Source organism: Heptranchias perlo, chromosome 13 (genome assembly GCF_035084215.1).
Source record: "Heptranchias perlo isolate sHepPer1 chromosome 13, sHepPer1.hap1, whole genome shotgun sequence".
In the NCBI taxonomy this organism is placed as follows: Eukaryota; Metazoa; Chordata; class Chondrichthyes; order Hexanchiformes; family Hexanchidae; genus Heptranchias; species Heptranchias perlo.
This window is the reverse complement of record NC_090337.1, coordinates 4,540,974-4,685,152: the sequence shown is the minus strand read 5'-3', so window position 1 is coordinate 4,685,152 and position 144,179 is coordinate 4,540,974. Positions and strand designations below refer to the sequence as shown.

The 144,179-nt window shown below is 46.3% G+C and overlaps 2 protein-coding genes across 6 annotated transcripts in view; both read left to right on the top strand.

The window, feature by feature from the left end:
* LOC137331230 (traf2 and NCK-interacting protein kinase-like) overlaps positions 1-11,310 on the top strand; it is a 177,805-nt gene extending 166,495 nt beyond the window's left edge. For all 5 annotated transcript variants that reach the window (XM_067994871.1, XM_067994870.1, XM_067994867.1 and 2 more), the window contains 6 exons: positions 2,547-2,681; positions 5,915-6,015; positions 6,102-6,251; positions 8,642-8,801; positions 8,897-9,036; positions 10,877-11,310. In XM_067994871.1, the coding sequence (XP_067850972.1) occupies positions 2,547-2,681; positions 5,915-6,015; positions 6,102-6,251; positions 8,642-8,801; positions 8,897-9,036; positions 10,877-10,960 (770 nt within the window). In that variant the 3' untranslated portion in view covers positions 10,961-11,310. The remainder of the gene's footprint in view (positions 1-2,546; positions 2,682-5,914; positions 6,016-6,101; positions 6,252-8,641; positions 8,802-8,896; positions 9,037-10,876) is intronic.
* A 39,806-nt stretch (positions 11,311-51,116) lies between these two features.
* On the top strand, positions 51,117-109,512 carry slc2a2 (solute carrier family 2 member 2). Its single transcript, XM_067994866.1, has 11 exons — positions 51,117-51,256; positions 64,491-64,586; positions 76,690-76,880; positions 79,421-79,545; positions 80,727-80,842; positions 81,771-81,933; positions 90,482-90,669; positions 98,460-98,564; positions 100,304-100,405; positions 102,775-102,978; positions 106,313-109,512. The coding sequence occupies exons 1-11, from the start codon at positions 51,221-51,223 to the stop codon at positions 106,511-106,513; spliced, it is 1,527 nt and encodes a 508-aa protein (XP_067850967.1). The 5' UTR covers positions 51,117-51,220; the 3' UTR covers positions 106,514-109,512.
* The last annotated feature ends 34,667 nt before the right edge of the window (positions 109,513-144,179 follow it).

Here is a 144,179-nt window from a genome sequence, read left to right as displayed (position 1 = left end):
AAAGACATACTTGCTCTCGAGGCAGTACAAAGAAGGTTCACTCGGTTAATCCCGGGGATGAGGGGGCGGACATATGAGGAGAGGTTGAGTAGATTGGGACTCTACTCATTGGAGTTCAGAAGAATGAGAGGCGATCTTATTGAAACATATAAGATTGTGAAGGGTCTTGATCGGGTGGATGCAGTAAGGATGTTCCCAAAGATGGGTGAAACTAGAACTAGGGGGCATAATCTTAGAATAAGGGGCTGCTCTTTCAAAACTGAGATGAGGAGAAACTTCTTCACTCAGAGGGTGGTAGGTCTGTGGAATTTGCTGCCCCAGGAAGCTGTGGAAGCTACATCATTAGATAAATTTAAAACAGAAATAGACAGTTTCCTAGAAGTAAAGGGAATTAGGGGTTATGGGGAGCGGGCAGGAAATTGGACATGAAGCTGAGTTCGGATCGGTCAATGCCCTGTGGGTGGCGGAGAGGGCCCAGGGGCTATGTGGCCGGGTCCTGCTCCGACTTCTTGTGTTCTTTAGATTTGTGGTTGGGATCAGATCAGCCATGATCTTATTGAATGGCGGAGCAGGCTCGAGGGGCCGATTGGCCTACTCCTGCTCCAATTTCTTATGTTCTTATGTTCTTATGAAAGGTTAAGGTTCAACAGTTCGAGTTTAAACGTTGACGGTTTGAGTCTAATCCAACTTTCTGTTTCAGTGCCTTGTTTGACCTGTGTGCTATTCTTTTTATATTGTAAACACATTTGCCATATTTTTGGTATTCTTCACACAAGCTTAAAGCATAGAAGCATAGAACCTTACAGCACAGAAGGAGGCCATTCGGCCCATCGTGCCTGTACCGGCTCTTTGAAAGAGCTATCCAATTAGTCCCACTCCCCCTGCTCTTACCCCATAGCCCTGCAAATTTTTTCCTTTTCAAGTATTTATCCAATTCCCTTTTGAAAGTTACTATTGAATCTGCTTCCACCGCCCTTTCAGGCAGCGCATTCCAGATCACAACAACTCGCTGCGTAAAAAAAAAATAACCTCATCTCCCCCTAATCATTTTTGCAAATTCTTTGGTTACTGACCCACCTGCCAGTGGAAACAGTTTCTCCCTATTTACTGTATCAAAACTCCTCATGATTTTGAACCCCTCTATTAAATCTCTCTTTAACCTTCTCTGCTCCAAGGAGAACAATCCCAGCTTCTCCAATCTCTCTGCCCATGAGTTACAAACCAAAGCCAGGCAATGGGATGGGTCATGAAAACCATCCTTGCAAATACCCATTATGATTTTCGATCCCAGCTTCTCCAGTCTCTCCACATGACTGAAGTCCCTCATCCCTGGTACCATTTTAGTAAATCTCCTCTGCACCCTCTCCAAGGCCTTGACATCCTTCCTAAAGTGTGCTGCCCAGAATTGGACACAATACTCCAGTTGAGGCCTTACCAGTGATTTATAAAGGTTTAGCAATAACGTCCTTACACTTGTACTCTATGCCTCTATTTGTAAAGCCCAGGATCCCATATGCTTTTTAACAGCCTAAAAAAAAATCCAGCTTTTCTGGGTAGAAGGCACATGTTAGGAGAAAAATATGGGGTCCCCTTCCTGGACCATCATTGTCACTTTTGTTTTTAGATCTTGAAGGGTCGGAGTTACTCTGAGTCCTAATCCTACTCTTCCATTTTTGGACAATCGGCTGCAAATGGTTAAAAGGGCAATGGTGTACAATTTGCTCTTAAAAGGGGAACATAAGCCTGGACTGAGCAAAGGCCATTCGGCCCATCAAGCCCCTTTCTTCCATAGTCCATGCATGACAACCTCAACCTGGGGGGGGTACCCAAACCCCCCCAACAACAACAACTTGCATTTATATAGCACCGTTAACGTAGTAAAACGTCCCAAGGCACTTCACAGGAGCGATTATCAAACAAAATTTGACACCGAGCCACATGTAGAGATATTAGGACAGATGATCAAAAGCTTGGTCAAAGAGGTAGGTTTTAAGGAGCATCTTAAAGGAGGAGAGAGAGGTGGAGAGGCAGAGAGGTTTAAGGAGGGAATTCCAAAGCTCAGGGCCTAGGCAGCTGAAGGCACGGACGCCAATGGTTGAGCGATGAAAATCGGGGATGCGCAAGAGGCCAGAATCGGAGAAGCACAGAGATCTCGGAGGGTTGTAGGACTGGAGGAGGTTACAGAGATAGGCAGGGGTGAGGCCATGGAGGGATCTGAACACAAGGATGAAAATTTTACAATTGAGGCGTTGCCTGACCAGGAGCCAATGCAGGTCCAGCTCAAGGCTTGTGAATTTTGTAGTTGTGTTCATGAGATCTGTGCCCACCATCCGAGTTAAATAGCCCCCGTACTTTTTATTATTGTGAAGGCCGGCGTCAAGCCTCCGCTGTTGTCTTCTTCTGTCAGTTGGCTCTTCACGACTTTCAGTTACGAAGCAACCTTACTTTCTCTCATCTTTTCAAACCCTAGCAACCCGTTGAGATGGACAGTGATTGGGTGCTGTGGGAAGGTATATTAATTTTGATAAATTTACCCCACTGAACAGGTAAGAAGAATAAATTGCGCGTGTACTACCTCTCCTGGCTGAAGAATAGGATATTGCACAATGACCCTGAGGTGGAAAAGAAGCAGGGCTGGACCACAGTTGGGGACTTGGAGGGATGTGTACATTACAAAGTGGGTACGTAACATTGCAAAGTGGGTAAGATTTGAGTTGCGCTGCTTGCCATTGTGTTCCTTGATGGGATGTTAGTGAATCGCACTGTCCTTTACCTGTATCTGCACAGTACCAATAGACATGGAAAGGATCGATCACTGAATTATGGCCAAAAAAGGAGAAAGATTCTCGCCGCATATGGCGGTCAACCACCCACGACCCATCGTTGACCCGGGAACAAGTCCATCATGGATGGCCTTCGGGAGTGGGAACCCTGACTGATTTTCTTCATTTGCTAACCTGGGGCACTGAGTGTATTCCATCACTCCCACTGCTGCCCTGGCTGAGGTAATCTCGCTCAGCACAGACCATGGATCAAATCTGGGACCTCCCTGGCCTGTGAGCCACAGCTACTCCCTGGATGACCGCGTGGAGCCATCAAGGCACATGTTCTAATGACTGAGCGTTCACCTTTGCACCAGACCTAAGCTTATGTAGAGCAGTGTTGTCCAACAGAAATCACTGACCAGTTGCAGGTGAGGCTACAGCGACACTGATTTAGCCACAGGTACAATTTTAGTAGAAAACGCCTCACACACAATACAAGTAAATGTATTTCATATGTGGATATTTACTAAACGAACATTAGGGGACAACTAGCAGAATGGATAGCAAGCTGGCTACAAAATAGAAAACAGAGAGTAGGGGTTAAATGTAGTTACTCAGACTGGCAAAAGGTGGGAAGTGGTGTTCCACAGGGATCGGTGCTGGGACCACTGTTGTTCACAATTTGCATAAACGATTTGGACTCGGAAATCGGAAGTACAATTTCAAAATTTGCGGACAACACCAAATTGGGGGGTATAGTTAATACAGCGGAGGACTGCGACAAAATAAAGGAAGATATTAATAAACGTGCAGAATGGGCGTGTAAATGGCAAATGAATATCAATATAGATAAGTGTGAGGTGGTGCATTTTGGTAGGAAGAATAAGGAGGCCACATACTGCTTGGATAATAAGAGTCTAAATGGGGGAGAGGAGCAAAGGGATCTGGGGGTACGGATACACAAATCACTGAAAGAGGCGACACAGGTTAATAAGGCCGTAAAAAAGCAAACCAAGCACGAGTTAATTTCTAAAGGGATAGAATTGAAAAGCTGAAAAGTTATGTTAAACTTGTATAGGACCTTGGTTAGACCACACTTGGAGCACTGTGAACAGTTCTGGTCTCCATATTATCAAAAGGATATGGAGGCACTGGAGAAGGTGCAAAAAAGATCTACTGGGATTATACCAGAACTGAGAGGTTATAGCTATCAGGAAAGATTGAACAGGCTGGGGCTCTTTTCTCTAGAAAAGAGAAGACTGAGGGGTGACCTGATAGAGGTCTTTAAGATTATGAAAAGGTTTGATAGGGTAGACGTAGAGAAGATGTTTCCACTTGTGGGGGAGACCAGAACTAGAGGTCATCAATATAAGATAGTCAGTAATAAATCCAATAGGGAATTCAGGAGAAACTTCTTTACCCAGAGAGTGGTGAGAATGTGGAACTCGCTCCCACAAGGAGTAGTTGAGGCGAATATCATAGATACATTTAAGGGGAAGCTGGATAAACACATGAGGGAGAACGGAATAGAAGGAGATGCTGATAGGGTTGGATGAAGTAGGAGGGAGGAGTCTCGTGTGGAGCACAAACACCAGCATGGTCGTGGGCCGAATGACCTGTTTCTGTGCTGTACATTCTATGTAATCTCCCACCATTCAGTGACCAAGGCAGTAAAGCACTCACAATGATCAAAAAAACACTCTCTCACTCTGCCTTTCCTCTTACCATTTAACCAACAAACACACAAAAAGGTTAAAGTTCACATGTAAATACCGTGCGAATGAGTATTGAGATCACACGACCAACGACTGTATCTATTCCTCATTTTTTATTTACTGATGAGGAATGCAATTAGCCACATCTGGATTCCCAATTAGTCACATGTGGCTGGTGGATAACTTTTTGGACAACACTGTGTTGGATCGATGTGCGGGCTGGTGTGTAACACAATGGAGGGCTGTGTTTTGCACAGTGGGTGTTGCTGAGTTGGGACTGTGTGGTGTAGAATCGGGGCTGTTATATGGACTGTGACAGTGGGTGCTATAATGTAGGACTGGGCTGCGGGGGTGCAGCGCAGATTCACCAGAATGATACCGGGGATAAAAGGGTTAAATAATGAGGATGGGTTGCATAGACTCGGCTTGTATTCCCTCGAGTATAAGGGGTGATCTAATCGAGGTGTTTTAAGATGATTAAAGGATTTGATAGGGTAGATAGAGAGAGACTATTTCCTCTGGTGGGGGGAGTCCAGAACAAGGGGCATGACCTTAAAATTAGAGCCAGGCCGTTCAGGGGTGATGTCAGGAAGCATTTCTTCACACAAAGGGGAGTGGAAATCTGGAATCTCTCCCCCAAAAAGCTGTTGAGGCCGGGGGTCAATTGAAAATTTCAAAACTGAGATTGATCGATTTTTGTTGGGGAAGGGTATTAAGGCGGATCAGCCATGATCTAATTGAATGGTGGAACAGGCTCGAGGGGCTGAATGGCCTCCTCCTGTTCCTATGTTCCCATAGAGTGAATGCTGATTATATGAGACTGGGCATTATACAAATCTTGCCCAATGATATCATAGTGGCAATAACGCCTTTTTAATTGTTGTGGGCCCCACAGGAAACACCTTCTCACTTCTTTAACTGTTTCCAGTGGCGGGAGGGTCGGTAACCAGAGGTCACATGTTTAAGGTAATTGGCAAAATAACCAGAGGAGAGATGAGGAGAATATTTTTTACACAGCGAGTTGTTACGATCTGGAATGCGCTGCCTGAAAGGGCAGTGGAAGCAGATTCAATAATAACTTTCAAAAGGAACATAGGAACAGGAGTAGGCCATGTAGCTCCTTGAGCCTGTTCTACCATTCAATGAGCCCATGGCTGATCTGTGACCTAACTCCATATACCCGCCTTAGCCCCACATCCCTAATACAAAAATCTATCAATCTCAGATTTAAAGTTAACAATTGAGCAAGGGAATTGGATAAATACTTGAAGAGGAAAAATTTGCAGGGTTATGGGGAAAGAGCAGGGGAGTGGGACTAATTGGATAACTCTTTCAGAGAGCCGGCACAGACACGATGGGTCGAATGGCCTCCTGCTGTGCGGTATCATTCTATGATTCTATCATTCAACGCTACTGTTTCCTTCCTACTTACAGTTAAATACGAGAGGATTAAGTTTCTCGTGATTGCTTTGAAGAACGCGGTGGAGATTTATGCATGGGCTCCGAAACCTTATCACAAGTTCATGGCCTTCAAGGTACAAATGTGACAAACCAAGGTCTCTCTTGTTTTTTGGCAAAACTTTCATCGACCGTTTAAAATAACGAGGTTCTCTCACGACAGTCTTTTGCAGATCTGCAGCACAGGCCGTTATTGGTTGACCTGACGGTGGAGGAGGGGCAAAGGTTAAAGGTCATCTATGGATCTAACACTGGTTTCCACGTGATTGATGTCGATTCAGGAAATGTCTATGACATTTATATACCGTCACATGTAAGTGTAATTAATGTAAGCGGGATAGGCAAGTCTTCTGACCTATTCCTTGCATCAAGTGATGTGGAAACCTTCAATGTCAAGTACAAGTTTGTGTTGTAGTGGCTTAGAATCATGCAGCACAGAAAGAGGCCATTCGGCCCATCGTGCCTGTGCCAGCTCTGTGAAAGAGCTATTCAATTCCCCATAGCCCTGCCAATTTTTCCTTTTTAGGTATTTATCCAATTCCCTTTTGAAAGTTACAATTGAATCTGCTTCCACCGCCCTTTCAGGCAACGCATTCCAGATCATAACAACTCGCTGTGTAAAAAAACATTCTCCTCATCTCCCCTCTGCCAATTACCTTAAATCTGTGTCCTCTGGTTACCGACCCTCCACCAGTGGGAACAGTTTCTCCTTATTTACTCTATCAAAACCCTTCAAGATTTTGAACACCTCTATTAAATCTCCCCTTAACCTTCTCTGCTCTAAGGAGAACAGCCCCAGCTTCTCCAGTCTCTCCACCCATGAGTTACAAACCAAAACCAGGCAATGGGATGGGTCATAAAAACCATCCTTGCAAATACCCATCATGGTTTTGGATCTCAAATGAATGTCTCACCTCTCCCCCAGTATCAAAGCTCCTCCAACAAGCTTGTCATCTTCACTCATCCCCTCTTCATTTCTTCTCAGCGACTCTTAACTCTTTGGAGCTCAAATCTGTCAGTTCTGCCCCTATAGAGCATGGGTATGGTAGTGTAGTGATCATGTTACTCCCGAGGCCTGGACTAATCATCCAGACAACGTGATTTCAAATCCCACCATGGTAGTTTGAGAATTTGAACTCAGTTTTTAAAAAAATCTGGTATCAGTAAACGTCACCATGAAGCTGTCGGATTGTTGTAAAATCCAACTGGTTCCCTTTAGGGGAGGAAACCTGCCGTCCTTACCCGGTCTGGGCCTATATGTGACTCCAGTCCCACACTAATGTGGTTGACTCTCAATGCCGTCTGAATTGGCCCAGCAAACCACTCAGTTGCCGGGGCAACTAGGGATGGCCAATAAATGCTGCCTTGCCAACGATCGCCCACATCTTGAATACAGATTATAAAAAAGTATCAAGGCTTCTCTCACCATCTCTCATTTCATTCATTCTTCTCTCACAAGTGAGCAACACTGCTGAGCTACACCCTGAAAAAACGAAAAAATAAATTATTATTGTTGCTACAGCTGTATGAGCCATGGTTCAGTGAGTAGCACTCTCGCCTCCGAATTAGAAGGTCATGGGTTCAGGTCCCACTCCAGAGACTTGAGCCCCATAATCCAGGCTGACACTCCCAGTGCAGTACTGAGGGAGTGCTGCACTGTCGGAGGTGCCGTCTTTCGGATGCGACGTTAAACCGAGGACCCGTCTGCCCTTTCAGGTGGACAGAAAAGATCCCACGGTATCCTGGCCAATATTTATCCCTCAACCAGCATCACTAAAACAGATTATCTGGTCATTTTCTCATTGCTGTTTGCGGGAGCTTGCTGTGTTTCCCACATTACAAAATGCCGATGCCTTGACAGGGTAGATGCTGAGAAGCTGTTTCCCATGGCTGGAGAATCTAGAACTAGGGAGCATAGTCTCAAGGTAAGAGGTCGGCCATTTAGGACCGAGATGAGGAAAAATGTCTTCATTCAGAGGGTTGTGAATCTTTGGAATTCTCTACCCCAGAGGGCTGTGGATGCTCAGTCGTTGAGGGTGATCTTATAGAAGTCTATAAAATAATGAGGGGCATAGATAAGGTAGATAGTCAAAATCTTTTCCCAAAGGTAGGGGAGTCTATAACGAGGGGGCATAGATTTAAGGTGAGAGGGGAGAGATACAAAAGGGTCCAGAGGGGCAATTTTTTCACTCAAAGGGTGGTGAGTGTCTGGAACGAGCTGCCAGAGGCAGTAGTAGAGGCGGGTACAATTTTGTCTTTTAAAAAGCATTTGGACAGTTACATAGGTGAGATGGGTATAGAGGGATATGGGCCAAGTGCAGGCAATTGGGACTAGCTTAGTGGTATAAACTGGGCGACATGGACATGTTGGGCCGAAGGGCCTGTTTCTATGTTGTAAACTTCTATGATTCTATATTCAAGGCTGAGATTGATAGATTTTTGGACATCAAGGGATATGGGGAGAGGGCGGGAAAGTGGAGTTGAGGTCAAAGATCAGCCTTGATCTTATGCTCGAAGGGCTGTATGGCCTACTCCTGCTCCTATCTCTTATGTACTTCAAAAAGTACTTCATTGGCTGTAGAGCGCTTTGGGACGTTCTGAGGTCGTGACAGGTGCTATATGAATGCAAGTTCTTTCTTTCTCTCCAACTTTTTTTTCTTGTCGTTAATTATCTTTTTTTTTTGTTGAAACTTTTAAAACCAGATTCAGGGCAACATCACACCTCACGCTCTCATCATTCTCCCCAAAACGGACGGGATGGAAATGCTGCTCTGTTACGAGGATGAGGGGGTTTACGTCAATACTTACGGGCGAATCACCAAGGACATCGTACTGCAGTGGGGCGAGATGCCCACGTCTGTCGGTAAGGACGGAGAAAGCTCACTTCTTCTACCAATTATTTTCCCGTCCCTCGGTGAAAGTGAGCTGGGTAATGTAGCCTCTGGTTGATCCCCACAGCATACATCCATTCCAGTCAGATCATGGGCTGGGGAGAGAAGGCCATTGAGATTCGATCAGTGGAGACGGGGCATCTCGACGGTGTTTTCATGCACAAGAGAGCTCAACGCTTGAAATTTCTTTGCGAGCGGAACGACAAGGTAAGGAGCTTCTTTCCAAAATTAAACTTGGGGCTCATTGACCTTGGGGTAAAAGCGCAAGTGAATGAATCAGTTAAAACTCCAGGGTCCGATTCCCCTGATAACAGTGAGTTTATTCACCATTGGGTGTGGAGCTGAACAAGGGAAGTCCCGATTCCAGCCTGTAACTCACTCCTGGGTATCTGTTATTCTATATATAAACCCCCCCCCCGAACCCCTCGATTAGATTCCAGCCTGTAACTCACTCCCGGGTATCTGTTATTCTATATATAAACCCCCCCGAACCCCTCGATTAGATTCCAGTCTGTAACTCACTCCCCGGGTATCTGTTATTCTATATATGAACCCCCCTGAACCCCTCGATTAGATTCCAGCCTGTAACTCACTCCCGGGTATCTGTTATTCTATATATAAACCCCCCCGAACCCCTCGATTAGATTCCAGCCTGTAACTCACTCCTGGGTATCTGTTATTCCATATATAAACCCCCCCGAACCCCTCGATTAGATTCCAGCCTGTAACTCACTCCCCGGGTATCTGTTATTCTATATATAAACCCCCCCGAACCCCTCGATTAGATTCCAGCCTGTAACTCACTCCTGGGTATCTGTTATTCCATATATAAACCCCCCTGAACCCCTCGATTAGATTCCAGCCTGTAACTCACTCCCGGGTATCTGTTATTCTATATATAAACCCCCCTGAACCCCTCGATTAGATTCCAGCCTGTAACTCACTCCCGGGTATCTGTTATTCTATATATAAACCCCCCCGAACCCCTCGATTAGATTCCAGTCTGTAACTCACTCCTGGGTATCTGTTATTCTATATATAAACCCCCCCCGAACCCCTCGATTAGATTCCAGTCTGTAACTCACTCCTGGGTATCTGTTATTCTATATATAAACCCCTCGATTAGATTCCAGCCTGTAACTCACTCCTGGGTATCTGTTATTCTATATATAAACCCCCCCGAACCCCTCGATTAGATTCCAGTCTGTAACTCACTCCTGGGTATCTGTTATTCTATATATAAACCCCCCCGAACCCCTCGATTAGATTCCAGTCTGTAACTCACTCCTGGGTATCTGTTATTCTATATATAAACCCCTCGATTAGATTCCAGCCTGTAACTCACTCCTGGGTATCTGTTATTCTATATATAAACCCCCCCGAACCCCTCGATTAGATTCCAGCCTGTAACTCACTCCCGGGTATCTGTTATTCCATATATAAACCCCTCGATTAGATTCCAGTCTGTAACTCACTCCCGGGTATCTGTTATTCTATATATAAACCCCTCGATTAGATTCCAGTCTGTAACTCACTCCTGGGTATCTGTTATTCTATATATAAACCCCCTCGATTAGATTCCAGTCTGTAACTCACTCCTGGGTATCTGTTATTCTATATATAAACCCCCCCGAACCCCTCGATTAGATTCCAGTCTGTAACTCACTCCTGGGTATCTGTTATTCTATATATAAACCCCTCGATTAGATTCCAGTCTGTAACTCACTCCCGGGTATCTGTTACTCGAGATATAAACCCCTCGATTAGATTCCAGCCTGTAACTCACTCCTGGGTATCTGTTATTCTATATATAAACCCCTCGATTAGATTCCAGCCTGTAACTCACTCCCGGGTATCTGTTACTCGAGATATAAACCCCTCGATTAGATTCCAGCCTGTAACTCACTCCTGGGTATCTGTTATTCTATATATAAACCCCTCGATTAGATTCCAGCCTGTAACTCACTCCCATCACCCTCTCCCCTGGCACTTCTGCTGACACTGTATCTCGATTGCTCACCCTCCGTTGGCCCTTTTATTTTTCCAGGTCTTCTTTGCGTCCGTGCGTTCTGGGGGGAGCAGCCAAGTTTTCTTCATGACGCTGAACAGAAACTCGATGATGAACTGGTAACCGGTGTGCAGCAAGCAATTCCTCTTCAAACTCGCACTGGCACGAAGGGCGTCGACGACTGAGAGAGAATTCTAACCTTTATAAAGGAAAATGCCTGGGACGTTAGAGATTTAAAAGGACTAATGCAATATAACAAAGCCTGTGCCGCGTCTCTTGAGGTGGTGATTATTATTATTATTTTGTTTTCCCCCGGTAAACATTGTGGGTGTGGCTCTGTCTCCAAAGGGAAACGCTCGCCAACAGGAGCGGCTGTGAGGGTCGGGACCCGCCGAGGATTGTGTTGGTTCACAGCCGGACCAGGACTGAGTGGAGAGGGAGGGTGGCTGCTCCCGATCCGGGACCGATTCTGGTGGGAGGGGATGGGATGGGGATGGGGAGGAGGGGATGGGGATGGGGAGGAGGGCGTCTGCGGGCGAATTAATCCAAACGTGTTTTATTTTACTTTTCTCCGCGGGTTCCTTGTAAACATTGGGAGCGACGGGACATTGAGAATTCTGACACTGGACGAGAGGGTTTAGCCGTAAAAAGAGGGAGGGAGGGAGGGAGGGGGAGGGGGGGGGAAAGAAACCTTAAAGAGGTGAATTACTACTAATTCTGAAGTTGATAGAACTGTTGTGTCGTTAGTTTAGTCTAAAGGCTCCTCTTTTTTTTGTGCCTGGGCGGCTTAATTTGCAGGAGTGAATTCCCGGTTTGCCCACTGCCAGCAGCTCTCGGTCCGGTCAGGTTTTATTAATGATTTCCTTCTGATTTTAATGCGAGGATTCCCTCTCGGGACCTGATTCCCCGCCGGTCGCGAATGAATGAATGAAGAATGAATGCAGGAGATGTCACTTTATGTAGGAACGGTGGGAAACCGATGGGAGGGAGGGAGGGAGAGGTTCCAGTTTGTAAATAGAATTCCTGTGACCGAGGGGAAAGGGGGGGAAACGGTGCTGGAGTTACCACTTGGCTTTAAAATAAAACACCCCTCCCCGGGACTGCGCTTCATCCCGACACCATGAGACATCTCCTTCCATCGGCGCTGCCGAAAGCTTCTGCCCCGGCTTCGGAAGTCTGTGTGCGGCTGTTTTTATAGATGGGTTGCGGGGGGGGGTGGTCGCGGATCGGCAGGTTGGTTTGCTCTGTCTGACTTGAGGCCATTTTCGTTTTTTTTTTGTCGTGTGTTTTTTTTTAAAAATTGCAAATGCCAAAAAAAAAACCAACAGAGCAAGGAATTGCAGAGCTTTGCATGACCCAGTACAGAGTGCTCTCCACGGGGAGCTTATTCAGGAGTTTGACCAACTCCGCTCCTTATAGACTCCAGCTGTGCATCTGGACGGTTCTGGGATTGACCCGAGTGATGGGAAGAATATTGTCCCTTAAATAGCGGCAGGGCAGGGCTGATTATGGATTAGGGTTTCTTGTCATGGATGATCTATGTTACATTTTCTGTTTTTTAACCTACCTCGTTTTATCATTGTGTGTGTGTGTGTGTGTGTTTTAAGTGGAGCTGGAAGCTTTTTTTTTATAAATTAAATGTCATTTTATTACTAACTTTTTTTGGTAATTCTAATTTCAAAAGTCTTCCCACTGTTTTTGTTTCTAAACCCCTTCATTTTATTTCTCCCCCCCCCCCCCCCCCCCCCCCGGGTATCTCCAATGCTCTGGGTCAGTTAAGCTGGTGGGGTAAACATCACAATAAAAGCTCGTCCACTACCAGCTTTACTCACAGTGGACTGGCTGGCTCCAGGAGAGAGTGTGAGGCCGGGTATGTAGGGTACTCATGATCCTAGATTTTGAACTCCAATGTAGCTTAGAGATTGAGCCAATTTTACATTGAATTTACAGCACAGAAACAGGCCATTCGGCCCAACTGGTCCATGCCGGTGTTTATGCTCCACACGAACCTCCTCCCTCCCTACTTCATCTCACCCGATCAGCATATCCTTCTATTCCTTTCTCCCTCATGTGTTTCTCTAGCTTCCCCTTAAATGCATCTGTGCTATTCACCTTAACCACTCCTTGTGGGAGCGAGTTCCACATTCTCACCACTCTCTGGGTAAAGAAGTTTCTCCTAAATTCCCTATTGGATTTATTAGTGACTATTTTATATTTATGGCCCCTAGTTCTGGTCTCCCCCTCAAGTGGAAACATCTTCTCTACGTCTATCCTATCAAACCCTCTCATAACTTTAAAGACCTCCATCAGGTCACCCCTCAGTCTTCTCTTTTCTAGAGAGAAGAGTCCCAGCCTGTTCAGTTTGATTTGATCTCCTGGGTGATCACCTCACACTGTGTTTTGCGACTAGGGGTCCCCTCGTTATTTGCCCCTCCGGCTGTGAAGAAGGGGACCTCCGGAGTTGCCACCTTCTCCCAAGTCTAATATCAGACCAGGGGGTGGACAGGGCAGGAGCTGGTATCATAGCTGGAGTTCTGACTTTGGCCTTGATGAAGGGTCATTTGGAAACCTTAATAACTGATGTTAGCGCATTCTCCGACACGGAACTCAGTGGGACTTGGAGTTTAGTTTCTGTGTTTGGCTTCCATTTTTAGGGGGAAATTTCTGGACAACCTATTCCTACGTCCATTCCCGTGCCCAAAAGTAGCTAGATAATCGGCCCAACTCTGGGGCCAGGCTACTTCTCGCTGGTCGTGACCTGTTCTGAAAGGGACCACCGGGAGGAGTTGGGAGGGATGTGGGGGGGGGGTGTGAGAGAGCAGTCCGTTGGGATTCAGCTTCCCCATGAAGCATCTCGTCTCCAGCTGACCTTGTGACCTCCGGAGGGGAGTGGAGTGGTGGGGTGGGTGGTTGGAACGAGCGAGCACGCCCCATCGCTTTGTCACAACAAGATCGGTTCCTCAATGTTCTACACCTCAAGGGCTTCCCTAACCCATCCGCGAAGATTGTGTGGGATGGATGGTTGAGGCTTTGGGTCATTTTCATAGAATTCTGCCTAATATTTTGTACATTTTTCTCTTTTTATATAAAATGTTTTTGTGGTGGGGGCGGGGAGGGAGACGAAAGCTGACACATTAGAATTTTTTTTCTAGTGAGAGTTTCTAGTTTTTTTTCAGAAGTTACTGTTTAAAAAAAAAATACTCGAATATCTCCAGTGTACCGCTGGTTTTATTTGGAACCCAACGGCAGTTTCTAGGCCGCCTTAGCACAAATTTTTGGAGAGGAACCTCGAGAGAAAGAGAGAGAGAGAGGGAAGGAACAAGGAAACTTGTGCCAACAATATCGTCTTGAGAATTTATGCCATTTTAATATTTTGTGGCAGTGATTATGAAACAGGCCCTACAAAAGCTAAGTGGAGTTCTCCTTGTTCAGCCAAATGTAAGGATTACAACAGCTTGATAAAATGTTTAAGCTTTCCCATCATCTATTGACGTTAATAAACGCACAGACATCCAAGAGTTCAGGATCTGGTACCCCAACTCTCTCTCAGCCTTGCAGCTAGGCCGCATTTAAAGCCTGGGCCTTTCCTGTGCAGCAATGAGCAACTGACCTGTTATCAGTATCCAGTTTCACGGAAAGAGTAACTGCGAAGCCAGTACATCGAAATAAACACTGCTTGATATTGTCTCACTAGTGGAGTCGCCAACTCTGGTTGGATGTATTCCTGGAGGTTTCATCACATGACCTCTAAGTGCCCCGCCTGGTTAAACAGCCTTTTCTTCCCCACCTCTAAACTTTTTATAACTAATAAATGAAATTTTTCAAAGAAAATGAAAAAAATTCACAGTTTTTTTTCTTTCCCGGGTTTTGCTCCGAGCAGCACTCAGGAGATTAATCGTTGACTCCAGAACAATCCTGGAGGGTTGGAAACCCTCACCCATGGCAAGTAAGAGTGTCCTGGGATACTGTTCAGCAGTCTGGAGATATTAGACACATCCTGGACTTGATATTTCTTTGGAAACTGAGGAACAAGGTGATAGTTTAAAGAGTTCAAGCAGAAATTTTCTTCAGTTCACCCACTTTTGAGACCCATTTTGGGAAAGTATCCAAATATATTGCCCAAGTATTGTCAATGGGCAAATCATGAGCCATGACATTCTTTCTTCTCTTACTTCCTCTCCCTGCTCAGCTCCCAGAATCTCCCAACTTCAAGTGGAGCCTGTTTACTCTGGATAAACACCATTCCCATCCAGAAGCTGAGCCATATGTGGCCTCCACTGGAGCGTCAGCTAGTAATGGGACTCGCCCAGGACCCTTGGCAGCCTGAAGCAAGCATCTACCAGACTATACTGCACATGTCTTATAACTTAACTCGAGGGCTCCTAACTCGGGAGGTCACAACTTCTTTGAAACTCTTTGCCCTGTGCCATGATAAAAGGATTTGATAGGGTCGATAGAGAGAAACTATTTCCTCTGGTGGGGGGAGTCCAGAACAACGGGGCATAACCTTAAAATTAGAGCCAGGCCATTCAGGGATGATGTCAGGAAGCACTTCTTCACACAAAGGGGAGTGGAAATCTGGAACTCTCTCCCCAAAAAAGCTGTTGAGGCTGGGGATCAAATGAAAATTTCAAAACTGAGATTGATAGATTTTTGTTGGGTAAGGGAATTAAGGGTTACGGAAACAAGGTAGTTAGATGGAGTTCAGATCCAGATCAGCCATGATCTAACTGAATGGCAGAGCAGGCCTGAGGTGCTGAACGGCCTCCCCCAGTTCCTTTGTATAAGTTTAATGAGCCCCATTTGCTGGTGTGGATTTGACGCTGGGCTTTGTCGTCCAGTACCGTGAATCCAAATCTTCACGTGCTGTTAGCAGCCTCCGAATGGGTCCTTGTTCCAGGTGCTGTTGGTTGTTGAACAGCACCTAGAATAAAAGTAAGACATCGTCAGCCGTGGCTCAGTGAGTCACACTCTCACCTCTGAGTCGGAAGGTCATGGGTTCAAGTCCCGCTCCAGAGACTTGAGCCCATAATCCAGGCTGACTGAGGGAGTGCTGCAATGTCGGAGCTGCTGTCTTTTGGATGAAACGTTAAACCGAGGCCCGTCTGCCCTCTGAGGTGGACGTAAAAGATCCCACGGCCACTATTTTGAAGAGGAGCAGGGGAGTTCTCCCCGGTGTCCTGGCCAACATTAAATCCTCAATCAACACCATTAATTACAGATTATCTGGTCATTATCTCGTTGCTGTTTGTGGGATCTTGCTGTGCACAAATTGGCAGCGGCATTTCCTACATTACAACAGTGACGACACTTCAAAAGTACTTCATTGGCTGTAAAGCACCTTGGGACATCCTGATGATGTGAAAGATGCTACTTAATTGGAATTCTCTCTCTCTGTCTCTCTCTCTCTCTGTCTCTCTCTCTCTGTCTCTCTCTCCCTGTCTCTCTCCCTGTCTCTCTCCCTATCTCTCTCCCTATCTCTCTCCCTATCTCTCTCCCTGTCTCTCGCCCTGTCTCTCTCCCTATCTCTCTCCCTGTCTCTCTCCCTGTCTCTCCCTGTCTCTCTCCCTATCTCTCTCTGTCTCTCTCTGTCTCTCTCCCTGTCTGTCTCTCTCCCTGTCTGTCTCTCTCCCTGTCTGTCTCTCTCCCTGTCTGTCTCTCTCCCTGTCTGTCTCTCTCCCTGTCTGTCTCTCTCCCTGTCTGTCTCTCTCCCTGTCTGTCTCTCTCCCTGTCTGTCTCTCTCCCTGTCTGTCTCTCTCCCTGTCTGTCTCTCTCCCTATCTCTCTCCCAATCTCTCTCCCAATCTCTCTCCCAATCTCTCTCCCAATCTCTCTCCCAATCTCTCTCCCAATCTCTCTCCCAATCTCTCTCCCAATCTCTCTCCCTATCTCTCTCCCTATCTCTCTCCCAATCTCTCTCCCTATCTCTCTCCCTATCTCTCTCCCTATCTCTCTCCCTATCTCTCTCCCTATCTCTCTCTGTCTCTCTCCCTATCTCTCTCTGTCTCTCTCCCTATCTCTCTCTGTCTCTCTCCCTATCTCTGTCTCTCTCTGTCTCTCTCCCTATCTCTCTCTGTCTCTCTCCCTATCTCTCTCTGTCTCTCTCTCTATCTCTCTCTGTCTCTCTCCCTATCTCTCTCTCTCTCTGTCTCTCTCTCTGTCTCTCTCTCCCTGTCTCTCTCCCTATCTCTCTCCCTATCTCTCTCCCTATCTCTCTCCCTATCTCTCTCCCTGTCTGTCTCTCTCCCTGTCTGTCTCTCTCCCTGTCTGTCTCTCTCCCTGTCTGTCTCTCTCCCTGTCTGTCTCTCTCCCTGTCTGTCTCTCTCCCTGTCTGTCTCTCTCCCTGTCTGTCTCTCTCCCTGTCTGTCTCTCTCCCTGTCTGTCTCTCTCCCTGTCTGTCTCTCTCCCTGTCTGTCTCTCTCCCTGTCTGTCTCTCTCCCTGTCTGTCTCTCTCCCTGTCTGTCTCTCTCCCTGTCTGTCTCTCTCCCTGTCTGTCTCTCTCCCTGTCTGTCTCTCTCCCTGTCTGTCTCTCTCCCTGTCTGTCTCTCTCCCTGTCTGTCTCTCTCCCTGTCTGTCTCTCTCCCTGTCTGTCTCTCTCCCTGTCTGTCTCTCTCCCTGTCTGTCTCTCTCCCTATCTCTCTCTCCCTATCTCTCTCCCTATCTCTCTCCCAATCTCTCTCCCAATCTCTCTCCCTATCTCTCTCCCTATCTCTCTCTGTCTCTCTCCCTATCTCTCTCTGTCTCTCTCCCTATCTCTCTCTGTCTCTCTCCCTATCTCTCTCTCTATCTCTCCCTGTCTCTCTCCCTATCTCTCTCTGTCTCTCTCCCTATCTCTCTCTGTCTCTCTCCCTGTCTCTCTCCCTATCTCTCTCCCTACCCTATCTCTCCCTACCCTATCTCTCTCTCCCTATCTCTCTCTCCCTATCTCTCTCTCCCTATCTCTCTCTCCCTATCTCTCTCTCCCTATCTCTCTCTGACCATCTTAAACACACAATATATCGAAACTTCCAATTGCTCCTTTCCCAACCCACAATGCAATTATTAACCCCAAACCTGACAATCCTGGCTGATCAAAAGGACATGTGGATAAGATGGCCAGAAGGAGAGACCTTTTTTACAATTGGAAGTGCCCAAAAAACAATGTGATTGGTCTGATTCCACAAGGTTGGGATTATCTGTTGAGAATGGCAGTGGGAAGTTTGACACTATATGAATATGCCTGTGAATTTGCTCACTACTGACAGACAAATTGCTCGAAGGGATCACGCTTACTGTGCAACTACACACAATACACTTCAGCAAGCTAAGTGTGTTCTCTATTATTGCCACAATGCAAACTATGCACTCTCCCCACCCTCCAGGTGGAGGTGAAAGCAGTCTCCTGTGTCTCTGCCTCCTTTTACAGGGCTGTTCCATAAAGGATGTCTTGATGCAGGAAGACAACACGAAAATAGTTTTCTCCATCTTCCTTCCCATCTTCACCCTTCCCCCCTCCCCCCCCCCCCCCCCAAAAAAACAAATCTATTGGTCTGTGAACCGATTATTTATTGTTCGACTGTTTACTACTGGCAAAGACTGATTGGTCAAGTGCTCTGAACAACTAATTTTGCACATTTTATTCCCTTTTTATGTGTGTGTGTATTTTTTTTTCCATTAATAAAGTTACAATGGTTTCCCTTTTTCTTTTGGTAAAATGTGCGTTTTTGATGAGTATTACTAGCTGCACTGTTCGATATTTATCGGAAAATGAACAACAAAGTTTGTTTTAGAGGGAACGAAGATGCCCGTGTAGATTTTACTCAAAGGAGCATCGAAACCTTGCGCCAATCTTCAGTGACAGGACTGTTCACTCCGACCTGGAAATTGTTTGAATGATTGGTAGCTGCGGTGTCGAAACAAGATGGCTGCCCAGTAAAGAACATATTCAAGTGGCTGAGAAGTCTTTATTGTTCACTGTTGACCCACAAGAGAAAGTACCTCCTCTTCATCTAGCCTGTGAGGTACCAATACATAGAATTACATAGAACCTACAGCACAGAAACAGGCCATTCGGCCCAACTGGTCTGTGCTGGTGTTTATGCTCCACACGAGCCTCCCTCCCTCCCTGCTTCATCTCACCCTATCAGCATATCCTTCTATTCTTTTCTCCCATGTGTGCTTATCTGGGTTCCCCTTAAATGCATCTACACTATTCGCCTCAACTACTCCTTGTGGTAACGAGTTCCACATTCTCACCACTCTCTGGGTAAAGAAGCTTCTCCTGAATTCCTTATTGGATTTGTTAATGACTTTCTTGTATTTTCGGCCCCTAATTTTGGACTCTCCCACAAATGGAAAGATATTTTCTACATCTACCCTATCGAACCTCTTCATAATTTTTAAGACCTCTATCAGGTCACCTTTTTTTTCTAGAGAAAAGACCCCGAGCCTGTTCAGTCTTTCCTGATAGAGTAGATGCACAGTGTGTGGGGGACAGGGGATTATTTGTGTGCTCTAACAACAACTTGCATTTACACAGCACCTTTAACAGAGTAAAATGTGCCAAGGCGCTTCACTGAAGCATTATCAGAAGAAATTTGACACCGAGCCACGAAAGGAGATATTAGGACAGGTGACCAGAGGTTTGGTCAAAGTGGAAGATTTTAAGGAGCAGTCTCAAAGTTGAGGAGAGAAAGGCGGAGGGAGGGAATTCCAGAGCTTAGGCCCTAGACGTCTGAAGGCACGGCCGCCAATGGTGGGGCGAAGGAAGTGGAGGATGCACAAGATTATTTAGGAACAACTCATTATCCAATTCCCTTCTTCCTTCAGAAATGTCTAGTTGGCTCTTGAACCCATTTCCTTATTTCAGCACATAATCCAGGCCGACAGTCCCAGTGTAGTACTGAAGGAGTGTTGCATTGTCTGAGGTGTCATCTTTGGATGAGATGTTAAACCGAGGCCCCGTCTACCGCCCCCCCCGCCCCACAGCACTATTCAAAGAAGAGCAGCTGTCCTGGGCCAATATTTATCCCTCAACTAATATCACTAAAAACAGATTATCTGGTCATTATCACATTGCTGTTTGTGGGATCTTGCTGTGCGCAAATTGGCTGTCGCGTTTCCGACATTGCAACAGTGACTACACCTCAAAAAGTATTTCATTGGCTGTAAAGCGCTTTGGGACACCCTGAGGTCATGAAAGACGCTATAGAGATGTAAAAAAACACCTGGAGAAGGAGGCTGACGACAAGCTGAACGTGATGCCTCTCGCCCCGGGCTCCAACAGTACAAGTGCCCGGCTGCACCTCCCTCCTCTCCAGCAGGTGGCGCATTTGCTCAAGGCACGAATTGGCTCCCGGCAACAACACAACCCTGAGTTGGACAAACACCATGTCCTGGGTCAAACATATGGCAGCGGTACGACGCTCGCTAGAGTTGCCAGCCTTCCCAGGTTGTCCTGGAGTCTGCCGGAATTAAAGAGTAATCTCCCGGACACTCCTGCGTGCAATCGCTCCGGCCTGACTCATAACACATGGCAGAGTCGCAACCCCCCCGCCCCCCCCCCCCAGGATGCAATGCGGCCCTGGTGCGTCACACCCTGTCATGGATAGAGCGGTTTCGTGAGCGCAGAGGATTGTGGGTATTGTAGCCGCCATCATCGACCGATTGGCGTGCCGGTGACCAACGGCTGGAGTGTGGGGGCGGGGCCGGTTGGAGACAGGAGCTCGTGCGATGAATTGTGGCGGAATACGGTCCAATCAGAGTTGGCGACTCCATTGCCCGCAGCAGGTACAGTTTGGTCAGTCTGCACCATGAGCTCTTCGCTGGTTTAAGAACAGTCAGGGACGAGAAAAGGGCATTGGGCCCATCGACTCAGTGGTTTAAATAGATAGGAACAGGAGGAGGCCATTTAGCCCCTCAAGCCTGTTCCGCCATTCAATTAGATCATAGCTGATCTGTATCTTAACTCCATTTACTCGTCATTGCTCCATATCCCTTGATCTCGTTACCCAATAAAAATCTATCGATCTCAGTCTTGAAAGTTCCAATTGACCCCCAGCCTCAACAGCTTTTTGGGGGAGAGAGTTCCAGATTTCCACTCCCCTTTGTGTGAAGAAGTGCTTCCTGACATCAACCCTCAACAGCCTGGCTTTAATTTTAAGGTTACACCCCCTTGTTCTGGATTCCCCCATCGGAGGAAATAGTTTCTCTCTATCGACCCTATCGAATCCGTTTATCATTTTAAACACCTTGATTCGATCACCCCTCAAACTTCTAAACTCGAGAATACAAACCTGGTTTATGGAATCTGTCCTGATACATTGGCCCTTGGAGGGGGGTACAACGCAGATTCACCAGAATATACCGGGGCTTAAAGGGTTAAATTACGAGGGCGGGTTGCATTAACATAGTTTGTAACAGGGAAACAGGCAGCTCAGCCCAACCAGTGCATGCAGATGTTTATCATCCGCGTCTGCTGCTCTCCAGATGTCTTTGTCGCTTCCTACCCCAGATTATTTAAAATATTTCTTGCCCATCTCTGTCCTCTGGACCCACTTTCTTGGTTTTACATAGACTGGACAGCATAGAATGTACATAGAAATATAGAAAATAGGAGCAGGAGTAGGCCATTCGGCCCTTCGAGCCTGCTCCGCCATTCAATATGATCATGGCTGATCCTCTGTCTCAAAAGCATATTCCCGCTCTCTCCCCATACCCCTTGATGCCTTTTGTGTCTAGAAATCTATCTCGCTCCTTCTTAAATATATTCAGTGACTTGGCCTCCACAGCCTTCTGTGGTAGAGAATTCCACAGGTTCACCACCCTCTGAGTGATGAAATTTAGAATCATAGAATCACAGAATCATAGAAGTTTACAACATGGAAACAGGCCCTTCGGCCCAACATGTCCATGTCGCCCAGTTTATACCACTAAGCTAGTCCCAATTGCCTGCACTTGGCCCATATCCCTCTATACCCATCTTACCCATGTAACTGTCCAAATGCTTTTTAAAAGACAAAATTGTATCCGCCTCTACTACTGCCTCTGGCAGCTCGTTCCAGACACTCACCACCCTTTGAGTGAAAAAATTGCCCCTCTGGACCCTTTTGTATCTCTCCCCTCTCACCTTAAATCTATGCCCCCTCGTTATAGACTCCCCTACCTTTGGGAAAAGATTTTGACTATCTACCTTATCTATGCCCCTCATTATTTTATAGACTTCTATAAGATCACCCCTTAACCTCCTACTCTCCAGGGAAAAAAGTCTCAGTCTATCCAACCTCTCCCTATAAGTCAAACCATCAAGTCCCGGTAGCATCCTAGTAAATCTTTTCTGCACTCTTTCTAGTTTAATAATATCCTTTCTATAATAGGGTGACCAGAACTGTACACAGTATTCCAAGTGTGGCCTTACTAATGTCTGGTACAACTTCAACAAGACATCGCAACTCCTGTATTCAATGTTCTGACCAATGAAACCAAGCATGCTGAATGCCTTCTTCACCACCCTATCCACCTGTGATTCCACTTTCAAGGAGCTATGAACCTGTACTCCTAGATCTCTTTGTTCTATAACTCTCCCCAACGCCCTACCATTAACGGAGTAGGTCCTGGCCCGATTCGATCTACCAAAATGCATCACCTCACATTTATCTAAATTAAACTCCATCTGCCATTCATCGGCCCACTGGCCCAATTTATCAAGATCCCGTTGCAATCCTAGATAACCTTCTTCACTGTCCACAATGCCACCAATCTTGGTGTCATCCACAAACTTACCAACCATGCCCCCTAAATTCTCATCCAAATCATTAACATAAATAACAAACAACAGCGGACCCAGCACCGATCCCTGAGGCACACCGCTGGTCACAGGCCTCCAGTTTGAAAAACAACCCTCTACAACCACCCTCTGTCTTCTGTCGTCAATCCAATTTTGTATCCAATTGGCTATCTCACCTTGGATCCCGTGAGATTTAACCTTATGTAACAACCTACCATGCGGTACCTTGTCAAAGGCTTTGCTAAAGTCCATGTAGACCACATCTACTGCACAGCCCTCATCTATCTTCTTGGTTACCCCTTCAAAAAACTCAATCAAATTCGTCAGACATGATTTTCCACTCACAAAACCATGCTGACTGTTCCTAATCAGTCCCTGCCTCTCCAAATGCCTGTAGATCCTGTCTCTCAGAATACCCTCTAACAACTTACCCACTACAGATGTCAGGCTCACCGGTTTGTAGTTCCCAGGCTTTTCCCTGCCGCCTTTCTTAAACAAAGGCACAACATTTGCTACCCTCCAATCTTCAGGCACCTCACTTGTAGTTGTCGATGATTCAAATATCTCTGCTAGGGGACCCGCAATTTCCTCCCTAACCTCCCATAACGTCCTGGGATACATTTCATTAGGTCCCGGAGATTTATCTACCTTGATGCGCGTTAAGACTTCCAGCACCTCCCTCTCTGTAATATGTACACTCCTCAAGACATCACTATTTATTTCCCCAAGTTCCCTAACATCCATGCCTTTCTCAACCGTAAATGCCGATGTGAAATATTCATTCAGGATCTCACCCATCTCTTGTGGTTCCGCACATAGATGACCTTGTTGATCCTTAAGAGGCCCTACTCTCTCCCTAGTTACCCTTTTGCCCTTTATGTATTTGTAGAAGCTCTTTGGATTCTCCTTTGCCTTATCTGCCAAAGCAATCTCATGTCCCCTTTTTGCCCTCCTGATTTCTCTCTTAACTCTACTCCGGCAATCTCTATACTCTTCAAGGGATCCACTTGATCCCAGCTGCCTATGCATGTCATATGCCTCCTTCTTCTTTTTGACTAGGGCCTCAATCTCCCGAGTCATCCAAGGTTCCCTACTTCTACCAGCCTTGCCCTTCACTTTATAAGGAATGTGCTTACCCTGAACCCTGGTTAACACACTTTTGAAAGCCTCCCACTTACCAGACGTCCCTTTGCCTGCCAACAGACTCTCCCAATCAACTTCTGAAAGTTCCTGTCTAATACCATCAAAATTGGCCTTTCCCCAATTTAGAATTTTAACTTTTGGGCCAGACCTATCCTTCTCCATAGCTATCTTAAAACTAATGGAATTATGACCACTGGTCCCAAAGTGATCCCTCACTAACACTTCTGTCACTTGCCCTTCCTTATTTCCCAAGAGGAGGTCAAGTTTTGCCCCCTCTCTAGTCGGGCCATCCACATACTGAATGAGAAATTCCTCCTGAATACACTCAACAAATTTCTCTCCTTCCAAGCCCCTAATGCTATGGCTGTCCCAGTCAATGTTGGGAAAGTTAAAGTCCCCTACTATTACCACCCTATTTTTCTTGCAGCTGTCTGTAATCTTCCATATTTGCTCCTCAATTTCCCGTTGACTATTTGGGGGTCTGTAGTACAATCCTATCAAAGTGATCTCTCCCTTCTTATTTTTCAGTTCTACCCATATAGACTCAGTGGGCGAACCCTCGGATATATCCCCTCTCACTACTGCAGTGATGTTCTCCCTAATCAAGAACCCCACTCCCCCTCCTCTCTTACCTCCTGCTCTATCTTTCCTATAGCATCTGTACCCTGGAACATTGAGCTGCCAGTCCTGCCCCTCCCTTAGCCATGTTTCAGTAATAGCTATAACATCCCAGTCCCATGTACCCATCCATGCCCTGAGTTCATCTGCCTTGCCCATCAGACTTCTTGCATTGAAATAAATGCAGTTTAATCTAGACTTTTCTCCTCATCTCAGTCCTAAATGTCCTACCCCGTATCCTGAGACTGTGACCCCTCGTTCTGGACCCCCCCCCAGCCAGGTGAAACATCCTCCCTGTATCCAGTCTGTCTAGCCCTGTCAGAGTTTTATGTTTCAATGAGATCCCCTCTCATTCTTCTAAACTCAAGTGAATACAGGCCGAGTCGACCCAATCTCTCCTCATACGACAGTACTGCCATCCCAGGAATCAGGCTGGTGAACCTTTGCTGCACAGGAGGGGAGGAAGAAGAGTGGCAGGGCTATAGTGATAGGGGATTCAATTGTAAGGGGAACAGATAGGCGTTTCTGTGGCCACAAACGTGACTCCAGGATGGTATGTTGCCTCCCTGGTGCTAGGGTCAAGGATGTCACGGAGCGGCTGCAGGGCATTCTGGAGGGGGAGGGTGAACAGCCAGTAGTCGTGGTCCATATCGGTACCAACAATAAAAAAAGGGATGAGGTCCTGCAAGGTGAATTTAAGGAGTTAGGAGATAAATTAAAAAGCAGGACTTCAAAGGTAGTGACCTCAGGATTACTACCAGTGCCACGTGCTAGTGAGTATAGGAACAGGAGAATAGACAGGATGAGTGCGTGGCTGCAGGGATGGTGTAGGAGGGAGGGATTTAGATTCCTGGGACATTGGGACCGGTTCTGGGGAAGGTGGGACCTGTACAAGCGGGACGGGTTACACCCGAACAGGACCGGGACCAATGTCCTCACGGGGGTGTTTGCTAGTGCTGTTGAGGAAGGTTTAAACTAGAGTGGCAGGGAGATGGGAACCTGAGCGGGGAGTCAGAAGGGAGTAAAGTTGAGAGCAGCAAGAGAGGGGAAGACCCAGGGGAAATTTACAATACAAATAGTACAAACAGTTGTTCAAGAACAAGTGAATGGGAAAAGCGTAGAGCAGCAGAAAGAAAGTGTACTTTAGGCACTACAGATAAAGTGAAAACTAGAAGGCGTAAGGCGATTAACCCAGCATCAAAGCTGAAGGTCAGGCTAGGGTGTGTGGCCCAACTAAGAGTTCTATATACAAATGCACAGAGTATAAGGAATAAATTAAATGAACTACAGGTTCAAATTCAAATTGGAGGGTATGACATGATAGCTATTACTGAGACATGGCTGCAGGATGGTCAGGATTGGGAACTAAATATACCAGGTTATAAGGTCTACAGGAGAGATAGGGAAAATGGAAGAGGGGGAGGAGTAGCCTTAACGATTAGAGATGAAATCACTTCAATGATAAAGGAGGATATAATGGGGGGTAAGCAGCCAACAGAGACCTTATGGGTTGAATTGAGAAATAGGAAAGGATTTAAGACTATAGTGGGAGTTGTGTATGGGACCCCTCACAGCAGCTCTGAAGTGCTAGATTGTATAAATGAAGAGATTAGACAAGCATGTAACAAAGGCATAGTGGTCTTAATGGGGGACTTTAACATTCTCACAGATTGGGAAAAGCAGATTAGCAACTGTCAGAAAGGTAGTGAATTTCTTGAGTGTGTCCGGGATAGTTTTCTACAGCAGTATGTCCTGGAGGCAACAAGGGGGCAAGCCATACTAGATTTAGTAATGAGTAATGAACCAGACTTAGTTAACAGCTTAACTGTGCGCGAACATCTATCCAATAGTGATCATAACATGATCGAGTTCAATGTAGTGTTTGAAAGGGAAAAAAGTGAATCAGCTGCTAAGATTCTAGACTTGGGTAAGGCCGACTTCAATGGGATGAGACAGAGACTGTCCACAGTAAACTGGGCAAATCTGTTAATGGGTAAAACGACTGATGATCAGTGGGAAATGTTTAAAGAAACATTTAACGTGATACAGAATCGGTTTATACCCCTGAGGGGCAAGAACTCTACTTGCCAAAAAAAATCAGCCATGGACAACGAAAGAGGCAAGGGACAGTATAAGACATAAGGAAAGGGCATACAAAAAGGCAAAAAATGGCACAGATCCTGGCCAATCGGAAAGATACAACGATCAACAAAGGGTCACAAAACAGATAGTAAGGGCTACAAAAAGAGAGTATGAAAAGAAACTTGCAAGGGATATCAAAACCAATACAAAGAACTTTTACAGTTACACTAGGAAAAAGAGGGTGGTCAGGAGCAGTGTTGGTCCCTTAAAAACTGAAAGTGGGGATATTGTCATTGACAATGGGGAAATGGTGGACATGTTGAACAATTACTTTGCGTCAGTATTTACAGTAGAAAAAGAGGATAGCATGCCGGAAATCCCAAGAAAAATAAAACATAAGTAAAGCAACAGTAATGAAGAAAATAATAGCACTAAAGAGTGACAAATCCTCAGGACCAGATGGTTTCCATCCCAGGATTTTAAAGGAAGTAGGTGAGCACATTGCAGATGCCCTAACTATAATCTTTCAAAGTTCTCTCGATTCATGAACTGTCCCTCTAGATTGGAAAATTGCACATGTCACTCCGCTTTTTAAGAAAGGAGAGAGAGGGAAACCAGAGAATTATAGACCAGTTAGCCTAACATCTGTTGTGGGGGAAATGCTGGAGTCTATAATTAAGGATAGGGTGACTGAACACCTCAAGAATTTTCAGTTAATCAGAGAGAGCCAGCATGGATTTGTGAAAGGTAGGTCGTGCCTGACAAACCTGATTGAATTTTTTGAAGAGGTGACTAAATTAATGGACAGGGGAATGTCAATGGATGTTATTTATATGGACTTCCAGAAGGCATTTGATAAGGTCCCACATAAGAGACTGTTAGCTAAGATAGAAGCCCATGGAATTGAGGGAAAAGTACAGACTTGGTTAGGAAGTTGGCTGAGCGAAAGGCGACAGAGAGTAGGGGTAACGGGCAGGTACTCACATTGGCAGGATGTGACTAGTGGAGTCCCGCAGGGATCTGTCTTGGGGCCTCAATTATTCACAATATTTATTAACGACTTAGATGAAGGCATAGAAAGTCTCATATCTAAGTTTGCTGATGACACAAAGATTGGTGGCATTGTAAGCAGTGTCGATGAAAACATAACATTACAACGGGATATTGATAGATTAGGTGAATGGGCAAAACTGTGGCAAATGGAATTCAATGTAGGCAAATGTGAGGTCATCCACTTTGGATCAAAAAAGAATAGAACAGGGTACTTTCTCAATGGTAAAAAGTTAAAAACAGTGGATGTCCAAAGGGACTTCGGGGTTCAGGTACATCGATCATTGAAGTGTCTTGAACAGGTGCAGAAAATAATCAGTAAGGCCAATGGAATGCTGGCCTTTATATCTAGAGGACTAGAGTACAAGGGGGCAGAAGTTATGCTGCAGCTATACAAAACCCTGGTTAGACCGCACCTGGAGTACTGTGAGCAGTTCTGAGCACCGCACCTTCGGAAGGACATATTGGCCTTGGAGGGATACTAGCTCAATTGCTAAATTTAAATCTGAGAAAGATAGCTTTTTGGCAACCAAAGGTATTAAGGGATATGGGCCAAAGGCAGGTATATGGAGTTAGATCACAGATCAGCCATGATCTTATCAAATGGCAGAGCAGGCAGAAGGGGCTGAATGGCCTACTCCTGTTCCTATGTTCCTCCAAGGCAAGTGTATCCTTTCTTAGGTATGGAGACCAAAACTGCACACCATACTCCTGGTGTGGTCTCACCAAGGCCCTGTATAACTGCAGTAAGACATCCTTGCTCCTGTACTCAAATCCTCTTGCAATGAAGGCCAACATACCATTTGTCTTCCTAACTGCTTGCTGCACCTGCATGTTTGCTTTCAGTGACTGGTGTACAAGGACACCCAGGTCCCTTTGTACATCAACATTTCCCAATATATCACCATTTGAAGAATACTCTGCCTTTCTGTTTTTCCTTCCGAAGTGGATAACTTCACACTGATCCACATTAAATTGCATCTGCCATGTATTTGCCCACTCACTCAACTTGTCTAAATCGCCTTGAAGCCACTTTGCATCCTCCTCACAACTCACGATCCCACCTAGTTTTGTGTCATCAGCAAACTTGGAAATATTACATTTGGTTCCCTCATCCAAATCATTGATATAAATTGTGAATAGCTGGGGCCCACCCTGATCCATGCGGTACCCCACTAGTCACTGCCTGCCACCCCGAAAAAGACCCATTTATTTCTACTCTCTGTTTCCTCTGTCAAACATGATTTCCCTTTCATAAATCCATGTTGACTTTGTCTAATCCCGTTTATATTTTCTAAGTGTCCTGTTATCACATCCTTTATAATAGACTCTAGCATTTTCCCTACTACTGATGTTAGGCTAACCGGTCTGTAGTTCCCTGTTTTCTATCCCTCCTTTAAATAGAGGGTTACATTTGACACCTTCCATTCTGCAGGAACTGTTCCATAAGCTATAGAATTTTGGAAAATGACAACTCATGCAACTACAGCATAATCCTACATTTTGAACTCCAATGTAGGTGAGAGATTGAGCCAATTTTACATTGAATTTACAGCACAGAAACAGGCCATTCGACCCAACTGGTCTATGCCGGTATTTATGCTCCACACAAACCTCCTCCCTCCCTACTTCATCTAATTCTATCAGCATATCCTTCTATTCCTTTCTCCTTCATATACTTATCCAGTTACCCTTTAAATGTATCTATGTTATTCGCCTCAACTACTCCGTGTGGGAGCGAGTTCCACATTCTAACCACTCTCTGGTAAAGAAGTTTCTCGTGAATTCCCTATTGGATTTATTAGTGACTCTTATATTTATGGTCCCTAATTTTGGTCTCCTCCACAAGTGCAAACATCTTCTCTATGTCTACCCTATCGAACCCCTTCATAATCTTAAAGACCTCTATCAGGTCACCCCCTCAGCCTTCTCTTTCCTGAAGAAAAGAGCTCCAGCCTGTTCAGTTGCAATTATATCGTGCCTTTCAGGTCCTCAGGATGTCCCAAAGTGCTTTACAACCAATAAAGTATTTAGAAGTAATTACTCTCGTAATTCGCACACAGCAAGCTCCCACAAACATCAAATGCTCGTGTCACCAGAGCATGAAAGTGTCTCCAAAAGAGATACTTCATCCCCACAACCTGCCTGACTGCTCTGAGGCTCTCGCTGCCCGAGGGCAGTGTAGGACACCTTGGGTGCCCAGAGGAGCTGGAAGGTGTGGGATGAAGCATCTATTTGATGACACTTTTCCCACACGCTGGTGCCACAAGCACTGCTCAATCACACTTGCCAATGTGCCACCGAGTTCACACCTGAGGCCATCAGCAAACTGGTACCATTAAGTTCTGGAATTCCCTCCCTAAACCTCTCTGCCTCTCTCTCCTCCTTCAAGATACTCCTTAAAGCTTACCTCTTTAACCAAGCTTTTGATCACCTGTCCTAATATCTCCTTATGTGGCTCGGTGTTAAATTTTGTTTGATAATTGCTCCTGTGAAGCGCCTTGGGACGTTTTACTGCGTTAAAAGTGCTGTATAAAATGCAAATTGTTGTTGTTGCTATGATTTACATCCCTCAGTCATTTTACGCACAGTCTGTAATCTCCCATCCATGGCCCTGGCCTTTAGTTCTTTTGAACTTTGAATTAAATCTGTCTAATAATATTTTTAGATTAATCCTGTTATCAAGGGAGGGGATGAAGCTAATTTATCTTCCTGGGGCAAATTAGAGCAAAGTCTCATTGTGGGAGTGATATAATCACACGTTCAGCTGACTCTCGGGATCCAGCATCGCGACTGAATGATGGTACAGGTGGGGCAAAAGTAGTCACAGGACCCCCGTACCCCAACAACAAGTTGACAGCAATTGGGCAGAAGCCTGTGATGTAACTGTGACCTGCATTTGTGAAGTCTGTATTAATCAAAGTGAGAGATATAAATAGGACACTGTCCATTTCAGGCACCCAGTGTCAGCATCAAACACTCCCAGGGCAGGTACAGCACGGGTTAGATACAGAGTCAATCTCCCTCTACACTGTCCCATCAAACACTCCCAGGGCAGATACAAAACGGGTTAGATACAGAGTAAAGCTCCCTCTACACTGTCCCATCAAACACTCCCAGGGCAGGTACAGGGTTAGATACAGAGTAAAGCTCCCTCTACACTGTCCCATCAAACACTCCCAGGGCAGGTACAGCACGGGTTAGATACAGAGTCAATCTCCCTCTACACTGTCCCATCAAACACTCCCAGGGCAGATACAAAACGGGTTAGATACAGAGTAAAGCTCCCTCTACACCGTCCCATCAAACACTCCCAGGGCAGGTACAGCACGGGTTAGATACAGAGTCAATCTCCCTCTACACTGTCCCATCAAACACTCCCAGGGCAGATACAAAACGGGTTAGATACAGAGTAAAGCTCCCTCTACACTGTCCCATCAAACACTCCCAGGGCAGGTACAGCACGGGTTAGATACAGAGTCAATCTCCCTCTACACTGTCCCATCAAACACTCCCAGGGCAGGTACAGCACGGGTTAGATACAGAGTAAAGCTCCCTCTACACTGTCCCATCAAACGCTCCCAGGGCAGGTACAGCACGGGTTAGATACAGAGTAAAGCTCCCTCTACACTGTCCCATCAAACGCTCCCAGGGTAGGTACAGCACGGGTTAGATACAGAGTAAAGCTCCCTCTACACTGTCCCATCAAACACTCCCAGGGCAGGTACAGCACGGGTTAGATACAGATTAAAGGTGTATTTCAGGTCAGGAGGAGATGGGAGAGAATCTAGAGAGGTAACAGAATTCACAGCTAGGGCAGGGGGGACTCAAAGGGGAGAGGTTTGTCTTGGTGGGCTAGGGGAAGGGAGGGAAGCAGCAGAGGCAGCTGAATGAACAGTCTCAATCTTAGTGGCGAAGAAGTCCATGAGCTCCTCGTACTTGTCATTGGAGGTAAGGGTGGAGGGGGCAGGGGAGAGGGGCTTAAGGAAATAGTTGTTAGTAGAGAAAGGAAACCGGGGATTATCTTTGCTTTCCAGGATAATCCTGGAATCAGCAGCAATATTGGCAGAAGAGCGTGAGGCATGATAGTGTTTGATGTGGTCCAGCCAGATCTGGCGATGGATGGATGGCTACAACAGTTGCACACCAGATACACTCAAGTCTGCACCCCTCGGACTTGAGAGAGCGAAGACGGGGTGGGGATCATAACTGGGGAGAGGGCAACAAAGGCAGAGGGGAGGCTATGGTTCAGCAGATCAACAGATGCAGAAGTATCACAGTGAGTGGAGAGCCAAAGGCTAGGCAGTTGGGATTTGAAAGTGCAGTTGTAAGCAACCTGCGGGAGAGTTTTTTCCAGGGTCGGATGCAGAAGGAAGTGGGGGTTACATTGAGTTATATCAAAACTACAGCACAGAAACAGGCCATTCGGCCCAACTGGTCCATGCCGGCGTTTATGCTCCACACGAGCCTCCTCCCTCGCTACTTCATCTCACCCTATCAGCATATCCTTCTATTCCTCTCTCCCTCATGTGTTTATCTAGCTTCCCCTTAAATGCATCTATGCTATTCGCCTCAACTACTCCTTGTGGTAGCAAGTTCCACATTCTAACCACTCTCTGGCTAAAGAAATTTCTCTTGAATTCCCTATTGGATTTATTAGTGACTATTTTATATTTATGACCTCTCGTCTTGGACTCCCCCACAAGTGGAAACATTTTCTCTATATCTACCCTTTCAAACCCTTTCATTATCTTAAACATCTCTATCAGGTCACCCCTCAGTCTTCTCCTTTCTAGAGAGAAGAGCCCCAGCCTGTTCTGCCTTTCCTGATAAGTATATCTTCTCAGTTCTGGAATCATCCTTGTGACTCTTTTTTGCACCCTCTCCAATGCCTCTGTATCCTTTTTATAATATGGAAACCAGAACTGTTCACAGTACTCCAAGTGTGGTCTAACCAAGGTTCTATACAAGTTTAACAAAACTTCTCTGCTTTTCAATTCTATCTCTCTAGAAATGAACCCCAGTGCTTGATTTGCCTTTTTTTATGGCAATAATCTTAATAACCCGCGTCACTACTTTCAGTGATTTGTGTATCTGTACCCCCAGATCCCTCTGCTCCTCTACCCCATTTAGACTCTTATTATCCAAGCAGTATGTGGCCTCCTTATTCTTCCTACCAAAATGTGCCACTTCACACTTATCTATATTGAAATTCATTTGCCAATTACACGCCCATTCTGCAAGTTTATTAATGTCTTCCTGTATTTTGATGCATTCTTCCTTTGTAGGGTTGGAATGTGGGTGGTGAGAGATACAAGGATTTGATCAGAGATGGCCTCATCAATGCTCAAGGCCAGGTGAGATGGCAAGGTCGACGAGATGGGTGTGAATATGGGTAGGAGAGTTTATATGATGGGAGAGGTTTAGGGAGGACAGAAGGGCAGTGAACTTAGAGGAGAGAGGGTAAGGGGTGCTGAGATGAAGATTAAAATGAAGAGGATGAGTCATCGCACATTGCAGATAGAATCCTTAAAACAGGAATATTAAACAGCATGCTATGGAAAATTGAAAGCTCAGGTTATAATTAGCTGGAAGGAAGGATAGTCAATCATTTGTTTAAAACTCTAGGGTATCTGCCAAATGATTAACTTCTAAATTGTTTTCATGAAAATAAAAATAGAGATGTAGAACGGGCTGCCAGTTCGCTATCACCTGTTTTACACTATCGCACAAAATCAAGATCTATGCCACTGAGTTTTAAAATTGTGATGGGTGTCGGTCGCAATTGCAGTTGACAAACGATGGGGCAGATTTTTCCATTCCTTTGACGGCGGCTGTTGAATCAACTGGATGCAGCGAACACGAGGAAATCGGGGGAGGGGGTGGAGAGGGGAGGAGCCCACATCTGTAAAGGACCTCGCCCGATTTTCCTGTAGGCCGTTGTGGCCCCAGCACAGGAACAGGAAATCTGCCCCATAAATGGCTGGATGCTGTATTGGGGAGGTGGTAGGGTTAGTATTCCAGAAGAATGAGACTGAAAGGACTCCGGAGCCCTCAACTCATCTTATGAATCCAACCTCAAATGAGGAACATTTCACTGCTCAGTCCAAAGACCAATTTAAACGCACAATTTTTCTGACTGGGAAATGAAATGTTCCTTTGTGCGTTACATTGACGGGGCAATGGATCCAAAAGGGGGAAAAAGTTGCCCCATTTTTTAAAGCTATGTCGTTTCTGCTTACCTGCCAACAACCAGCTCGTACAGTCAATCAAAAGCCTGTCCGCAAAGATTATATTTATTTGTTCGCTCAATCAATCATTGCCTGTTAAAGCAAATATTTGCACAACTCTGTTAGTACTGGTGCCTGCCACTTTAATTGAAGTAAATGAACGTGCGATGTCGATTTTTATTTACACAGAATCGATCCTGGGTCAATCTCTCTTTTTCTTTCTTGTCACTTTATTTTCCATCATCCAAAACTCTGCTGCCCATATCCGAACTCGCACTAAGACCCGTTGACCCATCACCCCCTGTGCTCGCTGACCTACATTGGCTCCCAAAAATGCCTTGATTTTAAAATTCTCATCCTTGTTTTCAAATCCCTCCATGGTCTCGCCCCTCCCTATCTCTGTAATCTCCTCCAGTCCTACAACCCTCCGAGATCTCTGTGCTCCTCCAACTCTGGCCTCTTGTGCATCCCTGATTTTCATCGCTCCACCATTGACGGCCGTGCCTTCAGCTGCCAAGGCCCTAAGCTCTGGAATTCCCTCCATAAACCTCTCTGCCTGTCTACCTTTCTCTCCTCCTTTAAGATGCTCCTTAAAACCTACCTGTTTGACCAAGCTTTTGGTCACCTGTCCTATTATCTCCTTATGTGGCTCGGTGTCAAATTTTGTTTGATAATCGCTCCTGTGAAGCGCCTTGGGATGTTTTACTACGTTAAAGGCGCTATATAAATGCAAGTTGTTATTGTGATTATTGTTGTCTCTCCAAGTGTAATTTTCAACCTTTGTCGCCATTCGGCCCTTCGAGCCTGCTCCGCCATTCAATATGTTCATGGCTGATCTTCTATCTCAATACCATATTCCCACTCTCTCCCCATACCCCTTGATGCCTTTTGTGTCTAGAAATCTATCTAGCTCCTTCTTAAATATATTCAGTGACTTGGCCTCCACAGCCTCCTGTGGTAGAGAATTCCACAGGTTCACCACCCTCAGTGAAGAAATTTCTCCTCATCTCAGTCCTAAATGTCCTACCCCGTATCCTGAGACTGTGACCCCTCGTTCTGGACCCCCCAGCCAGGGGAAACATCCTTCCTGTATCCAGTCTGTCTAGCCCTGTCAGAATTTTATATGTTTCAATAAGATCCCCTCTCATTCTTCTAAACTCGAGTGAATACAGGCCGAGTCGACAGTCCTGCCATTCCAGGGATCAATCTGGTGAACCTTCGCTGCACTCCCTCTATGGCAAGTAAATCCTTTCTTAGGTAAGGAGACCAAAACGGCACATAATACTCCAGGTGTGGTCTTACCAAAGATCTGTACAACTGCAGTAAGACATCCTTGCTCCTGTCCTCAAATCCTCTTGCAATGAAGGCCAACATACCATTTGCCTTCCTAACTGTTTGCTGCACCTGCATGTTTGCTTTCACTGACTGGTGTACAAGGACTCCCAGGGCCCTTTGTACATCAACATTTCCCAATCTATCACCATTTAAATAAAACTCTGTCTTTCTGTTTTTCCTTCTGAAGTGGATAACTTCACATTTATCCACATTATTCTGCATCTGCCATGTATTTGTCCACTCACTCAACTTGTCTAAATCGCCTTAAAGCCTCTTTGCATCCTCCTCACAACTCACAATCCCACCTAGTTTTGTGTCGTCAGCAAACTTGGAAATATTACATTTGGTTCCCTCATCCAAATCATTGATATATATTGTGAATAGCTGGGGCCCAAGCACTGATCCCTGCAGGACCCCACTAGTCACCGCCTGCCACCCTGAAAAAGACCCATTTATTCCTACTCCATGTTTCCTGTCTGTCAACCAATTTTCAATCCATGCCAGGATATTACCACCAATCCCATGTGCTTTAATTTTGCACCTCTTATGTGGGACTTCAGAAGGCCTTCTGAAAATCCAAATAAACCACATCCACTGGCTCTCCCTTATCTATTCTACCAGTTACATCCTCAGAAAACTCCAGTAGGTATGTCAAACATGATTTCCCTTTCATAAATCCATGTTGACTTTGTCTAATCCCGTTGATATTTTCCAAGTGTCCTGTTATTACATCCTTTATAATAGGCTCTAGCATTTTCCCTACTGCTGACGTTAGGCTCTCTCCCTCCTTTTTTAAATAGTGGGGTTACATTTGCCACCCTCCAATCTGTAGGAACTGTTCCATAATCTATAGAATTTTGGAAGATGACAACCAATGCATCCACTATTTCCATGGCTACCTCTTTTAGTACTCTGGGATACAGATTATCAGGCCCTGGGGATTTATCGGCTTAATTTCTCCAGCACTATTTTTTTTACTAATACTAATTACTATGGGCCCCGAAAACATCCTGGCTGTAGTGCTGAAGACTTGTGCTCCAGAACTAGCTGCGCCTCTAGACAAACTGTTCCAGTACAGCTACAACACTGGCATCTACCCGACAATGTGGAAAATTGCCCAGGTAGGTCCTGTCCACAAAAAGCAGGACAAATCCAATCTGGCCAATTACTGCCCCATCAGTCTACAGTCAATCATCAGCAAAGTGATGGAAGGTGTTGTCGACAGTGCTATCAAGCGGCACTTACTCACCAATAACCTGCTCACCGACGCTCAGTTTGGGTTCCACCAGGACCACTCGGCTCCAGACCTCATTACAGCCCTAACATGGACAAAAGAGTTGAATTCCAGAGGTGAGGTGAGAGTGACTGCCCTTGACATCAAGGCAGCATTTGACCGAGTGTGGCACCAAGGAGCCCTAGTAAAATTGAAGTCAATGGGAATCAGGGGGAAAACTCTCCAGTGGTTGGAGTCATACCTAGCACAAAGGAAGATGACAGTGGTTGTTGGAGGCCAATCATCTCAGCCCCAGGACATTGCTGCAGGAGTTCCTCAGGGCAGTGTCCTAGCCCCAACCATCTTCAGCTACTTCATCAATGACCTTCCCTCCATCATAAGGCCAGAAATGGGGATGTTCACTGATGATTGCACAGTGTTCAGTTCCATTCGCAACCCCTCAGATAATGAAGCAGTCCGTGCCCACATGCAGCAAGACCTGGACAACATCCAGACTTGGGCTGATAAGTGGCAAGTAACATTCGTACCAGACAAGTGCCAGGCAATGACCATCTCCAACAAGAGAGAATCTAACCACCTCCCCTTGACATTCAGTGGCATTACCATCACCGAATCCCCCACCATCAACATCCTGGGGGTCACCATTGACTAAAAACCTAACTGGAGCAGCCACATAAATACTATGGCTACAAGAGCAGGTCAGAAGCTGGGTATTCTGCAGCGAGTGACTCACCTCCTGACTCCCCAGAGCCTTTCCACCATCTACAAGGCACAAGTCAGGAGCGTGATGGAATACTCTCCACTTGCCTGGATGAGTGCAGCTCCAACAGCACTCAAGAAGCTCGACACCATCCAGGACAATGCAGCCCGCTTGATTGGCACCCCATCCACCACCCTAAACATTCACTCCCTTCACCACCGGCGCACTGTGGCTGCAGTGTGTACCATCCACAGGATGCACTGCAGCAACTCGCCAAGGCTTCTTCAACAGCACCTCCCAAACCCACGACCTCTACCACCTAGAAGGACAAGGGCAGCAGGCACATGGAAACAACACCACCTGCATGTTCCCCTCCAAGTCACACACCATCCCAAATTGGAAATATATCGCCGTTCCTTCATCGCCGCTGGGTCAAAATCCTGGAACTCCCTTCCTAACAGCACTGTGGGAGAACCTTCACCACACGGACTGCAGCGGTTCAAGAAGGCGGCTCACCACCACCTTCTCAAGGGCAATTCGGGATGGGAAATAAATGCTGGCCTCGCCAGCGACGTCCACATACCATGAACGAATAAAAAAAAGTAAAAATTTCCTTTATTTCCTCTTTCTCACTAGTCCCTTGGTTCTCTAGCATTTCTGGGAAGTTATTTGTGTCCTCTTCCGTGAAGACAGAACCAAAGTATTTGTTTAATTGTTCTGTCATTTCCTTGTTCTCCATTATAAATTCTCCCATTTCTGACTGTGAGGGACCTACATTTGTTTTCACTAATCTTTTTCTTTTTACATACTTGTAGAAGCTTTTACAGTCCACTTTTATGTTCCTTGCAAGTTTACTCTCATACCATATTTTTCCCCTCTTAATTAATCTCTTGGTCCTTTTTTTCTGAATTCTAAACTGCTCCCAATCCTCAGGCTTGCTACTTTTTCTGGCAACTTTATATGACTCCTCTTTGGATCTAATACTATCCTTAATTTCTTTTGTTAACCATGGTTGGGCTACTTTTCCTTTTGTGTTTTTGCGCCAGAAAGGAACGTATAATTGTTGCAATTCATGCATTTGGTCCTTAAATGTTAGCCATTGCCTATCCACCGTCATACCTTTTAATGAAGTTTCCCAATCTATCATAGCCAACTCACTCCTCATACCTTCGTAGTTTCCTTTGTTTAGATTTCGGACTTTAGATTCCCTTGAGTTTAGGAGGTTGAGGGGTGATCTAATCGAGGTATTAAAATGATAAAAGGATTTAATAGGGTAGATTGAGAGAAACTTTTTCCTCTGGTGGGAGAATCCAGAACATGGGGGCACAATCTTAAAATTAGAGCCAGGCCGTTCAGGAGTGAAATCAGGAAGCACTTTTTCACACAAAGGGTAGATGGAATTAAGATACAGATCAGACATGTTCTGACTGAATGGCAGAACAGGCTCGAGGGGCTGAATGGCCTCCTGTCCCTATGTACTGTGGTATCCCACAGGGTAATGAGAAGGTGGTGGTGAGCCACCTTCTTGAACTGCTGCAGTCCGTGTGGTGAAGGTTCTCCCACAGTGCTGTTAGGAAGGGAGTTCCAGGATTTTGACCCAGCGACGATGAAGGAACGGCGATATATTTCCAAGTCGGGATGATGTGTGACTTGGAGGGGAACGTGCAGGTGGTGTTGTTCCTTTGTACCTGCTGCTCTTGTCCTTCTAGGTAGTAGAGGTCGTGGGTTTGGGAGGTGCTGTCAAAGAAGCCTTGGCGAGTTGCTGCAGTGCATCCTGTGGATGGTACACATTGCAGCCACAGTGCGCTGGTGGTGAAGGGAGTGAATGTTTAGGGTGGTGGATGGGGTGCCAATCAAGCAGGCTGCTTTGTCCTGGAGGTGTTGAGCTTCTTGAGTGTTGTTAGAGCTTCACTCATCCAGGCAAGTGGAGAGTATTCCATCACACTCCTGACTTGTGCCTTGTAGATGGTGGAAAGGCTTTGGGGAGTCAGGAGGTGAGTCACTCACGGGATGCTGAGTCCCTGAGGGTGAATGGGACACTGTGTTAACTTTCATTGTAGAAAGAAAAGCGAACACTTTGAGCCAAGAGATATCCCAGTCTGCAGCACCAAACATTCCTCAACTTGATAACACAAAATTCACTGACAATCAGAATTTGGAAAAAAGGGGGAGCGAAAAATTATGCAGGCCAGAATGATTAAATTAACGGCAAAACTATCGGAAATATCACCGTGAAATAAGGAGAGGAAGAGGAAATCTCCACGCACGTAAACAGGTTTTCCGTTGAGCTTATGGTGGGACAAGCTCAAGGAAATTCCACTGAAGACCTTATAGACTTAAAGGGACACACCCTGGCGAGAAAGGTTTTTGACAATCCCACAGAGCGACACCATAACTCGTGTCACTTACGTATAACATTCCCGTAACCTGGTTTTCCCGAACACTAACCCCCCCCACCCTCTCCAAAGACAGTGCCTCTTTAATGGAGTTAAGTCGTATATGATGCACTTGTTGATTAAAAAAAAAGCAAACCAATTTAAAAAACAACCAACTGCAGAATTCTCCGGATTGTTCCAGTTCTGGTCACTACTGGGTTGTCTGTTTGTCTTAGCTGATAGTCTGAGGGTCAGTTACTGTTCAAAGTCTGCCAGGGGCTGAGAGCATGAAAGCAGAACCTTTGGGCAGTTCACGAGCATGAACTACCTCATTCCATGTCAGAAATCGCAGCTGACACAAACTCAGAGTTGGAAAAGAAGGTGAAGTTGCTTCTGACACAATCAAACATTCGCTATACCCTCTGCGTAAAGATTAAAAGAGATTTAAGAAAGAAAGAACTTGCTTTTCTATAGCGCCTTTCACATTCTTAGGACGTCCCATAGCACTTTACAGCCAACAAAGTGATTTCGAAGTGTAGTCACTGTTGTAATGTAGGGAAACTCGGCAGTCAATTTCTGCACAGCAAGATCCCACAAACAGCAATTAAATAAATGACCAGATAATATGTTTCTGTGATGTTGGTTAAGAGATAAATGTTGTCCAGGACACTGGGAAAAACTCCCCTGCTCTTTATAAGATGCCGTGGGATCTTTAACATCCACGAAAATAGGCAGTGGGAGCTTCGGTTTAACATTGTATCTGAAAGACGGCTCCTCCGACACTGCAGCACTCCCTCAGTACTGCACTCGGAGTGTGGCCTAGATTATATGCTGAAATCAGGAAGCGCTTTGGCACACAAAGGGTAGTGGAAATCTGGAACTCTGCCCCGCCAAAAGGCTGTGGATGCTGGGGGCCAGTTGGAGCTTTCAAGACTGAGATCAATAGATTTTTGTTGGGTAAGGGTATCAAGAGATATGGAGCTAAGGCAGGTAAATGGAGCTGAGGTACAGATCAGCCATGGTCTGATTGAATGGTGGAGCAGGCTCGAGGGGCTGAATGGCCTCCTCTTGTTCCTAATGTTCCTAAGTCTCTTGAGTGGGGCTTGAACCCACAACCATCTAACCCAGCGATGAGAGTGTTATCACTAACTCACCTGACATATTTAGGTCCTAAGGTTGGGCAGTGGGACACTAGTGTATGAACGTCTAACTCTCTGTCCTTGATTTTTGGGGAGGTGTTAACCCCTTTAAAAGAAGTCTCACCTCTGCCTGAAATAATAGAGAGAAACGTGCTCAGTATTTGTACCTTGTTTTCAAATCTCTCAATGGCCTTGCCCCTCCCTAGCTCTGTAACCTCCCACAACCCTCCGAGATCTCTGCACTCCTCCAATTCTGGCCTCTTGCACATCCCAGATTTAATCCTCCCACCATTGGCGGCCGTTCCTCCAGCTGCCTAGGCCCCAAGCTCTGGAATTCCCTCTGTAAACCTCTCTGTCTCTCCGTCTCTCTCTCCTCCTTTAAGACGCTCCTTAAAACCTACCTCTTTGACCAAGCTTTTGGTCACCTGTCCTAATGTCTCCTTATGTGGCTCAGTGACAAATTTTGTTTGATAATCGCTCCTGTGAAGTGCCTTGGGACATTTTACCACGTTAAAGGCACTATATAAATGCAGGTTGTTGTTGATGTGCCTTTTGTCACAAACATCAGAAGCAGTAAACACTCCTTCGAAACAGGAGATCTCAAGTTGCTTTTCACAAAGTCGATTTTAATTAATTAGATTGATGCACAGCGCTACAGTAGAAGCACATCAATATAATGGAACCAATCAGCAGTTCTGTCCAAGTGTGTTATTGTAACACAGGTCCTGACTGAAGTCTGTAGCTTACTGCACATGATGCGCACCGGCAGACCCCAGTTATACTGCTGACTCTGTCTTGCTCTCTGTCCAGGCAAAGCAGATCTCCGCTTGTGCGCATGTCAAAACCTACACTCACCCACCACCTCTGAACAACATGTCCCATTTAAACATCAGCAGAGCCGAATATCGCGTTGGTTTTCACTTAAAATTGAAAGAAAGATAAAAACCTAATCGCATCGCTTCACACACAGTGAAACAGCTACAATGAAGGAAACATTTGCAGGGCTATGGGGAACGGGCGGGGGGAGGGCAGTGGGACTAATTGGATAGTTCTTTCAAAGAGGTGGCACAGGCACAATGGGCCGAATGGCCTCTTTCCGAGCTGTATCATTCTCTGAAATATAGATATGAGGAGTCATTTATATAGTCTGTTAATATTTCTCTCACCAACATCCCAGAGTGCTTAACATACGATGGACTGCTTTGGAGTGCCGTGGGCTTTGTTATTTAAGCAAATGCAGATGACATTTTGTGCATAGCAAGATCCCAAAAACCGCAGTGAGGTGAACGAACAGTTAATCTATTGACGAGTTTGTATAAAATTCATTTGTTTGCGATTTTAGTGAGGTATCGACCCCATTATTTGAAACCGGCTGAAGGAACTTCATTAAGGCATTGGTTCCTGATATTGCACAGTGCGTTTATATCCCCTAAGAGTAGGGTTCAAAGTTCTATTGGGAAGGCTGGTGTCCCTTTCAACCCTACTTCAACTGGGACTATAGTTATACTGCATTGGGTGTGAAGTGAAGCAGTGTTCAGGTTACCCTCTGGAGGTGAAGTCACAACACTCACCTGAATCAGATTCCATGTGACTTTCCGCCTGAGTTAAGCTGCAGTTTGTAATGTTCTGAAGCCTGACCCATGATGCATCAACAGTAACAACTTGTACTTTAACAGGAAAAAAATGAATGCGGAGTCAAAGAGGAAGATATTAGGAGGGGTGACCAACAGTTTGATCGAAGAGGTGGGTTAGAAGGAGGGTGTAAAGAGGAGAGGGAGGTGAAGAGGAGGGGCTTAGGGAGGGAATGCTTGAGCGTGTGGCCTAGTTGGCTGAAGGCACGGCCGCCAATGGTGGAGCAAAGGGGTGGGGGATGCACAAGAGGCCAGAGAGTTTGGGGGGTGGTGTAGAGCTGAGGAGGTTACAGAGATAGGGGGGAGCGAGGGCCATGGAGGGATTTAAACACAAGGCTGTGAATTTTAAATTTGAGGCATTGGGGAACTGGGAGCCAATGTAGGTCAGCGAGCACGGGGGTGGTGAGTGACCAGAACTTGGTGCGGGATAGGATAAAGGCAGCAGAGTCATGAATCAACTGAGGGAGGAAGATGGGAGGTCGCCCAGGAGAGCATTTTAATAGTTGAGTCCGGAGGTAACAAAAGCATGAATGAGGGTTTCAGCAACAGATGAGCTGTGGCAGGGGTGGAGACGGGCGATGTTACAGAGGTGGAAGTAGGCGGTCTTGGTGATGGAGCAGATATGGGGTTGGAAGCTCAAATCAGGGTGAAATAGGTCGACAAGGTGATGAATAGTCTGGGTCAGCCAGAGACCGTGGCCAGGGAGGGGGGTGGTCTTGAAGGCAAGATTACTGCATTTGGGTCAAAAACAGTGGATTCGGCCTTCCATATGTTTAGATGGAGGAAATTGCGGCTCGTCCAATACTGGATGTTGGACAAGCCGTCCGACAACAGAGGCAGTGGAGGGGTTGAGAGAGGTGGTAGTGAGGTAGAGCTGGGTGTCGTCAGCATACTTGTGGAAGCCCACGTCTGTTGCCAAGGGGAAGCACGTAGGTGAGAAAGAGGAAGGGAGGGGGCCTAAGGATCTGTTAACAGTGCGGAAGCAAGAAGAGGAGCCATAGCTGGGGGTACGCTGATAAACGATTGGATAGGTTAGAGCGGAGCCAGGCGAGTGTAGTCCCACTGAGCTGGACGATGGAGGAGAAGCATTGGAGGAGGATGGTGTGGTCGACCGTGTCAAAAGCTGCAGAAGAGTTGGGAAGGATGAGGAGGGATAGTTTACCACGGTCACAGTCACAGAGGATGTCATTTGTGACTTTGATTAGGGTCATTTCAGTACTGTGGCAGGGGCGGAAACCCGATTGGAGAGATTCAAACATGGAGTTGCAGCAGAAACATTCAATCTAGGCACCTTACCGGAAGCCTTCCCACAGCAGGGGTCAGAAGGAAATATATTTCATAACTTGTTATTAAACTGTTAATTGCCTGTCAATATCACTCCGATTATTAATTAACTGTTTTCAACTCCATGTAACTCAAAGGTTCCCATATCAAGATTTGCATATTAATTTATTACAAATGCTATATCATAAAGACTGCAGGTGTCCTTAGTAATGGCCATTTCATACAATACCCCTTAGTGTAGTTTATAAAGGAGGGAAAGGGACACTGTGCAGGGCACGGGAAATCTCAAGAGTGGGAGAACTTTAGCCACCAGAGAAGTACTGAGGGAGTGCTGCACTGTCGGAGGTGCCGTCTTTTCGGATGAGACCTTAAACCAAGGTCCCATCTGCCCTCTCGGGTGGATGTAAAAGATCCCACGGCCACTATTCGAAGAAGACCTGGGGAGTTCTCCCCAGTGTCCTGGGCTAATATTTATCCCTCAACCAACATCACTGAAATAGATAATCTGGTCGTTATCATATTTAGATTACCCCTCAACCTTCTAAACTCGAGGAGATACAAGCCAAGTTTATGCAACCTGTCCTCATCATTTAACCCTTTAAGCCCCGGTATCATTCTGTGTGCAGGTTTAATAGCTTGTCCAGGCAGCCAATCTCTGCCAAAAAACTTGGACAGTGTGTTTTTAAGAGGCTTTTGAAGAAAGGGATAGGGGGTGGAATGGCCAAGTGAGTGTGGGAGAGAGTCCCAGGGAGAGCTTTGAAAAGTCAACACAGTGGGCTCAGGGAGCAAGTGGAGCTTTGGGGAGACAATGCAGCGAGGGTGCGGCATAGTAACATATGTAAACAATTTTACAACACCAAGTTATAGTCCAGCAATTTTATTTTAAATTCACAAGCTTTCGGAGATTTTCTCCTTCCTCAGGCCTGAGGAAGGAGAAAATCTCCGAAAGCTTGTGAATTTAAAATAAAATTGCTGGACTATAACTTGGTGTTGTAAAATTGTTTACAATTGTCAACCCCAGTCCATCACCGGCATCTCCACATAGTAACATAGGAACAGGAGGAGGCCATTCAGCCCCTCGAGCCTGTTCCGCCATTCAGTTGGATCATGGCTGATCTGTACCTCACCCTCCTTTACCTGCCTTTGCTCCATATCCCTTGATACCTTTACCCCAACAAAACTCTATCGATCTTAGCCTTGAAAATTTCAGTTGACCCCAGCATCCAAGGCCTTTTGGGGGAGAGAGTTCCAGGCTTCCGCTATTCTTTGTGTGAAAAAGTCCATCCTGATTTCACTCCTTTACGGCCTGGCTCTAATTTTAAGGTTATGCCCCCTTGTTCTAGACTCCCTCACCAAAGGAAATAGTTTCTCTCTATCTACCCTATCGAATTCCATTATCATTTTAAAAACCTGGCTTAGATCACCCCTCAACTTTCTATACTCGAGGGAATACAAGCCAAGTTTATGCAACCCATCCTCGTAATTTAACCCTTTGAGCCCCGGCTATCGTTCTGAATGCAGGTTTAATAGTTTGTCCTGGCAGTCAATCTCTGCCAATAACCTTGGACAGTGAATAGCAGCGACTAACTCTACGGAGACCTCATTTCAACATGCCTGTCATAGCAACAGCGGGGAGGGAGCAGGTTAATAATATTAAAGCATTAACATTATTAACCTAGATTATTCCGCACTGGTCGAAACCTCATGTAACTAGAGTGTCAGTCATTTTAAATTTCTGGTGATGAACTTTGGCCAATTCCAGCTAGCTATGAATGCCCTGTTGACACTGCAGCTATTTGAGCTCCAGACCATTGCTGATTAATCAAGGTTAGAGGCAGGATAAGAGTTGACGAGATTCAGCACTCACTAGATCACCATTTCTGCAAACCATTTGTTTGTGCCAGTAACAAGATCAGCTCTGATTGCGAGAGAAACAAAAGATTTAGATAAGGCACAATGTGGATTGATAGCATGTCTCTTAATTATTTATCACTAAATGTGACTTTGTACATTCTTGTTTGTCCTACTCTGATCTGAGTCTTTTTGTTGTGAGACTATAGGGTGAAGGATTTTGATGCTGGGGAATCAAACACCTTCTTTTCAGGCACCCAGCATCAGCATCAAGCACTCCCAGGCCAGCTCTGCCTCAGCCCATCTGCCGCTGGAACCCTCATCCGTGCCTTTGTCACTTCCACTCTCAATTATTCTAATGCTCTCCTGGCTAGCCTCCCACCTTCCACCCTCCGTAAACTAGAGCTCATCCAAAACTCTGCTGCTCAAATCCTATCCCTCGTCACGTCCCACTCACCCATCACCCCTGACCTCGCTGACTGACATTGGCTCCCAGTCCCCCATCATCTCAAATCTAAAATTCTCATCCTCTGTTTAAATCTCAACATGGCCTCGTCCCCTTCCTATAGCTTGATCTCTTCCATTGTTGGGTGGGAAAATGGCCCAATGATGTAAGGCACATTTTAAAATTAATTCACTGGCACGGCCCGCATTTATTGCCCATCCTTAGTTGCCCCTTGAGAAGGTGGTGGTGGTGGGCTTTTCTCTTGAACCGCTGCAGCCTGTGTGGTGAAGGTTCTCCCACGGTGCAGTTAGGTCGGGGGTTCCAGGATTTTGACCCAGCGCCGATGAAAGAACGGCCGATATATGTCCAAGTCGGGATGGTGAGTGACTTGGAGGGGAACTTGGAGGTGATGGTGTTCCCATGTGCCCGCTGCCCTTGTACTTTTAGGTGGTAGAGGTCGCGGGTTTGGGAGGTGCTGTCAAAGAAACCTTGGTGAGTTGCTGCCATGCATCCTGTGGATAGGACACTGGTGCTGGAGGGAGTGGATGTTCAGGCTAGTGGATAAGGTGCTGATCTAACGGACTGCTTTGTCCTGGATGGTACATCCCAAAAACATCCGACCTTTACTTCTGCACGATAATCACAGTGAAGGGTCCAGCTTCCAGCACCATGCAAGTTTTGAATTGCCATTCGCCTCACGCTCTCTCTTTTCACATCCCATAATATATTTCTCCTTTTCAAAAGTGGTCTCTGGAATCTATTACAAGTCAAAATATGTCTTCACTCTGGCACTGAGGGATCCATATTGCCAATGGAATCAATGGGACTATGTCAATGTAGTTTGTTCCCCCAGACCTGTGCATGTCCTTTAGTTTGCTGTCGATTGGCAGCTCAGAGCTGATCATTGTTACTCAGAGTTTCCTGGCCCCATCGGAAGGAGGATGGAACCTTTAGGATCTCCGCTCAGGATCTCCTTACAGTGGCCTGAATCTGTACTGTAGCATTCTAGCATTCCATGAGATTTAGACTATGTTGGCAACATCACTAAAACAGATAATCTGCTCGTTATCACATTGCTGTTTGTGGGAGCTTGCTGTGCGCAAATTGGCTGCCACGTTTCCTACGTTACAACAGTGACTACATTATACATTACTCCAGGAAGTTTCCAGTAATCTTAAGCCATTATTCTTCAGGGTATGAGTGTCAGCTGTGGTTCAGTGGGTAGCACTCTTGCCTCTGAGTCAAGAAAGTTATGGGTTTAAGTCCCACTCCAGAGAATTAAACACAAAATTTTGGCCGACACTCCCAGTGCCAGTACTGAGGGAGTGTTGCACTGTTGGAGGTGCCGTCTTTCGGATGAGATGTTAAACTGAGGCTCCATCTGCCCTCTCAGGTGGATGTGAATGATTCCTAGGCACTATTTCAAAGAAGAGCAGGGGAGTTCTGGGTGTCCTGGGCCAATATTTATCCCTCATCACTAACAACCAACATCACTAAAGAAAACAGATTATCTGGTCATTACCATGTTGGTGTTCTTGGGATAGAATCATAGAATCATAGAAGCTACAACATGGAAACAGGCCCTTCGGCCCAACATGTCCATGTCGCCCAGTTTACAATCTTGCTGTTCACAAATTGGCTGTTGCATTTCCTACATTACAACAGTGTCTACACTTCAAAAGTACTTCAGTGGCTGTAAAGCACTTAGGGACATCCAGAGATTGTGAAAGGCGCAAAAAAATGTATCTTTCTCTTTGCCTGCCATAGGCTTAATTCCTATTACCTTCTATATCCTGGGTAGCAATTCCGGTCTCTGTGTACAGTGACATTGTAAATGTGAGGGTGAAGCTTTCCACTGATCTGTATCCACAGAAGAACTGGAAACTTATTGGGGCAGTTTTTGCTCGACAGTGTTTGGGGAGGAACTTAGAGAAAAATCGGAGTGAGGAAGTTCACGTGCTCAGTGAGCCTACCCAATCTTCCGCTCATTTAAATTAATTGGTGTGCAATCCTCCCCACCCCATTGCCCTCAGTGCCCTCTGTCCGATTTCCCTCAGTGCCCTCTGTCCCATTTCCCTCAGTGCCCTCTGTCCCATTTCCCTCAGTGCCCTCTGTCCCATTTCCCTCAGTGCCCTCTGTCCCATTTCCCTCAGTGCCCTCTGTCCCATTTCCCTCAGTGCCGTCCGTCCCATTTCCCTCAGTGCCGTCCGTCCCATTTCCCTCAGTGCCCTCTGCCCCATTTCCCTCAGTGCCCTCTGTCCCATTTCCCTCAGTGCCCTCTGCCCCATTGCCCTCAATACCCTCTGCCCCATTTCCCTCAGTGCCCTCTGACCCATTTCCCTCAGTGCCCTCTGCCCCATTTCCCTCAGTGCCCTCTGCCCCATTTCCCTCAGTGCCCTCTGTCCGATTTCCCTCAGTGCCCTCTGCCCCATTTCCCTCAGTGCCCTCTGCCCCATTTCCCTCAGTGCCCTCTGTCCCATTTCCCTCAGTGCCCTCCGTCCCATTTCCCTCAGTGCCCTCTGCCCCATTTCCCTCAGTGCCCTCTGCCCCATTTCCCTCAGTGCCCTCTGTCCCATTTCCCTCAGTGCCCTCCGTCCCATTTCCCTCAATACCCTCTGCCCCATTGCCCTCAATACCCTCTGCCCCATTTCCCTCAGTGCCCTCTGACCCATTGCCCTCAGTGCCCTCTGCCCCATTGCCCTCAATACCCTCTGCCCCATTTCCCTCAGTGCCCTCTGACCCATTTCCCTCAGTGCCCTCTGCCCCATTTCCCTCAGTGCCCTCTGTTCCATTTCCCTCAGTGCCCTCCATCCCATTTCCCTCAGTGCCCTCCGCCCCATTTCCCTCAGTGCCCTCTGCCCCATTTCCCTCAGTGCCCTCTGTCCCATTTCCCTCAGTGCCCTCTGCCCCATTTCCCTCAGTATCCTCTGCCCCATTTCCCTCAGTGCCCTCTGCCCCATTTCCCTCAGTGCCCTCTGCCCCATTTCCCTCAGTGCCCTCTGTCCCATTTCCCTCAGTGCCCTCTGCCCCATTTCCCTCAGTGCCCTCTGCCCCATTGCCCTCAGTGCCCTCCGTCCCATTTCCCTCAGTGCCCTCTGTTCCATTTCCCTCAGTGCCCTCTGTCCCATTTCCCTCAGTGCCCTCCGTCCCATTTCCCTCAGTGCCCTCCGTCCCATTTCCCTCAGTGCCCTCCGTCCCATTTCCCTCAGTGCCCTCCGTCCCATTTCCCTCAGTGCCCTCTGTCCCATTTCCCTCAGTGCCCTCTGCCCCATTTCCCTCAGTGCCCTCTGTCCGATTTCCCTCAGTGCCCTCCGCCCCATTTCCCTCAGTGCCCTCTGCCCCATTTCCCTCAGTGCCCTCTGCCCCATTGCCCTCAGTGCCCTCTGTTCCATTTCCCTCAGTGCCCTCTGTCCCATTGCCCTCAGTGCCCTGTGTCCCATTTCCCTCAGTGCCCTCTGTCCCATTTCCCTCAGTGCCCTCCGTCCCATTTCCCTCAGTGCCCTCTGTCCCATTTCCCTCAGTGCCCTCTGCCCCATTTCCCTCAGTGCCCTCTGTTCCATTTCCCTCAGTGCCCTCTGTCCGATTTCCCTCAGTGCCCTCTGCCCCATTTCCCTCAGTGCCCTCTGTCCGATTTCCCTCAGTGCCCTCTGTCCGATTTCCCTCAGTGCCCTCCGCCCCATTTCCCTCAGTGCCCTCTGCCCCATTTCCCTCAGTGCCCTCTGCCCCATTGCCCTCAGTGCCCTCTGTTCCATTTCCCTCAGTGCCCTCTGTCCCATTGCCCTCAGTGCCCTCCGTCCCATTTCCCTCAGTGCCCTCTGTCCCATTTCCTTCAGTGCCCTCTGCCCCATTTCCCTCAGTGCCCTCTGTCCGATTTCCCTCAGTGCCCTCTGCCCCATTTCCCTCAGTGCCCTCTGCCCCATTTCCCTCAGTGCCCTCTGCCCCATTGCCCTCAGTGCCCTCTGTTCCATTTCCCTCAGTGCCCTCTGTCCCATTGCCCTCAGTGCCCTCCGTCCCATTTCCCTCAGTGCCCTCTGTCCCATTTCCCTCAGTGCCCTCTGCCCCATTTCCCTCAGTGCCCTCTGTCCGATTTCCCTCAGTGCCCTCTGCCCCATTTCCCTCAGTGCCCTCTGCCCCATTTCCCTCAGTGCCCTCTGCCCCATTTCCCTCAGTGCCCTCCGTCCCATTTCCCTCAATGCCCTCCGTCCATGCAATTCTTTACCCCCAGGTGCTACAAATCTGTCCCATTCCTGTTGAATGTAACAGGATTGTTGCTATGCCTAAAGGCTAGAGAAAATCTCACATCTCCTCCTCTAACTCTGCTCCTGGCTCTAACCAGTCAGTAATAAATGTACACACACACTCACACTTACACAAACACACACACAAACACACACACACACTCACACTTACACAAACACACACACACACACACTCACATACACACACAAACACACACACACACAAACACTCGCATACACACTCACATACACACAAACACTCACATACACACACACACACACTCACATACACACAAAAACACACACACAAACACTCATACACACACACACAAACACTCTCACACACACTCACATACACACAAAAACACACACACACACTCACATACACACAAACACTCGCATACACACACAAACACACACACACACACTCACATACACACAAACACTCATACACACACTCACATACACACAAACACTCATACACACACACACAAACACTCTCACACACACTCACATACACACACAAACACACACACACACTCACATACACACAAAAACACACACAAACACACACACACACACTCACATACACACAAACACTCACATACACACACACAAACACTCTCACACACACACACTCACATACACACACAAACACACACACACGCTCACATACACACAAACACTCATACACACACACACAAACACTCTCACACACTCATACACACAAAAACACACACACAAGCACTCACATACACACACAAACACACACACACACTCACATACACACAAAAACACACACAAACACACACACACACTCACACACGCACAAACACACTCACACACACACTCACACACACAAACACACATACACACACACATTAATTCTCACACACAAGCTCATACACCGACTCCACTTCTACCCCCCCACCCCCACCCCACATACACATAGCCGCACAGATACACACACACACACTCATACACACACGCACAAACACTCATACACACACGCACAAACACTCATACACAGACACACACACTCACACACACACACAGTCAAAAGAGAAGTTGCCTCTCTCCGACATCTCAGACCGATTTAAAACGAGTTAATAAGCAGCTCGGTTTGATAAGGACCTGCTCTGCACACGGGGCGGCCCCTTTGAGCAGCGTCAGTTAAATAGGGAGGATTCTGGGGACCGAGTGTGAGTTTGTGCCTCGGGTCCTTTTCCTTTTGTCACCCAGGATTCACTCCTTCGCACTCGGGGATGGGGAAGAGCAGCACGGACGAGGGATCGCGAAAGGTAAGAGACCCAGAGTCCGTCTCACATCAGCATCGTTCCAGCCTCCTCTGTGGATGGGACACTTGTCTCTTGATGACATGTGCGGAAGTTTGTACATTTCAGAGAGAGGTGAATGAAACTAACCGGGTGAAGAAAGTTTGACAGCAGTCAGTCTGTACTGCAGTCACTAAACCGACCCAGACCTTGTCCTGGACTAGTCACCTCTCTCCCACGCTCTTTCTGTCCGTGGGTTTAGGATCCGTGTTGGAGAAAGCTGGCATGCTTTTCGCGGGATCTTGTTGATAATATTTCTCAGCGTTCTCTGGAATAAAAGAACTTGCATTTCTATAGCGCCTTTCCCCACCTCGGGACGTCCCAAAGCGCTTTACAGCCATTGGAGTACTTTTTTAAATGTAGTCACTGCTGTAATGTAGGGAAACGGGGCAGCCAATTTGCGCACAGCAAGATCCCTCAAACAGCAATGTAATAAATATTGGCCCAGGACACCAGGGAGAACTCCCCTGCTCTTCTTCGAAATTGTGCCTAGGGATCATTTACATCCACCTGAGTAGGGTTTAAATGTAGTTACTCAGACTGGCAAAATGTGGGAAGTGGTGTTCCACAGGGATCGGTGCTGGGACCACTGTTGTTCACAATTTACATTCATGATTTGGACTCAGGAATCAGAAATACAATTTCAAAATTTGCGGACTACACCAAATTGGGGGGTGTAGTTAATACTGAGGAAGAATGCGACAAAATACAGGAAGACATTAATAAACTTACAGAATGGGTGTGTAATTGGCAAATGAATATCAATATAGATAAGTGTGAGGTGGTACATTTTGGTAGGAAGAATAAGGAGGCCACATACTGCTTGGATAATAAGAGTCTGAATGGGGTAGAGGAGCAGAGGGATCTGGGGGTACAGATACACAAATCACTGAAAGTAGTGACACAGGTTAATAAGGCCATAAAAAAAGCAAACCAAGCACTGGGGTTCATTTCTAGAGGGATAGAATTGAAAAGCAGGGAAGTTATGCTAAACTTGTATAGAACCTTGGTTAGACCACACTTGGAGTACTGTGCACAGTTCTGGTCTCCATATTATAAAAAAAGGATATAGAGGCACTGGAGAAGGTCCAAAAAAGATTTACTGAGATGATACCAGAACTGAGAGGTTATAACTATCAGGAAAGATTGAGCAGGCTGGGGCTCTTTTCTCTAGAAAAGAGAAGACTGAGGGGTGACCTGATAGCGATCTTGAAGATTATGAAGTGGTTTGATAGGGTAGACGTGGAGAAGATGTTTCTACTTGTGGGAGGCTCCAAAATTATAAATATAAGATAGTCATTAATAAATCCAACAGGTAACTTAGCAGAAACTTCTTTACCCAGAGAGTGGTGAGAATGTGAAACTCACTACCACAGGGAGTAGTTGAGGTGAATAACAGAGATACATTTAAGGAGAAGCTAAATAAACACATGAGGGAGAAAGGAATAGAAGGAGATGCTGATAGGGTGAGATGAAGGGGGTGGGAGGAGGCTCGTGTGGAGCATAAACACCAGTATAGACCAGTTGGGCTGAGTGGCCTGTTTCTGTGCTGTAGACTCTATGTAATTCTATGGAACACCTGAGAACGCAGTCAGGGCCTCAGTTTATTGCCTCATCACAAAAGACAACACCTGCCCACAGTGTGGCACTCCCTCAGTCCTGCACGAGGAGTGTCAGCCTAGATTTTGTGCTCAAGTCTCTGGAGTGGGGACTTGAACCCACAACCTTCTGAATCAGAGGTAAGAAGTGCTGCCCACTGAACCACAGCAGAGAAAACATGAATCACAACAAGATTTGGTAGAAATAGGGTCAATCTCCAGGAGTAAAGTACAGAAAGAGGCATTCATAAAACTGTTGAATGGGAAAGTTCATAGAGAGAGAAGGAATAAACGTATTGCATGTTGTTCCTTAAGTCGAGAGGAGTGAGTTTGCAGTCTGTGTCTCTGACTGTGTGTGTTTCTCAGTAGCTTAGTTTGGAGACGCGCAGCCCAGACAGTTGGGTGTCTGTGTAGCCAAGTGAGACCCTCCACCTCTCAAAAGGATTTTTTGCTGGTTTGAAAATCATCAAGGGGAAATTTGGAGTGATTTCTATTGTACAATGTGTTTCAGACTTTCCTGACCAGAATCACCTGTAAATATTGACACACTGCCCAGGAACACCTGTAAATATCGACACACTCCCCGGGAACGCCTGTAAATATCGACACACTCCCCGGGAACGCCTGTAAATATCGACACACTCCCCGGGAACACCTGTAAATATCGACACACTCCCCGGGAACGCCTGTAAATATCGACACACTCCCCGGGAACACCTGTAAATATCGACACACTCCCCGGGAACGCCTGTAAATATCGACACACTCCCCGGGAACACCTGTAAATATCGATACAATTCCCCAGGAACACCTGTAAATATCGACACACTTCCCAAGAACACCTGTAAGTATCGATACAATTCCCCCGGAACACCTGTAAAGATCGATACACTCCTGGCAGATACTCAAAGAAAAATAGAGCTATTAATTCAGAAAACCTGTATTATTCATGGACAGTGGTAGAGATAATTGCAGCCGGAAGATAATTGAAATTTGATGGTCGCAGAGGCTTCCTAGAAACAATATATCCAAGGGGTCCCCAAGAGTGTGTCAGTATTTACAGGGGGTCCCCGGGAGTGTGTCAGTATTTATAGGGGGTCCCCGGGAGTGTGTCAGTATTTACAGGGGGTCCCTGGGAGTGACAGTATTTACAGGGGGGGTCCCTGGGAGTGTGACAGTATTTTACACGGGGGTCCCTGGGAGTCTGTCAGTATTTACAGGGGGTCCCTGGGAATGTGTCAGTATTTACAGGGGGTCCCCAGGAGTGTGTCAGTATTTACAGGGGGTCCCCAGGAGTGTGTCAGTATTTACAGGAGTCCCCAGGAGTGTGTCAGTATTTACAGGGGGTCCCCAGGAGTGTGTCAGTATTTACAGGAGTCCCCAGGAGTGTGTCAGTATTTACAGGGGGTCCCCAGGAGTGTGTCAGTATTTACAGGAGTCCCCAGGAGTGTGTCAGTATTTACATAGAGTCCCTGGGAGTTTATCAGTATTTACAAGCGGACTCTGGGAGTGTTAATATTTTCAGTGGTTATAATTTCTGTGTAATTAGAACCCCTCATTCACCCTCTGGGGTGTCAGCGTCCTAGTTTGAAAACCTTTAGTGTACTAATATATATTTTTAAAAATTCTCCTCCCACTTTCATAGAAACATAGAAACATAGAAAATAGGAGCAAGAGTAGGCCATTCGGCCCTTCGGGCCTGCTCCGCCATTCAAAATGATCATGGCTGATCGTCTAACTCAGTTCCCTGTTCCCACTTTTTCCGCAAAACCCTTGATCCCTTTAGCATTAAGAAATATATCTATCTCCTTCTTGAATACATCTAATGACTTGGCCTCCACTGCCTTCTGTGGTAGAGAATTCCACAGGTTCACCACCCTCTGAGTGAAGAAATTTCTCCTCATCTCGGTTCTAAATGGCATACCCCGTATCCTGAGACTGTGACCCCTGGTTCTGGACTCCCCAGCCATCAGGAACATCCTCCCTGCATCTAGTCTGTATAGCCCTGTTAGAAATTTATATGTTTCGATGAGATCACCTCTCATTCTTCTAAACTCTAGTGAATATAGGCCTAGTCGACCCAATCTCTCCTCATACGTCAGTCCTGCCATCCCAGGAATCAGTCTGGTAAACCTTCGTTGCACTCCCTCCATGGCAAGGACATCCCTCCTCAGATAAGGAGACCAAAACTGCACACAATATTCCAGATGTGGTCTCACCAAGGCCCTGTATAACTGCAGTAAGACATCCCTGCTCCTGTACTCAAATCCTCTTGCAATGAAGGCCAACATACCATTCGCCTTCCTAACTGCTTGCTGCACCTGAATGCTCACTTTCAGCGACTGGTGTACAAGGACACCCAGGTCTCGTTGCACCTCCCCTTTTCCCAATCTATCACCATTCAGATAATAATCTGCCTTTCTGTTTTTACAATCAAAGTGGATAACCTCACATTTATCCACATTATACTGCATCTGCCATGTTCTTGCCCACTCACCCAACTTGTCTAAATCACATTGGAGCCTCTTTGCATCCTCCTCACAGCTCACATTCCACCCCAGCTTTGTGTCGTCTGCAAACTTGGAAATGTTACATTTAGTTCCCTCATCCAAATCATTGATATATATTGTGAATAGCTGGGGCCCAAGCACTGATCCCTGTGGTACCCCACTAGTCACTCACCCGGAAAAAGACCCGTTTATTCCTACTCTCTGTTTCCTGTCTGTCAACCAATTCTCAATCCATGCCAGTATATTTCCCCCAATCCCATGTGCTTTAATTTTGCACACTAACCTCTTGTGTGGGACCTTCCTGTCCCCCTGCACCCCCTCCCCACCCACCCCAGAAGGTGCTGACACGTTCCTCAGGTAAAGGGTTTGCAAGTGATACCTGCCCTCTGATACTTTGCCCAGACAGACAACATTGGTGGCCATCTTGGCTTTGGAGGAGGGGGTTATCAGGGGTCAGTGGGCAGTGATGGGGGGAGTGGGGGAATACAGATTGATTTGTTCCGCTCCCTAGTCCAGGGATGCTGGATCATAGCATTCCAGCTGCTGCCCAGCCTGAGATCTGTAAACTCAACAAGGAATCAAGGGTCAAATCTTGGACCTTCCTAGAATCATTTGGTATGGGATAGCCATCAAGTGGGATTTTTTTTAAAAATTCATTCTGGGGATGTGGGCGTTGCTGGCAAGGCTGGCATTTATTGCACATCCCTAGTTGCCCTGAGAAGGTGGTAGTGGTTTTCATACAACTGAGTGGCCATTTCAGAGGGCAGTTAAGAGTCAACCACGTTGGTGTGGGACTGGAGTCACGTATAGGCCCAGACCGGGTAAGGACGGCAGGTTTCCTTCCCTAAAGGACATTAGTGTACCAGTTGGCTTTTTACAACAATCCAACAGCTTAATTTTTTTTTTATTCGTTCATGGGATGTGGGCGTCATTGGCGAGGCCGGCATTTATTGCCCATCCCTAATTGCCCTTGAGAAGGTGGTGGTGAGCCGCCTTCTTGAACCGCTGCAGTCCGTGTGGTGAAGGTTCTCCCACAGTGCTGTTAGGAAGGGAGTTCCAGGATTTTCACCCAGCGACGATGAAGGAACGACGATATATTTCCAAGTCGGGATGGTGTGTGACCTGGAGGGGAACGTGCAGGTGGTGTTGTTCCCATGTGCCTGCTGCTCTTGTCCTTCTAGGTGGTAGAGGTCGCGGGTTTGGGAGGTGCTTCATGGTCACTTTTATTTATTTGCAGATTTTTTTTAAAACATGAAATCAAATTTCCAAACTGCCCATGGTGGGATTTGCACTCACGTTCTACTGGATTATTAGTCCAGGCCTCAGGGTCGATTACTGAGAGCAGCACGGACTGGTGTCACTTGTATGCAGACTGCTTTACTGCTCTTCAAGTCTCTCTCCGATCTGGCAGTTCTACATGGAGCTGTGGTTTAATACTAGATTTAAGACTAGACTTGCAATCCCTTGAGTATAGAAGATTAAGGGGTAATCTAATTGAGGTGTTTAAGATAATTAAAGGATTTGATAGGGTAGATAGAGAGAAACTATTCCAGAATAAGGAGGCATAATCTTAAAATTAGAGCTAGGCTGTTCAGGGGTGATGTCAAGAAGCACTTCTTCACACAAAGGGGAGTGGAAATCTGGAACTTTCTCCCCCAAAAAGCTGTTGAGGCTGTGGGAGAATTGAAAATTTAAAAATTGATATTGATAAATTTTTGTTAGGCAAGGGTATTAAGGGTTACAGAACCAAGGCGGGTAAATGGAGTTAAGATACAGATCAGCCATGATCAAATTGAATGGAAGAACAGGCTCGGGAGGCTGAATGTCCTCCTCCAGTTCCTATGTTCCTCTGACACTGGCAAGTTGATGATACTTCAGTTGCATCAGGTCCAAGATAGCAGTGGAGCTGCCTGTCTTGGTGTGAGTCATTCAAGAGCTGATCACGTGTCAGCTCACCGTCGATTAAGGGCCTGCTCATCACTTTATTGTAAAATAACCGTGAGGACGGGTTTCTGATTTCACTAGGAGTACTGACGAGAGAACCCATTTACCGTGGGTTAGAATTCTGTTGCCATGGATCAGGAGTGCTAATCGCGAAATTACGCACTCCCAGCCCGCCCCGAATCAACATTGTGGAATTTTTATCCCAATATAAAGTAAGAAAGAACTTGCATTTATATAGCGCCATTCAATACCTCAGGATGTCCCAAAGTGCTTTACAGCCACTGAAGTACTTTTTGAAGTGTAGTCACTATTGTAATCAAGGAAACACGGCAGCCAATTTGGGTGGTCGTGGGTTCGAGCCCCACTCTAGATACTTGAGCACATAATCCAGGCTAATGTTAATTGTATCCATGTGATTTATATCAATTAACGTTAATTGCATTCAGGTGGTGCATGTCAATTGGGGCTCTCTTGTATCCATATATAAGAGAGCTGATCTAGGGTGTGTATTGTGGAGCTCTGTGAACAAAGGCTTGGAAGCAACTGAAGACCAGGCTCTAGTATTGTATCCTTCACCACCGGGCTATCCAGCTTATAACAGCTGACGCTTCCAGTGCCAGTATTGAGGGAGCGCTGCACTGTCGGAGGTGCCATTTTTCAGATGAGACGTTACGCCAAGACCCTGTCTGCTCTCTCAGGTGAACTTAATTGATCCCTTCGCCACTAGTTGAAGAAGAGCAGGGGAGTTCTCCCCAGTGTCCTGGGGCCAATATTTATCCCTCAACCAACATCACTAAAACAGATTATCTGGTCATTCATCTCATTGCTGTTTGTGGGATCTTACTTTGCGCAAATTGGCTTCTGTGATTCCTACATTACAACAGTGATTACACTTCATAAGTAATTAATTGGCAGTAAAGCTCTTTGAGACATCCTGGGATCGCGAAAGGTGCAATATAAATGTGTCTTACTTTATGTATAATGCAGATTGTAGTTAGTCTCTAGGGGGAGAAGGAGGCAGGCACAGTATCATTTTTTATTTATTTTCTCCCATTCTCCCCCCTCCGCGAAGGTGTTGACTCTGCTTTTCTTATGTAAATCTGGAGTTAACCCATGGTCCGAGCTTTCAAGTTCCGCTACTGACTCCGGATTCAGGCTGGATTTACACTCTGAGGGTCATTTTCTGTATTTTGACTGGTGTCGGGAATTCTTGCCATTGGTGACGTGTATCAGAAATAGGGGGGTGCATGAGGGGCTGTAGTTTTCCAACCAATTAAATTCACGGCAGCAAAATTATGTGCAGCGTCCGACCAAACCTCACTGGGCAAGCGTCCCCTCTACAACATAATGTAGGAAAATGACCCCTCGTAACCGTGGTGTTGGTCCGAAGTTGACCCTTCACACCGACACAGTGCAAATGCAGCCTGACCCACACCATCAACTCCATTGACTACATTCTGGCCATTTTCTGCCTCAATGATATCTCCTGTACCCACTGGGGAGGGGAGGGGACCGAGGGAGGAGGTGGCCGTGGTCTGATTGGGGTGCAGTTGGCTGCAAGAAGACATGCCTGCCCATTGGGAGATTGGATCTTGGTTGAACCTTTGATTGGCAGGTTCAGTAATCCAGAGCGCTGTGGACGACTGGTTTTACAAACATAAGGGATTGACGGGCGGGGAAAGACCAGCTGGTCCATCAAGCCTGCCCCACACCATGATGGCCGAAGCATCGTGACTAGCCACTTCCCCCCCACCCTCTCCTCCCTCCCTCGCCCCCTTCACCCACAGTTGGTAATCTCTTGGGGGAGGCAACAAAACAGAGAAAAACCCAGGATCAATAAAGAAAAGAAAATACTCTGGAAAATTTCCTCTCCGATCCCCTCAAGTGATTGAAACCCAGTCCAGGAGATCACATGCTATCTGTAAAGCCATTTACTTGGCCAGTCAGTATGGCTCTTTGATAGAACTGGAAGAGGTAGACAAGTCATCGGAGCTTCTCACTCACTCACCCTGCCGACCAATACCTTAATAGGTGGGTTAGGCCGAGCCAGATTAACAGCCAGGATCTTACCAACGCTCGGTGCTGGTAAACCGCACGGTTAAGTCCAGCAGTGCCTCGGCACATTCTTGGGGCTCCCTAAACCTTGGCTCTTGCCAATCTGTGCCGAAGGTCTCTGGACTTAGGGAAGTTGTTTGTGACCCTCTGGGGAGAGAGTGCGTTCTCCAGGTCAGGCACACTATAAACTCTTACCAGGTTGGATTTTGTGGTAGTTGTTGGTAGACAGTGGGCTTCTGTATATTGTGGTGGTTATGTTCCTGAACTAGTAATCCCGAGGCCTGGACTAGTAATCCCAAGGAGGTGAGTTCTAAATCCCACTGTGGGCAGTTTGAGAATTTGAATTCAGTTTTCAGAAATCTGGCAATAAAAAACTGGGAACAGTAAAAGTTACCATGAGGCTGTCGGATTGTCATAAAAACCCAACTGGTTCACTAATGTCCTTTAGGGACAGAAACCTGCCGTCCTTACCCGGGTCTCCAGTCCCACACCAACGTGATTGACTCTTATCTGCCCTCTGAAGGCCCACCACCACCTTCTCAAGGGCAACTGGAGAGGGACAATAAATGCCGGCCTTGCCAATGACGCCCACATCCCAAGAATGGATAAAAAAGAAAGGGTCAGAGATTCAGCTGATCAAACGAGAAAGAGGGTGAGATGCTCTTTGGGAGGAGAATTTGTCAATTGGGGAAGTGTTATGAATGACCAGAACTATCATAATTGCTCCAGGAGGTTTGGGGGGTGTAGGGTGCCGATACGTTTAGTTTAGGAGCTGCTCAGAGATTACTAGGAAGTGGGCTTGTGAAACAGGAGGTTTGATATCTTCCGACTGTCAGATTCCTGTATATAATGGAATTCAGCCCGCGCACATAAAGGTGTAGGACATCTTAATCTGCTTTTGGCCTTCAATCACATCCACTTTGCTCCCCCATCAGCTGTGCTATTGAAATAGCTGTGCGATCTTTAGAAAACATCTTCTCATATTCATTGTAACGCTCTGAGGGAGGGGCAGGCTGCCTCCACTTCTAATCCAATGGCCTTCCAGTCGTTTTTTGGCAGTAACGCCAGACTGCTGTAAATCTGATGGTGGTCTGGACGTTTTTCGGCAGTTACGCCACACTGCAGTAAATCCGATTGTGGTCAGGATGCTTTTCGGCAGTAGTACCATGCCTGTTTGTTTTACAGCGGGTGAAAATTAACTGAAAGTTTTATTAATTTCAAAACCAAACACCTCCATGTAACTTCAAAAACAAACCCCTTGGAGGTACTGGGAGGCACAATGAGTTAGACACTAGGCCTTTCACCTGTGGGATGTGGGCTTGTTTCCAACCCAGACTCATGCGATGAAAGTCCCTGCTATCTGAAGGTGTGGGAAATGGAAAAATATCACACCGGACATGACTACAGGAAGTTAGGGCTGAGGCCCATTGCTGGAGTCAAATAGAAGTGGCTGCACTCTGTATCTCAATGTCCTCCCCCTGAACTGGGAGTGATTGATGCTGACGTTATTTTTTTTAATTCACCCTCTGGACGTGGGCATCACTGGCAAGGCCGGCATTTATTGCCCAGCCCTAGTTGCCCTGAGAAGGTGGTGGTGGGCCGCTGGTGGCAGTTTTGATACAACTGAGTGGCCACTTCAGAGGGCAGTTAAAAGTCAACCACTTTGGTGTGGGACTGGAGTCACATATAGGCCCAGACCGGGTAAGGACGGCAGGTTTCCTTCCCTAAAGGACATTAATGAACCAGTTGGGTTTTTAATGACAATCCGACAGCTTCATGGTCACTTTTACTGATACCAGATTTTTATTGCCAAATTTTTAAAACTGAATTCATATTTCACAGGTGTCTTATTTATATGTTAGTCCCTTTCACCCATCACTCCTGTGCTCACTGACCAACATTGGCTGCCAGTCGGCAAAGTCTCGATTTTATAATTTTCATCCTTGTTTTCAAATCCCTCCATGGTCTCGCCCCTCCCTATCTCTGTGACCTCCTCCAGCACCTACAACCCTCCGAGATCTCTGAGCTCCCTCAATTCTGGCCTCTTGCGCATCCCTCATTTTCTTCGCTCCACCATTGGCGGCCGTGCCTTCAGCTGCCAAGACCCTAAGCTCTGGAATTCCCTCCCTAAACCTCTCCGCATCTCTGCTGCTCTCTTCTCCTTTAAGATGTTCCTTAAAACATACCTCTTCGACCAAGCTTTTGGTCACCTTATGTGGCTCGGTGTCAAATTTTGTTTGATAATTGCTCCCGTGAAGCTTCTTGGGGACGTTTTACTACATTAAAGGCGCTATATAAATGCAAGTTGTTGTAGGTGTTAGTCTGTTAGCCCAATAGGGGGGTAAGTATCAGACAGCCTCGATGTGTGTTCACTGAAGGCCAAATGCAGGGTGGAAGCTAGGGTGGTAGATGGCTTAGCGAATACCTGGAGTTTGAAGCCTGAAAGTTTGTCTACTCCCGGAACTGAGGCAAAAACTCAGGCCTCCTCCCTATTGGTTAAGAACATAAGAACATAAGAAATAGGAGCAGGAGTAGGCCATTAGGCCCCTCGAGCCTGCTCCGCCATTCAATAAGATCATGGCTGATCTTCGACCTCAACTCCACGTTCCTGCCCGATCCCCATATCTCTTGATTCCCTTAGATTCCAAAAATCTATCAATCTCAGCCTTGAATATACTCAAATACAGAGCATCCACAGCCTTCTGGGGTAGAGAATTCCAAAGATTCACAGAAATGAGTGAAGAAATTTCTCCTCATCTCAGTCCTAAATGGCTGGCACTTATCCTGAAATAATGGCCCCTAGTTCTAGACTCTCCAGCCAGGGGAAACGGCCTCTCAGCATCTACCCTGTCAAGCCCTCTCAGAATCATATATGTTTCAATGCGATCACCTCTCATTCTTCTAAACTCCAGAGAGTATAGGCCCATTCTACCCAATCTCTCCTGATAGGACAACCCTCTCATCCCAGGAATCAATCTAGTGAACCTTCGTTGCACCACCTCTAAGGTAAGTATATCCTTCCTTAGGTAAGGAGACCAAACTGTACTGAGTACTCCAAGTGTGGTCTCACCAGAACCCTGTACAATTACAGCAAGACTTCCTTACTCTTGTACTCCAACCCCCTTGCAATACCATTTGCCTTCCTAATTGCTTGCTGTACCTGCGTGTTAACTTTCTGTGTTTCGTGTACGAGGACACCCCAATAGAACCATAGAACCATAGAAAAGATTCAGCACAGAAGGGGGCCACGCCGGCTCGAAGAACACCAGGTGCCCATTCTAATCCCACCTTCCAGCACCCGGTCCGTAGCCCTGCAGCTTACAGCACTTTAGGTGCAGGTCCAGGTACTTTTTAAAAGAGTTGAGGGTCCCTGCCTCTACCACCAATTCGGGCAGTGAATTCCATACACCCACCACCCTCTGGGTAAAAAAGTTTTTCCTCATGTCCCCTCTGATCCTTCCGCCAAATCTCTCTGAACACCAACATTTAATAGTTTCTCACCATTTAAAAAATATAATGGTTCGATATTGATTGAACGCAACTGCCACTTAGGGGGTGGACCAGTACGAGAGGATGCTTCTCGATGTTGAATATTCTTCACTGGCTGACTGATATGACAATGCTCATTTAAATATTAACAGGAATGTTCGGTGGATTCTGCTTACATGGAAAGTCATTCATTTTCTGTAATCAAACAGGTGGTTTGACCTGATGCAGCATAGCTAAAATATACAGGCTTCTTGTTGAACCTGATTTGAAGGAAGTGTCATCAGAGGCTATTATAAGCAAGCATTCTTGACTTGCCTGGTATGCAGATGACAGCCCTTGCTAATACTTAGGTAATGCCTCACGCAATTAGTCACTGAGGTTAGTTGTTTTGTTGACAAACGAGGCTGCTATTGTGCACATGGCAAGATCCCATAAATGGTTGGGGGAGGAATGTTGGCCGGGACAAGAGGCACTAACGTCGAGTCCAAAGGATGCCAACCCTGACAGTTCAGTGCCCTCTCAGTACTGCACCGAGGTGGCAGCCAAGATTACAAGGGTGGTATTCAGATATTGCACCGCAGCAGCGAGACTCAGCCACCAAGGACACATGTTGGAAAATGGGGGGTGAATTGTCTGACGATTCATAGTGATGGATGGAACATCGTGCAGATTTCAGTGGGTGAGGATCCATCTCCCCTTCATCTTCCCCTCCCTTCCCTCCCTCTCCCCACCCCCCCCCCCCCCCCGTCACCTTCCCCTCCTCTTCTTTCCCCTCCTCCTCTTTCCCCTCCCGCTCTCCTTCCCCTCCCGCTCTCCTTCCCCTCCCCCTCTCCTTCCCCTCCCCCTCACCCTCCCCTGCCTTCCCTCTCGCCTCGGGCTACCCTCTCCCTCTCCACCTTACTTTCCCCTCCCCTTCCACCTCCCCATCCTCCCTCCCATTCACCTTCCCTCTCCCATCACCCTCACCTTTCCCTCCCCCTTTCTTTCCCTCCCCCCTCTCCTTCCCCTTCCCCCTTGCTCTCCCCCAACCTTCTCCTCCTCCTCCCCTCACCTCCTTCCTTATCCCCTCCCCTCCCCTCCCCAACCCCTCCCCTTCCCTCTCCAATCCCCTTCCCTCTCCAATCCCCTTCCCTCTCCAATCCCCTTCCCTCTCCAATCCCCTTCCCTCTCCAATCCCCTCCCCTCTCCCTTTCCCCGCTTACTTTCCCCGCTCCCTTTCCCCTCTCCCCTTCCCTCTCCTCTCCTCTCCCCTCCCCTTCCCTCTCCTCTCCCCTCCCCTTCCCTCTCCTCTCCCCTCCCCTTCCCTCTCCTCTCCTCTCCCCTCTCCTCTCCTCTCCTCTCCCCTCCCCTCCCCTTCCCTCTCCCCTCCCCTCCCCTTCCCCACCCCTCCCACACCCCCTCCCCCATACTCGAGTACTGTAGTTGCTACATTGCCACAACCACCACTGGTGAACAAGGTGGGGGAGATTGGAGGGTCTCCTGCAATTACATCACCAGTGTAAATGTACTTTAAGTGATTGCCTTATTGGTGACAGGCTTCTCATTACTTGGTGGGTTGGTGAGTCGAGTGTCTCTAATTTGCTGTCTCCCTCTATTCTCTTCCAGAATCTGACTGGGACTCTAATTCTTTCCGTCTTCACCGCAGTGCTCGGTTCCCTTCAGTATGGGTATGGACTCGGAGTCATCAACGCACCCCAGGAGGTAAAATGTCTAATCCTCACTTAAAGCCATTGTACTGATCGCTGCATCTTCCCTTCCCCCACAGCCCACAGATAAATATCCTATAAAAGAAAGGAAAGAACTTGCATTTATATAGCGCCTTTCACATCCTCAGGACGTCCCAAAACGCTTTACAGCCAATGCAACTCTTTAGAAGTGTAGCCACTGTTGTAACATAGGAAAAGCAGCAGCCAATTTGTGTACAGCAAGATCCCACAAACAGCAATGTGAAAATGACCAGGTCATCTGTTTTAGTGATGTTGGTTGGGGGATAAATATTGGCCAGGACACCGGGGAGAACTTCAAATAGGCTGTGGGATCTTTTGCGTTCACTTGAGAGGGCAGACGGGGCCTCGGTTTAACGTCTCATCCGAAAGACGGCGCCTCTGATAATGCAGCACCCCCTCAGCACCACACTGGGAGTGTCAGCCTGGATTATGTGCTCAAATTTCTGGAGGGGGGCTTGAACCTACAACTTTCTGACTTCAAGGCAAAAGTGCTACCCACTGAACCAAGGTTGATGGCCTTTTGAAAGGTGTTAGACCCTTTTACAATTGTGAGGTTTCCTCTCAGTGAGCAGTAATGGATGCAGTTGATCTTGAGTAGAATGGGCCTATACTCTCTGAAGTTTAGAAGAATGAGAGGTGATCTCATTGAAACATATAACATTGTGAGTGGGCTTGACAGGGTAGATGCTGAGAGGCTGTTTCCCTTGGCTGGAGAGTCTAGAAATAGTCGCAGGAAAAGGGGACGGCCATTTAGGACTGAAATGAGGAGGAATTTCTTCACTCAGAGGATTGTGAATCTTTGAACTTCTCCACCCCAGAGGGCTGTGGATGCTCAGTCATTCAGTACATTCAAGGCTGAGATCGGTAGATCTTTGGATTCTAGGGGAATCAAGGGATATGGGGATCGGGCAGGAAAGTGGAGTTGAGGTTGAAGATCAGCCATGATCTGATTGAATGCCATGGCAGGCTCGAGGGGCGTTATGGCCTACTCCTGCTCCTATTTCTTATGTTCTTATGACCTTTGGTCTTGTCCTGAAATCACTCCGGGTCAATTTGAGAGTGACTAGTGGAAGATAGGAGTGGCAGTCCCGGCTGCTGGTCAGTTATTGTAGAAAAGGTCATGTACAAGCTGCCCTGAGACTAATTTACAGGGAAGGAGTCTGAGTTTGGCTCTGTTCTCCATTATAGGTAAATAAACCTAACTCTACCCCAAGGCTTACATGGTAACATAAGGAACAGGAGGAGGCCATTCAGCCCCTCGAACCTGTCCCGCAATTCAATCAGATCATTGCTGATTTGTACCTCAACTCCATTTACCCACCTTTGCTCCATATCCCTCGATACCCTTACCCACCAAAAATCTATCAATCTCAGTCTTGAAAGCTTCAATTGACCCCCAGCATCCACAGCCTTTTGGAGGAGAGAGTTCTAGATTTCCACTACCCTTTGTGTGAAAAAGTGCTTCCTGACATCACCGCTGAAAGGCCTAGCTCTAATTTTGTTGGGCATTTAGCTGGCTATCCAGCTCAGCATGTTGTAAATTCATTACAAAAGGCTTTTGGTTACAAGCGAATCTGTTCTAAGCAGTTCCCACTGTATAGGAAGAACCTAAATCTGGCATTCAGCCAGTGTATGCAATAGATAAATCTTAAGTTGACATGTTGTAAGAATTGTAAGAGAGAGATTGAGTGACAAGATAAAAAGAAAGAAACAACTTGCATTCCTATAGTGCCTTTCACAACCTCAGGATGACCCAAAGTGCTTTACAGCCAATGAAGTACTTTTGAAGTGTAGTCACTGTTGTAATGTAGGAAACACAGCAGCAAATTTCCACACAGCAAGATCCCACAAACAGCAATGTGATAATAACCAGATAATCAGTTTTAGCGATGATGGTTCAGGAATAAACATTGGCCAGGACACCGGGGAGAACTCTTCTGCTCTTCTTCAAAATAGTGGCCATGGGATCTTTTACACCCATCTGAGAGGGCAGACAGGGCCTCGGTTTAATGTCTCATCCATAAGACAGCACCTTCGACAGTGCAGCACTCTCTCTGTACGGCACTGGGTGTGTCAGCTTAGATTTTGTGCTCATGTACCTAGAGTGGGACTTCAACCCACAACCCTCTGACTCGGAGGCGAGAGTCTCCCCACTGAGAGTGCTACCCACTGAGCCACAGTTGTCACACGGATACTACATCTAGAACAATACAATAACTTCCAACCAATCTGACTAAAGTTACCAGGCAGCTCAGGAATTTTTTCAGCTTAAAAGACATGCTGTAGAAGTTACTATTTGCAGCCAGTGTGTTTATCCTTTAACCCTGTCTACCTTGATAAGGGATTATAATGGGTCGGGAAGCCTCCGATCATTTTGTCCTGCTCAGAAAAGATTGGCTCCTCATCTCAATTTAACCTCATCACCACCTCCAGCAGTCACTGCACTTCAAAATAATCAATACTGCGTTCAGTTCTGGGCACCGCATCTCAGAAAGGATATTTTGGCCTTGGTGGGGGTACAGCGCTGATTCACTTTCATGATACCAGGGCTTAATGGGTTAAATTATGAGGACAGGTTGCATTAACTAGGCTTGTATTCCCTTGAGTTTAGAATAAGGGGTGATCTAATCAAGGAGTGTAAAATGATAAAGGGATTCAATAGGGTGGATAGAGAGAATATATTTCCTCTGCGGGGGTGGGGGGGGAATTCAGAACAAGGGGGCACAATCTTAAAATTAGAGCCAGATTATTCAGGAGCAAAATCAGGAAGCACTTTTACACACAAAGGGTAGTGGAAATCTGGAACGCTCTCCCCTCCCACCGCCACCAAAAGGCTGTGGATGCTGGGGGTCAATTGGAGCTTTCAAGACTGAGAGCAATAGATTTTTGTTCGGTAAGGGTATCAAGGGAAATGGAAAATGGAGTTAAGATACAGATCAGCCATGATCTGATTGAATGGCGGAACAGACTTGAGGGGCTGAATGGCCTCCTCCTGTTCCTATGAAACGCTTTGAGGTGTTTCTGAGAATTGTGATAAGATGTTGTAGAAATACAAATCTTTCATTGGTTAAAGAAACCAATTGACACTGACGTGGGTGTATTTATATCCAATGTAGTCTACGTACCTTGCTGTCCGATGCTCAGAGAAGTTGGAAATACCTCTTTACGGGGCAATTCTGGATCACGCTCCTGAAATCCCGCTGGCCTTTGATCCCAGGATGTGCCCACTGGAAACTTCCGCTGCTCAACCTTTTTTTTATTCGTTCATGGGATGTGGGCATCGCTGGCGAGGCCGGCATTTATTGCCCATCCCTAATTGCCCTTGAGAAGGTGGTGGTGAGCCGCCTTCTTGAACTGCTGCAGTCCGTGTGGTGAAGGTTCTCCCACAGTGCTGTGAGGAAGCGAGTTCCAGGATTTTGACCCAGCGACGATGGAGGAACGGCGATATATTTCCAAGTCAGGATGGTGTGTGACTTGGAGGGGAACGTGCAGGTGGTGTTGTTCCCATGTGCCTGCTGCCCTTGTCCTTCTAGGTGGTAGAGGTCGCGGGTTTGGGAGGTGCTGTTGAAGAAGCCTTGGTGAGTTGCTGCAGTGCATCCTGTGGATGGTACACACTGCAGTCACTGTGCGCCGGTGGTGATGGGAGTGAATGTTTAGGGTGGTGGATGGGGTGCCAATCAAGCGGGCTGCTTTGTCCTGGATGGTGTCGCGCTTCTTGAGTGTTGTTAGAGCTGCACTCATCCAGGCAAGTGGAGAGTATTCCATCACACTCCTGACTTGTGCCTTGTAGATGGTGGAAAGGCTTTGGGGAGTCAGGAGGTGAGTCACTCGCCGCAGAATACCCAGCCTCTGACCTGCTTTTGTAGCCACAGTGGAATTGGGGAGAGAGTTCCCTTTAATTTATATATTACTGGCGAGTACCTGTGTCAATATGGCCGCATCTTGGGCGCCCGCCAGATGGGGGGAGGGAGGGGCGGGTTGTTTGGTGTATAGTCCACTGTCTGTTCAGTAGTCCCCTAGCTGACCCAGCTCAAGTTGAAATATTTCAAAGGTCCAATCGACCCCCGTGCGAAGAAAGCCAATTTGACCAAATGGATGGCTGATTTCTTCAGGGTCAAGATCTAGAACTGGACTCCCAGCGTGGTCCCTACTTGAGGTTGGGTTGGTAATGTGCAGGGTTGAGTTGATATCTGGTAGGTGTCAGCCGTGGCTCAGTGGGTAGTATTCTCACCTTCTGAGGTAGAAGGTCGAGAGTTCAGAATCCCATTCCAGAGACTTGAGCACATAATCCAAGGCTGACACTCTCAGTGCAGTACTGGGGGAGCGCTGTACTGTCAGAGGTGCCGTCTTTCGGATGAGATGTTAAACCGAGGCCCCATCTGCCCTCTCAGGTGAACGTAAAAGATCCCATGGCACTATTTCGAAGAAGAGCAGCAGAGTTTCCCCTGGTGTCCTGGACAATATTTATCCCTCAACCAACATCACTGAAAAAAACAGATTATCTGGTCATTATCTCATTGCTGTTTGTGGGATCTTGCTGTGTGCAATTTGGCTGCTCCGTTTCCTAAATTACAACAGTGACTACACTTCAAAAAAGTCTTAAAATTGGCTGTAAAGTGGTTTAGGACATCCTGAGGTCATGAAAGATACTAAACAAATGCAAAATCCTTCTTTCTTTCTTTATGTTACCCTATAGGTTTTTAAAAAAAGACTGAATACATTGAAGGGTTCATCTAATCATGTAAATGGGGCAAATGTTGCTTTAATGGCAATATGTCACCCAAGCGATGAAAGTGCTCGAGCCACTTATGTGAGTCATTGTGGTGATTGGTACTGTATCTCAATCAGTGGTTGGTACTGTATCTCAATCAGTGGTTGCTACTGTATCTCAATCAGTGGTTGGTACTGTATCTCAATCAGTGGTTGGTACTGTATCTCAATCAGTGGTTGGTACTGTATCTCATTCAGTGGTTGGTACTGTATCTCAATCAGTGATTGGTGCTGTATCTCAATCAGTGATTGGTACTGTATCTCAATCAGTGATTGGTACTGTATCTCAATCAGTGATTGGTACTGTATCTCAATCTGTGATTGGTACTGTATCTCAATCAGTGATTGGTACTGTCTCTCAATCTGTGATTGGTACTGTATCTCAATCTGTGATTGGTACTGTATCTCAATCAGTGGTTGGTACTGTATCTCAATCAGTGGTTGGTACTGTATCTCATTCAGTGGTTGGTACTGTATCTCATTCAGTGGTTGGTACTGTATCTCAATCAGTGGTTGGTACTGTATCTCAATCAGTGGTTGCTACTGTCTCTCAATCAGTGATTGGTACTGTATCTCAATCAGTGGTTGGTACTGTATCTCAATCAGTGATTGGTACTGTATCTCATTCAGTGATTGGTACTGTATCTCAATCAGTGGTTGGTACTGTATCTCAATCTGTGATTGGTACTGTATCTCAATCAGTGGTTGGTACTGTATCTCAATCAGTGATTGGTACTGTATCTCAATCAGTGATTGGTACTGTATCTCAATCAGTGGTTGCTACTGTCTCTCAATCAGTGATTGGTACTGTATCTCAATCAGTGGTTGGTACTGTATCTCAATCAGTGATTGGTACTGTATCTCAATCAGTGATTGGTACTGTATCTCAATCAGTGGTTGCTACTGTATCTCAATCAGTGGTTGCTACTGTCTCTCAATCAGTGATTGGTACTGTATCTCAATCAGTGGTTGGTACTGTATCTCATTCAGTGATTGGTACTGTATCTCAATCAGTGATTGGTACTGTATCTCATTCAGTGGTTGGTACTGTATCTCATTCAGTGGTTGCTACTGTATCTCATTCAGTGGTTGCTACTGTATCTCAATCAGTGGTTGCTACTGTATCTCATTCAGTGATTGGTACTGTATCTCATTCAGTGATTGGTACTGTATCTCAATCAGTGATTGGTACTGTATCTCAGTCTGTGGTTGGTACTGTATCTCAATCAGTGGTTGGTACTGTATCTCAATCAGTGGTTGCTACTGTATCTCATTCAGTGATTGGTACTGTATCTCATTCAGTGATTGGTACTGTATCTCAATCAGTGATTGGTACTGTATCTCAATCAGTGGTTGCTACTGTATCTCATTCAGTGATTGGTACTGTATCTCATTCAGTGATTGGTACTGTATCTCAATCAGTGATTGGTACTGTATCTCAGTCTGTGGTTGGTACTGTATCTCAATCAGTGATTGGTGCTGTATCTCATTCAGTGATTGGTACTGTATCTCAATCAGTGGTTGGTACTGTATCTCATTCAGTGGTTGGTACTGTATCTCATTCAGTGGTTGGTACTGTATCTCAATCAGTGGTTGGTACTGTATCTCAATCTGTGATTGGTACTGTATCTCAATCAGTGGTTGGTACTGTATCTCAATCAGTGATTGGTACTGTATCTCAATCAGTGATTGGTACTGTATCTCAATCAGTGGTTGCTACTGTCTCTCAATCAGTGATTGGTACTGTATCTCAATCAGTGGTTGGTACTGTATCTGAATCAGTGATTGGTACTGTATCTCAATCAGTGATTGGTACTGTATCTCAATCAGTGGTTGCTACTGTATCTCAATCAGTGGTTGCTACTGTCTCTCAATCAGTGATTGGTACTGTATCTCAATCAGTGGTTGGTACTGTATCTCATTCAGTGATTGGTACTGTATCTCAATCAGTGATTGGTACTGTATCTCATTCAGTGGTTGGTACTGTATCTCATTCAGTGGTTGCTACTGTCTCTCAATCAGTGATTGGTACTGTATCTCAATCAGTGGTTGGTACTGTATCTCATTCAGTGATTGGTACTGTATCTCAATCAGTGATTGGTACTGTATCTCATTCAGTGATTGGTACTGTATCTCATTCAGTGGTTGCTACTGTATCTCATTCAGTGATTGGTACTGTATCTCAATCAGTGGTTGGTACTGTATCTCATTCAGTGGTTGGTACTGTATCTCATTCAGTGGTTGCTACTGTATCTCATTCAGTGATTGGTACTGTATCTCAATCAGTGGTTGCTACTGTATCTCATTCAGTGATTGGTACTGTATCTCAATCAGTGATTGGTACTGTATCTCAGTCTGTGGTTGGTACTGTATCTCAATCAGTGATTGGTGCTGTATCTCATTCAGTGATTGGTACTGTATCTCAATCAGTGGTTGGTACTGTATCTCATTCAGTGGTTGGTACTGTATCTCATTCAGTGGTTGGTACTGTATCTCAATCAGTGGTTGGTACTGTATCTCAATCTGTGGTTGGTACTGTATCTCAATCTGTGGTTGGTACTGTATCTCAATCTGTGGTTGGTACTGTATCTCAATCTGTGGTTGGTACTGTATCTCAATCTGTGGTTGGTACTTTATCTCAATCTGTGGTTGGTACTGTATCTCAATCAGTGGTTGGTACTGTATCTCAATCAGTGGTTGGTACTTTATCTCAATCTGTGGTTGGTACTGTATCTCAATCTGTGGTTGGTACTGTATCTCATTCAGTGGTGCACACTCACCCACTCTTGGTCTGGGCTTGCTCTCCTGCCTATTGTGGCTTCTCCATCACAACTCAGCTCCTTTTGGCTCCTGGACACTCGGTCAGGTTCAGAAACTCCTGTTCCCTCTTTCAAGCTCTCATTCTCCCACTTCCCTCTCTGAGCCTCCCAGTTTCTCATTTCCGCTATCAGGCTCCTGATCCCCCCACTGCCCTGTCTAAGATGCCCAATGTCCCCCACTCCCCTCTCTCAGACTCCTAGATTCCATGTCAGTGACTAATGGGGGACCTCGTAGAATCATAGAAAAGTTACAGCATGGAAGGAGGCCATTTGGCCCATTGAGTCTTTGCCGGCCTTGATGCAAGAGCAATCCAGCTAGTCCAACTCCCCCGCCCTATCCCCTTAGCCCTGCAAATTTTTTCCCTTCAAGTACTTATCCAGTTCCCTTTTGAAGGCCATGATTGAATCTGCCTCCAGCACCCCCTCGGGCAGTGCATTCCAGATCCTAACCACTCAATTTGTAAAAAAGTTTTTCTTCATGTCACCTTTGGTTCTTTTGCCAATCACCTTAAATCTGTGTCCTCTGGTTCTTGATCCTTCTACCAATGGGAACAGTTTCTCTCTATCTACTCTGTCTAGACCCTTCATGATTTTGAATACCTCGATCAAATCTCCTCTCAACCTTCTCTGTTCCAAGAAGAACCACCCCAGCTCCTCCAGTCTATCCATGTAACTGAAGTCCCTCATCCCTGGTATCATTCTAGTAAATCTCTTCTGCACCCTTTCTCAGGCCTTCACATCTTTCCTAAAGAGCGATGCCCAGAAATGGACACAATACTCCAGTTGTGGTCAAACCAGTGTTTTATAAAGGTTCATCATGACTTCCATACTTTTGGACTCTGTGCCTCTATTTATAAAGCCCAGGATTCCTTTTTTAGCTTTTTTAACCACTTTCTCAACCTGCCCCACAAACTTCAACGGTTTGTGTACATATACCCCCAGATCTCTCTGTTCCTGTACCCCTTTTAGAATTGTGCCCTTTAATTTATATTGCCTCTCCTCATTCTTCCTACCGAAATATATCACTTCGCATTTTTCTGCATTAAATTTCATCGGCCACGTGTCCGCCCATTCCACTAGCCTGTCTATATCCTCTTGAAATCTGTCACTATCCTCCTCACTGTTTACTATCCTTCCAAGTTTTGTGTCGTCTGCAAATTTTGAAATTGTGCCCTGTACACCCAAGTCCAAGACATTAATATATATCAAGAAATTCAGTGGTCCTAGTACCGACCCCGGGGGGACACCACTGTACACCTCCCTCCAGTCCGAAAAAAAAACGTTCACCACTACTCTCTGTTTCCTGTTACTTAGCCAATTCTGCATCCATGCTGCTACTGCCCCCTTTATTCCATGGGCTTCAATCTTGATGACAAGCCTATCATGTGGCACTTTATCAATGCCTTTTGCAAGTCCATATACACCACATCAACTGCATTGCCCTCATCTACCCTCTCTGTTACCTCATCAAAAAACTCTATCAAGTTAGTTAAACACGATTTGCCTTTAACAAATCTATGCTGGCATTCCCTAATCAATCCACACTCGTCCAAGTGACTGCTAATTCTGTCCCGGATTATCTTTTCTAAAAGATTTCCCTCCACCGAGGATAAACTGACTGGCCTGTAGTTGCCGGGTTTATCCTTACACCCTTTTTTGAACATGGGTGTAACATTTGCAATTCTGCAGTCCTCTGGCACCACCCCGATATCTAAGGATGTTTGGAAGATTATGGCCAGTTCTTCCGCAATTTCCACCCTTACTTCCCTCAGCAACCTACGATGCATCCCAACCAGGCCGGGTGACTTATCTACTTTAAGTACAGCGAGCCTTTCTAGTGCCTCCTCTTTCTCAATGTTTAGCCCATTCAGTGTCTCAACTACATCTTCCTTTACTGAGACTCTGGCAGCATCTTCTTCCTCGATAAAGACAGATGCAAAGTACTTGGCCATGCCCTCTGCCTCCATGAATAGATCTCCTTTTCAGTCCCTAATTGGCCCCACCCCTCCTCTTACAACCCGTTTACTGTTTACATGCCTATAGTAGACTTTTGGATTCCTTTTTATGTTGGCTGCCAGTCTATTCTCATACTCTCTCTTTGCCCCTCTTATTTTCTTTTTCACTTCCCCTCTGAACTTTCTATATTCAGCCTGGTTCTCACTTATATTCTCAACCTGACATCTGTCATACACCATTTTTTTCTGCTTCATCTTACTCTCTATTTCTTTTGTCATCCAGGGAGCTCTGGCTTTAGTTGCCCTACCTTTCCCCCTCGTGGGAATGTGCCTAGACTGTACCCAAACCATCTCCTCTTTAAAGGCCGCCCATTGTTCAATTACAGTTTTGCCTGCCAATCTTTGATTCCAATTTACCCGGACCAGATCTGTTCTCATCCCACTGAAATCGGCCCTCCTCCAATTAAGTATTTTTACTTTAGAGTGGTCCGTCTCCTTTTCCATAGTTATTCCAAACCTTATGATACTATGATCGCTGTTATAGATTTCTTTCAGGTTTTTTTTGGCTAGAGAGTAAGAACATAAGAGATAGGAGCAGGAGTAGGCCTTAAGACCTCTCGAGCCTGCTCCGCCATTCAGTAAGATCATGGCTGATCATCTGCCTCAACTCCACTTTCCCGCCCTATCCCCATATTCCTTGATTCCCTTAGAGTCCAAAAATCTATCGATCTCAGCCTTGAATATACTCAACGACTGAGCATCCACAGCCCTCTGGGGTAGAGAATTCCAAAGATTCACCAGCCTCTGAGTGATTCACAAGCCCTCTGAAAGTAGGGCTATCTTGTATGTGTGTCATCTTACGCACCAGTGTATACGGTATTGAGTCTTCTGCAATGCCATCTGTCCATTGGCTATTGTGGACCAGGAACTGGAGTTGCCCAAACACTTCCCAGTGTTGACGGCTCCTCCCTTTAATCACAACCTGACTCATACAACCTGTGTTTGCTCCATAGCAACCTAGGTTGGGATAGATTTAGTAATCATATAACGCTCAGTCACATGTGCTAATTTTCCTTTGGCGGCCACCCCCACTCTCCCCAATGGAATGAATACCTCTTTTGAAAGTGTAAAGTACGGCACACAGGAAGGAATGATATTCCATGAACAGTGTTGAAATAACTGAGGATGAGGCTGGGTGAGACCCATGAGTCTCAGTGGACTCAACACTAAACCAGTCCAATCAATGCAGAGCAGCAATCAAGAAAACCAATTTATATTTTGCCGCATCTGTTGCTACTGACACAGTATTTCTGTGCACCCAGGCCATTTTTTTGTAATGACAGCCCTGCTTGCCTCTAGGTAGCTGATGGGGTCCTTCAGAAGTTAAAAAATGGGTCCCGTGGAGTGTGTCAAAACTGTAAATGGGATTCCCCAACGCCACACAGAAAAGTTTTCCAAATACTGCTTTAAAATACCCTTATGCTGTCAGCATGATAGAGCTCTCCTTAACTATCCCTGTGCTCCATAACGCAAGAACTTTCAATTATATAGCATCTTTCACAACCTCAGAACGTCCTGAAGCACTTTACAGCTAATTAAGTACTTTTGAAGTTTAGTCACTGTTGTAATGTAGGAAACGCAGCAGCCAATTTGCACACAGTAAGATCCCACCAATGCAATGAAATAAACAACAAATTAATCTGTTTCAGTGATGTTGGTTGAGGGATAAATATTGACCAGGACATCAGGGAGAACTCCCCTGCTCTTCTTCAAAATAGTGCAGTGGGATCTTGTATATCCACCTCAGAGGGCAGATGGGGACTCAATTTAACATCTCATCTGAAAGACTGCACCTTCCAACAGTGCAGCACTCCCTCAGTACCGGCACTGGGAGTGTCAGCCTAGAATATGGACTGAAGTTGCTGGAATGGGATTTAAATCCATAACCTTCTCACTGGGAGGTAAGAGTGCTATGCACTGAGCCACAGCTGACACAGTTATGGCCTAAATAGTGTATTGGTTTGTTATGTTTTCATCATCATTCTTTGGGATGTGGGTGTTGCTGGCAAGGCTGACATTTATTGCCCATCCCTAGTTGCCCCTTGAGAAGATGGTGGTGGGCCTTCTTCTTGAACCGCTGCAGTCTGTGTGGTGAAGGTTCTCCCACGGTGCTGTTAGGAAGGGAGTTCTAGGATTTTGACCCAGTAACAATGAAGGAGCGGCCGATATATTTCCAAGTCAGGATGGTGTGTGACTTGGAGGAGAACTTGCAGGTGGTGGTGTTCCCATGAACCTGCTGCCCTTGTCCTTCTAGATGGCGGAAGTCACGGGTTTGGGAGGTGCTGCTGATAAAACCTTGGCGTGTTGCTGCATTAATCAAAAAGTAAATCTGATCGAAAAGCATCAATTCCAAGTCGCTTCATCGTGACATGAAATGACTCCTCTCTTCCCCCTCAGATCAAAAAAAGAAGCTTTAGTGGTTTAGGAGATTCTGTACTCGGAGGGGTAACTGTGGCTTTCTCATCTTCCCCAGGTCATCGAGAAGCATTATGCTCGTATCCTCAGTATTTCCCAGAATGAGACCATGGCTGGGAATCTCACGCAAGCAACCAAGCCAACAAAGCACCCCAGCATCATTTACTGGACTCTATCTGTCTCCATCTTCTGCATTGGAGGAATGATCTCTTCCTTCTTCGTTGGCTATCTAGCGGACAAGCTGGGCAGGTACGGAATGAAATCGAGTCGCCATTGGACTGAGCTAGACTGCAGTAGAGAATTTGACCAGGCCAACATTGGCCTGAGTAGGACCAGAATAAACTAAGTATAACCTTGACCCTCTTTCATAAATTACCCATGACTAGATCCCCCGGTTAACAGGAAACCCCCCTCCAAGAGATGTCACCACTCAAACCAATGTAATATATTTTAAAATGAGTGCACAAACTGGCCTCAGAACATCTGAGCGAGGGAAAGGGATAAGATTTTGCCCGGGTTCCTGCTCCTCATTGCAGAGCCTTGCTGGAAAGTGAACTTGTCAAAGGTGAACAAGATTGGGTTTGGGTGTGATATTTCTCCGGTTGAATAGTCAGCCAACACTGGGTTCCATTGATGAATGGGACCTTGACGGAGATGCCACAGGAGATATGCACCAGGACACCGTGAGGTAGAGGAAAGGTGGGGGTTTTTTTTTGAAGAAAAGGTGCTAGAATGTTAAAAGCATTGGGTTTTTTTCCAACCTTCAACATCACATCAGATTTTAAAGCAAAAAATTGCCCTCGGTCAGCAATTACCACTGCCCATTAACACAATCCGCCAACAACAGTGGCTCGGCAATTATGGGTTTTGTGGGTACCCAGTGTAAAATGGGGTGTCGTGGAGGCCAACTAATGCCCCTGCTGGATTGGGTGGCACTAATTTTAGATCTCAAATGGAAGTGCCTTATCTCCACCTCTGCTAAAGCTGCCTCCAAGAAGTTTGGTTTCTTCGTTCATATCAAGGTGTCAGCCATGGCTTAGCACTCTCACCTGTGGGTTGTGGGTTCAAGCCCCACTCCCGAGACTTCAGCCCAAAATCTAAGCTGATACCCACGGTGCCAGTGCTGCACTCGTTGGAGGTGCCGTCATTTGGATGAAACGTTAAACTGAGGCCCCGTCTGCCCTCTCAGGTGGATGTAAAAGATCCCATGGAACTATTTTGAAGAAGAGCCGGGGCGTTCTCTCGGTGTCCTGGTCAATATTTATCCCACAACCAATATCTAAAAAAACAGATAATTGGAAAGATTTTCAGGGCTATGGGGAAAGAGCAGGGGAATGGGACTGATTGGATAGCTCTTTCAAAGAGCCAGCACAGGCACAATGGGCCGAGTGGTCTCCTTCTGTGCTGTATGATTCTCTATGGTCATTTGTTTTATTGCTATTTGTGGGATCTTGCTGTGCGCAAATTGGCGGCTGCATTTCCTACATTACAACAGTGACTACACTTCAAAAAGTACTTCATTGGCTGTACAGCGCTTTGTGATGTCCTAAAATCATGAAAGGAGCTATATAAATGCAAGTTCTTTCTTTCAAACACTTTTTCCTTCAGCATCTCTTAACTCTCTATGGAGTCCAAGTCTTGCCTCCACATCTGGGGAGACTCTGCAATCTTTCTCTGAGCAATCTTGACTGGATAAGAAGAAAATGTTTGTTTTCTACTAGGCAGTTCTTCTTTCCCCTCCAAACTCTATCGCTGGGAATTTCCTCAGGATTCTCCCGATCGGCCGTTGTAACTTCAGCGGGAGATTGATGGAAATCTCACTTACGCGTCTATCTGGACTTTCCAACAATCTTCTGTCGAAGTTACAGCAGCTGATCACATGGAAATTCCCAGCGTATCTCTCTCTGTCAACATCACAATCTTTCTTTGTTTTATTAGCACTAGAATGGCTCGTTTTGCTCTGAACATCTCACTCACGTTCCTTGTGAACTCCAAATAGACCATCCTACACTCTCTACCTGTTCTCAGCATCCTCATTATGATGATGTTGAGACTTTAGGTTATTCTCTCAAGAGCCCAAAACAGTGGAGCTTCCTCAGTCTTCCCTTCCTCCTACAATCTACGGACTTGTAAATCCAAAACTTGATATCAACTCGCAACTAGCACTTGATTTACCTTGTCTTATCTCCTAGTCTTTTCCAACCTTCGGTCGTTCTCCTTAGAGCAGAGAAGGTGAAGGGGAGATTTAATAGTGGTATTCAAAATTGTGAAGGGTTTTGATAGAGTAGATGGGGAGAAACTGTGTCCACTGGCAGGAAGGCCGTTAACCAGAGGATAAAGATTTAAGATAATTGGCAAAAGAACCAGAGAGGAGAAGAGAAGTTTTTACGCAGGAGTTGTTATGATCTGGAATTCACTGCCTGAAAGGGCGGTGGAAGCAGATTCAATTGTATCTTTGAAAAGGGAATTGGATGTATACTAGAAAAGGGAAAAATTGCAGGGCTATGGGGAAATAGCAGGGGAGTCAAAGAACCGTGCACAGGTACAATGGGCCAAATGGCCTCCTGCTGTACTGTATAGTTCTATGAAAGCCCTTTGGTGCAGGACAACCTTGGTAGTGGCCAAGTACTCTGGGTCTTGACCTTTCTCCAAAGTTTTCCAATTAAAAAACAAACATGGACCACCCCAACTCACCATATTAATGGGGGTGCAATATTCTCTCTGCAAAGGGGCTGCTTGAATGGGGTTTTAATAAAAGAAGTAACTTAAAGGTTTTATTCTCTTCCCAGAGTGAAGGCCATGTTGGCTGTGAATATCCTCGCAATAATTGGTGGTCTTCTAATGGGACTGGCCAAGTTGGGCCCATCGCACATACTCATCATAACGGGAAGGGCTATCACTGGGGTTTATTGTGGTAAAGTATAAACACTTCTGGCAATTTTTTCGTGACTAATTACCTCAGCAATTCCTCTTTCATCTCTGAACATTTCCTCATGATCTCCAACTCCAGTTGGCGCTGAACTGTTGAACATAAGAGATAGGAGCAGTAGTAGGCCATAAGGCCCATCGAGCCTGCTCCGCCGCTCAGTAAGATCATGGCTGATCTTCCACCTCAACTCCACTTTGCCGCCCGATCCCCATATCCCTTGGTTCCCCTAGAGGCCAAAAAACCATCGATCACAGTCTTGAATATACTCAATGATTGAGCATCCACAGCCCTCTGGGGTAGAGAATTCCAAATACTCACAACCCTCTGAGTGAAGAAATTCCTCCTCAGCTCAGTCTTAAATGACCGGTCCCTTATGCTGAGACTATGTCCCCTACTTCTAGACTCTCCCTGCATCTACCCTGTCAAGCCCCCTCAGAATCTTATATGTTTCAATGAGATCACCTCTCATTCTTCTAAACTCTAGAGAGTATAGGCCCATTCTACTCAATCTCTTCTCATAGGACAACTCTCTCATCCCAGGAATCGATCTAGCAGGTCGAGAGGAAGAGTCAGTTTTCTCTTGAAACGTGACACTGTGTACTTTTCACTTTAAGCCCCGTCTAATGACATGGCAAAAAGCTCAGGCCCTAAACTGTGCAAGTCCCTCTAGGGTGAGACCGAGAGTAAAAATGAGACTTACTTGTCTCCTAGTTCCTAGAGGGCGGGAGGAGAGAAAAAAATATTAACCTTGAGCAGTCCAGTGTAAGAAATGGATGCTTCCCATTCACCAAAACTGCTAGATTTTCATTTCCATCGATTACAATGGAAATAAAACTCGGGGGATTGGAGGGGTTCAATAACAGGCAGCCAACCCGCAAAGCGAGTTTTACACCCGGGCATTAAATTGAAAATCTTCCCCAATGCCTTTGGGACAGGAGGGGAGAAAAAGCTTTGTGTGAAAGAATCTGTTTCGCTCAGACGTCCCTTCTAACCCGTCAGTTTGCAAATGCAACCGGTTTGGGCATTGCCAGTGCAGCAGGGATGGACAGTCGGACCTTGTCATCATGTTGATGTTGAACTTGGCACGACCTTCATTAAAAGGATCCTTCATTGTTGTAAGTTCAGTTTTGGAAAACCGAACCAAGCTCTCGTTCAACCCTTTCTAGGGCTGTGTACTGGATTGGTGCCCATGTATGTCGGAGAGATCTCGCCCACCAGTTTACGAGGGGCCCTGGGAACTCTACACCAATTGGCCGTCGTCACGGGAATTCTCATCAGCCAGGTACAGCATTTCAACGCACTACGTCCTCACTGTCGGATTTAAAGAACTACAACAACTCTTATGAAGATTGGTTTGAAAGCTATCCCAATTTTAACTTTACAACCTAAAAGTCCCTACAGATAAGAAACTGCTTACCTTGACAAATTCATAATCAAAATCTATTTTGTTTTATTCATTCTCAGGATGTGGGCCTCACTGGCAAGGCCGGCATTTATTGCCCATTTTTAGTTGCCCCTTGAGAAGGTGGTGGTGGGCCTTCTTCTTGAACCGCTGTGGGACATGTGGTGAAGGTTCCCCCACAGTGCTGTTAGGTAGCAAGTTATTTATTTATCATAGAATCATACAGCACAGGAGGCCATTCGGCCCATTGTGCCTGTGCTAGTCACCCCCAGCTAGTTGAATTGATCTAACTTCCTGTCATATTTTTGAACTGTTAGATTTGTTTGGTGAGGGAGGGGGTCTGGAGGGTGGGAGGGGCATTGTCCAATCTAAGTGAACCAAACGACGTGCCACTGAGTCAGGTAGAGCAGAAAGCTCCCAGTTACCATCTCGCAACTGTGCTTAGTTAGCTGATGTTGGATGGGGGCGGTGGGGGGGGGCGGTAGGACAATTGGCCTCAGCAACTCCTGGGATAGGAAATGGGCAAATCATCCAGGATTCCTGGTGTTGATCCAGGGGAGCAGGGGAGTTCTCCCCGGTGTCCTGGCCAATATTTATCCCTCAACCAACAGCACTAATTCAGATTATCTGGTCATTTAATTCATTGCTGTTTGTGGGATCTTGCTGTGCGCAAATTGGCTGCCGTGTTTCCTGCATTGCAACAGTGACTATAATTCAAAAGCTATTTCATTGGCTGTAAAGCACTTTGGGACGTCCTGAGGTGGTGAAAGGCGCTATATAAATGCAAGTACTTCCTTTCTCTCGGCAGGTGATTGGTTTGAATTTCCTGCTGGGTAACGACCGGTTGTGGCCTCTACTTCTCGGCCTGTCAGGGGCGCCGGCCATTCTGCAGACCCTGCTGCTGCCGTTCTGCCCTGAGAGTCCTCGCTACCTGTACATAAAACTCGGAAGAGAAGACGCCGCGAGGAAGTGTGAGTGAACGGCCGCCGGGCAAACGACGGGGGCAAAAATAACAAAAGCATGCGTCTTCGCCTCTGGAGGCTGGGGGTCTGCATCCAGCCCGAGGACCACCAATCAATCTCACCACAATCCCGGTGTCAGTACTGAGGGAGTGCTGCACTGTCGCAGGTGCTGTCCTCCGGACGTTAAACTGAGACCCCGTCTGCCCTCTCAGGTGGACATAAAAGATCCCAAGGCCACTATTCGAAGAATAGCAAGGAGTTCTCCCCAGTATTCTGGGCCAATATTTATCCCTTAAACCATCCTCACTTAAAAAAAAAACAGATGATCGACTCATTTATCTCACTGCTGTTTGTGGGATCTTGCTGTGTGAAAATTGTCAGCTGCGTTTCCTACATTACAACAGTGACTACACTTCAAAAGTACTTCATTGGCTGTAAAGTGCTTTTGGACGTCCCGTGGTCGTGAAAGGTGCTATATAAATGCAAGTTCTTCTCTTTCTCACCAACTGTACATGGTGACCCGTAGAACTGAATGCTCCAATATGGGAGATCATCCCATAACCCCCTCACTCTGCTGAGCTCCCGATTCTAGCTGTTCCAGTGGGGCGACGCATATCCTGGGCCATTTACTCAGGTGGTCATGAAGGGGGTTGTGTTCAAAGGTGACCTGCTTCGGCCTCATCCCGGCCGGCCAAAAGTGGACATTGCCCGAGGGGGCGTGGGGGTGGCAATGTCCGCTTTTGGCCGGCCGGGGTGGGGGGCAACAAAGGAGCCAAGCTTCCTGTTTGGGGTCATTGTCTGTTGAACCCTCGTGCGGCGATCTTTATCCTGAGGTGCGGTTGCACCAGTTGGTGCCGAGGCTACGGTGCCTTGTCCAAGTTGGACCTTGATCCTCCTGTTCCCAGTCCGCACTCCAGTAGGGAGCTTCCAATGCCTGAGGCGTTTATGGGTCATTTGGACGTACACTATCCACAGTTTAAGAACAGGAGTGTGTTCCACTTTTCAATCTGTGCTCCCAGTGGGCAAGATTTGTGGCTGGGCGTGCGGACTTGTAAAATTCATAAAATCATAGAATAAACAGCACAGACGGAGGCCATTCGGCCCATCATGCCTGTGCCAGTTATCCTCAGAGAGTTGAATTGCTCTGTCTGCTGTGACTTTCATGTTTTTAACTGTAAGTTTTTTTTAGGGGGTGGGGGTTGGTGCCGGGGGCGGGGGAGGGGGATTGGCCAATCTTAAAGCCCCGATCGATGTGTCACTGAGACAGGGAGAGCAGGAAGCTCCCGGTTACCATCCCAGCACTGTGCTTTGTTAGTTGGCGTTGGATGTGATCCTAGTGCCTCCTGGGATAGGGAGTGGGCAAATCAGCCAGGATACCCGCTCTTGATCACCATCCTGCTGGGAAGTGGAACTGGGTGGGAATGTCACAGGGATGGGGGGAACCGCGTAGAATCAGTCTGATGTGATGCACTGCATGGTCGAATAGCCTGCACCCTCTAGACCTATTTGAGGAGCGGTTATTTGGATGATGTAGCAGAGGCTCCCATTAAACCGCATGGCAGCGTGAATCAGCACCCTCGGGCGATAGGGAGGGGTGAATGGGGAGGATCAACCTGTTTGGGGCAGGAGAGAGTCGACAGGAGACATTGAACACACTGGGATACGGCTCAGGGCATCGTCTGATTTATTTTGAAACTTTAAAGTGCAAATGGGGATTGGTGCCGGTTCCCATGGCGATGACAGGTATCCGGGTTGAGTGAGTACATTCAGGGTGTGTCCATCATAAGAACAGGACGGTGATTGGTCACCGGCACCTCTGACAAGCTCTGTTCTGAGCTCTGATTGGCTAAGTACGGGGGCTTGTCAAAGGTAGAGCCGAGGTAGGGCGAGAGCAGAGTGTTGTCTGTGGGTGTGTGTCTGAGTCTGTGTGCGGGGGTTTGTGTGGGGTCTGTGTGGGTCTGTGTATGTCGGGGGCGTTATGTCTTTGAGGGTGTGTGTGTGTGTTTGTCTGTGTGTGTGTGTGTGGGTGAATTAAGTAAGAGCCTCAGCTCAGGGTGACTATTCCACATTGTACGGGAGACTCTGATATCAGGAAATATCTTCAGTAAGAACCCGGGTTGAGCTGCTTCTCTGTAAATCAGAGAGGGTGATCCAGGAGACTGTGGGCTTCATTCCCCGGTGACCCAGGAGACTGTGGGGTTCATTCCCCGGTGATCCAGGAGACTGTGGGCTTCATTCCCCACTGATCCAGGAGACTGTGGGGTTCATTCCCCGGTGATCCAGGAGACTGTGGGGTTCATTCCCCGGTGATCCAGGAGACTGTGGGGTTCATTCCCCAGTGACCCAGGAGACTGTGGGGTTCATTCCCCGGTGACCCAGGAGACTGTGGGGTTCATTCCCCGGTGACCCAGGAGACTGTGGGGTTCATTCCCCGGTGATCCAGGAAACTGTGGGCTTCATTCCCCGGTGATCCAGGAGACTGTGGGCTTCATTCCCCACTGATCCAGGAGACTGTGGGGTTCATTCCCCGGTGACCCAGGAGACTGTGGGGTTCATTCCCCGGTGACCCAGGAGACTGTGGGGTTCATTCCCCGGTGACCCAGGAGACTGTGGGGTTCATTCCCCGGTGACCCAGGAGACTGTGGGGTTCATTCCCCGGTGATCCAGGAGACTGTGGGGTTCATTCGCCGATCCCACCCTGCCAGTGGGTCCCCTTAAGCGGAGAGAGCACCTCTCAGAAATTCGGGGGGTACTAACCAGGATTTGCTGCCTGAATTTCCAATACCTCCTTTTGGCAGCTGCCACTCGCCACAGGAACTGCGAACTCGTGAAGTCACCCGAAAAGACTGAATTTGTATTAAAGAAAAGCCAGTGACGCCAACCAGAATCTCCCTCCCTCCTGAGGATTCAGTGCTGGTCCCTGTTATTCCAACATTCTCCTGGCCAGCCTCCCACCTTCCATCCTTCGTACATTTCAGTTCATCCAAATCTCTGCTGCCTGTATCCTAACTCGCACAAGTCCCGTTCAACCATCACCCCTGTACTCGACGATCTACACTGGCTACCGGTCCAGGAGAGCCTCGATTTCAAAATTCTTATCCTTGTGTTCCAATCCCTCCACAGCCTTGTCGCTCCCTATCTCTGTAACCTCCTCCAGTCCTTACAACCCTCCGCCATGTCTGCGCTCCTCCAATTCTGGCCTCTTGCGCATCCCCGATTTTCATAACTCCAAAATTGGCGGCCGTGCCTTCAGCTGCCTGGGCCCTAAGCTCTGGAATTCCCTCCCTGAACCTCCCCACCTCTCTGCCTCTCTCTCCTCATTTAAGACGCTCCTTAAAACCTACCTCTTTGACCAACTTCACCAGTCCTAATACCTCCTTATGTGGCTCGGTGTCAAATTTTGTTTGATAATCACTCCTGTGAAGCGCCTTGGGATGTTTTACTATGTTAAAGGCACTATATAAATGCAAGTTGTTATTGTTGCTCAGAGCTGTGTATCCAGCTGTTCGCTCCTCTTTGACATCCTCTCGTGTTTTATTGTGTGATTTTTTTAGGGGGGAGGGAGGGTGTGAAGGGGGGGAGGACGAAGTGGGGGGGAAATCGGCCAATGGCTCGGTGTGTCTGAGTGCACTACATGGTGTGCCACTGAGTCAGGTAGAGCAGCAAGCTCCCAGTTACCATCCTAGAACTGTGCTCCGTTAGCTGATGTTCGATGGGTCTAAGACAATTTGCCTCAGCAACTCCTGTGATAGGGACAAATCAGGCAGGATTCCCACTCTTGATCATTATCCTGCTGAGAAGTGAAACTGTGTGAGAATGTCGTGGTGGGGGTGGGTTGGGTGGGGGGCAGTCGAATCAGTCTCTGACGTGATCATAGAATCATTTTATGCCTCGGCTAATAAAGGAAAGTATCCCGTATGCCTTCTTAACCACCTTATCTACCTGTCCTGCTACCTTCAGGGATCTGTGGACATGCACTCCAAGGTCCCTCTGTTCATCTACACCTCTCAGTATCCTCCCATTTATTGTGTATTCCCTTACCTTGTTTGCCCTCCCCAAATGCATTACTTCACACTTCTCCGGACTGAATTCCATTTGTCACTTTTCTGCCCACCTGACCCGTCCATTGATACCTTCCTGCAGTCTACAGCTTTCCTCCTCACTATCAACCACACGGCCAATTTCTGTACCATCTGCAAACTTCTTAATCATGCCCCCTACATTTCGGTCTAAATCATTAATATATATCACAAAAAGCAAGGGACCCAGTACTGAGCCCTGCGGAACCCCACTGGAAACAGCCTTCCAGTCACAAAAACACCTGTCAACCATTACCCTTTGCTTCCTGCCACTGAGCCAATTTTGGATCCAACTTGCCACTTTCCCTTGGATCCCGTGGGCTTTTACTTTGATGCACCACGTGGTCGAATAGCCTGCACCCTCTAGACCTATTTAAGGAGCGGTTATTTGGATGATGTCGCAGAGGCCTGCCGGCTCCCATTAAACTGTTCGGGGCAGGAGAGAGTCGACAGGAGACATTGAACACACTGGGATACGGCTCAGGGCATCGTCTGATTTATTTTGAAACTTTAAAGTGCAAATGGGGATTGGTGCCGGTTCCCATGGCGATGACAGGTATCCGGGTTGAGTGAGTACGTTCAGGGTGTGTCCGTCAGAAGAACAGGACGGTGATTGGTCACCGGCACCTCTGACAAGCTCTGTTCTGAGCTCTGATTGACTAAGCACGGGGGCTTGTCAAAGGTAGAGCAGAGGTAGGGCGAGAGCAGAGTGTTGGCCTTCAGCTGCCTGAGGCCTGAGCTCTGGAATTCCCTCCCTAAACCTCTCCACATCTCTCCCCCTCTCTCCTCCTTTAAGACGCTCCTTAAACCTACCTCTTTGACCAAGCTTTTGGTCACCTGACCTAATATGTGGCCTGGTGTAAAATTTTGTTTGATAATCGCTCCTGTGAAGCGCCTTGGGATATTTTACTACGTTAAAGGCGCTATATAAATGCAAGTTGTTGTTGTTGCTCAGAGCTATGTACCCAGCTGCTCGCTCCTCTTTGACTTCCTCTCGCGTTTTATTGTGTGATTTTTGTAGTGGGGGGGTGGAGGGTGGGAGGACGAGGGGGGAGAGGAATTGGCCAATGGCTCAGTGTGTCTGAGTGCATGGTGTGCCACTGAGTCAGGTAGAGCAGCAAGCTCCCAGTTACCTTCCTAGAACTGTGCTCCGTTAGCTGATGTTGGATAGGTCTAAGACAATTTGCCTCAGCACCTCCTGTAATAGGGGCAAATCAGGCAGGATTCCCACTCTGCTGGGAAGTGAAAGTGTGTGGGAATGTCGAGGGGTGGGGGGTGCAGTAGAAAAAGTCTCTGATGTGATGCACCACTTGGTCGAATAGCCTGTACCCTCTAGACCTATTTCAGGAGTGGTTATTTGGATGATGTCGCCGAGGCCTGCCGACTCCCATTAAACCGTACGGCAGTGTGAATCAGCCCCGTCGGGCAATAGGAAGGGGTGAATAGGGAGGAACAACCTGGTAGGGGCAGGAGAGAGTCAACAGGAGACATTGAACACACTGGGATACGGCTTAGAGCATCGTCTGAACATTTATTAATGGAAATCAGACCCGAAAAATCTATAAACATACATTATTCTTCCACACTAGAATCATAGAATCAAACAGCACAGAAAGAGGGAATTCGGTCCGTTGTGCCTTTGAAAGAGCTATCCAATTGGTCCCACTCCCCCTGCTCTTTCCCCACAGCCCTGCAAATTTTTCCTTTTCAAGTATTTATCCAATACCCTTTTGAAAGTTACTATTGAATCTGCTTCCACCGCCCTTTCAGGCAGTGCAATCCAGATCATTACAATTTGCTGCATAAAAAACATTCTCCTCATCTCCCCTCTGGTTCTTTTGGCAATTATTTTAAATCTGTGTCCTCTGGTTACTGACCCTCCTGCAATGGAAACAGTTTCTCCTTATTTACTCTATCAAAACCCTCATGATTTTGAACACCTCTATTAAATCTCCCCTTAACCTTCTCTGCTCTAAGGAGAACAATCCCAGCTTCTCTAGTCTAAAACTACAGTTTTATTTAAAAAGGTTTCGAAACTTTAAAGTGCAAGTGGGGATTGGTGCCGGTTCCCATGGCGATGACAGGTATCCGGGTTGAGTGAGTACATTCAGGGTGTGTCCGTCATACGAACAGGACGGTGTTTGTGATTGGTCACCGGCACCTCTGACAAGCTCTGAGCTCGGATTGGCTAAGCACGGGGGCTTGTCAAAGGTAGAGCAGAGATAGGACGAAAGTAGAGTGTTAACTATAGCACTTCGCTCCATTTAAATACAGGCATGTGAGTCTGCGTATGCCTGTGCCTTTTCTTGCATGTGTGCGTGCGTGCGTGCGTGCTCACACTTGCATCGATTAATCAATATGAACCTGGATAGGTGAGGGGCCTTTCTTGATGTGGAACATTAACTGAACCAGGACAGAAAGTGAAAACAATACTTGCTAAATGAATTAATCAAGAAATGGGTAAAATAAAAAAGAAAAGTGAAATTAAAGAAAGAACAAACAAACTTACAATTGTATAGAATCTTTCACATCCTCAGGATCATCTGAAACAACTCACAGCCACTTAAGTATTTTTGAAGTGTAGTCACTGTTGTAATAAAGACAACCCTGTTAGCCAATTTGCGCACAGCAAGGTTCCATAAACAGCAATGAAATAAACAACTCATTAATCTGTTTTAGTGATTTTGGTTGAGGGATAAATATTGGGCAGGACACTGGGGTGAAGTCCCCGGCTCTTCTTCGAAATAGTGCCATGGGATCTTTTTCATCCACCTGAGAGGGCGGACGGGGCCTCGGTTTAACATCTCATCCAAAAGACGGCACCTCCGAAGGTGCAGCACTCACTCGGTACTGGCACTGGGAGTGTCAGCCTGGATTTTGTGCTCAAGTCTCTGGAGTGGGGCTCAAATCCACTACCTTCGGACTCAGAGGCGAGAGTGCTACCCACTGATTAACAGTCTGACAGGCCATGACGTGAATGCTCCTTGGGGGGTTAGTCCTATACAGGGGGAGGGGTTTATGAGCTCCCACAACTCATACGATGAGGGGGGGCCACCCACACCCACCGGACAGGAGAATACCGCGGATGTCAACCCAGAATTCAGAGCCGGGACTGACCGGAGCTCCGGTCTCCGCTCGCCGGGACGGTCCGGAGCTCCGGTCTCCGCTCGCCGGGACCGTCCGGAGCTCCGGTCTCCGCTCCCCGGGACCGTCCGGAGCTCCGGTCTCCGCTCCCCGGGACTGTCCGGAGTGGAGGTTCGAACCCTGCACCTTCTGACTCAGAGGCACGATTGGCTAACGCTGAGTCACAGGCTGGTTCCACTTTGAGGGTGTGTGGCATTCTTCAGTACTGAATGAAATGTCACACAGCATAACCTGTCATTGATCCTCACGGATGTTGGCTTACCTGCTCTGTATATCTGGCTTTACCAGTTTGGATTTAAACAAGGAACAGGTGGCAGATACACAGAATATCGTACTTTAGATTTGTACGAAATGATTCACATGGGTTTCATTGACTAAAATCTACAGAACTGAAAGCAAAAGCACAGGCGCAGTTTGGATTACAGGGTTTGTCGACGTAGAAATGGTGTCAATGCACCTCAGATTTGTGAGAATCCCCTTTCTGGCTTCCTTGAATTTTAAAATGTTTCTCCTTTGCCTTTAGAAACACCTTAAATCATTGAAATATACAAGCAAGTTTATAAATGGAATCAGAGTTTTAACTGGGGGAATTTCCTTGAGCCCAAATTCATAAAAAGAAAGAAACTTGTATTTATACAGCGCATTTCACAACCTCGGGACTTCCCAAAGTGCTTTACAGCCAATGAAGTACTTTTGAAGTGTGGTCACTGTTGTAATTTAGGGAAATGCAACAGTCAGTTTGTGCACAGCAAGATCCCACAAACAGCAATGTGATAAATGGCCAGATAATATGACTTAGTGATATTGGTTGAGGGATAAATGTTGACCCAGGACACCAGGGAGAACTCACCTGCTCTTCTTCAAATAATGTCACTCTCACCTCTGAGTCAGAAGGTTGTGGGTTCAAGCCCCACTCCAGAGACTTGAGCACATAATCCAGGCCGACACTCCCAGTGCCAATATTGAGGGAGTGCTGCGCTGTCGGAGGTGCCGTATTTTCAGATGAGACGTCAAACCGAGGCCCCGTCTGCCCTCTCGGGTGGATGTAAAAGATCCCATGGAACTATTTTGAAGATGAGCAGGGGCGTTCTCCCCTTTTTACAACCAATATTTATCCCTCAACCAGATTAACTGGTTCCTTAGTTCATTGTCTATGGGATCTTGCTGTGCTCAAATTGGCTGCCCTTTTCTTACATTACAAAGAGTGACTATACTTCAGAAGTACTTCATTGGCTGTCAAGCTCTTTGGGATGTCCTGAAGTCATGAAAGGAGCTAAAGAAATGCAAGATTTTCCTTCATCTGTACTGATCTTGGTGATGAATTCATGTGGCAGGTTTGCGAAGACTGCTGGGCACATCTGACACTGACAAGCACATAGCGGAGATGAGGAAGGAGAAGGAGGATATCCAGAAAGAGCAGAAGGTGTCCATAATGCAGTTGTTCTGCTCGTCCAACTACCGACAGCCCATCATCGTTGCATTGGTGCTGCACACATCCCAGCAACTCTCCGGGATCAACGCGGTGAGTGCCAGCTTCACCATTGGTGAAGGATAGTTCATCAAGTCAGCGCTGGAGAATGGAACACATTCCATGACAAGCACCCAGGGTCAGCATCAAACACTCCCAGGGCAGGGGTTAGATACAGAGTAAAGCTCCCTCTACACTGTCCCATCAAACACTCCCAGGGCAGGTACAGCACGGGTTAGATACAGAGTAAAGCTCCCTCTGCACTGTCCCATCAAACACTCCCAAGGCAAGTACAGCACGGGTTAGACACAGAGTAAAGCTCCCTCTACTCTTTCCCATCAGGTATATCGACTGTCTGCTCCAATGGTCCAGAGTGCGTTTTGCTTTTGTTCTCAAGGTCACATTTACTGCCCATGTCGAGATAAGGTGGCTTGCTACACCACTTCATAGAATCATAGAATGATACGGCACAGAAGCAGGCGATTTGGCCCATCGAGCCTGTGTCTGCCCTTCGAAAGAGCTATCCAATTCGTCCCTCTCCCCTGTTCTTTACCCATAGTCCTTCAAATTTTCCCCTTTCAAGTATTTATTCAATTCCCTTTTGAAAGTTACTATTGAATCTGCTTCCATCACCTTTTCAGGCAGCGCATTCCAGATCATAACAACTCGCTGAGTAAACATCCTTTTCCTCATGTTGTCGCTGGTTCTTTTGCCGATCACCTTAAGTCGGTTTCCTCTGGTTACCGACCCTTCTGACACTGGCAACAGTTTCTCCCTATTTACCTTATCAAAACCCTTCATGATTTTGAATGCCTCTATCAAATCTCCCCCTAACCTTCTCTGCTCTAAGGAGAGAAGATGCTTCAGAAGACATTAAGATTAGAGTACCTTGAATGCCCAGACTGGGTATGGAAAGCAGTTCCCTTCCCTGAAGGACATTAATGAACGTTTGGGTTTTTAGCTGCTTCATGGTCACTTTCTGGTGCCAGCCCCATAAATTACCAGATTTCTTGAATTCAATTTCACAACTTGTCATGGTGGGAATTGAACTCATGACCTCTAGGTTGCTAGAGCAGTACCATAACCTCTAAACTAGAATCATAGAATCATAGAAATTTACAGCGCAGAAGGAGGCCATTCAGCCCATCATGTCTGTGCTAACTGAAAAAGAGCCATCCAGCCTAATCCCACCTTCCAGCACTTGGTCCGTGGCCCTGTGGGTTTCGGCACTTCAAGTGCATATCCAAGTACTTTTTAAATGAGTTGAGGGTTTCTGCCTCTACCACTCTTTCAGGCAGTGAGTTCCAGACCCCCACCACCACTGGGGTGAAAAAAATTCTCCTCAACTCCCCTCTAATCCTTCTACCAATTACTTTAAATCTATGCCTCCTGGTTATGGACCTCTCTGCTAAGGGAAATAGGTCCTCCCTATCCACTCTATCTTGGCCCCTCATAATTGTACACACCTCAATTAAATTACCCCTCAGCCTCCTCTGTTCCAAAGAAAACAACCCCAGCCTATCCAATCTTTCCTCATAGCTAAAATTCTCCAGGCCTGGCAACATCCTCGTAAATCTCCTCTGTACCCTCTCCAGTGCAATCACATCTTTCCTGTAACGTGGTGACCAGAACTGTACGCAGTACTCTGGCTGTGTCCTAACTAGTGTTTTATACAGTTCTAGCATAACCTCCCTGCTCTTATATTCTATGCCTCAGCTAATAAAGGAAAGTATCCCGTATGCCTACTTAACCACCTTATCTACCTGTCTTGCTACCTTCAGGGATCTGTGGACATGCACTCCAAGGTCCCTCTGTTTCTCTACACTTCTCAGTATCCTCCCATTTATTGTGTACTCCCTTGCCTTGTTTGCTCTCCCCAAATGCATGACCTCACACTTCTCTGGATTGAATTCCATTTGTCACTTTTCTGCCCACCTGACCCGTCCATTGATATCTTCCTGCAGTCTACAGCTTTCCTCCTCATTATCAACCACACGACCAATTTCTGTATCATCTGTAAACTTCTTAATCATGCCCCCTACATTTAAGTTTAAATCATTGATATATACCACAAAAAGCAAGGGACCTAGTACTGAGCCCTGCGGAACCCCACTAGAAATAGCCGTCCAGTCACAAAAACATCCTTTGCTTGCTGTCCCTGAATCCAACTTGCCAATTTCCCTTGGATCCCATGGACTTTTACTTTTCTGACCAGTCTGTCATGTGTGACCTTGTCAAAAGCCTTGCTAAAATGCACGTAGGCTACATCAAACGCGCTACCCTCATCTACCCTCCTTGTTACCTCCTCAAAAATTCATTCAAGTTATTCAGACACAGCCTTCCCTTAACAAATACGTGCTGACTGTCCTTGATTAACCCGTGCCTTTCTAAGTGACGGTTTGTCCTGTCCCTCAGAATTGTTTCCAATAATTTGCCCACCACCGAGATTAGACTGACTGGCTTGTAATTACTCGGTCTACCTCTTTCTCCCTTTTTAAACGTTAGCAGTCATCCAATCCTCCGACACCATGCCTGTAGTCAGAGAGGATTGGAAAATGATGGTCAGAGCCTCCGCTATTTCCTCCCTTGCTTCTCTTCACAGCCTGGGATACATTTCATCTGGGCCTGATGATTTATCTACTTTCAAAGATGCTAATGCCCTTAATATTTCCTCTCTCACTATGTTTATCCCATCTAATATTTCACACTCCTCCTTAACTACAATGCCTGCATCGTCCCCCTCTTTTGTGAAGACAGATGCAAAGTATTCATTAAGAACCACACCCACGTTTTCCGCCTCACACAGATTACCTTTTTGTCTCTAATAGGCCCTATTCTTTCCTTTGTTATCCTCTTACTCTTTTTGTATTTATAGAACATCTTTGGGTTTCCCGTGATTTTATTTGCCAGTATTTTTTCACACCCTCGCTATGCTTTTCTAATTTCCTTTTTAATTTCACCCCTGCACTTTCTATACTCATTCTAGACTTTCTGCAGTATTGAGCTCTTGATATCCGATATAAGCTTCCCTTTTTTGCCTTATCTTACCCTGTATGCTCCTTAATATCCAGGGGGCTCTAGATTTGGATGTCCCATCCTTTTTCTTTGTGGGAACATGTTTACTGTGAACCGTCACTATCTCCTCTTTGAATGCCTCCCACTGCTCTGACACTGATTTACCTTCAAGTAGCTGTTTCCAGTCCACTTTTGCTAAATCACAGTTCGGCTTAGTAAAATTGGTCTTTCTCCAATTGAGAACTTTTGCTCCTGTCCTATCTTTGTCCTTTTCCATAACTATGCTAAATCTAACTGAATTATGATCACTACCAGCAAAATGCTCTCCCACTGATACCCCTTCCACCTGCCCAGCTTCATTCCCTAAAACTAAGTCCAGAACTGCCCCCTCTCTTGTTGGGCTTGCTACGTACTGGGTATTTGAAGGTTTCTGGTATTGAATATTAAAGAGCTAAACCAAATGAACATTTTAAAAATTAATTCTTGGGATGTTGGCATCACTGGCAAGAATGGCATTTATTGCCCATTCCTAGTTACCCTGAGAAGGTGGTGGTGGGCCTTCTTCTGGAACGGCAAGTAGGTTTGATAGAACTGAGTGGCTTACTAGACCACTTCAGCGGTCAGTTATGAATCAATCACGTTGGTGTGGGACTGGAGTCATATATAGGCCCAGACCGGGTAAGGACGGCAGGTTTCCTTCCCTAAAGGATGTTAGTGAACCAGTTAGGTTTTTACGACAATCCGACAGCTTCATGATCACTTTTACTGAGACTAGCTTTTTATTTCCAGAATTTTTTTGAATTCAAATTCAAACCCAAAAATTGGATTTGAAGTCACAGGCCTCTGGATTACTACACTACTGTAGCCCTTTGGATTACTAGTCCAGTAATATAACGACTACACTACCAAACCCCTCTGGATTATTAATCTAGTAATATAACCACTACACCACTGCACTCCTCTTGATTACTAGTCCACAATTATAATCACTACACTACTGTACCCCTATGGATTACTAGTCCAGTAATATAACCGCTACAGTACTGTATCCCTCTGGATTATTAATCTAGTAATATAACCACTACAATACTGATCCCCTCTGGATTACTGGTCCAGTAATATAAACACTACAATATTGTACCCCTCTGGATTACTAGTGTAGTTATATAACCACTACATGACTGTACTCATTACTGCTGCTTCTGTAATTACTTGGATAAAGGATGTAATAGTCAGCCTCAAAGTGTTAACTATTGTTATTAGGTTTAATCTTGCAGTTTGCGACATTAATGTGATACATTTCACTAACTTACTGGTGCCGCCTCTATTGTGTTTTTGCAAATATAACTCACCTGTAGATCTGAAACATTAATCAGTGATTGCTGCATTGCCTGATTTTAGTGTAGAGTTGGAATCGTGCCTGACAGTCTGTTAATTCAGCACCTACCCCCGGGTCACCATGACTGCCACACATTTTACACCGGAGATTCCTGTGTGGAGTTTTTAACCCTTGGACTGCTGGCAGTTCCGGGGAAATGTGCGACTCCCCGGCCCGGTTGGTTTTTGTAAGCTTTTAGCTCACAAGTTTACATAGAAATACAAAGAAATTGCGACACGGAAACAGGCCATTCGGCTCCTCCAGCCCGTACCGGTGTTTACCTTCCCTCCACACGAGCAAATAGTTGCAATCACATTTAAAATGTTCAAATCAATAAAAGTGACCGGGAAAGCTGTCGGATTGTTGTTAAAAACCCAACTGGTTCACTAATGAGCTTTTAGGGAAGGAAACCTGCCGTCCTTACCCAGTCTGGGCCTAAATGCGACTCCAGTCTCACACCAAAGCGGTTGATTCTTAACTGCCCTCTGAGATCTCTGCACTCCTCCAACTCTTGCCTCTTGCATATCCCCGATTTCAATCGCTCCACCATTAGTGGCCGTGCCTAGGCCCGAAGCTCTGGAATTCCCTCCCTAAACCTCTCCGCCTCTCTACCTCTCTCTCCTCCTTTAAGACACTCCTTAAAATCTACCTCTTTGACCAAGCTTTCGGTCATCTGTCCTAATATCTCCTTACGTGGCTCGTGTCAAATTTTGTCTGATAATCGCATCTATGAGGTGCCTTGGGAAGTTTGACTACGTTAAAGGTGCTGTATTAATGTGAGTTGTTGTTGTTGGTCTAGCAAGTCACTCAGTTTTATTAAACCACTAACCAGGCAACTAGGCATGGGCAATAAATGCCGGCTTTGCCAGCGATGCCCACATCCCGAGAATTTACAATGAGTAAAGCACATTCATTCCATCAAACCTGCCCCTTCCACAGTCCATGCCTGACTCTTCAATCATGGGCTCCCCTTACCCAAGATCTCAATAATCACTTCCTAACCCCGCGTGAATCAAACAGACCTATTAATGGGGGTGAAATTGGTCTTCAGCCATAGTGCCAAATGGGCGATAGCCATGGAAAAGAAAATCCAATGGGGTGTAAAAGGGGCGGCTAATTCGCTATCGCCGGTAATGTGCTACCGACAAAGACCGATTTCACCCCCAATATGTCTATAACCCTCAAATCCCCTTCCTCGACAGTTTTAGACCCAGTTACTATTTGAAGGCATCAATTGACCAGAATTAATTACTCATTCAAGCACAGTGACATTGAAATAAGCACTAATGTGACCTTAGTGAAGTTACTCGAGTGACAAAAGTTTCCTCATTACAGTAATCGTGTCCAAAGTTAACAATTTCAATTAAAAATGAAAAGAGCCACTTTAATTCTGCTCACCGCACCATCCCCTTTCCCCATTCTCTCTCTTTCTCTCTTCCTTCACTCTCTTCTTCTCCTTTCTCGGTCTACTTTAGTTTCATTTCCAACTTTAATTTGACTTCCTTTCCACCCAATCAATCTTTTCTGGTCAAACTGGTGGATTGAGTTAGGAAACAGATCAGCCACGATCTCATTGAAGGCGGAACAGGCTCGATGGGCTAAATGGCCTGCTCCTGCTCCTCTATTCTTTATCCCAGCTTTCATTTGGGTCAACTTTAAAAAAAGAGAGGGCTTCTTGAATGGGTGGATGAAGCCAATCAAAAGCCAGAAGAGTGAAGATTGACGTGGTTAGATAGAAACAGGTCAATCTCTGGCACGTTGTTATATATTACTAGCATCTTTCCCGAATGCTGTCAAAGCTGAGATAACCCCAATCTCATCATGTTCTCAAAAGAACCAGAGGGGGAGATGAGGAGTTGTTCTGATCTGGAATGCACTGCCTGAAAGGGCGGTGGAAACAGATTCAATAGTAATTTTCAAAAGGGAACTGGATAAATAATTGAAAAGGAAAAATTTATAGAGCTATGGAGAAAGAGCAGGGAGAATAGGAGTAATTCCCCAGGGGTCAGTGCTGGGACCACTGCTTTTTTTTTGATACATATTAATGACTAGGACTTGGGTGTACAGGGCACAATTTCAAAATTTGCAGATGACATAAAACTTGGGAGTGTAGTAAACAGTGAGGAGGACAGTGATAGACTTCAAGAGGACATTGACAGGCTGGTGGCATGGACGGACATAAGGCAGATGAAAGTTAACACAGAGGTGCGAAGTGATACATTTTGACAGGAAGAATGAGGAGAGGCAATATAAACTAAATGGTACAATTCTAAAGGGGGTGCAGGAAGAGAGCAAACTGTGGGTAAATGTGCACAAATCTATGAAGGTGGCAGGACAGGTTGAGAAAGCAGTTAAAGAGGATCCTGGACTTTATAAATAGAGGCATAGAGTACAAAAGCAAGGAAGTTATGTGGAACCTTTATAAAACACTAGTTCAGTCACAACTGGAGTATTGTGTCCAATTCTGGGCACCACACTTTAGGAAGGATGTGAAGGCCTTAGAGAGGGTGCAGAAAAGATTTACTAGAATGGTTCCAGGGATGAGGGACTTCAGTTACGTGGATAGACTGGAGAAGCTGGGGTTGTTCTCCTTAGAACAGAGGAGGTTGAGAGGAGATTTGATAGAAGTGTTCAAAATCATGAAGGGTTTAGATAAAGTAAATAAAGAGAAACTGTTCCCATTGGCAGAAGGGTTGAGAACCAGAGGGCACAGATTTAAGGTGATTGGCAAAAGTACCAAAGGCGACTTGAGGAAAAATTTTTTTAGGTAGCGAGTGTTATGATCTGAAATGCGCTGCCTGAAAGGGTGGTGGATGCTGATTCAATAAGAATCGTAGAAGAATCTTAGAAAGGTTACAGCACGGAAGGAGGCCATTCGGCTCATCAAGTCCATCGACTGCAAGAGCAATCCAGCTAGTCCCACTCCCCCACCCTATCTCTGTAGCCCTGCATATTTTTACCTTTCAACTACTTATTCAATTCCCTTTTGAAGGCCATGATTGAATCTACCTTCATCATGACTTCCTTGATTTTGTACTCTATGCCTCTATTTATAAAGCCCAGGATCCCGTACCCAATTGTAGAGTTCAAAAAGGAAATGGATAAATACTTGAAGGGAAAAAATTTGCAGGGCTACGGGGAAAGAGCGGGGGAATGGGACTAATTGGATTGCTCTTTCAAAGAGCCAGCACAGGCTCGATGGGCCGAATGGTCTCCTTCTGTGCTGTATCATTCTATGATTCCTGCCTCCTTTCACTCTCGAGTGAGTGAGTCCAAGAGAAAGGACCTTAGATTGTGATCCTAAACCGAGAGGGCAGGAGATCATAATCTCGACTGGTGAGGCTCCTTCTGGATATGGTAGTGTTGGTTAGATCTTCCCATACGCACTGTTTGCTACAGTAACAGATGTCTCTTATATTTTGTTATAATTTTTTCTTCTTTTTCCCTTTAGATCTTTTACTATTCCACAGCTATTTTCCACCAGGCTGGTGTTTCACACCCGGTATATGCCACAATCGGAGTCGGAGTAGTCAACACTATCTTCACTGTGGTTTCAGTAAGTAGTCAGAAAACATATCCTTGTGGGATCCTTCCCCATTAATAAAAGAAAGAACTTGCATTTTTATAGCTCCTTATCACATCCTAAGGACGTCCCAAAGCGCTTTACATCCAATGAAGTACTGTCACTGTTGTGATACACTGAGCCAATTTGCACATAGCAAGGTCCCACAGACAGCCAATTAATCTGTTGTTGGTTGAGGGACAAATATTGGCCAGGACAACTCCTCTGCTTCTTCTTCCAATAGTGCTATGCGATCTTTTACATCCATTGGACAGTGCAGACAGGGCTTTGGTTTAACATCTCATCAGAAAGACGCCACATCTGACAGTGCAGCACTCCCTCAGTACTGGCACTGAAGTGTCAGCCCAGATTATATGCTTAAGTTCTGAAGTGGGGCTTGAGCCCATGATCTTCTGGCTCACAGGCGAGAGTGCTACCCACTGAGCCAAGGCTGATACATGTAATCCAATAAACACTACCATAAAGGCTCAAATGGTACGTGCACAGGCCAGGGAAGTCACAGGTTTCATTGTTAGTCTGTGCTGAGTTAGCTGCTCTCAGCTGGGGCAGTGTCGGGGGTCTACAGCTGGTCTCAATGGCCCTGGGAGGGATGGGAGAAAAGTCAGCCAATGTTCCCGCTAATCAGAGATCTCTGTTAGAAAGTGGAGAGGTGTGGTCATCGGGTGAAGAAAGCTGCCGGTTTGGTTTTCATGACCCCCCCCCCCACAATGGTCAAGTAGCTTGCTGACACTCTTTGTGTAGGCTCACATATGAAGTCGGGTCACTTGGGTTAGTACTGAAGGTGTTCCATGTTAATTGTATCCATATGATTTATATCAATTAGTGTTAATTGTATTCAGGTGGAGCGTATCAATTGGGGACTCTTGTATCCATTTATATGAGAGCTTATCGAGGGTGTGGAGTGGGTAATGAAGAGCTCTGTGAATAAAGGATTGGAAGCAACTGAAGACCAGGCTCTAGTATTCTATCCTTCACCACCTGGCTATCCAGTTTGTAACAACCAGTGCGCATAGAACTGTACCTCAGCAAGGAGTCAGAGCCAGTCATCGACCTGAAACATTAACCCTACCTTCCCCTCTCCACAGATGCTGCCTGACCTGCTGAGTGTATCTCAGCACTTTTTGTTTTTGTTTCAGATTTGCAGCTTCCGCAGTACTTTGCCTTTTGTTTAATAGCTCTCGGAATTGTGCTAGACGATAATAAGTCCTTTGCTCTTCTTTTTCACACAAAGGGTAATGGAAATCTGGAACTCGCTCCCCCAAAAGGCTGTGGATACTGGGGATCAATTGGAGCTTTCAAAACTGAGATAGATAGATTTTTGTTGGGTAAGGGTATCAAGGGATATGGGGCAATGGTGGAAAAATGGAGTTGAGGTACAGATCAGCCATGGTCTAATAGAATGACAGAGCAGGGTCGAGGGGCTGAATGGCCTCCTCCTGTTCCTATGTTCCATAAGATTGGACCAGGTATTGGCACCTCTGGAAGCAGCCCTCAGCACGAGTCCACAGCTTCAGGGGTTTGGGGGGGGCGGGGGGGAAGGGGGAAAGAAAAAATAAGGAAATACAGGCAAGCTGTGCAAAGATAAATAGATCCAAATTCAGAAACAGATGGAATCTTGGGTTTGTTGCATGAGAACCAGCAGCATCACTCGTGTCTTGCTTATAGACTGGACGTGTTACGATTCCTCTGACTTGACTTGTGTCCTTCATTAGGTATTTCTGGTGGAGCATGCAGGCCGTCGGACCTTGTACATAGTTGGACTGGCAGGAATGTGCTGCAGTGCAGTTTTAATGACGGTTGGGATGGCTTTGCAGGTGAGTGGGATCGGAGCACAAAAAACCATCAGGAGACAGACACCTCAAACCTCCCCCCACTCACTCCGCCTGTAAACGTCACGCAGAAAGGATTTGCATTTATATAGCGCCTTTCACAGCCTCAGGACGTCTCAAAGCCTTTCGCAGCCAATGAAGTACTCTTAAAGTGTAGTCACTATTGTAATGTAGGGAAACACGGCAGCCAATTTGCACACAACGAGGTCCCACAAACAGCAATGTGATAAATGACCAGATCGTCTGTTTTCTTTAGTGATTTTAGTTGAGGGATAAATATTAGCCCAGGACACCGGGGAGAACTCCCCTGCTCTTCTTTGAATAGTGACCATGGGATCTTTTACACCCACCTGTGAGGGCAAACGGGGCCTCGGTTTAACGTCTCATCCGAAAGACGGCACCTCCGACAGTGCAGCACTCCCTCAGTACTGCACTGGGAGTGTCGGCCTAAATTTTGTGCTCAAGTCTCTGGAGTGGGGCTCGAACCCACGACCTTCTGACTTCGAGGTGAGCGTGCTATTGGAATTTCGAGCACTACCTTTCAGTCGCTTATTTCTTTTCTTGCATTTCAGCAATTTTATGAATCAAAACCGGTTTTTACTGATTTTCTCCCAGGTTACCCAGGTGTTTAAAGTGGCAATAAAAACCAACCTTAATAGTTCCTTAATCATACAGACATACCTCAAACCCGAGCTTCCAGATCATTCATAGAGAAGGGGGACTGTTAGTGCCCTAACAAAGGCTCAGTGCCCCTGGGATAGGAAGTGGGAAAAATCAGCTGGGGTTCCCATTCCTATCCGATGCCCGGTGACCCCGCTGGTGGTTGGCTGGTGGTTGGCTGGTGAGGGTGGGATTCCCTCCCACGGTCGAATGGCCTGGCAGCGCTCACTGACCAGGCACGCACATGGAGCCTGTGGCCTGGGTGAGGCTTGAGAGGCCTCTCTGCCCACATGCGCCACATCGTGGCCAGAGTTAAAGAGCTCGATTCTCCTCTGCTCTCCCCCCACCCCTCACCTCTCCTCGCTCCACCCCACCCCTCCCCTACTCGCTCCACCCCTCCCCTCTCCCCCCACCCCTCACCTCTCCTCGCTCCGCTCCACCTCACCCCTCCCCTACTCGCTCCATCCCTCCCCTCTCCCCCCACCCCTCACCTCTCCTCGCTCCACCCCACCCCTCCCCTGCTTGCTCCACCCTTCCCCTCTCCCCCCACCCCTCACCTCTCCTTGCTCCACCCTACGCCTCCCCTCCTCGTTCCATCCTTCCCCTCTCCCCCCACCCCTCCCCTCCCAACCCCCCACCCCTCCCCTCTCTCCCCACTCCACCCCACCCCTCCCCTCTCCCCCCACCCACCCACCACTGGCCACTGCAGGCAAATGCAGGTGGGGTGGGGCGAGGGACTGGAACCCTGGCGAAATTCCCTCCTGCCCGCCCAAGTTAGCACAGCTTCTCGGGACTATCACATAATAGAGACCTCCCCACCCGTCAATCTGGCTGTCACACATTTAGCTGCGTAGGCTGCAGTCTCTGATAGGCCTAAAAGGCTGAGAATCTTCAGATCATTGCTGCTACTCTCCCTTAAATTTAAGTGGGCCCCAGCAAGCATAGATTGAATGGTATTCAATCAATGAGGGAGCTTAGATCAGAGCCTTGCATCAAGGGATAGAAAATTGTGTATAGTTTCCAACCTTGGGATCTTCAGCCTGACCAGCCTGCAGTTTACCTCTCTTAGAGAGATTATGGGAAGGCCAAAGCGGATGGTGGAAGGGTCACTTTTACCCTTTGACCTTTGTTTTTGCAGCTGCCCTTACATAGGATTACATAGAATTTACAGCATAGAAACAGGCCATTCGGCCCAACTGGTCCATGCCGGTGTTTTTGCTCCACACAAACCTCCTCCTGCCTTTCTTCATCTCACCCTATCAGCATATCCTTCTATTCCTTTCTCCCTCATGTGTTTATCCAGCTTCCCCTTAAATGTATCTATGTAATTCGCCTCAACCACTCCTTGTGGTAGTGAGTTCCACAATCTAACCACTCTCAGGATAAAGAAGTTTCTCCTGAATTCCCAATTGGATTTATTAGCAACTATCTTATATTTATGGCTCCTAGGTCTGGTCTCCCCCACAAGTGGAAACATCTTCTCTATTTCTACCCTATCAAACCCTTTCATAATTTCAAAGACCTCTATCAGGTCACCCCTCAGTCTTCTCTTTTCTAGAGAAACGAGCCCCAGCCTGTTCAGTCTTTCCTGATAGGTATAACCTCTCAGTTCTGGTATCGTTCTTGTAAATCTTTTTTTGCACCTGTTATTGTATCTCCTGGATTGTAAGTGCCTTGTGCTTCCTTTCCCTCAGCATATGTTCACCTGGATGAGTTACCTGAGCATGTTGGCCATCTTCACCTTCGTAGTCTTCTTCGAGATTGGGCCGGGCCCGATCCCCTGGTTTATCGTAGCCGAGTTATTTAGCCAGGGGGCGCGGCCGGCTGCCATCACAATTGCCGGCTTCTGCAACTGGACCTGTAATTTCATCGTGGGAATGTGCTTCCCGTACATAGCGGTAAGTGGATTTACGACCCGGCTTTTCAACGCTGTGTCATCTGAGAAAAGAGACAATACAGATGTGTATCTTAAAGTGCCCTTATTCACTAGGATGGGATCTCGAGTATTCACTTATGGCCATCAGGGTTTTCTGACACACTAAAGGACACCTTAAAACCTGGCACTGTTAAACTCTGACACAACTTGCATTTATATAGCGCCTTTAACGTAGTAAAAACATCCCACAGGAGCATTATCAGATAGAACTTGACACCGAGCCATCTAAGGAGATATTAGGACAGGTGACCAAAAGCTTGGTCAAAGAGGTAGGTTTTAAGGAGCACCTTAAATGAGGTGAGAGAGGTGGAGAGGTGGAGAGGTTCAAGAAGGGAATTCCAGAGCTTAGGGTCTAGGCAGCTGAAGACACAGCGCCAATGGTGGGGCGATTAAAATTGGGGAGGCGCAGGAGGCCAGAATTGGAGGAGCCACAGAGATCTCAGAGGGTTGTAGGGCTGGAGGAGGTTACAGAAATAGAGAGGGACGAGGCCATGGAGGGATTTGAACATGAGGATGAGAATTTTAAAATCGAGGCGTTGCTGGAACGGGAACCAATGTGGGTCAGCGAGCACAGCGGGTGATGGGTGAACAGGGACTTGGTGTGAGTGAGGATACCGATATATTACTGGAGCAAACAACAGGCTGCCCATGGTGCTGATTTATATTGAGAGGACTAGGTGAAGGTCCAAGGCTCACAGTGACCAATATCACCAAGGTGGATATAAGAGAAGGGGTAATTTTAACCTAACCCGCCCAGCGGGTGGCTGACCCAATTGATCGGCCTTACACCCTGCCTAATTTTACTCTCCGTTGACTTCCTTGGAAAGTAAAATCAGGCGAGGTGTAAAACAGGCAGTCAATCCGATCGCGTCAGTTTCCCGTTGGGCGAGTTATGTTAAACTTACGCCCTAAGAGTCTGCAATGCCCTTAGCAACACTGGACACCACGAACCCGCAGGCATCCCTCACAACCAAGTGTGAGAATTCCGACCTATCAAGTCCTTCTGCATTTACATGCACCCACCCGTCTGTCCCCAAATGGGTGGGAAATTCTGATAAATGGGAAAAAGGGCTTGGGATCAGGTGTAATGTGATCCCACCCCAATCTCCACCTCTAGCTTCCCAGAATGGGACACTTTCAACTCCCATTACAACTCCATTAAAAACAATTTTACAACACCAAGTTATAGTCCAGCAATTTTATTTTAAATTCACAAGCTTTCGGAGATTTTCTCCTTCCTCAGGCAAATGTTTCAAGATCTCCTTGAAGCCTACGCATTTATACATATTGAACAATAAAACATGGTGTTTACAGACTGCCCCTGCAACTGCCCGTTGCCAAGGCAATCACCGTGTTCAGACAGAGAGGTGTTACCTGCAGAACCTCCGAATACACATTCAACAAAAAAACAAACAGGGAAAAAAAACAGAGAAAAAAAAACACAGAGAGAGGCAGAAACATCCGGAAGGCAGAGAGAGCCAGCAAATGACCCATTATATTAAAAACAGATAACATTTGTTCGCTGGTGGGGTAACGTGTAGCGTGACATGAACCCAAGATCCCGGTTGAGGCCGTCCTCATGGGTGCGGAACTTGGCTATCAATTTCTGCTCGACAATTTTGCGTTGTCGTGTGTCTCGAAGGCCGAGACACACGACAACGCAAAATTGTCGAGCAGAAATTGATAGCCAAGTTCCGCACCCATGAGGACGGCCTCAACCGGGATCTTGGGTTCATGTCACGCTACACGTTACCCCACCAGCGAACAAATGTTATCTGTTTTTAATATAATGGGTCATTTGCTGGCTCTCTCTGCCTTCCGGATGTTTCTGCCTCTCTCTGTGTTTTTTTTTCTCTGTTTTTTTTCCCTGTTTGTTTTTTTGTTGAATGTGTATTCGGAGGTTCTGCAGGTAACACCTCTCTGTCTGAACACGGTGATTGCCTTGGCAACGGGCAGTTGCAGGGGCAGTCTGTAAACACCATGTTTTATTGTTCAATATGTATAAATGCGTAGGCTTCAAGGAGATCTTGAAACATTTGCCTGAGGAAGGAGAAAATCTCCGAAAGCTTGTGAATTTAAAATAAAATTGCTGGACTATAACTTGGTGTTGTAAAATTGTTTACAATTGTCAACCCCAGTCCATCACCGGCATCTCCACATCAGAACTCCATTAAAGCCATAGATGCATTGGAGGGGAAGCTAGATAAGCACATGAGGGAGAAAGTAATAGAAAGTTATGCTGATAGAGTTAAATGAAGTAGCGGGGGGAGGAGTCTGGTGTGGAGCATAAACACTGGCATTGACCAGTTGGGCTGAATGGCCTGTTTCTGTTGAGCATAGAATCACCAGAGTGGTCTACAGATTAGAAACTATAGTTGTCGGAAGATATTTGAGCTACTAGGACTATTTCCATTGGCAAATGTAAGGAATCTTACAACACCAGGTTATAGTCCAACTGTTTTATTTGAAAATCACAAGCTATCGGAGGCTTTCTCCTTCGTCAGGTGAGTCACACACCTGACAAAGTCACTTCCTCCTTCCACACCATTCACCTGAGGAAGGAGGAAGCCTCCGAAAGCTTGTGGAATTTAAAATAAATTTGTTGGACTATAACTTGGTGTTGTAAAATTGTTTACTATTTCCATTGGAGCAGAGAAGGCTAAGAGGAGATTTAATGGAAATTTTTTTAAACGATGAAGTGTTTTCATAAGGTGAAAAGGGAAAGACTATTTGCTCTGGTTGTCTGGGGAGTCAGTGACGAGGGGTCATCAATTTAAAATTCTCGATTAGAGAGTGAGAAGAGATGGTCAGAGAAATTTCTTTACCCAGAGGGTTGTTGGAGGGTGGTATGTTTTACCACAGGGAGAGGTTGAGGCAGAAACTATTGTAACTTTTATAGGAAAATTGGATAAACATTTCAAGCAGGAAATGAAAGAGGGCTATTGGGAAAGAGTGGGGCAGTGGGACTAGTTTGAGATTGATACGGGACTATGGGGGGAGAGCAGGACAGTGGGATTAGTTTGAGATTGATACAGGGCCAAGGGGAGAGAGTGGGGCAGTGGGATTAGTTTTGGATTGAAACAGGACTATGGGGAGAGAGCAGGACAGTGGGATTAGCATTAGATTGTTCTATCAAAGAGCAGGCATTAGACATGATGGGCCAAATGTCCTTCTGCTGTAAATTTCTATCGGTCTATGACTCAACTAAAAATTTGGAATCATGTTTGACTTGATCTTATTGGGGCCGATTGACTGTTTCCCCTTTTTAAGACCTTCTCTGCATGTTCCCTCTGCAGGATTTATGTGGACCTTACGTGTTTGCCATTTTTGCCGGGCTGCTCTTTGGTTTCACCTTGTTCACGTACTTCAAGGTGCCCGAAACAAAAGGCAAGACGTTCGAACAGATCGTGCAAGGATTCCGACGCAAGAGGTCGTCATCACGGCCTCTGAAAGCTTCCGCTACTGAACTGGAACATTTGGGCGCCACAGAGGCCTGAGTCGGATGGATGAGGTGATGAGAGGGGATTCTCAACCTTGTTATCGTGCACTTCAAGGTAAAAGCATTCAAAGAAAGACTGGAACAAGGACCGTGCAAAATGATGTACTGGTGCCTTTTGGAGACGTGTATTTTTGGAGAATTGTTTCTCTCACAGAACCATTTGCAATGCATGCTGGCATTTCTCGAAGAATGGCCAAGTGAAAGCATTCTGTACAACAGATTCCCAGGTGTGAGGCGGCTTGTTTCACTAACCCCCGCACCTCCTCCCCCCCCCCCCCACATTATACTCACCCTGAGATGAAGGTCCTTTTGTCAGCCCTCCAGGATTGTCCTGGAGTCTTCAGGAATTAAAGACACTACTGCGAGCAAATCCCGGGGAGAAACATCATGAATTCTTTTTTCCATTTTCGCCGAACACTTTCACTTATTAATTATAACAATATTGGAGATGGGGAAAAAAAGGCTGTTTGACCGATGGTCAAGAATCGTGTTTTGAAGAGTCGGTTCGCTTTCCATTTCACCACTGATGGCGACAAGCATTGTCTGTTGAAATCGGGGAACAATATTCACGCTGTTTACGTGCAACAGCGCAGAAATGACCCTGTGTGGCATTAATATATGAATAGAGCTTGTTTGTATGAAATGAATTAGCCCATCGCACTAAAAGGAGCGATTAACCCTTTACATTGAATGGGTCAACACCTCTGTTAAAATAACAAGAGTCATTTCAGATGAACTCATCAGGAGTTTGGGAGTGAAATTCAACTGTGGTGGGGGCACAAAGTGGGCGATAGTGGGACGGGGCACAAAGCGGGCGATAGTGGGACGGGGCACAAAGCGGGCGATAGTGGGACAGGGCACAAAGCGGGCGATAGTGGGACGGGGCACAAAGCGGGCGATAGTGGGACGGGGCACAAAGCGGGCGATAGTGGGACGGGGCACAAAGCGGGCGATAGTGGGACGGGGCACAAAGCAGGCGATAGTGGGACGGGGCACAAAGCGGGCGATAGTGGGACAGGGCACAAAGCGGGCGACAGTGGGACGGGGCACAAAGCGGGCGACAGTGGGACGGGGCACAAAGCGGGCGACAGTGGGACGGGGCACAAAGCGGGCGACAGTGGGACGGGGCACAAAGCGGGCGACAGTGGGACGGGGCACAAAGCGGGCGACAGTGGGACGGGGCACAAAGCGGGCGATAGTGGGACGGGGCACAAAGCGGGCGATAGTGCGACATCTGATTCTCCTTTCCGTTAACTTCAATGCAAAGGATAATCGGGCGGGGTGTCTAACGGGCGTGGGATCCACTACTGCCTGTATTGAGCCACCCCCCAATCCCCAAGTTGAATATCACTCCCTTCTGTGCATTATTTCCACATAATTTCAAGGACAGGGTTATCTAACAGTATTGTTTTAAAATCTTATATATATTAACACTGTGATTGAGCGGTGGAATCTGCTCCTATCCAGCCTGCTGCTCGTGAATATTATGCTGCTGCTGTTGAGGTTCAAAAGGGAGGTGACTGAACAACACAAGCCTCCCGGGAACAGAGGAGGCCACAGGAGGAGAATTAATTCTGAGATATTGACTTCTGAATGAAAGGAATTACCTGTAAAAAAAAAATGGTTGTCTTACTGCTGAAAAACTGCAAATGATGATGTGGAGATTGTACTGAATTTTCACTCCAGTGCATTCCTGGGACTCCAGGTTGCATGGAAGTGGTGAAAGAGGCATCGCTGATACTTTCCTCTGTGTGTTGGCTTTCACCTGCTCCGAAACCTTTGCCCAGCACAGCTGTGTCTATTTATTGCCTCTGTGAAGAGCTTCGGGATGTTTTGTTACCTTAAAGCACCTTTAGGGTTAATTTGGCAATCCCAATACTCCCGGACGGAAAAGCTACGCTCGGAGGGAGCGTGGGGTGGATTTAGGGGAACACAAAATGTTAGCCCTGATTCCCTGGCCCATGTGATCAGCGAGCAGCATCATGGAATTAGCCTTTACACTGATGCAAACAACAATTCAATGGGCTGGATCTTGCTGGAAAAATAGCGCCATCTTAACGGTGCAGGCCGTTATTAATGCGCAAACCGGCCAGCGAGTTTAGGGGAAGACGAGATACGCCATGAGTTGCAAATCTCCAGAACTTGCTGGTCAATTTTACGCCGTTTGCTTTGCACAAACTGCATCGCACCCTCAACCTCCCTGTTATTTTTAAGAACTTGTTGGATTTGCACATTAATTGCCCATTAAACTCGCCACAGAAAGTTAGGGCTCATAATTAACAGTGTAAGGACCTTTTTAACAACATGATAATTGTTAATGCAATGCCAATCAATCTCTCTGGCCCAGAAAGGGAACAATTTAAACTGTTGAGTCTCATTCCTGCAGGTAGTCAATTCTTCGTAGAGATTTTAAAAACTTTAATCTTTTTTCTTATCTTTTCTTTCTGTCTCTTTTTTCTCTCTCTCTTAATCCAATCTTTCTTTCCCTCTCTTTAATTCTCTTTCTGTACCTAATTCACCCGATTTCCTTCTCCGTCGTTCCTCTGTTTCTTTCCCAATTCTTAAATCTCACCGGTTAAGGAGATAGGCTGTTGGTCCCGTCATTCACTAAGGTCCCAGATGTCCCACTGCCCTTGCCACCCCATTATCAGCTCGCACTTCCAGCAAGTTACTGCGCAAAAAATTCTTGGAGCTGAAGGGTGCAGAAAAATGTCTAACTAACGGGGCAGGTTGCGAGATGCCCCACTCCAGCAAAATCTGGCCCATTAAATCAGACACACAGAGGAAGGTATCGCAGGCTGCTTATCAAAGTATTTCATCTGCTGAGCAGATATTTGTACTGTGCAAGGATGCGTTTAATCCCACAAACCTGTCCAGTAGTTTTTTTTTAAACTAAAGTGTGATTTTTTTAAAAATTGTTAACCTATCAAAAAGTTAATCACTGGAATTTCCTGCGAGAAGCTTGATTTCAATAAAGTGTACTTTAACAAAAAAAAACGAATTCTTTGATGAACTTTGTTAAAGCCCATTATTAGTGGACAATTTTACAACACCAAGTTATAGTCCAGCAATTTTATTTTAAATTCACAAGCTTTCGGAGGCTTCCTCCTTCGTCAGGTAAATGTTTACCTGACGAAGGAGGAAGCCTCCGAAAGCTTGTGAATTTAAAATAAAATTGCTGGACTATAACTTGGTGTTGTAAAATTGTTTACAATTGTCAACCCCAGTCCATCACCGGCATCTCCACATCATTATTAGTGGAGGCTGAGGAGGGTGTGCTGTGCTCAGTAGAGGCTGGGGTGAAACTACCCCACACTGAGTTTGCAAAGCTCCCTCTGCACTGTCCCATCAAACACTCCCAGGGCAGGTACAGCACGGGTTAGATACAGAGTAAAGCTCCCTCTACACTGTACCATCAAACACTCCCAGGACAGGTACAGCACGGGTTAGATACAGAGTAAAGCTCCCTCTACACTGTCCCATTAAACACTCCCAGGGCAGCTACAGCACGGGTTAGATACAGAGTAAAGCTCCCTCTACATGTCCCATCAAACACTCCCAGGGCAGGTACAGCATGGGTTAGATACAGAGTAAAGCTCCCTCTACACTGTCCCATGAAACACTCCCAGGGCAGGTACAGCACGGGTTAGATACAGAGTAAAGCTCCCTCTACACTGTCCCATGAAACACTCCCAGGGCAGGTACAGCACGGGTTAGATACAGAGTAAAGCTCCCTCTACATGTCCCATCAAACACTCCCAGGGCAGGTATAGCACGGGTTAGATACAGAGGATCCTCGGCTTTATAAGTAGAGGCATTGAGTACAAAATCAAGGAAGTTATGGTAAACCTCCACACTTTAGGAAGGATGTCAAGGCCTTGGAGAGGGTGCAGAGGAGATTTACTAGGATGGTACCAGGTATGAAGGACTTCAGTTATGTGGCGAGGCTGGAGAAGCTGGGATTGTTCTCTTTAGAGCAGAGAAGGTTAAGGGAAGATTTAATAGAGGAAGGATAGATGGGCCCTGGATGGAGTGCAGCGTAGATTTACTAGAATGATACCTGGTCTCCAACGGTTAAATTACGAGGAGAGATTATACAAACTAGGGTTGTATTCCCTGGAATTTAGAAGATTAAAGGATGATTTGATCGAAGTTTTCAAGATATTAAAGGGAACTGATAGGGTAGATAGAGAGAAACTATTTCCGTTGGTTGGGGAGTCTAGGACAAGGAGACATAGCCTAAAAATTAGAGCCTGGGCTTGCAGAGTGAAGTTAGGAAACACTTCTACACAAAAAGGGTGGTAGAAGTTTGGAACTCTCTTCCGCAAATGGCAGTTGATGCTAGCTCAATTGTTAATTTTAAATCTGAGGTTGATAGATCTTTGTTAACCAAAGGTATTAAGGGATATTCCCGGCTTGGAAATATATCGCCGTTCCTTCATCGTCGCTGGGTCAAAATCCTGGAACTCCCTTCCTAACAGCACTGTGGGAGAACCTTCACCACACGGACTGCAGCGGTTCAAGAAGGCGGCTCACCACCACCTTCTCAAGGGCAATTAGGGATGGGCAATAAATGCTGGCCTTGCCAGCGATGCCCACATCCCATAAATGAATAAATAAAAAATATGGGGCTATGGCGAGTATATGGAGTTAAGGCACAGATCAGCCATGATCTCATTGAATGACGGAACAGGCTTGAGGGGCTAAATGGCCTACTCCTGTTCCTATGTTCCAAATTATGATGGGTTTTGAAAGAGTAGATAAGGAGAAACTGTTTCCACTGGCCAGAGGGTCGGTAACCAGAGGACACAGATTTAAGATAATTGGCAAAAAAAATCCAGAGGGGAGAGGAGAAGAATTTTGTTTCTGCAGCGAATTGTTATGATCTGGAATGCACTGCCTGAAAGTGAGGTGGAAACAGATTCAATAATAACTTTCAAAAGGGAATTGGATAAATACTTGAAAATGAAAAACCTGCAGGGCTATGGGGAAAGAGCAGGAGGAGTGGGACTAAATGGTAGTTCTTTCAAAGAGCTGGCACAGACATGAAAGGCCGAATGGCCTCCATCTGTGCTATTTGATTCTATGACCTTCCTAACCCCGGGAGAGGGTGCTGAGCCCAACTGTAACATTCTGCCGCACTCCCCACCCCAGCCGAGATCAGCTAACTCAGTATAGACCGAAGGGATTGAATCTGGATAGTTTGGGCCAACTAAACTTTGTCTTGGAGAGCCTTCGACCTGCGATTGTTCCTGGACTAGTAATCCAGAGAACGTGAGTTCAAATCCCACCAAGGCAGTTTGAGAATTTGAATTCAGTTTTTTAAAAAATCAGGAAATAAAAAACTGGTATCAGGAATAGTGACCATGAAGCTGTCAGATTGTTGTAAAAACCCAACTGGTTCACTAATGTCCTTTAGGGAAGGAAACCTGCCGTCCTTACCCGGTCTGGGCCTATATGTGACTCCAATTCCACACCAGCGTGGTTGACTCTCAACTGCCCTCTCAAGTGGGCCTAGCAAGACGCTCAGTTGTATCAAACTGTTACCGGTGATTCAAGAAGCAGGCCCACCACCACCTTCTCAGGGCAGGTAGGGGAGGGGCAATAAATGTTGGCCCTGCCAGCGATGCCGACACCCTGAAGAATAAATATTTTTAAAACTGCAGCAGAGTGAAGGCAATCTGGCAACTGAGAGGCTAAGAACTGAAGGCTCACAATGGTTTTTTGTGAAGTGAAGTCCCAACCGAGAAAAAACCACTTCCCCCATGTAGTGTTTGTGTATTAGAAGGATGACTGTATGCAGGATTTTACATTTTTTTTAAAGTGATTTGGTTAATTTTTGATCTCTGGCATGAGATAAAATACTTAGAATTGAGGAAATATCAATCAATAAATCACTGAAAAAAAGCCTCTACACCACTGTGCCTGGCACTTTAACTGATAGAAACGGTTTTTAAAATGCCGAGAGGTACAATTAATGCAATGGAAGCACTTTATTAATGTGGACTTTGAATGCAGAACCGGAGGGCATGAATACAAACTTAAGAAGTCGCAAGTACCTGAAGAGATTCAAACTCTTCCCTATCCACTACCCTCCCCAGAAGCGTAGTGTACATGTGGAACAAACTTAAAGATAAATCAAAGGATCTGCTGATAGGGTTAGATGAAGTAGGGTGGGAGGAGGCTCGTGTGGAACATAAGTACTAGCATAGATCAGTTGGGCCGAATGGCCTGTTTCTGTGCTGTAAATTATATGTAAAGTCTAGGGATAATAATTGTGTTCAATTCTGGGCACCAAACTTTAGGAAGGATGTCAAGGCCTTGGAGAGGTTGCAGAGATTTACCAGAATGGTACCAGGGATGAGGGATTTCAGTTATGTGGAGAATCATAGAATCATAGAATCATAGAAGTTACAACATGGAAACAGGCCCTTCGGCCCAACATGTCCATGTCGCCCAGTTTATACCACTAAGCTAGTCCCAATTGCCTGCACTTGGCCCATATTCCTCTATACCCATCTTACCCGTGTAACTGTCCAAATGCTTTTTAAAAGTCAAAATTGTACCCGCCTCTACTACTGCCTCTGGCAGCTCGTTCCAGACACTCACCACCCTTTGAGTGAAAAAACTGCCCCTCTGGACCCTTTTGTATCTCTCCCCTCTCACCTTAAATCTGTGCCCCCTCGTTATAGACTCCCCGACCTTTGGGAAAAGATTTTGACTATCGACCTTATCTATGCCCCTCATTATTTTATAGACTTAGAATCATAGAATCATAGAAGTTACAACATGGAAACAGGCCCTTCGGCCCAACATGTCCATGTCGCCCAGTTTATACCACTGAGCTAGTCCCAATTGCCTGCACTTGGCCCATATCCCTCGATACCCATCTTACCCATGTAACTGTCCAAATGCTTTTTAAAAGACAAAATTGTACCCGCCTCTACTACTGCCTCTGGCAGCTCGTTCCAGACACTCACCACCCTTTGAGTGAAAAAATTGCCCCTCTGGATCCTTTTGTATCTCTCCCCTCTCACCTTAAATCTGTGCCCCCTCGTTATAGACTCCCCTACCTTTGGGAAAAGATTTTGACTATCGACCTTATCTATGCCCCTCATTATTTTATAGACTTCTATAAGATCACCCCTTAACCTCCTACTCTCCAGGGAATAAAGTCCCAGTCTGTCTAACCTCTCCCTGTAAGTCAAACCATCAAGTCCCGGTAGCATCCTCGTAAATCTTTTCTGCACTCTTTCTAGTTTAATAATATCCTTTCTATAATAGGGTGACCAGAACTGTACACAGTACTCCAAGTGTGGCCTCACCAATGCCCTGTACAACTTCAACAAGACATCCCAACTCCTGCATTCAATGTTCTGACCAATGAAACCAAGCATGCTGAATGCCTTCTTCACCACCCTATCCACCTGTGACTCCACTTTCAAGGAGCTATGAATCTGTACTCCTAGATCTCTTTGTTCTATAACTCTCCCCAACGCCCTACCATTAACGGAGTAGGTCCTGGCCCGATTCGATCTACCAAAATGCATCACCTCACATTTATCTAAATTAAACTCCATCTGCCATTCATCGGCCCACTGGCCCAATTTATCAAGATCCCGTTGCAATCCTAGATAACCTTCTTCACTGTCCACAATGCCACCAATCTTGGTGTCATCTGCAAACTTACTAACCATCTATAAGATCACTTCTATAAGATCACCCCTTAACCTCCTACTCTCCAGGGAAAAAAGTCCCAGTCTGTCTAACCTCTCCCTGTAAGTCAAACCATCAAGTCCCGGTAGCATCCTAGTAAATCTTTTCTGCTCTCTTTCTAGAGAGATTGGAGAAGCTGGGGTTGTTCTCCTTAGAGCAGAGAAGGTTATGGGGAGATTTAATAGAGGTGTTCAAAATTATGAGGGGTTTTGATAGAGTAGATAGGGAGAAACTGTTCCCACTGGCAGGTGGGTCAGTAACCAGAGAACACAGATTTAAGGTAATTGGCAAAAGAACCAGAGAGGAGATAAGGAGACAATTTTTTACGGAGCGAGTTGTTATGATCTGGAATCGCTGCCTGAAAGGGTGGTGGAAGCAGATTCAATAGTAATTTTCAAAAGGGAATTGGATAAATACTAACTGGATAGCTCTTTCAAAGAGCCGCAGCAGGCATAATGGGGCGAATGGCCTCCTTCTGTGCTGTATGATTGTATTATTCTGTGCTTGCAATACACTACGGGTCTGTCAGCGTCTGAAATCCCACCATGGCAGTTTGAGAATTTGAATTCAGTTTAAAATGTCTGGAAAGTCTTGAAACTAAGGCCACACAAGAAAAAAGGTGTCAGTCTTGGCTCAGTTAGTAGCACGTTTGCTTCGGAGTCAGAAGATCCAGACACTAAAGGCACTTAATCTAGGTTTACACAACAATGCAGTACTGAGGGAGTGCTGCCTTTCAGATGAGATGTTAAACTGAGGCCCTCTCAGGTGGATGTAAAAGATCCCATGGCACTATTTGAAAGAAGAGCAGGGGAGTTCTCCCTGGTGCCAATATTTATCCCTCAACCAACATCACTAAAAGAAACGATTATCTAGTCATTTGTCTCATCGCTGTTTGTGGGATCTTGCTGTGTGCAAATTGGCTGCTGCGTTCCCTACATTACAACAATGACTACACTTCAAAAGTACTTAATTGGCTGTAAAGCATTTTGGGGTATCCTGAAGTTGTGAAAGGCGCTGTAGAAATGCAAGTTCTTTCTTTTCTTTTAGATTGAAAGCACCATGGGAAGAAAGCAGGGCAGTAAACATCATATAGCTTCCCCTTTCAGGTGCTGACTTACCTGCCTTATATTTTCAGCATTCGCAGCCTTTATCTTCAAAGCAACTTCTCTGTCTTATATACAAACTGTTTCCTCAGTCCCCCATCACCCACTACACCTGACCATGTAGGAAATGTGGTAAAGTTCCAGTGACCCTGTACCAGCGATGGACTTTGCTTTGAATGAATTTTTGAGATAATGTCAATTTGAACTTTCAGACTTCTATCACTTTTTAACAACCTCGGCTAATAATTGCTCGTATTAGAGCCAAATGGTTTCAACCAGTTGAAGGCAATTAAACACAAGCAATTATAATATCCATAAAGATTAATGAGGCTGGTGAGGAAATGCCATAACCCTCCGAAAAACCTGATGATTCAGACTATTTTTGTTCCGCGTGGATCAAGTTGTCGTACCACACGATCGGCCCCCAATTCTCTTTTCATAGAATCATGGAATTATAGATTCTTACCATTCAGAAGGAGGCCGTTCAGCCCAATGTGCCTGTGCCGGCTCTTTGAAAGAGCTATCCAATTAGTCCCACACCACAGATTTTTCCCCATAATCCTGCAAGTGAGTCCTCTTCAAGTAGATATCCAATTGCCTTTTGAAAGTTCCTTTGGAATCTGCTTCCATCACCCTCTCAGGAAGGACGCAAGACCTCGGAGTGGGTGCAGAGGAGAGTTACCATGATGATACATGGGATGAGGGACCTCAGTTATATGAAGAGATTGGAAAAGTTGGGATCACATACAGAAAGACTTACATTTATATAGCACCTTTCATAACCTCAGTGTAGTCACTGTTGTAATGTAGGAAATGCAGAAGCGAATCTAAGCACAGCAAGTTCCCACAAACAGCAATGTGATAATGACTGGATAATCTGTTTTTAGTGATGTTGGTTGAGGGATAAATATTGGCCAGGACACTGGGGAGAACTCCCCTGCTCTTCTTCAAAATAGTGCCATTAGATCTTTTACGTCCACCTGAGAGGGCCTCAGTTTTTTAATGTCTCACCCGAAAGACAGCACCTCCGACAGTGCAGCACTCCCTCAGTAGCGCACTGGAGTATCAGCCTGGATTTTATGCTAACGTCTCTGGAGTGCGACTTAAACCCACGACCTTCTGACTCAGAGGTGAAAGCTCTACCCACTGAGCCATGGCTGACATCTGTGGCCCAGACCAGGTAAGGACGGCAGGTTTCCTTCCCTAAAGGGACATTAGTGAAATTTTACAATAATCCGACAGCTTCATAGTCACTTTTACTGATCCCAGCTTTTCATTTCCAGATTGTTTTTAAAACTGAATTCAAATTCTCAAACTGCCCACAGCAGGATTTGAACTCACATTCTCTGGATTATGAGGTCTCTATGAGAAGATGCGGAGAAGATAAGGGTTGAAAGTTACTCACCAAATAGCACACTGCCATTCACCATCTTGGGTTACACATGAAGAGTAGTCACTTGGATGAGGTACTGGAGGACATCTGGTACTTACATAACATAAGAAATAGGAGCAGGAGTAGGCCATACGGCCCCTCGAGCCTGTTCCGCCATTCAATAAGGTCATGGCTGATCTTCTACTTCAACTCCACTTTCCTGCCCTCTCCCCATATCCCTTGATTCCCTTAGAGTCCAAAACTCCATCGATCTCAGCCTTGAATATACTTAACGACTGAGCATCCACAGCCCTCTCGGGTAGAGAATTCCAAACATTCACAACCCTCTGAGTGAAGAAATTTCTGTTTATCTCAGTCCTAAATGGCTGAACTCTTATCCTGCGACTATGCCCCCTAGTTCTAGACTCTGCAGCCAGGGGAAACAATCTCTCAGCATCTACCCTGTCAAGCCCCCTCAGAATCTTATATGTTTCATTGAGATCACCTCTCATTCTTCTAAACTCCAGAGAATATAAGCACATACCACTCAATCTCTTCTCATAGGTCAACGCTGTCATCCCAGGAATCAATCTAGTGAACCTTCGTTGCACCGCCTCTAAGGCAAGTCTATTCTTCCTTAGGTAAGGAGACTAAAACTATACACAGTACTCCAGGTGTGGACTCACCAAAGCCCTGTACAATTGCAGCAAGACTTCCTTACTCATGCACTCCAACTCCCTTGCAATAAAGGCCAACATACCATTTGCCTTCCTAATTGCTTGCTGTACCTGCATGTTAACTTTCTGTGCTTCGTGTACAAGGACACCCAAATCCCTCTGAACACCAACATTTTAACAGTTTCTCACCATTTAAAAAAATATTCTGTTTTTCTATTCTTCCTACCAAAGTGAATAACCTCACATTTCCCCACATTATACTCCATCTGCCACCTAACTTCTTGCTCACTCACTTAACCTGTCTATATCTCTTTGCAGACTCTTTGGGCTTCATTTTAGCACCCGCTATTGGGTGCGTTCCTGGCGGGGGGGCTCCAAAAATCGGGGAATCCCGGAGCGGGTTCGGAGCCCGGCTCCAGCCCGCCCACTTCCGGGTTCCCCACAGACGCGCCGACGTACGCGCGCAGCCCCCGCATGTGGGAATCCCGCAGGCAATTAAAGCCAGCGGGGTGCCACTTAAAAGTATTTACTGAGGTATTTCAGGTCATTAACTGACCTGATTAAGTGAATATGTCAGGAGGGGTGGGATTTTATAGACAACTGGGACTGTTTCCCATACTGGGGGAAACATTCCCAGTTGAAATGGACGTGTTGCAGCCATCAGCCTGTGGCAGCTGCAAAGGTCCATTTGACAGGTGGGGGGGCGGGGGAGACCCTCACTCATTGCAGGAGGCCACTCTGTCACTTGGGACAAAGTTTAGCCTCCACCACCCTCCTCCTGACAATCAAATTCATCAACTTGCACACTTACTCCGGGGTCCAGAGACATGTACCTACCTTGCGGACCCCCTCAGATGTACATCTTGTGGATGGGGGCCGCCGTAGCTGCAGTCATGACCTCCTCAGAGGGCGAACAGCATCACCAGCCTCACCAGCCTCGCCGGCCACGCCATCCACCTCTGACACGTGGAGCTCCACAACACAGTGCTGTGACACACCCACCTGCACAGCAGGAGGGAGGGCAACCGCAGAGAGAGATGCGTCACAGAGGGCACTACCCTCGCCACAGGGTCCACAGACCGAGGGTCAGCTTCCTGGACCTCTCTGAGCAGCAGTGCACACGGAGGCTTAGAGTCACTCGACATGTAGTCGTGGACATCTGCAGCCTCCTTTATGCCGAGCTGCTCCCGGTTGGCCCGAGCACCATCTTCTTACATGTCGCTGTCAAAGTCACCACTGCCCTCAACAACTTCTCCTCCGCATCCTTCCAGGGTGCCACCGGGGACATCGCCGACGTCTCTCAGTCATCTGCACAAAAGAGCCCTGCAAATACGCCTACACCACTCTGCAGTGACTCAATGGGTGGCATCAGTGGTGGGTCTTCATAGTGATCCTCAGGAAAGGGCATTATTGCACAAACCAGACAAGATTCGCGAAGACGTGGCAGTAGTGGTGCCAATATAATATGTGATGTGAGTTGGTCAGAAATTAAATATAAGTAAAAACCATGACAAACCCTCAAACACCCTTGTGCATCCCCTTCATGCTCATGACACGTTTGCCTTACGCTGCCTACTGCACATATGTGATGCATGCCCTGTGGCTGCAGCACAGGTAGTGGCAGGTTGAGTGAGGCTGACTGTGAAAGAGATGCACGAGAGGGTGAGTATGAGATAGAGCCATGAGATTGTATGAGGATTGGGTTGAGTGGTAGTGGTGGGATGAGTACTGGCGAGGTGAGTAAGTGCAGGTAAGATGAGGATGAGCTTTGAGTGGGTATGAGGGGTGATGTGACAGAGTAGTGTTGGCAGTGCAGAAGGAGATGTGGGGTGGGGGCAGTGATGTGGCAGACGGAGTGTAGGGGAATGAGTAAGTGTACTCACTTTGGCTGACCTACTTAGGTCATTGCAGCACCTCCTGCATTGTATGCAGGTGGGCGATATGTTGGTGGTGTAGGTGATCTCCTCTGCCACCTCGAGCCAGGCCTTCCTGGTGGCAGAAGCAGGCCGCTTCCTCCCGCCCGCCGGGGGGAAGATCTCTGTCCTCCCCCTCCTCCTCACCCCATCTAATGATACCTGGAGTGAGGCATCATTAAACTGGGAGCAGCCTTCCCCCGGGCTGCTCCATGCTGTAATTTTTTCTATTTGTTGCAGCATCAGTCAGTGGAGGACTGCCCCTTTAAATAGAGCTCCTCCAGCTGACAGACCTTACTGCGCATGCGCAGCCCGCCCGACACGCAGACCAGCAGCGGGGAACCCGGAAGCCCAGGTCAGTGGATCCAATTAGGCTGCGATCGCGCGGGGGGCAGACTGATTTCACCGGGCGCCCAATAGCCCCCCCCACCCCCGCCACGAACCTGCAGCCCTGGTAACATCGAGCCCTTTGTGTCCTCCTCACAGCTTACTTTCCCACCTAGCTTTGTATCATCAGCAAACTTGGATACATTACACTCGGTCCTTTCATCTAAGTCATTGATATAATTGTAAATAGCTGAGGCCCAAGCACTGATCCTTGTGGCACCCCACTAGTTACAGCCTGCCAACCTGAGAGTGACCCGTTTACTCCTGCTTTCTGTTTTCTGTCCATTAACCAATCCTCTATCCATGCTAATATATTACCTCCAACTCCATGAGCCCTTATCTTGTGTAACAACCTTTAGAGTGGCACCTTGGCAAATGCCATTTGAAAATCCAAATATACGACATCCACTGGTTCCCCTTTATCTATCCTGCTAGTTACATCCTCAAAAACTCTAATAGATTTGTCAAATACAATTTCCCTTTCATAAAACCATGTTGACTGGGACCGTTCTAGAATCTAGGGAATTTTGGAAGATCACAACCAATGCATCCACTATCTCTACAGCCACCTCTTTTAGAACTGTTGAACTGTACCCCAGAAAGAGTGAGGGAGACAGGAGAAAGTTGAACAATACGGTTTCTAAAAAGAAAGGAGAGGAAAGATAGAGAATGGGATAAAGTCCAATACTCTTTAAGATCAATCGATGTCACTTTTCCAGGCTGTAACTGGAATTGTGTTGACTCCTACATCTTCCCAAGTGAAAAACATCAGGCCTTTCGGGCCACTGATTTTAATGCTAATCAATGGGAAGGAGTGGCGTCTAAAAGTTACATTATGATGACCAGACCACATTCTGTGACCTGAGTCAGCTATGGCTCAGTGGTAGCAGTCTCGCCTCTCAGTCAGAGACTTGAGCACAAGATCCAGGCCGACACTCCCAGTGCAGTACTATGGGAGTGCTGCACTTTCGAGATGCCGTCTTTCGGATGAGACATTAGACCAAGGTCCCATCTTCCCTCTCAGGAGGATAGTATCATAGTATGTACAGCACATTAGGAGGCCATTCGGCCCATCTTGCCTGTGCCGGCTCTTTGAAAGAGTTATCCAATTCGTCCCATTCCCCAATCTTTCCCCATAGCCCTGTAAATTTTTTCCTTTCACGTATTTATCCAATTCCATTTTGAAAGTTACTTTTGAAAGTGTGCTTCCACCGTCCTTTCAGGCAGTGCATTCCAGACCATTACAACACGCTGCGTAAAAAAATGTTTCCTCATGTCGCCTCTGATTCTTTTGCCGATCTCCTTAAATCTGTGTCCTCTGGTTACTCTGGTGTATTCTGCCACTGGAAACAGTTTCTCCTTATTTATTCTAACAAAACTGATCATGATTTTGAGCACATCTATCAAATCTCTTCTTAACCTTCTCTGTTCGAAGGAAAAGAACCCCAGCTTCTCCAGTCTCTCCACACAAACAAAGTCCCTCATCCCTGGTACCATTCTAGTAAATCTCCTCTGCACCCTCTCTAAGGCCTTGACATCCTTCCTAAAGTGTGGTGCCCAGAATTGAACACAATACTCCAGCTGAGGCCTAACCAGTGTTTTATAAAGGTTTAGCATAACTTCCTTGCTTTTGTACTCAATGCCTCTATTAATAAAGCCCAAGATCCCATATGCTTTTTTAACAACCTTCTCAACTTGACCTGCCACCTTCAAAGATTTATGTATGTGCATCCCAGGTCTCTCTGTTCCTGCACCCCCTTTAAAATGTTAACATTTAGTTTATATTGCCTCTCCTCATTCTTCCCACCAAAATGCATCACTACACACTTCTCTGTATTAAATTTCATCCACCATGTGTCTGCCCATTTCGCCAGTCTGTCTATGTCCTCCTGAAGTCTGTTACCATCCTCCACATTGTTTACTACATTTCCGAGTTTTGTGTCATCTGCAAACTTTGAAATTATACCCTCTATACCCAAGTCCAGGTCATTAATGTGTATCAAAAAGAGCAGTGGTCCTAATACTGACTCCTGGGGAACACCACTGTATACTTCCCTCCAGTCAGAAAAACAACCGTTCACCACTACTCTCTGCTTTCTGTCCCTCAGCCAATTTTGTATCCACGCTGCCCCTGTCCCTTTAATCCATTGGGCTTTAATTTTGCTAACAAGTCTGTTATGTGATACATTATCAAATGCCTTTTGAAAGTCCATATACACAACATCAACCGCACAACCCTCATCAACCCTCTCCGTTACTTCATCAAAGAACTCAATCAAGTTCGTCAAATACAATTTTCCTTTAACAAATCCGAGCTGACTTTAATTTATTAGCCCATTCTTTTCCAAGTGCCAATTAATTTTGTCCTGGATTATTGGCTCTAAAAGTTTCCCCACCACCAATGCTAGGCTGACTGGCCTGTAATTGCTGGGTTTATCCCTCTCCACTGTATTATGAACCTTACATTCATCAGAAGCCTCTTTTTTTTGTTTCATTTTAATCTCTATATCTTTAGTCATCCAGGGAGCTCTAGCTTTGGATGCCTTTCCTTTTCCCCTCGTAGGAATGTGTCTACTCTGTACCTGAACCAACTCCTCCTTAAAGGCCTCCCATTGTTCAATTACTGTTTTGCCTACCAATTATGTAAGAGATCACATGGCACTATTTCGATGTAGAGCAGGGAAGTTCTTAACGGTGTCCTGGGCCAATATTTATCCCTCAACCAACATCGCTAAAACAGATTATCTGGTCATTATCTCATTGCTGTTTGTGGGACCTTGCAGTGCACAAATTGGCTGCCGCGTTTCCTACATTATAACAGTGACTACACTTCAAAAGTACTTCAATGGGACATCCTGAGGTCATGAAAGGCGCTATATAAATGAAACTTCTTTCTTTTCTGAGAAGTGTGTGTAGCAGGTTGAGTGAATGGGCTTCAACTGAGGTCCCGTTTGCCTGCCCGGCTGGATATTAAGCAGCCCATGGTAATATTTGTAGAACAAGGAGACATTTCACTGATGGGATAAGGTGGAATGTAATTGTGAGGATTTCTTTATTTCTTTGATTTTCAAAATATATATGAGTTATTATGATCTGGAATGCACTGCCTGAAAGCAGATTCAGTAGTGACTTTCAATAGGGAATTGGATAAATTCTAGAAGAGGAAAAATTTGCAGGGCTATGGGGAAAGAGCGGGGGGAGTGGGACTAATTGGATAGCTCTTTCAAAGAACCTGCTCAGGCACGATGGGCCAAATGGCCTCCTCCTGTGCTGTAAGGATCTATGATATCGTATTAGAGAGTTGGAAGTTAACTTCTGTCCAGTTAACCGAATATGTCAATCTGAGCTGCCCAGAGCTAATAGAGGTCAGATGACTGGGAGAAATGTTCAGGGCAACGCAAACGAATCGAAGCGGATCTGTCAGGGTGGGATTTACAAACTCGCACGCGTTCTGAAACCCAGATCGGCAAATTTGGCCAGCAGAACTCCCAGGATTTTCCATCTAACAAAATTAATTTGTAAAATCTACACTGTAATCACCTTCAGCTGTCGGCCGTGGCTCAGTGGGCAACACTCTCATCTCCGAATCAGAAGGTCGTAGGTTCAAGTCCCACTCCAGAGACTTGAGCACATGATCCAGGATGGCTCGCCCAGTGCAATACTGAGGGAGTGCTGCACTGTCGGAGGTGCCGTTTTTCCTTTTGACCAGACTAATTAGAAAGTGAACTTTCAATCAGAACCCCTTCACTGGCCAGATCTGAATTCAAATCCTGACCAAAAAGAAGAAAGAACTTTTGTATTTATACAGCCCCTTTCATGACCTCAGGACGTCCCACAGTGCTTTACAGCCGATGAAGTACTTTTGAAATGTAGTCACTGTTGTAATATAGGAAACGAAGCAGCCAATTTGCGCACAGCAAGATCCCACAAACAGCAATGTGGTAATGACCAGATAATCTGTTTTTAATGATGTTTGTTGCAGGACAAATGTTGGCCAGGACACCGGGGAGAACTCCCCTGCTCTTCCTCAAAATAGTGGCTGTGGGATCATTTCCATCCTTCTGAGATGGCAGATGGGGCCTCGGTTTAACGTCTCATCAGAAAAACGGCACCTCCGACAGTGCAGCACTCCCTCAGTATAGCACTGGGCGTGCCATCCTGGATCATGTGCTCAAGTCTCTGGAGTGGGACTTGAACCTACGACCTTCTGATTCGGAGATGAGAGTGTTGCCCACTGAGCCACGGCCGACAGCTGAAGGTGATTACAGTGCAGATTTTACAAATTAATTTTGTTAGATGGAAAATCCTGGGAGTTCTGCTGGCCAAATTTGCCGATCTGGGTTTCAGAATGCGTGTGAGTTTGTAAATCCCACCCTGACAGATCCGCTTCAATTCGTTTGCGTTGCCCTGAACATTTCTCCCGGTCATCTGACCTCTATTAGCTCTGGCACTTGTGAAATTTGGACTAGCCTGCAACGAGCTGTTCATCCTATTAAGCGATTGCTTCATGCTGCTGGCTAGGTTCCACAGTGAGAGAAAACAAAAGGTTAAGGACTCTGTTTTGTTAATATGTAACTGCCTCAAATGAAGCTTCAAACGTTTTTATCAGCAAAAAAAGTCCACAACAACATCAGTGGAGAACATTTTCGACTCCTTTTATGACTAATGACGCTCATTAATACATTGAGTGTTCCACTTTCCCCAGAACCGTTGTCCCTTTCTGCTTTGGCCTAATGCTGCCATGATTTTTCTTTCTCTATTAATCACCAAACATGACCTTTGCCCTCCGTGTTAACTGAACATAATCTCCAAAATGGCTTTATCACATCTGGGAACCAGAGAGGCATAAGCTCGAAAACAAACAAGCTCACTCTTCTCATATTTTTCTCAAGCTTCACTGCAAACAGGGAAATAATTTGAGATCTCTGTACATTGCTGTGATTCCCTTCTATAATCTTCAACGCCTTAGGGTAGATAGAGAGAAACTATTTCCTCTGGTGGGGGGGAGTCCAGAACAAGGGGGCATAACCTTAAAATTAGAGCTAGGCCGTTCAGGGGTGATGTCAGGAAGCACTTCTTCACACAAAGGGGAGTGGAAATCTGGAACTCTCTCCCCCCCAAAAAAGCTGTTGAGACTGGGGGGTCAATAGAAAATTTCAAACCTGAAATTGATATATTTTTATTGGTCAAGGGTACTAAGGGTTACGGAACCAAGGTGGGTAAATGGAGTTACGATACAGATCAGCCATGATCTGATTGAATGGCGGGACACGATCAAGGGAATGACTGGCTGCCTCCTGTTCCTATGTTCAGAATGCAGTATCATTCTAGTGAATTATATGCATCGTGGAAGAGAAATTAAGTTACTCAAAGAGTAAGGAAGGACTTTGATGAAGGAGGAGAATCGCAGGACACATCAGTAGTGCGGATCTCGGGCTACTGGATAGTTAAAATATTCCGAAGAGATAAATTAATCTTCAGATCATTTCTGAAAATAGTGACTTACATAAAATCAAACAGAAATGACAACATGGAAATCGGCCATTTGGCCCATCCAGTCTATGTTGGTGTTTATTCTCCACACGAGCAGTATCCTAATCCCATCACTCTCCTCTGCCTGGCTGAACTTGTTCTTACAATGAACAACTTCTCCTTTGACTCCACTCACTTCCTCCAAATAAAAGGTGCCGCTATGGGAACCCATGTGGGTCCCAGCTATACCTGCCTTTTTATGGGATACGTGGAACATTCTTTGTTCCAGTTCTACTCAGGTCCCCTCCCTCACCTTTTTTTCTAGTACATTGATAACTGTATCGGTGCCATTTCCTGCTCTCACCCCAAACTGGAAAATTCCATCAAATTTGCTTCCAATTTCCACCCTTCCTTCGCCTTCACATGGTCCATCACCGACTCTTCCCTTCCCTTCCTCGACTTCTCTACCTCCATTTCTGGGGATTGGCTGTCTACCAATATCTATTATAAGCTCACCCACTCCCACAGCTACCTTGATTACACTTCCTCCCACCCCGCTTCCTGTAAGGACTCTATTCCATTCTCCCTGATACTCCATCTCCGTCGCATCTGTTCTGATGATGCCATCTTCCACACCAATGCTTCTGATATGTCTTCCATTTTCCACAGCCGAGGATTCCCCTCCACTGTAGTTGACAGGGCCCTCGACCATATCTGTCCCATTTCCCGCACTTCTGCCCTCACACCTTCCCCTCCCTCCCAGAACCACAATAGGGGGTTGGAGGACAAGAGTAAGGAAGTCTTACTACAATTGTACAGGGTGGTGGTGAGATGACACCTGGAGTACTGTGTACAGTTTTGGTCTCCTTACCTAAGGAAGGATAGACTTGACTTAGAGGCAGTGAAACTAAGGTTCACTAGATTGATTCCTGGGATGAGAGGGTTGTCCTATGAGGAGAGATTGAGTAGAATGGGCCTATACTCCCTGGACTTTAGAAGAATGAGAGGTGATCTCATTGAAACGTATAAGATTCTGAGAGGCTGTTTCCCCTGGCTGGAGAGTCTAGAACTAGGGGGTCATAGTTTCAGGATAAGGGAGTTGGACATTTCGGACTGAGAGGAGGAGAAATTTCTTCACTCAGAGGGCTGTGAATCTTTGGAATTCTCTACCCCAGAGGGCTGTGGATGCTCAGTCATTAAGTATATTGAAGGCTGAGATCGATAGATTTTTGGACTCTAAGGGAATCAAGCGATATGGGGATCGGGCGGGAAAATGGAGTTGAGGTCGAAGATCAGCCAAGACTGGTGGAGCAGGCTCGAGGGGCCGTATGGCCTACTCCTGCTCCTATTTCTTATGTTCTTATGTTCCACCTCAACAACGTCCACATTCAACATATCATCCTCCGCCATTTCCGCCACCTCCAGCGCGATGCTATCACCAAACACATCTTCTCCTCCCTTTTCAGCATTCCGAAGGGATTGTTCCCTCCGCGGAACCTGATCCACTCTTCCATCACCCCCAAAACCCACTCCCCTTCCCACGGCACTTTCCTGTGCGAGCGCCGGAGATGCAACACCTGTCCTTTCACTTCCTCCCTTCCCACCATCCAGGGCCCCAAACACTCCTTCCAGGTGAAATTCAATTTAGTATACTGTATTCATTGCTCACAATGCAGTCTCCTCTACAATGGGGAGACCAAACGTAGATTGGGCAATTGCTTTGCTGAACGCCTCCGCTCAGTCCCCAAGCGTGAGACCCTGAGCTTCCAGTCACTTGCCAGTTTAACACCCCGTCCCACTCCCACTCTGACCTCTCTGTCCTCGGCCTCCTACACTGTTGCAATGAAGCTCAATGGAAGCTCGAGGAACAGCACCTCATCTAGAATTAGGCACTTTACAACCTTCCGGACTCAACATTGATTTCAATAACTTCAGATCATATCCACTGCTTCCATTTTTTCGGTTCTGCTGTTGCCATTTACAGCTCCTCTAGACCCATCTTTTGTTTCATGTCCCATTCCCACCCTCCTTGCCTTGCACCATCGTCCCTTTTGTCATTTAATCACTCCTGCCCTCCATCCTATCACAGACCTTCCCTTTTGTTCTTTCCTCCCCTTCCCGTCCTATCCCACTTTCCCGAGCTCTGTACTTGCTTAAAAACTGTTAAATCGTTAACTTCTTCCAGTTCTGACGAACGGTTATCGACTTGAAACGCTAACTCTGTTTCTTTCTCCACAGATGCTGCCTGACTTGCTGAGTGTTTCCAGCATTTTCTGTTTTTATTCCTAATCCCATGTACCTAACCTGTTCCCACAATCCCTTTACCTCCCTTTCCTTCAACCACCTATCTAACCTCTTCTTAAATGTTGAAATATTCTCTCCCTCAATCACTAACTCCAGGAGTACATGCCACAGCCTTTGTGTAAAATGGTTTCTCCTGCTCTCTGTCCTAAATCTCTTGCACTTCATCTTATTTCTATGGCCCTCGTTCTAGACCCCTCAATCGTGTCATTTACCTTAAACTTTTGTTTTGGTGAAACTGCTGAAGGGATTGAACTTGAGCGCGAGATAAGATGTCCTGTGTGACTTGAGCAGGAAACGCGATCTTATTCACGAGGAACCGGAAAGATTCACTAAGATAATACCAAGGACGAGAGGCTCTATTTATGAGGACAGACAAGAGAAACCGGGGCTCTTATTAGAACAATAAAAATTAAGAGGGGATCTAAAAGGGGTGTTCAAAATGATGAGAGGTTTTGATAAAGTAAATTTGGAAAAAACTACTTCCACTGGTCAGTGGAAAAGTTGGTTGTCAAAAAGCATGGAATATGTTGAGGTGTTACAAGATGAAAGGAGACAGGGAGGCTGACCGTCACTGGACCATACCTGAATACCCACCCACTGTGCAACTGCTTATCTTTAAGTGGTCCCCCATTCAGATGTGCTGGATATCAGACTCTCTCTATCAGCACATTGTCTGTGTCTAGATCAACATGTGCAGGGAGTGTGTTCAAATGTACTAAATGGCCTGGCCACCCAAACTCAGGCCAGGTAGAGTGAGTGTGCTAGTGCTGCACTTTGCATGCAAGGAACAACAGTCCCGTCGTCACTGCAACGAGACTGCTGAATCGGTGCAAGAATCTCAACAATCAACCAAGTGTGCAGAAAGTAAAGGTTCCTCTCTAAGAATAGTAATAAGGAAAGGAAAAGACTTGGATTTCTATAGCGCCTTTCACAACCTCAGGACGTCCCAAAGCGCTTTACAGCCAATGAAGTACTTTTGAAGTGTAGTCACTGTAGGGAAACGCTGCAGCCAATTTGCCAACAGCAAGATCCCACAAACAGCAATGAGATAAACTGTTTTAGCAATGTTGGTTGAGCGATAAATGTTGGCTAGGATACCAGGGAGAATTCCCCTGCTCTTCTTCAAACAGTGCCATGGGATCTTACACATCCAGCACCTGAGAGGGAAGATGGGGCCTCTGTTTAACATCTCATCTGAAAGAAGGCACCTCTAGACAGTGCAGCACTCCCTCAGTACTGCTCTGGGGTGTCAGTCTGGATTATGGGGTTCAAGCCTCTGGAATGGGACTCGAACCCACAACCGTCTAACATCAGAGGCAACAGTGCGACCCACTGAGCCACGGCTAACTTTTAGAGGGACACTGCCACCGTGTGGAGCAAACAAGAATAGCTGGGATTACCGTTACTCTTTCATATCAATGGACCGGAGGCATTAGAGTGTTACTCATTTTTAAAATTTATTTGCGGGATGTATATGGGCGTTGCTGGCAAGGCCGGCATTTATTGCCCATTCCTAGAAACCCTGAGAAGGTGGTGGTGGGCTGCCTTCTTCTTGATCCACTGGTAGCGGTTTTGATACAACTGAGTGACTTGCTGGGCCATGTCAGAGGGCAGTTAAGAGTCAACCACGTTAGTGTGGGTCTGGAGTCACATAGATGCCCAGACCGGGTAAGGACGGCAGGTTTCCTTCCCTAAAGAACATTAGTGAACCAGCTGGGATTGTAGGACAATCCGACAGCTTCATGGTCACTTTTACTGAGACCAGCTCTGTATTGCCAAGTATTTAAAACTGAATTCAAATTCTCAAACTCTATGGTGGGATTTGAACTCACGTTCTCTAGATTACTAGGCCAGGTCTCTGTATTAGAAGGTTCAGTAATATAACCCCCTGCATCACCATACCAGAAATTCAAGGATTCTACATCTATTTATAATATATTTAAAAATCTTACGTTCCTGTCCACTTATTATAGAATCATAGAAGTTACAACATGGAAACAGGCCCTTCGGCCCAACATGTCCATGTCGCCCAGTTTATACCACTACGCTAGTCCCAATTGCCTGCACTTGGCCCATATCCCTCGATACCCATCTTCCCCATGTAACTGTCCAAATGCTTTTTAAAAGACAAAATTGTACCCGCCTCTACTACTGCCTCTGGCAGCTCGTTCTAGACACTCACCACCCTTTGAGTGAAAAAATTGCCCCTCTGGATCCTTTTGTATCTCTCCCCTCTCACCTTAAATCTGTGCCCCCTCGTTATAGACTCCCCTACCTTTGGGAAAAGATTTTGACTATCGACCTTATCTATGCCCCTCATTATTTTATAGACTTCTATAAGATCACCCCTTAACCTCCTACTCTCCAGGGAATAAAGTCCCAGTCTGTCTAACCTCTCCCTGTAAGTCAAACCATCAAGTCCCGGTAGCATCCTCGTAAATCTTTTCTGCACTCTTTCTAGTTTAATAATATCCTTTCTATAATAGGGTGACCAGAACTGTACACAGTACTCCAAGTGTGGCCTCACCATTGCCCTGTACAACTTCAACAAGGCATCCCAACTCCTGCATTCAATGTTCTGACCAATGAAACCAAGCATGCTGAATGCCTTCTTCACCACCCTATCCACCTGTGACTCCACTTTCAAGGAGCTATGAACCTGTACTCCTAGATCTCTTTGTTCTATAACTCTCCCCAACGCCCTACCATTAACGGAGTAGGTCCTGGCCCGATTCGATCTACCAAAATGCATCACCTCACATTTATCTAAATTAAACTCCATCTGCCATTCATCGGCCCACTGGCCCAATTTATCAAGATCCCGTTGCAATCCTAGATAACCTTCTTCACTGTCCACAATGCCACCAATCTTGGTGTCATCTGCAAACTTACTAACCATGCCTCCTAAATTCTCATCCAAATCATTAATATAAATAACAAATAACAGCGGACCCAGCACCGATCCCTGAGGCACACCGCTTATAAAGTCCTACATCCACATTTATAATGGAAACTTGCTGCTATAAAGTGGCAACTGTAGCTTAGTGGTAGCATGCTCACTCTGAGTCAGAAGGTTGTAGGTTCAAGTCCCACTCTAGATACAAGCACATAATGTAAGCTGATACTTCAGTGCTTTACTATATATACATACAAGGGTGTCAGATTCCTGGGGTCTAATTCCTTCTGGTATTGCACTGGTTAGTATGTTGGCATAATGCATTAGCATGCTCTATGTAATGCAGGTGTTAACCTACTTAAATATTATTAATACCAAGTTCTAGTTACCTGGTTAGTCTTCAGTGCGATCCTGCTGTTAGAGCTCCCTCTGCTGAATATCTTTGTTTCTGTGGTTCTGATCCGGTGATGGGGACACTTTTCTTTACGCTGATTCAACCAACCAACTTCGACTTTTATGATGGGATTTCAGGATTTGTGCCATTATTTTGAGGATTGAATTCTGCATGAAACGCAATGGTCTTGCATTAGTTTGTATAAAGAGGTGCTATTCCCTATAATTAGGGCCACTGTCTTACGGTAACTTAATAATTCAAATTCTGTTCTTAATATATTCCATGATTTTAACCAGTCTTTGAGGATTGCATTCCACAAAATGCAAACTAGAAGCCTTGGTGACAATTCATTTTTCTTAATCATTTGTGTTTGATGTGATTAATTGTTCATGCAAAGATCTGATCACAATCTCAATCCCAATCCCAAAGGTCTCCTTACCTAAGAAAGCACACTCGCTCACCTGACGAAGGAGAAAGCCTCCGAAAGCTTGTGATTTTCAAATAAAACAGTTGGAATATAACCTGGTGTTGTAAGATTCCGTACATTTGTCAACCCCAGTCCATCACCGGCATCTCCACATCATACCTAAGAAAGGATATACTTGCCATAGAGGGAGTGAATGGGAGCTCACCAGACTGATTCCTGGGATGGCGGGATTGTCGTATGAGGAGAGATTGGGTAGACTAGGCCTGTATTCTCTAGAGTTTAGAAGAATGAGAGGTGATCTCATTGAAACATACACTCCAGTGCAGTACCAAGGGAGTGCTGCACTGTTGGATCAGACGTTAAACCGAGGCCCCGTCTGCCCTCTCAGGAAAATTCTTACAGGGCTCGACAGGGTAGATGCAGGGAGGATGTTTCCCCTGGCTGGGGAATCTAGAACCAGGGGTCACAGTCTCAGAATAAGGGGTTGGCCACTTAGGACTGAGATGAGGAGAAATTTCTTCACTCAGAGGGTAGTGAATCTTTGGAATTCTCTACTCCAGAGGGCTGAGAAGACTCAATCATTGAGTACATTCAAAACAGAGATCGATAGATTTCTAGATATTAAAGTCATCAAGGGTTATGGGGATAGTGCAGGAAAATGGTGTTGAGGTAGAAGATCAGTCATGATCTTGTTGAATGGCAGAGTAGGCTCGAGGGACCAGATGGCCTACTCCTGCTCCTATTTCTTATGTTCAGAGACTGATGTGGACTTCTTGGACTACTTGACAAGTAAAGAAAGAAAGACTTGCATTTCTATAGTGCCTTTCACAACCTAAGGATTTCCCAAAGCACTTTACAGCCAACAAAGTACTTTTTGAAGTGTAGTCACTGCTGTAATGTAGGAAATGCGGCAGCCAATTTGTGCACAGCAAGGTCCCACAAACAGCAATGTGAGAATTATCAGATAATCTGTTTTAGTGATGTAGGCTGAGGGATAAATATTCAGCAGGACACTGGGGAAGAACTCCCCTGCTCTTCTTCGAAATAGTGACATGGGATGTTTTACGTCCACCTGAGAGGGCAGATGGGACCTCGGCTTAACATCTCATCCAACAGTGCAGCACCTCCAACAGTGTAGCACTCCCTCAGTACTTCACTGGAATGTCAACCTGGATTTTGTTCTCAAGTCTCTGGAGTGGGGCTCGAACCCATGACCTTTCTGACTCAGAGGTGAGAGTGTTACCCACTGAGCCACAGCTGACAAATGAACATAATCCCACTCAGTACTGGGGAAACACAAGCAAATATTCACCTCAGCCCTGTGAGGGATCAAACTCATACACCTTCCTCCCTCCCTCCACCCCCCCACCTCAATCTCCTGGAATTGACTGCAGGTCCCCTCTTTGCTGAGGGTGGAATCGGGAAGAACTTTTTCACACAAATGGTAGTAGAAATCAAAACTTGCTCCCCCTCAAAAGACCGGGGATGTTGGGGGGGGGGTCAATTGGAACTAGTAACACTGAGATTGATAGATTTTTTGTTGGGTAAAGGTATCAAGGGATATGGAGCAAAGGTGGGTTAATGGAGTGGAGGTACAGATCAGCCATGATCTGATTGAATGGTGGAACAGGTTCGAGGGGCTGTATGGCCTCCTCCCTTCCTTTGACAGCATTGATCACAGACCCAACCTGGGATTTTTTTTTGGTCTGTGTGGCTGAAGACTTATTAATTCAGACAAGGCAATTACCTATTGGGTCATAGGGGCTTTTTCATGTTGTATGGCTCTGTTATGCTGTTATCATAGAATGATACAGCACAGAATGAGGCCATTTGGCCCATTGTGCCTGTGCCAGTTCTGTTAGGGGAGGAGAGGACTTCATGTGCCAACCCCTTCCTCGTTCAAACAGGGAGTTTTGGACATTGGATGGGCATGTAGCTAGGAGGCAACATGTTTCAGGACCTTGGAGAAGAAGGTTGGAAATGGGATGATAATTACAAGACAGATGGATTAAGAGTGGAAGAGGGTGATGGCAGCAATTTTGAACAGGAGAGGCACGATATCTGAGGAAAGGGATCCACTGACAATATCAGTTAACATGGAGCTAAGAACATAGGAACAGGAGGCCATTCAACCACTTGACCATATTCCGCCATTTAATTAGATCATGGCTGATCTGTATCTTAATACTATCTACACACCTTGGTTCCGTAATCCTTAATATCCTTGCCTAACAAAAATCTATCAATCTCAGTTTTTAAATTTTCAATTGATCCCCAGCCTCAACCGCTTTTTGGGGGAGAGAGTTCCAGATTTCAAAAGAAAAGGAGTTGAGGGCCAAGGAGATTGAGAGATCAAGTGGTAGTTCTCTTGGAAGAGAAGAAACTGCAAAAGAGTGGGTGTGCAGGACTGGGGTGGGCAGAAGATGGGAGACAATTGGGATGGTGCAAGGGGAGGAGACAAAGAGGTGGAACCAGCTGCCTGGATAGTTTCCTTCTTTGATATGAAGAAATCCCATGAGCTCTTCACACTTATTAAAACTGGATAGTCATGTGATGAAGGATCAAATTTAGTTGCTTCTACATCTTTATTCACAGAGATTCCCCTTACACACCCCCCACACCCTAGCTAAGCTCTCCTATAAAAAGGATACGAGAGTCCCCAATTGATACTCAGCACCTGAATACAATTAACCCCAATTGATATAAATCATACAATTAACACCACTTAGTAGCTAAAGCTAAATAAACAGTTGTAAGTAACTGTTAGCTAACATGGAGTGACAGCTGGGGCCCATCGCATGCACATCCTGTGCCATGTGGGAACTCCAGAACACTTTGTGTGTCCTGGAAAACCACATGTGCAGGAAGTGCCGCCAGTTGCTCGAGCTCGAGCTGAGTTTCTGAGAGCGAGGGGCGGCTGGCGTCACTACAGTGCATACAGGAAGCTGAGAGTTTCGTGGATAGCACGTTTCAGGAGGTGGTCACTCCGCAGCTACAGAGAATTCAGGAGGACAGGGAGTGAGTGGGTGAGCACCAGACAGACTAGGAGGAACAGGCAGGCAGGGCAGGAGTCCCCTAGGAGTGTGGCACTCACAAACCGGTATTCAGTGTTGAGTAGCAGTGAGGGTGATGACACCTCGGGGGAGTGCAGTCAGGAGAAAATCCACGGCACCGTGAGAGACTCGACTGCACGGGGGGCAAAAGAAATCCAGCTGTTATAGGGGATTCGATAATCGGGGGCTAGAAAGGCGTTTCTGCCACTGCTGACGTGAGTCCCACGTGGTGTGTTGCCTCCCTGGTGCCAGGGTAAAGGACATCACTGAGAGGGTGCAGGACATTTTATGAGGGGAAGGGGAACAGCCAGAAGTCGTGGTCCGTGTTAGAATCAATGACGTAGGCAGAAAAAGGGTTAAGGTCTTGCAGACGGAGTTTCGGAAACTGGAAAAAAGATTAAAGGGCAGGAACTCACAGGTGGTAATCTCTGGATTACTCCCAGTGCCAGGTGCTAATGAGTATAGAAACAGAAAGATCACCTTGAATATTTTCAGCTGATCAGAGAGAGAGCCAGTATGGATTTGTAAAGGGTAGGTCATGCCTAATTGAACCTAATTGAATTTTTTGAAGAGATGACTAAAGTAGTGGTTGGGGAATGTCTATGGACGTTGTTTATATGGACTTCCAGAAGGCATTCAATAAAATCCCTCATAAGAGACTGTTAGCTAAAGTTGAAGCTCATGGAATTGAGGGTATATTATTGACCTGGTTAGGAAATTGGCTGAGCGGCAGGAGACAGAGAGTAGGGATAATGGGCAGGTACTCAAATTGGCAGGATGTGACTAGTGGAGTCCCACAGGGATCTGTGTTGGGGCCTCAACTATTCAATGTATTTATTAATGACTTAGATGACAGGATAGAAAGCCACATATCCAAGTTTGCCAATGACACATAGATAGGCAGCATTGCAAGCAGCATAGATGGAAGCATAAAATTACAAAGAGATAGTAATAGATTAAGTGAATGGGCAAAACTGTGGCAAATGGATTTCAATGTAGGCAAGTGTGAGGTCATCCACTTTGGACCTAAAAAGGATAGACCAGAGTACTTTCTAAATGGTGAAAAGCTTGAAACAGTGGAGGTCCAAAGAGACCATGGGGTCCATGTACATAGATCATTAAAATGTCATGGACAGGTACAGAAAATAATCAAAAAGGATAATGGAATGCTGGCCTTTATATCTAGAGGACTAGAATACAAGGGGGTAGAAGTTATGCTACAGCTATACAAAGCCCTGGTTAGATCACACCTGGAGTACTGTGAGCAGTTCTGGGCACCGCATCTTAGGAAGGATATACTGGCCTTGGAGGGAGTGCAGTGTAGATTTACTAGAATGATACCTGGACTTCAAGGGTTAAATTACGAGGAGAGATTACAAAAATTAGGGTTGTATTCCCCGAAATTTAGAAGATTAAGCGGTGAATTGATTGAAGTTTTCAAGATATTAAGGGGAACTGATAGGGTAGATAGAGAGAAACTATTTCCGCTGATTGGGGAGTCTAGGACTAGGGGACATAGACTAACAATCAGAGCCAGGACTTTTAGGAGTGAAGTTAGGAAACACTTCTACATGTAAAGGGTGGTAGAAGTTTGGAACTCTCTGCTGCAAACGGCAATTGATGCTAGCTCAATTTTAATTTTAAATCTGAGACTGATAGATTTTTGTTAACTAAAGGTATTAAGGGATATGAGGCTAAGGTGGGTATATGGAGTTAGGTCACAGATCAGCCATGATCTCATTGAATGGTGGAACAGGCTCGAAGGGCTAAATGGCCTCCTCCCGTTCCTACGTTCCTAAGATAGTGCAGGTGAATGCATGGCTGGAGAAGTGGTGCAGGAGGGAGTGCTTCAGATTCCAGGGGGATTGGGACCAGTTCTGGGGCAGGAGGGACCTGTACAAGCCGGACAGATTGTACCTTAACAGGGCTGGGACCAATATCCTCATGGGGAGGTTAACTACTGCTGTGGGGAAGGATTTAAACTAATTTGGCAGGGGGAGGAGAACCAAGTCGGAACAGCAGAGAGGAGAGACAAGGTACATAGAAAACTAGCAGGGACAAATAGCAACAGAATAAAGAATAGAGTAGAAATAGCAGGAATTAGATGGCAGAAAAAAGAAAAGCAGACTCGCATGGTGTTGGAATGCGTGTGTGTTAATGCGAGGAGTGTTACAAATAATTGTAAACAATTTTACAACACCAAGTTATAGTCCAGCAATTTTATTTTAAATTCACAAGCTTTCGGAGGCTACCTCCTTCCTCAGGTGAACGATGTGGAAATGAAATCCTCAAAATGAAGTCGCATTTATAATTCACAGAACAATGCTTGGTGATAACAGACAGTTTTTTTCAACTGCCTGTTGCCAAGGCAATCAGTGTGCAGACAGAGAGGTGTTACCTGCCAGGTCTCAGAATATACAAATCACCAAAAAAAACAACAAACAAAAAAAAACAGAGATAGAGAGGTGGAAACATAGAAAAGACAGCAACTGACCCGTTATATTAAAAACAGATTAACATTTGTTCGCTGGTGGGGTAACGTGTAGCGTGACATGAACCCAAGATCCCGGTTGAGGCCGTCCTCATGGGTGCGGAACTTGGCTATCAATTTCTGCTCGACGATTTTGCGTTGTCGCGTGTCTCGAAGGCCGCCTTGGAGTACGCTTACCCGAAGGTCGGTGGCTGAATGTCCTTGACTGCTGAAGTGTTCCCCGACTGGGAGGGAACCCTCCTGTTTGGCGATTGTTGCGCGGTGTCCGTTCATCCGTTGTCGCAGTGTCTGCATGGTCTCGCCAATGTACCATGCTCTGGGGCATCCTTTCCTGCAACGTATGAGGTAGACAACGTTGGCCGAGTCACAGGAGTATGAACCATGCACCTGGTGGGTGGTGTCCTCTCGTGTGATGGTGGTATCTGTGTCGATGATCTGGCATGTCTTGCAGAGGTTACCGCGGCAGGGTTGTGTGGTGTCGTGGACGCTGTTCTCTTGAAAGCTAGGTAATTTGCTGAGAACGATGGTCTGTTTGAGGTTGGGTGGCTGTTTAAAGGCGAGTAGTGGAGGTGTGGGGATGGCCATAGCGAGGTGTTCGTCGTCATTGATGACATGTTGAAGGCTGCGGAGAACATGGCGTAGTTTCTCCGCTCCGGGGAAGTACTGGACGACAAAGGGTACTCTGTTGGTTGCGTCCCGTGTTAGTCTCCTGAGGAGGTCTATGCGATTTTTTGCTGTGGCCCGTCGGAACTGTCGATCGATGAGTCGAGCGTCATATCCCGTTCTTACTAGGGCGTCTTTCAGCGTCTGTAGGTGTCCATCGCGTTCCTCCTCGTCTGAGCAGACCCTGTGTATTCGCAGGGCCTGTCCATAGGGGATGGCCTCTTTGACGTGGTTAGGGTGGAAGCTGGAAAAGTGGAGCATCGTGAGGTTGTCCGTGGGCTTGCGGTAGAGTGAGGTGCTGAGGTGCCCGTCTTTGATGGAGATTCATGTGTCCAAGAAAGAAACTGAATCTGAGGAGTAGTCCATGGTGAGCTTGATGGTGGGATGGAACTTGTTGATGTTATCATGTAGTCTCTTCAGTGATTCTTCGCCGTGGGTCCATAGAAAGAAAATGTCGTCGATGTATCTGGTGTATAGTGTTGGTTGGAGGTCTTGTGCAGTGAAGAAGTCCCGCTCGAACTTGTGCATGAAAATGTTGGCGTATTGGGGTGTGAATTTGGTCCCCATGGCTGTTCCGTGTGTTTGGGTAAAGAACTGGTTATCGAAGGTGAAGACATTGTGATCCAGGATGAAGCGGATGAGTTGTAGGATGGCGTCCGGAGATTGGCTGTTGTTGGTGTTGAGTATTGATGCTGTCGCAGCAATGCCGTCATCGTGGGGGATACTGGTGTAGAGTGCCGAGACGTCCATCATGGTGAGAAGTGTTCCTGGTTCAACTGGTCCGTGGGTACTGAGTTTTTGTAGGAAGTCTGTAGTGTCGCGACAGAAGCTGGGGGTTCCCTGTACGATGGGTTTCAGGATGCCCTCGATGTATCCAGAGAGGTTCTCACACAGGGTTCCGTTGCCTGATACGATAGGACGTCCGGGTGTGTTGGCTTTGTGTATCTTTGGGAGGCAGTAGAAGTCTCCCACGCGGGGAGTACGTGGGATGAGAGTGCGTAGGATGCTTTGAAGGTCTGGATCGAAGGTCTTGATCAGTTTGTTGAGCTGGTGGGTGTGTTCTTTGGTCAGGTCTGCGGGTAACCGTCTGTAGTGTTCCTGGTTGTCCAGTTGTCGGTATGCTTCTTTGCAATAGTCCGTTCTGTTCTGTATGACTATGGCTCCTCCTTTGTCCGCTGGTTTGATGACGATGTTGCGGTTGGTCTTGAGAGCGTTGATGGCGTTGCGTTGTGCTCGGGTGACATTCTGGACTGTCTTCTGAGTGCGGCTGATGAATCTACAGACGCTGAAAGACGCCCTAGTAAGAACGGGATATGACGCTCGACTCATCGATCGACAGTTCCGACGGGCCACAGCAAAAAATCGCATAGACCTCCTCAGGAGACTAACACGGGACGCAACCAACAGAGTACCCTTTGTCGTCCAGTACTTCCCCGGAGCGGAGAAACTACGCCATGTTCTCCGCAGCCTTCAACATGTCATCAATGACGACGAACACCTCGCTATGGCCATCCCCACACCTCCACTACTCGCCTTTAAACAGCCACCCAACCTCAAACAGACCATCGTTCGCAGCAAATTACCTAGCTTTCAAGAGAACAGCGTCCACGACACCACACAACCCTGCCACGGTAACCTCTGCAAGACATGCCAGATCATCGACACAGATACCACCATCACACGAGAGGACACCACCCACCAGGTGCATGGTTCATACTCCTGTGACTCGGCCAACGTTGTCTACCTCATACATTGCAGGAAAGGATGCCCCAGAGCATGGTACATTGGCGAGACCATGCAGACACTGCGACAACGGATGAACGGACACCGCGCAACAATCGCCAAACAGGAGGGTTCCCTCCCAGTCGGGGAACACTTCAGCAGTCAAGGACATTCAGCCACCGACCTTCGGGTAAGCGTACTCCAAGGCGGCCTTCGAGACACACGACAACGCAAAATCGTCGAGCAGAAATTGATAGCCAAGTTCCGCACCCATGAGGACGGCCTCAACCGGGATCTTGGGTTCATGTCACGCTACACGTTACCCCACCAGCGAACAAATGTTATCTGTTTTTAATATAACGGGTCAGTTGCTGTCTTTTCTATGTTTCTACCTCTCTATCTCTGTTTTTTTTTGTTTGTTGTTTTTTTTGGTGATTTGTATATTCTGAGACCTGGCAGGTAACACCTCTCTGTCTGCACACTGATTGCCTTGGCAACAGGCAGTTGAAAAAACTGTCTGTTATCACCAAGCATTGTTCTGTGAATTATAAATGCGACTTCATTTTGAGGATTTCATTTCCACATCGTTCACCTGAGGAAGGAGGTAGCCTCCGAAAGCTTGTGAATTTAAAATAAAATTGCTGGACTATAACTTGGTGTTGTAAAATTGTTTACAATTGTCAACCCCAGTCCATCACCGGCATCTCCACATCATGTTACAAATAAGGTTGATGAGCTGCAGGCACAAGTTGCCACCTGGGGTTATGATATAGTGGCTGTAACGGAGACCTGACTTAAACATGGGCAATTGTAAACAATTTTACAACACCAAGTTATAGTCCAGCAATTTTATTTTAAATTCACAAGCTTTCGGAGGCTTCCCCCTTCGTCAGGTGAACGATGTGATTTTTCACATCGTTCACCTGACGAAGGGGGAAGCCTCCGAAAGCTTGTGAATTTAAAATAAAATTGCTGGACTATAACTTGGTGTTGTAAAATTGTTTACAATTGTCAACCCCAGTCCATCACCGGCATCTCCACATCATAAACATGGGCAGGAATGGGAACTAAACATTCCTGGCTACAATGTATTCAGGGGAGACAGGGAAGGAAAAAAAGAGAGGACGGGGGTGATGGCAGTATTTATCAAAATTAATATTACAGTTCTACAGAGGGACGATATTTTAGAGGGTTCAAAGATTTAATCTATTTGATTAGACTTAAGGACAGAAAACCATTGCTGGGTGTTTACTATGGACCCCCAAATTGTGAGAAGGAGATGGAGGAGCAAATCTGTAGGCAAATTTCAGAGAAATAATAGAGCAGTAATAGTAAGGGACTTCAATTACCCTAATATAGTCTGGGGCAAGGAGGGTGAAGAATTGCAAAAATGTTTACAGGACAACTTTCTTTATCAGTATGTTTCTAGCCCAATGAGGAAGGAAGCAGTGCTGGAGGTTAGGGAGGAAATTGCGGGTCCCCTAGCAGAAATATTTGAATCATCGACAGCTACAGGTGAGGTGCCTGGAGATAGGAGGGTAGCAAATGTTGTGCCTTTGTTTAAGAAGGGCGGCAGGGAAAAGCCTGGGAACTACAGACCGGTGAGCCTGACATCTGTAGTGGGTAAGTTGTTAGAGGGTATTCTGAGAGACAGGATCTACAGGCATTTGGAGAGGCAGGGACTGATTAGGAACAGTCAGCATGGTTTTGTGAGAGGAAAATCATGTCTCACGAATTTGATTGAGTTTTTTGAAGGGGTAACCAAGAAGATAGATGAGGGCTGTGCAGTAGACATGGTCTACATGGACTTTAGCAAAGCCTTTGACAAGGTACCGCATGGTAGGTTGTTACATAAGGTTAAATCTCACGGGATCCAAGGTGAGGTAGCCAATTGGATACAAAATTGGATTGACGACAGAAGACAGAGGGTGGTTGTAGAGGGTTGTGTTTCAAACTGGAGGCCTGTGACCAGCGGTGTGTCTCAGGGATCGGTGCTGGGTCCGCTGTTATTTGTTATTTATATTAATGATTTGGATGAGAATTTAGGAGGCATGGTTAGTAAGTTTGCAGATGACACCAAGATTGGTGGCATTGTGGACAGTGAAGAAGGTTATCTAGGATTGCAACGGGATCTTGATAAATTGGGCCAGTGGGCCGATGAATGGCAGATGGAGTTTAATTTAGATAAATGTGAGGTGATACATTTTGGTAGATCGAATTGGGCCAGGACCTACTCCGTTAATGATAGGGCGTTGGGGAGAGTTATAGAACAAAGAGATCTAGGAGTACAGGTTCATAGCTCCTTGAAAGTGGAGTCACAGGTGGATAGGGTGGTGAAGAAGGCATTCAGCATGCTTGGTTTCATTGGTCAGAACATTGAATACAGGAGTTGGGATGTCTTATTGAAGTTGTACAAGACATTAGTAAGGCCACACTTGGAATACTGTGTACAGTTCTGGTCACCCTATTATAGAAAGGATATTATTAAACTAGAAAGAGTGCAGAAAAGATTTACTAGGATGCTACCGGGACTTGATGGTTTGACTTATAGGGAGAGGTTGGATAGACTGAGACTTTTTTCCCTGGAGAGTAGGAGGTTAAGGGGTGATCTTATAGAAGTCTATAAAATAATGAGGGGCATAGATAAGGTCGATAGTCAAAATCTTTTCCCAAAGGTAGGGGAATCTATAACGAGGGTGCATAGATTTAAGGTGAGAGGGGAGAGATACAAAAGGGTCCAGAGGGGCAATTTTTTCACTCAAAGGGTGGTGAGTGTCTGGAACGAGCTGCCAGAGGCAGTAGTAGAGGCGGGTACAATTTTGTCTTTTAAAAAGCATTTGGACAGTTACATGGGTAAGATAGGTATAGAGGGATATGGGCCAAGTGCAGGCAATTGGGACTAGCTTAGTGGTATAAACTGGGCGACATGGACATGTTGGGCCGAAGGGCCTGTTTCCATGTTGTAAACTTCTATGATTCTATTCTATGATTTAGTCCTGGGGAATGAAGTAGGGTAAGTGGAGTGTGTTTCAGTGGGAGAACGTCTGGGTAATAGTGATCATAACATCATTAGGTTTAAAGTAGTTATGGAAAGGGGCAAAGAAAAATCAACGGTGAAAATATCCAACTGGAAGAGAGCCAATTTCAGTGATTTGAGAAGGGATCGAGCACAGGTGGACTGGAAACAAAGATTGGCCAAGAAAACAGAAAATGAGCAATGACAGGCCTTCAAGACAGAGATAGTTCGGGTACAAACCAAGCATACTCCCATAAGGAGGAAAGATGGGGCATCCAAATGCTGGATGACAAAGGAAACAGAGGTTAAAATAAAACAGAAAAGGGTTTATGACAAATGTCAGGTACAGAATACAATAGAAAACCAGGCAGAATACAGAGTGCAGGGGAGAATTGAAAAAGAATACAAGAAGGGAAAAGAGATATGAGAAAATTAGCAGGTAACATAAAAGGGAACCCAAAAATCTTTTATAAACATATAAATGGAATAGATTCAGAACAGATCTAGCAGCTCAAAACTGGGCATCCATGAGGCGCTGTGGGCCATCAGCAGCAGCAGAATTGTATTCCAGCACAATCTGTAACCTCATGGCCCGGCATATTCCTCACTCTACCATTACCAACAAGCCAGGGGATCAACCCTGGTTCAATGAGGAGTATAGAAGAGCATGCCAGGAGCAGCACCAGGCATACCTAAAAATGAGGTGCCAACCTGGTGAAGCTACAACTCAGGACTAAATGCGTGCTAAACAGCGGAAGCAACATGCTATAGACAGAGCTAAGCGTTTCCACAACCAACGGATCAGATCAAAGCTCTGCAGTCCTGCCACATCCAGTCGTGAATGGTGATGGACAATTAAACAACTAACGGGAGGAGGAGGCTCTGTAAACATCCCCATCCTCAACGATGGCGGAGTCAGCACGTGAGTGCAAAAGACAAGGCTGAAGCGTTTGCAACCATCTTCAGCCAGAAGTGCCGAGTGGATGATCCATCTCAGCCTCCTCCCGATATCCCCACCATCACAGAAGCCAGTCTTCAGCCAATTCGATTCACCCCACGTGATATCAAGAAACGGCTGAGTGCACTGGATACAGCAAAGGTTATGGGCCCCGACAACATCCCGGCTGTAGTGCTGAAGATTTGTGCTCGAGAACTAGCTGCGCCTCTAGCCAAGCTGTTCCAGTACAGCTACAACACTGGCATCTACCCGACAATGTGGAAAATTGCCCAGGTATATCCTGTCCACAAAAAGCAGGACAAATCCAATCCGGCCAATTACCGCCCCATCAGTCTACTCTCAATCATCAGCAAAGTGATGGAAGGTGTCATCAACAGTGCTATCAAGCGGCACTTACTCACCAATAACCTACTCACCGATGCTCAGTTTGGGTTCCACCAGGACCACTCGGCTCCAGACCTCATTACAGCCTTGGTCCAAACATGGACAAAAGAACTGAATTCCAGAGGTGAGGTGAGAGTAACTGCCCTTGACATCAAGGCAGCAATTGACCGAGTGTAACACCAAGGAGCCTGAGTAAAATTGAAGTCAATTGGAATCAGGAGGAAAACTCTCCAGTGGCTGGAGTCATACCTAGCACAAAGGAAGATGGTAGTGGTTGTTGGTGGCCAATCATCTCAGCCCCAGGACATTGCAGCAGGAGTTCCTCAGGGCAGTGTCCTAGGCCCAACCATCTTCAGCTGCTTCATCAATGACCTTCCCTCCATCATAAGGTCAGAAATGGGAATGTTCGCTGATGATTGCACAGTGTTCAGTTCCATTCGCAAACCCTCAGATAATGAAGCAGTCCGAGCCTGCTTGCAGCAGGACCTGGACAACATCCAGGCTTGGGCTCATAAGTGGCAAGTAATATTCGCGCCAGAAAAGTGCCAGGCAATGACCATCTCCAACAAGAGAGAGTCTAACCACCTCCCCTTGACATTCAACGGCATTACCATCGCCGAATCCCCCACCATCAACATCCTGGGGGTCACCATTGTTGGCCAGGGGCTGCAGAAAGTAACCTGAGATTTCGAGCTGCTGACACACAGGCAAAAGCA

Excerpts from the sequence above, each read along its gene's own strand:
- slc2a2 (XM_067994866.1), top strand. The coding sequence starts at position 51,221 with ATGGGGAAGAGCAGCACGGACGAGGGATCGCGAAAG. Across the intron at positions 79,546-80,726 it reads TATCACTGGGGTTTATTGTG|GGCTGTGTACTGGATTGGTG; the intron begins GTAAAGTATAAA and ends AACCCTTTCTAG. Across the intron at positions 98,565-100,303 it reads CTATCTTCACTGTGGTTTCA|GTATTTCTGGTGGAGCATGC; the intron begins GTAAGTAGTCAG and ends GTCCTTCATTAG.